The 138,854-nt window shown below is 48.5% G+C and overlaps 9 protein-coding genes across 24 annotated transcripts in view; 2 read left to right on the top strand and 7 right to left on the bottom strand.

Moving 5' to 3' along the window:
- LOC136994204 (proteoglycan 4-like) overlaps positions 1–702 on the bottom strand; it is a 3,025-nt gene extending 2,323 nt beyond the window's left edge. For both annotated transcript variants that reach the window (XM_067310594.1, XM_067310596.1), the window contains exon 1: positions 1–702. This exon is cut by the window's left edge and continues 530 nt beyond it. In XM_067310594.1, coding sequence (XP_067166695.1) covers positions 1–623 — 623 coding nt within the window. In that variant the 5' untranslated portion in view covers positions 624–702.
- A 133-nt stretch (positions 703–835) lies between these two features.
- PI16 (peptidase inhibitor 16) lies at positions 836–6,513 on the bottom strand. Its single transcript, XM_067310433.1, has 6 exons — positions 6,361–6,513; positions 3,402–3,620; positions 2,638–2,747; positions 1,679–1,767; positions 1,035–1,210; positions 836–907 (listed from the first exon to the last, which is right to left on the bottom strand). Exons 1-6 carry the CDS (start codon positions 6,511–6,513, stop codon positions 836–838), a joined length of 819 nt encoding a protein of 272 aa, XP_067166534.1.
- Positions 6,514–9,167: 2,654 nt separating this feature from the next.
- Positions 9,168–36,965, bottom strand: C25H6orf89 (chromosome 25 C6orf89 homolog). 3 transcript variants are annotated; one of them, XM_013946635.2, is made up of 8 exons: positions 36,906–36,965; positions 30,710–30,917; positions 29,244–29,409; positions 17,032–17,186; positions 16,569–16,708; positions 15,136–15,262; positions 14,272–14,395; positions 9,168–13,846 (listed from the first exon to the last, which is right to left on the bottom strand). In XM_013946635.2, exons 1-8 carry the CDS (start codon positions 36,962–36,964, stop codon positions 13,761–13,763), a joined length of 1,065 nt encoding a protein of 354 aa, XP_013802089.1. In that variant the 5' UTR covers position 36,965; the 3' UTR covers positions 9,168–13,760. The 3 variants fall into 3 exon arrangements, with proteins under 3 accessions (XP_013802089.1, XP_067166770.1, XP_067166771.1); XM_067310669.1 differs by lacking the exon at positions 36,906–36,965 and adding an exon at positions 34,757–34,803; XM_067310670.1 differs by lacking the exon at positions 36,906–36,965 and adding an exon at positions 34,062–34,068.
- A 2,406-nt stretch (positions 36,966–39,371) lies between these two features.
- On the bottom strand, positions 39,372–51,478 carry RAB44 (RAB44, member RAS oncogene family). Its single transcript, XM_067310432.1, has 16 exons — positions 51,218–51,478; positions 51,054–51,153; positions 50,785–50,956; positions 50,362–50,505; positions 49,934–50,024; positions 49,474–49,569; positions 48,782–48,957; positions 48,520–48,568; positions 48,170–48,264; positions 46,090–47,348; positions 43,651–44,226; positions 42,986–43,067; positions 42,382–42,496; positions 41,500–41,601; positions 40,753–40,829; positions 39,372–40,110 (listed from the first exon to the last, which is right to left on the bottom strand). Exons 1-16 carry the CDS (start codon positions 51,476–51,478, stop codon positions 40,026–40,028), a joined length of 3,480 nt encoding a protein of 1,159 aa, XP_067166533.1. The 3' UTR covers positions 39,372–40,025.
- Positions 51,479–54,109: 2,631 nt separating this feature from the next.
- CDKN1A (cyclin dependent kinase inhibitor 1A) lies at positions 54,110–57,708 on the bottom strand. Its single transcript, XM_013942581.2, has 2 exons — positions 56,338–57,708; positions 54,110–55,798 (listed from the first exon to the last, which is right to left on the bottom strand). Exons 1-2 carry the CDS (start codon positions 56,942–56,944, stop codon positions 55,749–55,751), a joined length of 657 nt encoding a protein of 218 aa, XP_013798035.2. The 5' UTR covers positions 56,945–57,708; the 3' UTR covers positions 54,110–55,748.
- Positions 57,709–69,912: 12,204 nt separating this feature from the next.
- On the bottom strand, positions 69,913–76,077 carry SRSF3 (serine and arginine rich splicing factor 3). The gene is made up of 6 exons (XM_013942597.2): positions 75,972–76,077; positions 74,901–75,108; positions 74,217–74,351; positions 72,033–72,071; positions 71,057–71,143; positions 69,913–70,784 (listed from the first exon to the last, which is right to left on the bottom strand). Exons 2-6 carry the CDS (start codon positions 75,104–75,106, stop codon positions 70,757–70,759), a joined length of 495 nt encoding a protein of 164 aa, XP_013798051.1. The 5' UTR covers positions 75,107–75,108; positions 75,972–76,077; the 3' UTR covers positions 69,913–70,756.
- Positions 76,078–84,388: 8,311 nt separating this feature from the next.
- On the top strand, positions 84,389–86,232 carry LOC136994198 (parathyroid hormone 4-like). Its single transcript, XM_067310551.1, is given in 3 exon segments — positions 84,389–84,639; positions 85,715–86,025; positions 86,028–86,232. Coding segments are annotated over 3 exon segments (489 nt in total). The 5' UTR covers positions 84,389–84,550; the 3' UTR covers positions 86,117–86,232.
- A 2,186-nt stretch (positions 86,233–88,418) lies between these two features.
- On the top strand, positions 88,419–105,691 carry STK38 (serine/threonine kinase 38). The gene is made up of 14 exons (XM_067310586.1): positions 88,419–88,486; positions 90,172–90,304; positions 92,560–92,611; positions 92,759–92,881; positions 93,456–93,539; positions 95,393–95,516; positions 96,424–96,578; positions 97,685–97,787; positions 98,958–99,019; positions 99,566–99,683; positions 99,879–100,002; positions 100,776–100,871; positions 101,136–101,230; positions 102,358–105,691. The coding sequence occupies exons 2-14, from the start codon at positions 90,174–90,176 to the stop codon at positions 102,486–102,488; spliced, it is 1,398 nt and encodes a 465-aa protein (XP_067166687.1). The 5' UTR covers positions 88,419–88,486; positions 90,172–90,173; the 3' UTR covers positions 102,489–105,691.
- KCTD20 (potassium channel tetramerization domain containing 20) lies at positions 88,990–135,698 on the bottom strand. 13 transcript variants are annotated; one of them, XR_010886328.1, is made up of 11 exons: positions 126,395–126,432; positions 115,324–115,523; positions 114,348–114,621; positions 113,343–113,445; positions 112,714–112,834; positions 111,564–111,761; positions 110,789–110,899; positions 109,866–110,092; positions 106,467–106,609; positions 97,346–97,498; positions 88,990–89,155 (listed from the first exon to the last, which is right to left on the bottom strand). XR_010886328.1 is itself a non-coding variant. In XM_013942586.2 (9 exons), exons 1-9 carry the CDS (start codon positions 126,415–126,417, stop codon positions 106,568–106,570), a joined length of 1,299 nt encoding a protein of 432 aa, XP_013798040.2. In that variant the 5' UTR covers positions 126,418–126,432; the 3' UTR covers positions 106,389–106,567. The 13 variants fall into 13 exon arrangements, 10 of the variants coding, with proteins under 10 accessions (XP_013798040.2, XP_013798041.2, XP_067166690.1 ...); XR_010886326.1 differs by lacking the exon at positions 88,990–89,155 and adding an exon at positions 92,768–92,847; XR_010886327.1 differs by lacking the exon at positions 88,990–89,155 and adding an exon at positions 92,871–92,901.
- Positions 135,699–138,854: the final 3,156 nt, after the last annotated feature.

Genomic DNA, 138,854 nt, shown 5'->3' with positions numbered 1-138,854 from the left:
GCAGTGGGTTTTGGTTTGGCCGCAGAAGTGGTTGTGGTGGATGTTTGTGTGGTGGGTGTTGGCTTGGCCATAATGATGGTTGCTGGTATTATGGGTTCTGAACTGGCCATAGTTGTGGTGGATGCTGGCATGGTGGGTTTTGGCTTGGCTGTAAGGCTTGTGGTGGGTACTGGCTTTGTGGGTTTTGGCTTGGCTGTGGTGAGTGTTGGTGTTGTAGACTTTGGCTTGGCTGCAGTTGTGGTGGATGCTGGCATGGTGGGTTTTGGCTTGGCTGTAGTTGTGGTTGGTAGTGTGGTTGCAGATTTTGGCTTGGCTGTGGTTGTGGTTGGTAGCACGGTTGCAGGTTTTGGTTTGGCTGTAGTTTGTAGTATGGTTGTGGGTTTTGGCTTGGCTGGGGTTGGTAGTGTAGTTGAGGGTTTTGGCTTGGCTGTAGTTGTGGTTGGTAGCGTGGTTGAGGGTTTTGGTTTGGCTGGGGTTCGTAGTGTGGTTGTGGGTTTTGGCTTGGCTGGGGTTGCTAATGTGGTTGTGGTTGATGGTGTGGTTGTGGTAGGTGCCGGTGTTGCGGGTTTATGCTTGGCCATGGTTGTGGTAGATGCTGTGGTTGCGGGTTTTGGCTTGGCCATGGTTGTGGTGGGTGCTGGTATTGTGGGTTTTGTCTTCGCTGTGGTTGTGGTGGGTGCTGGTGTTGTGGGTTTTGTCTTCGCTGTGGTTGTGGTGGGTGCTGGTGTTGTGGGTTTTGTCTTCGCTGTGGTTGTGATGGGTGCTGGTGTTGTGGGTTTTGGCTTTGCTGTGGTTGTGGTGGGTGCTGATGTCGTGGGTTTTGGCTTCGCCGTGGTTATGTTTGGTAGTGTGGTTGTGGGTTTTGGCTTGGCCGTGGTGGGTAGTGTGGATGTCGGTTTTGGCTTGGCTGTGGTGGGTAGTGTGGTTGTGGGTTTTGGCTTGGCCGTGGTGGGTAGTGTGGATGTTGGTTTTGGTTTGGCCGTGGTGGGTAGCGTGGTTGAGGTTGGTAGTGTGGTTGTGGGTTTTGGCTTGGCCGTGGTTGGTGGTGTGGCTGAGGTTGGTAGTGTGGTTGTGGGTTTGGGCTTGGCTGTGGTTGGTGGTGTGGTTGTGGTTGGTAGTGTGGTTGTGGGTTTTGGCTTGGCCGTGGTTGTGGTGGATGGGCTTGCCTTTGTTGTCACAGAGGATGTAGTGGTCTCTTCTACAGTGGGTTCTGGTAAGAGATGAAAAGTGCCACGGGTTAGCACTAGAGTCAACTGAGCTCAACTGAATCCCCCACCGCTGAGTGGGGTCCACAGAAATCCGCTGCATGGAGAAGCAGTAGCCGACCCCTCTCAGGTCACTCTGGGATGTCCCCCAGTCTGGGGTCCCAAGCTGGAGATGTCTCATCTCCCTCACACAACATGCTGCAAGAACTCCACAGCCCTGTCCCTTAGGGATGGGGCATCCTCCTGGGGCAACAAACGTTGGCTAGGGGTACAAGGTCCTTGTTCAATCCTCCTTGTCCGTGGCAGCTGACCTGTCTCAGGGCTGCCATCACCTGTCTCATGGTCCATGCATCCCTGGAGCTGCCAGCCCAGGGCTTTCTGATGGCTCCAGGATGGTTCAGAGCTTGGACCCAACCCAGGGGTATCAGTCCCAATAGCCTGTCTAGGGACACGCGCCGCTTCTCTTCACTTACCACACAAGGAGTTGACACACAAGGTACCCTCTGGACACTGGGAACATGAGGCTCCTTCCTTGTATGGCTTTCGGCCTTTCATATTACCCCTGGAAGCAGAAAAGGCCAACAAAAAGAGGAAAGTTGTGAGAGAGAAGAGGAAACACCCCTCCCACAGAGAGTGTTTGATTTGACTGAAATATCCCCACCAGGATAAAACTCAAAGTTAATGTAAAAAACAGGTCTTGGTCCCCTGTCACAGGCACCTCAACTGTTAACACCATTTACTCAGTGGCCTGACCCCCAAAGCCCACTGAAATCAGGGGAAACAGCTCCATGAGCCTCAGCAGAAGGTGAGACAGATCTTTTACTACTACTTAGAAAAGGGTAATCGATGGGCATTTGGGACAGTGATTTTGTCTCCCTTCTACTAAACGCCCTCAGGAACACCTGCAGCAGCTGACTGCTAGGATTGCTTTCCACCAGCTCCAACTAAGTCATCCCCAAGGCTAGTCTCAGGGCTTCGCCCTCACGCAGCAAGTGAGCACCCACCCCTCCACCCACCTCAGTCACTTCAGCATGGCACGTCCTGCTGGTGTGAACGCTCTTCCCACCCCACCCCAACGTATGGCTGCTCCTGGCAGGGAAGAACAAGATTCAGAGAAGAGAGCTGCTGTTTTCAACCCTCGGTTACTGCGGCATCAGCCTTGGGCAGCTCTCCAGGGGGGAGCTCCCTCTGTAGGTCTGTGCCAGGAGTTGAACCAGGTCTCAGGAACTGCAATCATGGGCAAGGATCACCAGACAACCCTTCCTTCCTTTGTGACCAACCTAAAACAACAAAGGCCTTCCTTGGAATGGGTTTGCTATTATTTCTGAACAACGCCAAAGGCTTTTCCTGTGCTATGGGGCCTGAAGGAAGGACATTTCCAGTAAAGAAACCCAGTCAAGATACACCAAGCAATGTGAAACAAGGAACTTACGGGGGATAATAGTTGCAAACAAGCAGGTACATGTCTTCTGTTTCAATACCGTCGATCTTTGCACAAAACTTCACCCCACAGCCGATACGATGTGTGCTTGCCCAGACCACCTAAGGCAAGGACCGGAGATGAATGTTAGGTGATCGGTTGAAGGCAGATGCCCTGTTGGCAACCTGTTCCATGACCCTCAAGGCTGCTCTGTCACCACACCAGTGTCACCCTTGTTTCTTCGTGTGTGCCCCAGATCCCACATCCCTTTGCATTAGCATTCAGGATTGCATTCCTTGCCCCTATCTGGACCACATACCCACCTCCCCAGCCTAGGCCTACAGCCCCACATATCCAGGTGCCACAGCTTTCCTACCATATAATCCATCCTAGCAGAGCATCATCAGCTCTGTTTTGGCCCTGGGAGTCTCCATAGAGCCATCCTCACATTTATCACCAACGTCATTGCTCCTCCCCACTCCCACCTACCCACCCAAAGAAACTGGAGCTGGGAAGATACGCTCAGACCTTGTCTCTGCCCAAGAGAAGCTGACATCAAGCTCTGCTGAGTAACCAAAAAGGGCTGCAGAGACTGTTTAAAGAGGTCTGATCTGAAAGGCTGGTCATAGTTAGAACCATGCCCAGGTTCTCCTTGTTTCCTGTGCTGATGCCCAGCACTGGTCCCACATCCTTTTGCAAAGGCTCTGGGAAAACTCAGGCTCTTCTAGAGCTCTCCTGTCAAGAACCCAGGCCCTCTGCCCCCAGTAGCCCTGTACCTGGGTGTAGTGGCCACACATCTGCCCAGGGGCACATGTGGTAGTTGTCAAGTTGTAGTACTTCTCCTCCCCGTTCCAGTCTTCCACAGCGAATTCCAGGTCCAGGGTTGGGGTCATAGCAAAGAGGTTTTCTCCTCGTCGGCCCCTCTCCTTGTTGTGGTCCCAGATGCACTTCTCTGCATAGGCTTGAGCAAAGGCCTCCAGGTCCGTGTCCCAGCTCTGAAAGGAGCTCAGCATCAGCATACAGAGAAGGACGCTACTGAGTGTGTTGGGCTCTCTGATGTCTACGAGGACATGTCTGCTTTTTCCCTCCCTGGGGTGGCAGGAATGGGTACCAAGGACCCCTGGGCTCTCTCACCATGATTCATGAGGAAAATTCAAATCCCAGACTAATATGTGGGTCTCTCTTAGCGCCCTCTGAAAAGCCCTCGGGAGAAGGGAGCTCCTTGGTCGATTCCAGCACAAACTAAACCTCAGCCTACAGATCAAACAGGGTAGGGTCAGTGCAGCAGCACAAATCTGACAACCCTGCCACATGGGTCCCCCTCCCTGGGTCTCAGAGCATCTGTAACATTGGTACAGAGTATCCTTGACTCAGGGTGAAGAAACCAAGAAGTCCAATGGAGCAAGGGAGGAAACTCACCCTGGGTCACCCAGGAATGGGAAGGAGACCTCCCTCTTTGACCAAGATGGGGATGGGGACAGGAGGAGAGCGGGGCACATCTCCCTTAGCAGCTGCACAGAGCCAGGGAGCACACAGTCCTGGGAACATCATCTGTTCGCTTGGATCCAAGACATGGCTGGACGGCTGCCTGCCAAGAGACCCCTCCAGCACGCGGAGCTGCAGCAGCCCCTCTGCCAGCTGAGCCCCCTGGCCTGCGGGCCCTCACTAGTCGCGTTGCTAGGCAGGAGAGGGAGAAGTTTTCTTGCCCAGGAGGCAGACAGGGAACCCTCTACGACGCAGCTGTTTGGACCGTCCTCGCGCCATTTGATGGAGACGGCAGCTTTGCTTCTGCAGCGGGCTGGAAGGCAGCCCAGGCAAGCAGCAGGCCCTAAGGGGGACCTTTGCAGCCTGAGTCAGGGCTGGATTCGACGGGGACAAAGCACGGCCCCGACACAGGGCACTTCATCATTGGGGTTTCAAGGGGAGGCAGGAAGACCCCGGGGTGCTGAGGCAGAGTAGCAGCACTGAAGAACCAGCAGGAAAGAGGCAGGAAACACCGAAATCTCTGGGTGGGGGCACAGGGAGCTAGGTGATCTCCAACCATGGCCCCAAGCCAGGCTGAGAGCGGTGGCTGCAAACCCTGCTTAGGGAGCGCACACCGCCCTCCCTTTGACACGGGGCTGGGCTTCATAAACAGGGGACTCGCACCTGCAGAATTCGCCTCATTAAAAAAGTCGCTTTAGGCTATGTATCCCCCATCGTCTAACTGATTTCCACAGCAACCAGATCCGTGTCCCAAACAGGAGCCCAGGGTGACCTCAGCCGGGCACAGTGCCACAGCAGCAGGTGAACTCGGAGGCAGAGGCGAAGACAGAACAAGCAAATGTCCCAGGGAGGGAGGCAAGGACAGCGCTTTCACGGAAAACCTCTTCCAAGAAACTGTCCGGGCTGTTCTATGCTAAACATTTGTTGCGCTTCAGAAAACTACTTCCACTCTGGACTGTTAGCAGGTCCTTTACCTGCTTTACCTTTACCTTTAGATTTAAGCAGATCCTACTAAACTAAGAAACAAAGCAGCCCTGCAGAGGAGAGCATCTCTGAAAGCACACGATCTGCAATCAAAGCTGCAGTCAGGGCAGCACTCATTTGTTCAGAATTGCCCCTGACTTAAGAAGCCTGACCCACATTTTTGACACATAAGAGATTGTGTCCCTCAGGCTTTCACTAAGACGTTGGCTCCAAAGCCCTTATTCTTTGAGTTTTGCGTGCCTTGCTCTGGTGGGTTTCCATGGGAATCATGCTGCGCATGGTCCTTGCGCTGTTCCCTTTGACTCTGAAATCACCTGTTGGACTCTCTATGCCTGAACATTTTTGCCTTTTTTGCCAGGCAAACTCCTACTAACCAACCCACAAACATTTAGTTCAGTCTATGCAAGTTCTGGTCCAGACAGAGAGGTCTCCTCCAAGTGCATTGTGACCGAAAGAGTGAAGCACTCCAACTAGCTATGATAAACAGTAGTGCTCCTCCAAGTATGCTGCAAACAGTGAGGAAAATCACATGAGGTGCAAGACGAACGTGGTAATCAAATTTTAACCAAATCAAGGGGCCAAATAAGACAAAAAGCAGCACTGGCTTGAGAGCTTGCTTTGGGTCCCACTGCAGCGACAAGTGATGCTAGGCCTGTGCCTCAGTTTCCCCCAGCAAAACAGGAGATCCCTCACTGCCAAGGCAACCATGCACAAGTAGTGGTGGGGACTGGGAGCATGAGGAAAAGCCAAAACAACTGTGATCTGCTGGTCAGGTTCTAGTTTGACATCCTCTCCTATAGATAAAAGGTCCGTTCACCTGCAAAGGCAAATAAAGTGCATGCGAAGCACCAGAGCTGTGCTCCACACAGTGCTCAGAGAGGGATTCTCCTGCCAGTGGGGCGACTTCACTGCGGGGCACCCGCTTATTGCAGTGTCTCACCGCAAGCACCTGCCTTTCTGTCCCATCATACGAAGCTCCGATAGGCACTGATGTGAGTGAAAGCTGTGCTGTTTTAACACATCAGGGGACTCAGATCACAGTTAGGAACTTGCAGAAAAAAAAAAATCAAAGTTGCTTCTGTAGGTGAAAGGAAACTCATCTCTCTGGAGGCCATTTAGGGCCCTCCTCTGTGGATGTCTAGTTGTAGCCCTATAAAAGAATTCCTCTGCCTCCCCTAAAGAAGACCCCGATCCCTTCTAGCATTAAGGTAGAGGCTTGGACTAGACAGACACCCACTGACATTCACTGCAATAAAAGCCACTTACCATCTTCAGCATATCCATAGCAGGAGGAGAGACCTGGGAGCGGTATTTATTATGCCCATCCACGATTATCTTCTTTTCTTCATCACTCAGGGACCAGCTTAGCTCCAGCGCTGTGAACAACAGGAAAACGGGAGAAAGACCTGAGCTCAGCATTGTGCAGCCAGCTTCTGCTCTTAGCAGCCCACGGCTCTGGCAGTCAGATTTAAAGCACCTCCCAAAAGCAAGGAACACCCAACAGCTTGAAGATTGGGGAGGAAACGTATTTCTTTATTAGAGCGGTTTCGGAGCCACATGGAACACACCCATCTCACATATCAGCCTTGATGGAGTAGCAGCAGCGCTTCTAATGCCAATGAGCGCACAAGGGTCCACTCCCCGAGACAGAGCCCATGCGTGAATCGTAATCCCTGGATTGGCATTTCCATCCAAGCCTCTGTCGGGATCTGCTGCTCCACACGTAAGACATTGTCTTAGCCCTCAGTTATGGGGTCTCTTTTCTACCTCCTGCCCTTCTTCTCTTAAGCTATAATAATAATAATCCCTAAGCAACTGGCAAATAAATACAAAGCCCTGCTGTACGCAAGGGTCCTCCCCTGCGGCTGGAACGCAGCCACCTCTAGAAAGGAGGCAACAAGATGCAATGGCTGAATGGTTTGCAGCGTTGTAACTGCCCAGCCGGGAGTCGGAGCCCACCATGTCCAGCCCCTGTATCTGGGCACTGGTCACGTCGGGGGGGAAAGGCAGTGGGCAGCTGAGGAACAGCAGCCCCAGACCTCCCCCAACCCTGCTGGAAAGGGGGGTGATTAAGCAGAGGGTTTATGTCCCTTCCCCGTGCCCCGAGGAGCAGGGTGAGTGGGAGAGGGTGAACAGGACCTGGAGCTGAAATTGCCCCAGAAAGGGGAGTCAAGGGAGACAGGGTCTGCAGATGCCTTCGGCTCTGGCTGGCATAACCAGACCAGTAACCCTGCAGGGACTGGCTGTGCGCCACCCCCAGCCGGACACCTGGAGGGCTCAACATCAGGTCTCCCGAATTGCACAGCACACTGACTACTTTGGAGACTGTCTGGCAGAGACCTTCCTGCCTGCGGTCTCTTCCTCCCCATCTGCGATTGTGCAACTACTCCGGCTCTGCTCCAGGAACTGTCTTTGGGGATCCCAGGCTATTAAGAAGGATCAGCGGGTGGGCAGCTCTGGCTAGCAGAGCCAAGTTAATCACACACTGTCTGCTCTGCCTCCTCCTCTCCCCTCCCATCTCCCCAGGTCCTGCTCTGTGATTGTTTCCTTTTGCTTTGGACAAGTTTGATAACCTTTCTTGCCACAAAAGCTCTCCTGCTGCCCCCCAAATCTCTTACCTCTGCATATTACCTCTTCCTTCATTAGGCAGCAAGGTCCAGGGTCTATCATGCTTTCAGCAGCCCATCAATTTCTGCAAGCAGGGTCTGATCCTAATGTCTCAACGGGCTATCTTCAACTCATCTGTTCAAACCAGGAGGTTCCCATTTATTGCTAAGGTCAACTGCAGGCCTGGAGTCTGAGTCAAGGCAAACCTGCCTCCAACACAAGACATCTCAACAGCTCTGCTGCCGCTGCATCTCTGGAGACCTGGAGAAACAACTAGAAAACAACAACACTAGCTCCAACTCCTATCAGCCAGCTCACCCCGGCCTGGCTTATGAGGAACAAGGCAGTGCTGAGAAAACCTCAGTGCGTGCACTGGTGTCTGCAACTGTGAGCAGAGATGAAGGAGCAAGCTCCAAAAAGGGGGAGAGTCTGTTTAGCCCCAAGTACTACAGCATCCTGCCCAGGCTTCTGAGGAGCTAGGACAGCAACAAATAATGAAAATGGGAGATGTGATGCTCTCAGGGAGAGAAAACAGACCTGGAAGAGTCACAGCTCGGGCATGTAGCTTGTGGGGCAGTGACACACATTCGGCTGGGGCAATGGGAGTAATAGCCAGTGCATTTGGCAAGGTCAGGAGCAGCTGTTGGTGGAAAGGGTTCAGGACAATTTCTCAACTCTCTAACCTGCCCCAGCGGCTCTTTCTAGAGCCAACATCTGAAGCACCAAGATTAACTGTGCAAGGTCCAAGCCCCACCCTTGAGCCGACAAGCTCGTGTCCAGCCGGCATTAGGTAAGTGTGTGAGGAATGCAGCATTTCTTCTGCTCAATCAAGAAACAGCCAGTCCATCACAGCCCATGGGACCCAACAGCTTCAGCACACGGGACAGGAGCTACATGCTGCTGATACCTGATGGGGTGTAAAGGGGTCAGCTCAACGCCGGTGGGCTCCATAATGCCAGAAGTCTGAAGTGCAGAAGTAGTGAAGCTTGGTTTTCTCCTGACTCATGTCTTGAGGGTCTTCAACGTGGCCTCTCTGCTTTCTAACAAGGCTAACACACTGTCCTGGTAGTAACAGGATCTCTCTCCTTTACTTGCCTGTTTTTATGAACTCTGGAAGAACTTACCATCTTCTACCCTTGGGTCAGAGCTTGACTGAAATAAGCTAATTATGAAGGAAGGACAGAGATTGTTATTAGAAATGAAGGAGGGACAGACAGAGCTGTTGCATCAACTTTGTTTAGGGAAACGGGCTAAAACTGGCAAAACATCTGTTTCTTTTGACATATTTCAAACAAGAGGATTCCAACTTTCCCTTAAAATGACATTGCCACTTAGAAAAAAGTGCTCTAGCAAGGGTTAAATAACCCCAACAACATTTTAACAAAGAAAAATTAGAAAAGGGGGAAAGTGTGCATTAACACTTCTATTTAATTGCAAAAAGTAAAAACTTTTTTTATTCTTCTTACATACAAATCTCATTTATTTACACACTTTACAGGCTTTTTCCAAGTATTTACAAAGTTTGCAATATATTAAATTATGACCATCCATAAAATTCTGCATTAATTGCATATTTACATTCTTTTTTTTATCCACCACTGAATTTATAGTGTACAGAATTGAAACAGTCTTTATGCATATATAGCTTTACTTCCCAGCACCCCTGAGCCTTTATAATATGCCTCCCCTCCCTGTAGACAAAGAGATAACGCTAAAAATAAATCAACTGTCATTTGTTCGAATCTCCAAAGCAAAGGGAAAGACCAGCATCTCCCTTGTTTAACTCAGCAGGACAGTAAATCTATCCTTTACAAGAAGTAGTTTCCTGAAGAGAATATATAGCTCTAAATACAAAATTTACGAAGAGAAAGTTTGGTTTCCAGGAAGCGAGAGCTCTCCCTACGCTCCCTGCAGGGCCTGCCGAAACGGCCTCCTTGTTACCGCCCGACCCCAGAAAGTGCTCGGTTGGTTCCCCTGGGGGCCGTTGAGCTAAACGGGAGCCAAGGAGCCTGGACCGCTGAGCACGGGACTGGCAGATCCTGCAACTTTCACTCCCGGGAGCAGAGTTACTGACGTGAGCAGGAAGAATTTAAGCGCTTGCTCACCGACGGGTGATCGCCTTGCAGAGATGCGGGCACTGCCGCGGCACGCACCGCCAGCAACGTGCTCTCCTGCCCTCCACCTCCTCTCGCGCGGCGCGTTCTCACGCTGGGAGCGGGACTTGCTGCAAAAAGCCGGGCGAGACTTGCTGCTCGAAAGCCGGGGAGGCCAGCCACGGGAGGAGGGAGGTGCTCTGATCCAGCCCAGTCCCTTGCAGTAAAACCAACTTCTCTGCCAGACCATTACAGCGAGAGGACTAGCAGGAGAAGCTAAAGGCCCGAGACTCCAGGGAAACCCAATCCTAGAAAGCTCTCCCAGGTGTTGCAAAGGGAGCGTGAGGCTGCGATGGGCAGAGCTGCCTAGCGGGGATTTCTGTGTGCAATACCAATGAAAGAAATCAGTAGGAACTGGAAGCTTAGCTCCCACAGGGGATGCTGATTTCCTGGTACCAAAGTAAGCAGTAATACTCCTTTTTTCTGCCTTTCCAGTTACCCTGAGTTCAGGAGTCACCAAGAGCAATGGTCAATGACCTTTGCTTTTGGAAACCAGCTTTAGACCACAATCCTGCTATCCAAGTCTTGGGTGGCAGTCCATCTTTTCACATGGACAAGCAGAGAAATGACTCTTCCACCATCTCTGCCCACTAGGTTCTGGGCAGCACCAATTTCTGTGCCTCGCCATGTGATTTCTGAGCAGCTTTGCAGCCTCTGGGATGTCAGGTGAGCAGGAGCCTGTCTCCCAGCTCACAGGCAAAGAGCTCTGAAGCACCCAATAGATCTCAAAAGACAGGATGCACAGATTTAGTGGGCACCTCTTTGAGCTGGCCAGGGTGAGGGATTGTCTGAAACAACACATACACTTGGATACGCACAAGTGCCAAAGTGAAGCTAGAGGCAAGCGAGACAATGTGACACACACCGTCTGTGACTCATCTGATCATGTTTGTCACCATGATGCCTCGATAGCAGAGAAAACAGTCACATTCTCTCGATTTGGTTCAAATCTCATTGGATCACCAGGAGCTGGCTGGCTCTTCGGGGAAGAGTAACAGCCTCCTGTAGCCTTTGGAAAGGCTGAATGAAGCTGGAGCCCCAGATAAAGGCCCTCTGGGAGCAGGCAAGATGGCCAAGAGCTCACTTGCAGCCATTTGGCCACGATGTCAAACTTCTTTTTGCATTGCAAAATGCAAATGCAAAGCCCACATTGCAATGTGAAAGGCATTTGCACTACTTCTCTGGCAGCTGAAAACAGGAGCTGCTCCAGAAGCTGTGCTGCAGATTGGGGCTCTGCACTCAACAGCAGCTAGGGCCAAAATCGGCTCTTTATCAGCAGGAGAATTGCCCTCCTGTTTTAGTTTAGCAGCTAATTCCTTACAGCTTTTGGAAGAGGAAGAGAAAATATACTGGAAGTTTAAAAACAAATGATGTAAATTCCAAAGGGAGCAAGGTTGGGACATATGCAATGTATCGCCTAGACACAGATCTGGAAACTTATGCAGAAACCATAAAGTGCACTTGGAAAGCTGATCTGCAAACAGTCCAGATTCACCATCTTCTGTCCAACCAGCTGCAACGCTTTGAGCATGGGAGAAGCCATACGTGAGAGCACTTTTGCTAAGCGGGCACAAATTTGCCCTAGAGCCCTCCCCTCCCCAATCTAAACCGCAATTGCAAATAGATCGATTTCTTCTGCTTCTTCCCAAAGCAGCCAGACAGCCACAACGGCTTAAGCACGACTCACAAAATACAGGCATTTCACAGACGCTTGAGAATTGTCTCTGCAGCTCTTTTACAAGTTACATTCAAGGACACTTAGAAGTAACAGCATCACCAAACCACCCGCAATCTCCATAAGAATGGGTCCGGCAGGTTCTCTTGCATGCATCTCTGAGTGCTTTACAGAAATGGATCAGGTACAAAAACAGTAAGAGGTGAAGTAACCCTGTCGGCCTTTGAGTTCGACTTGAGAAGCTGCCAAAGTGTAAATAGCAACAGTCACCAACATAGGACCTAATCCTGCCATCACTGAACTCCCGACTTTCCATTAACTAAGATCCAATCCAGCTTTAAGAAGGGAGAGGGGGGTGGCGTGTGTGTCTTGGCATGCACAGGGTTGCATGTAGTGACACAAGTGTAAAACATACCCCAAGCACTAACTACACTAACAGAAATCTTATTAATCCAATTCCCTTTAATACTTTGCTACCAATTAAATCAGTCCTTTTCTGTTCTGAGAGAGTTAAACTCTCCCCCTTTGGTTCTATTAAATCTGGTGCATGTTTGTCCAGTTTCAAGGGCCAAACGTACAGACTGACACAGGTGCTGGGGTTGTTCTCATCACTTAACAGAAGAAACACAAGGGTTATGCATAGAAATGTTCGCAGTGTCAAGGCCTCAGACCAAACAGTTTGGAGCAGGAACCGTCCTCTGTCTTATCTTCGCACAGGAGCCAGACATGGTCATCCCATTCGGCAGCTTTTGCCAGACCGTACTAAGATTAATAAATAAGAATTTTGCTCCCATTCTTCTGGTCTTGCTCAAAAACAACCCTCCTCCCCTCCCCCCTCCCAAAAAAAAAAATTCCCATGCCTGGAGAGACATTTTTCCAATCTGTCATTTTAAATGTACGTAAAATATTTACAAAGGAAAAGGTTCTTGCTCCTGAGAACAGAATTAACTTGCTTTCAAACAAAACCCCTCCCAATTCCATATTAACAAGTGTGAGAGTATGTCCTGAACCCCAGCCCTGGCCTATGAGTTCAGCCTGACACATCTGTGAATGATCTTCTACAGCAGGAACAGACCCAAAGGATCAAACTTGGAAGGGACCGCAGCATCCGCAGCCTGCAAACACTGAAACCGAGCCTCTCTCAGGGCATTGGATAAAGCAGTGCTCAAGCAACAGGAAGCATGCGAAGGCAGCTTGGAAGGGACTCAGGAAAAACCAACGTTCATTCTGAAGACAGAGTTTCAGGTCTGGAAGGAGTCAGTGCAAAAAAGCCAGGGACAAGGAAGCTTTCAGGTGCTGCCGCAGGTACCCCGGGCAGGGAATGCAGTCAGCACCTCTCACAACAAGGAATATATGAAAATGGACAAGCAGCGCTGGTGCCTTAGGTGCACAATCAGATGATGAAACTTGTGGAGAGCTTCCCTGTACCTGGCCCTGTCTCCATCCGAAACTACTGCACTCTCAGCACCATGACCACTGAAACCTGCACCAGTATTTTTGTAGGAAAGGAGATGGGGGGAAAAAAGCACAGTTGCTATTTGACTCACCTACAACCTGCTGATAGAGTACCACAGAAGAGTGATCACAAGACACAAAGAGGCCTGAACAGCTTCATTTGGTAAAAGAACGATGCAGGGGGTGAGGATCTCTGCCCCTAGGCTGTAAGGCTCACCCCAGCCCCGGAGCACGGGGCTGAGATTGGCTTTGCGGGGCACACTGTTGAGGCACGTAGCTACGTATGCAACGGAGAGATGGGGTAGAGCTGGGACACATCACCGATTCATTCCCTTTACAGAGTTGGCCTGACAGACAGGCTCAAAGCCTCCTCCCCAGGAGGAAGGTACACAGAAGTGTCACACACCCCCTGTACCACCAACCCTCCCCGAAAGTTTCAGAAGTGCCATAATCCACAAAGGACACAAGGTGAATCTCATCCTGAGAAATCCCTCTGCTGCTCCTGGAAAAATCCTTAGCTGCAAACCCAGGGCTTACCTGAGGGGACAGGGAAGGACATAAGCAGCTCAAGCTTCTCCCAAAATACATCTGAGGAAAGGCAAAGAATTACCTCAAAGGTCAGGAAAACAGTCGCTTTTTAAACACTGTAAACATGCAGGGTGGCATAGCTGCCTGCCCCATTGCCCCGGCTCTATCGCTTTCAAGATGTTGCTTTGGCTGCAAAGCTGAAAGTCTTCTTGTCCTGGAAGCAGCTCCATTTTCCCTCCCCACTGTCCTTAGCTAGCAGCTCCATCACAAACGACCGCAGGCTCTGTCCCTTTGGCAGTGAAGCTCATCGTCCAGTAATCTGCGCTGGCATAACCTTTGGGAGATGCAATGAAGAGGCTGTATTAGGTGAATCCATCCCTAATGACTGCTCACGTTCCCCATGAGGTGATAGGTATACAGGAATTTTTTTGAAAAGACACAGCCCTCAGTGACATGTTGGTTTTGTAACACCCGGCAGAGCATTAATTGTCTCTCATGTAGACACTACTGCTCCATTTTAGGCACCTTTACACTGAGCATCTCATGGCAGCAGGTTGTTTGTGTTCCAGGCCACAAACTCCTGATCCAGAAGGATCACTCTTCTCTCCTGTTACAAAAGTGCTGAAGGCACACACCAATTTGGAGAGGTAATGGCACACACCACCTTCTTAGGTGTCAGATATAAGAGACTCAGCTGGAAGCAGTCTCCTGGCTCCAAATGACCTCCTGGACCCTGCATGTTGCAACACAGGTACTCACCAAAATCTCCAGCTTCCAGCTCCACCTTGAACATCTTGCAGTGTTCTCTACACTTGTCCAGAGGCACAACAGTCAGGGTGAGCTGTCCGCTTCCAACAGCAAACAGGCTGTGCAAACTGTAGCTCTAGGAGGAGAGGAGAATATTTCAGAGACCTTGCCAGCTTTTCTGGGGTCTGCTTGATCAAACAAGGGGCAAGTCACAGCCTTGCACGAGGTGAGACAGTGCAAACCACAGGTTTGCTACTTGCTCCCCCCTGTTACCAGTAGATCATGGCAAACTCTGGCTCAGCTGCATACAAGGGTTCTCCTCCCCTCTTTTGTCCCAAGCAATGCAGGCCCTCCACACCCAGAAAACCCACCAGAGAAGAAGGGAGGATACCAGGCTAGAAGCCCCCATGTCCCTGACACATCTCTGTGGTAGGTGTATCAGAATGGGTGAAACTTACTGCCAGGAGCAGCTCTCCTAATGTGCCTCTTAGGTGAATTGTGCCCAATTCCTCTTATGGGAGTGATGGACAGGAGACCATCCCCTCGCTAGTCACACAGCAAGGCCAGGACAGAAACGGGAACAGAGCTGAGATTCCCCACAGGCATTTCCCCATATATGAACCACTAAAAGAGGGTCTAACTGCCAAGGGAGCCAAGACACAATGCACCACCTGCACAGAACTAGGCATCTCACACTTCGTCCCTCCTCCCGAGTGGTACAGCAACCTTGAGATGCCACGTTACATAGGAATGGACTCAGCTGATATAATCCTGACAGGAGGGTTTGCTGCAAATCCCAGAAAGGCCTGGAGCTTCTGAGTGACAACTCACAGGCCCACAGACAGGGAGATAATGTCTCTGGGATGAACTTCTCACCTTATTCCCCAAATCTGGATCGCGGATGAGGAAGCAGCTCTCCAAGGACACCGACTTAGGAAAGGACAGCAAAGAGGAAGCAGGGAAAAATTCCTGCAGAATCCGAGTTTTATTCAGAGATTTGTTCCTTAAAAACAAAACACTAAATTAAAAAAGAGATCACATGATGATAATGCTTGTGTTTAAAAGGCTAGCCCTTTTCTGAAGGGGGAGACTGAAGCAGAGACTAGAGAAAGCATTTTGCTAACCGAGCATAAACATCAGTCCTGGGAGCAAAAATCAACTTCTTAGTTTCTAAACCTGGGCTCCTTCCTACCTTCCTCTTAGTACCTGCAGCATGACCACATAAACAGGGAACAAACAGATCACTATGGATACCCAAACAATTTCCTTCCCATCTTCCCTTAAAACAATCTGAATCATTGATCATATTCAACAATTACAAAAGTGCAGAGAGGTGGCATTGTACACAACAGTAACTGAAACCACGTGGCAAGGAGGGGGGAATCCAAGTCTATTCTCTAGGCCAGGGAATGTAACTGGAACAGGCAGGGTGGGGCTTGTTATTTTTACATTTCTGTTTAGTGGCTTAACATGATTAATAGTTCTGTACCATGATCATCCATCCACCAGCACTGTGGCTGAGAATCACCACAAGAACCATCTAAAGCATTAGCCAAAGTACTGACTCCATCATGCCTTTGGCCAAGTCGGGTTGCAATCCCTCTATCGTCAAGCAGGACACTGCTCCTTTGCTCTTATGAACGTGCCAGCGTGCCTGCTCCACACCAGGTGGCACCTTCCCGCATTACTTTTTCCAGTTACCCAAATGAGAAGAGTTTGCTAACGTGCTGGGTTCCTCTGCAGCCTTAGAGAGCTCTGAACTGTTCAAACATTTTGTAACCATAAAAAGTTTTAGTATGCTTAACAGAGGGCCAGGATTAAGATGGACTGTTTTTCCACCGTGACACCAAGCACAAATTGCAGGATCCTCTGGCCTTCTGTTACTTTTCAGTGTTTTGCAAAAGTCAAGATACTGCTTCTTGATCAAAGCTAATGGTAGATGATTTCCACTGAGCAGAGGTGATTAACCATGTTAGAAATGTAAACCATTTGCCATAGGCGATCAGACCACAACCCAGATGATCAGTGTATGGACTGAAGAGCAGGACCAAGCAGTCATTGGGATATTTTTGTCGTAAGGGGAGCAGCATACCAAGTCCCAACACACAACACATCATCTTTAGTTCAGAAGCCTTCCACTTGAATCCAGACAGTGCCAGCAGGTGGACAGAAGCCTGTAATCTGCTCCTTTTCCCTTTCCCTCCAGTTAAACTGCAACTTGCAAACTCCTGGTAATTCATACAGGCAAAGCCTGGGCATCCCTGCAGAAGGGAAGTGTACATCTGTCGCATGCTTTGTCTTTGACTCACCAGGGAAAGAAAAATGGGAAGCTCTGTCTTGGAAGGCAGCTCCACAGCTCAGCTGAATTTTCTTCTATTATAACCTCTGCCAGTGCTGGATCCTGGGACTGAAAATGCTTTAGCTCTTCATAAGAAAGATACTGCCCTGTCTTAAACAACAAAAGACAGAAGGATGAGAACTGTGCACCTGGGGTTTTTCCCCTCTCCCATTTCCACCCCACCAAAGAAGATCCAAGAGTGACAGCTATCTAGCTTAGTACACTTCTAACCACAGTGGTAATTAGCTACTGGAACAACTTGCTAAGGACGTGGTGAACTCTTCATCCCATAAATAGGGGCTGAACGCCTTCTCAGACATATGCTCTAGCTCAAACCACAGTCATGAGTTTGTCATTGAAAATACTGGGCAGAGTTCATTAGCTGGTGCTATGCAAGAGCTTGGACTAATCATCCAGCTTTACGAATCCATTACCTTGATTAGAAAAGGCTGAGACCTCTGGAGTTTTTCTGATATTTCTCCAAAGTCTGTCACTATCTGAAGGCTCTTCACAGCAGAACAGACTGTGCAGTTTGCAGGAAGTGTAGAACTGTTCTGTCTGCAACCTGCTGCCCACCAGTCCTGGCATTCTTGGTAGGAAACAAGAGAATCACATTTAATGAGACAGAAATTGAAATGGAAAGGAGACAGACTCTATGATTAACTCATTATCCCTAACACTAAACAGTGAGATTTCTTGTAGCTTCCCAGTTAAGTTATTCAAAAAGAACTATTGAGCAAGCTTCACTGGGGCAGGGAACTCATTAGAGAACATTTCTAGCACAGGCTGAAGATATTGGAGATACCGTTTCTGGGTTGTGAGAAGTGGGAGAGCTTTATGGAACTTCCATTTATCTGTATATATGAGGCACACAGGGCAAGTTACTCTTTCACTTTTAATCATAGGGTGGCAGTCACCATATATAGTGCAGTTAAATTGAAACAACTCCACAAGCAGAAGAGCAATCCAAATATGTTACCAAGGAGACACCCAGCAGGCAGAAGAAAGCACCAGGTTAAAACAGGCAACTTTAAAGCTGTAGTACTGGTGCCATGAACCCTGCTAAGACATCCCTCAAATCACTGCCCTCCCCTTGACTGCCTGTGTTAACTAAGAAAAAGACTCTGCCCTGGGCAAAACCCCAAAGCCCCGTAGACAGTTTCCAACACGCAGAGGCTGCTGGAGAACGTGGGGTTTCACCAAGATGTGCTGCTGATGTATTCACTCATTTCCTGTACTCGCTTGGAGATGAAATGGGGAGGAAGGTCCCAACATGAGGAAAAGCTTCCTAATATACAACTTATTAAGCTGATACGTAGCCCCACCCCCAACCACAGCTATATCTGTTTTAAGTTCCAAAAATCATTATACCACAGTCAGCTGAACTGGCCTACGCTGAACGCTGTACGCATTTACATCTTCAGAAATTAGATTTCTACGTGAAATAACTACTTGAGGCCTATATCCAGCCTCCCTCCTCCAAATTAGCAGCTCTCCCAGCACAAAAAGTTAAGTAAACATTAACAGGAGTGATTTGTTGCACCACTGAATGAACAGTCCAAGCGAAGATAATGCTGAATGCCCCACATATTTCTACGTTAAGGGATCCTCAGGAACAACCATCACACTGAGGGGACCCAGCTCTTATTTAACAGCAGCGACAGCCCTGGTTCAAAAGCCATATTTCTGCAGGGAGACCTTGAACTCGGACAGCGGCAGGAAACCCACCCAAACGCCTGATCTGCTGATCCGGGAGGGTGGGTTAGAAAAACCCAGGGTCCCAGACACACCTCACACGAGACGTGTCCAGAGATCTGGCCTCACGACAGGCCCACCCGGCTCGTCCAGTGCCAGCACATGTCAAAACAGCTCATGTCTCTTGGACGTCGCTGTAGACCACCCACTTGGGAAACGGAGCGGATGGGAAAGGGGAGAAAGAGGAGAAAGTGAAGCCTGTCTAAAAAAATGAAGTTGGGAAACAATGATGCACAGCAGCTTTTCAAGGGGGGAAAAAAAAACCTTCAGGCAGCCTGGGTGCCACTGCCCCAGTGGTTTCCATTTATAGCCACGCTAACGCTCGGTGCGTGGGTCACAGTTGACGAGCACCACTTAATAGGAAAGCATTTGTTTTATTTTTCCTTCCGACATCTGCAGCAGACAGTAATGGTATAGAGGATTAAGGTTCATTGGGAGATAACAACAAGGGAGCAGTTTAGGATTTATTTTGCTTTCCTCTCTCTGAATATCTCCAGTCAACTCCCAAATGCTGGATTTCCCACCCTACTGCTGGGATACAGACTGAAAAGGATCAGGATATAATTCCTAATCTTTCTGGAAGACATATCTACACTGTTTTCAGTGCAGGGGTAGAAAAGGCAAAACAAAGTGTAAAATTCTTATTGCAAGCAAAAGTCCCACTCCCATGAGAAACTGCTCCAACGTACTTTCCCTCCCTGCTCACAAGAGAAAAAAGAAAATCTTTGTTCCACTGGCTGTAGAAAGCTTCAATTTTACAACAACAAAAAACTCAACTCACAAAAAACAGCTGGTCAGTGACAGGAAACAAAAGGCTGAAAGATCTCACCAGAGGAAGGGCAGTCGCCATGAACGGAGAACAAGAAAACATATCTTATGGTCTGCCACGATACCGGGAGGAACATTACTATAATTTGTTTCTAGAGGAAAACTTAAGAAACCTCATCCCAGAGGGTTAAGTCCAGCTGTGGTCCTGAAATTTTCTCCCTGAGCTCAGGGCAGTAGCCCACAAAACTGGATGCTAATCAGCTTGACAGTATAGAGCTTGATTCCTCTTTTGAGCTGGTCTGGGATATTTGCATTCTCAATTGCTTGATTCAGGAGGTTATTTCTTTTCCCCATGAATAACCCAAGCGGAGCATGGTTGAGAAGCATTTCAAATGCTGCAAGTGGGGCTGTGGGATTTTTTTTTTTTTTTTTTTTTGTAATTAATCTTTTAGATTTATTGTTGAGGGTGTTAGTCTGTGCACCAGCATGCGTGTGACTGGCATGACAAGTATGGGCAGCGAGAAGGGCCTGCCCTTCCCTGGGAGGGAGGGAGAAGAGACCGTGCGTAGAGAAGAGGGCACGCAACTGCACACGGGGGACCGGCGCAGGAGTTTCACCAGGGATGCTTGTTCTCCCTTTCGATTACACTCCCTACATTCTTTTCAGATTATCACCCTGCCCAGACACCCTGGGGGATTGCTTTGGTTTAAGCCAAGCGCACTGTCTGCGCGCACGCACAGTCTGCATAGAGATTGAAAAGAAGGATGCACTCTTCATCTCAATGCAACCGTCACGTGCAACTGTCACACCACGGTCCTATCCAGTTGCATTCAAATGTTAAAGTGCTGGGCGTGTGCAATTATCCCTGCAGAGCTTGACTGCAGGAAAGCAGCTGTAATATTGACACGTACAACTAGCCATTACATGACAGAAGTGCAAGCCAGTCCCAACCAACTCCTCCTTCGTGCTTTTACTTTCACACCCTTCTTTGAGAAGCAGCCTTCAGCTTGTCAAGCAGAACCTTGCTTCCCTGTCTGTCATATCATTGAATATCTGTGTTTACACTTTGTTAGCTCTCCAGAACAAGAGTTGTCTTCTCCCCTGTGTCTGTATAGTTCCTAGCTACAGCCAGAGCTGAGGTCTTCCAGCTGCTAACGCAGCACAGATGAAGAGATAACAACTTTCCCTAAGCTGCATCTATGATTAAGGCTAAGAGTTTATGAGTGTACTTTCCACTATGCAGAAAAGTAATTGTCGAGTTACAATCATTTTAAAATGAGCACCCCGCCCTTCTTGGGATCTCCCAAGTTTCTTGGCTGTCCCTAGAACTACAGAGGGGCGCATGTGCGCACAGCCCCAGAGATGCTGGGTGTGGATGACCAAACTGGATGCTAAGAGATCATTGAAAAGATATGGTCCTGCTTCTGCCAGTTCCAGTGCAGCAATTAAACCCATGGAAACTTGCCCATATAGATCTGAGAGCAGGAGCTGGGCCTCAGCAACAGAGGGCTAAACATCCATCAGCCATCACAGCAGGTTCAAAGGAGAGCCAGCTAGCAGGGGGACTTTTTGCTCCAATGAGACACGGAGCCAAGGGCTGCCGCTGACCCTAATGAAGTGCTGAAAATGTTACGTTTGTGGAAACGGAGCCAGTTTGGAGCTCAGGCACCGCAGGATGTAAAACTTTATGCATGTAGAGCTGCAGGTGCTGAATGCAGCTCACCGACTCCCCTCCAAGCCTGTTTGCTCCCCAGCACTCAGGACCGTAAGGCTGAAGAAATCTTCCCCCAGGGCAAGTGACAGCTACATCACAGGAAAATCTGGTCCAGGGGAAAGGGGGACTCTTCCAGGTCTTCTGCACTGTTTGCTGCCACCGTCACCCACAATAAATGGAAGAAAGCTCCCCAGAAGGCTGTCGAACGCACTAAGCAGCTCCATGACCTGGATAAGTTGGTTCCAAATCCCTGATTCTTCCGAGGCTGACAATATTTCCCAATCCCAGCACATTACTCACTAGGGACCAGTCCTAGGAGTATTCAAGCAACTTCAGCAAGCCTGGGATGAATTCAGGGCTCTTGAGAAAGACAGTTCTGTGCATTGCGTATGCACAAGACATTTCTATACCCTCTCCTGCAGCTCCAATGCGCAAGCCTGGCTGCAAATGTTCATTAACATCCACAGTGCTTTTGGACCATCCCTCAGAGGATTCAAAGCACCATCGAAAACTACAAAAATACTAGCAATCAGGGTGGGTCATCAGGTAAATCTCAGAGCTCAGAAAAAGCATGACTAACTCCATATGAAACAATTCAAAGGTAAGTCAGGATGGGGGTGGACTCACCTGGGCCTAACCCAGTGACTCAACTGTGATGCTACATTGACAGCCACAGCCTCGTGTCTACGTGCTAGATGCAAAAATGAGAAGATGCTGATCTCTGCTCTTACAGTGTCTCCCCACAGCTGCACATCTATCAAAATCAGGAGCTTTTCAAAGCAAACCTGAACAGACCCCTTAAAAGAAGGGATCAATAAGACCTCAGCCTACCATCTGCTGTCTTTGACCATACTTTCTCCTTGGCAAAAAGGGACCATTACGGACATGTAACTGACAGCCTGCGGGCAGGCTGGAATACTCACCTCCTTCAGTCACTCTTGCAGCAAAAGGTTAACCACAGGCTGTTTCTTATAGCTGACACAGGGCAGAGCTTTTTAAAAGACATCTGAACCCACCTGTAAGATTCCAAGCGATGAAGAGCCCACAAAATCCTCAGGGCTCCAGTGTCCAATTACTATCTGTAATAGTGATCTACAGAAGGGCTGCAGCTTTTCCTCCATTTGGAAATATCTTGCTTCCAGATGCTGGATTTTATAATGCTGTTTTCCATTATTTTAAGGATAGGGATTTGCAAGGTCTAGCCCTTAACCTTGAAGTGAAGTTGCAGCTCATAACATACTGTTATTGCTTTGACAGCCAAAGAAGGCCATTTTTTTCTTGCTCCTGAGATATGACTAACCACTTGCCATGTTGGGACCTCTGCAGACTTAAAGATACTAGACTCCTCAACAAAATAGCTTGCTACTTGTACAGCTATGTCAATGCAGCAGGATATACTACTATATGCTTATCAACATATTCCTTCCCCTGGACTTTATAGAAAGATGAAGCAGTATTTTAAAAACTCAAAGGAATTTACAGACATTAACTGATGATTACAGCCTGTGACATGAGTAAATCTCATCATTCTTATTTTACAGATATAGAAATTAAGACCTATGCAGTTACTGTGCTGTGCAGTTCTGAGGGAAACATTGGCAGCACTTGGACCAAAAGCAACATTTCCCCAAAGCTCCATCTTCCTGAAGTTTTTCACCAGGCTAAAAATTTGATCATTTTAATGTCAAGTCAAAGTCAGACTAAACCAATGGGCTCCTGAGCAAGTCAGAAAGCAATCATAAGGAGCGCTTATTAATCACAGTGTGGAAGTCCTGTTTAAGGAATGCATCACAGTGGGGTTTTAAATACGGACTACAAGGAGGGTCCCTATTCAGTGCACTGACCCTCGCCGCCTCCTCATACTGGACATTTCTGTAGCTCTGAATACTCTGGACATATTTATGACTGGACAAGAAAGCACCTCCCAGTTTACTTCATAGCATTTTTAGGAAAAGCTAGCAACAAAATAACAACTACAACCCCCCCGCCCAAGAAACCCGGGTTTGTTCTAGGTAAAAAGTCAACAGTTCGAAGAAGAACTCATTCATTTCACTAATGGGTAACGGCTGGTCAAACAACCAAAGGATGATTAGTCAATCCCTAGCAAAGGACAAAAATGATTTTGATCAAGCGAGACGTTGTGAAATCAAGTCTGCTCAGCCTAGTTCAAGAGGAACTCGCAGTCCGCGTGGACAAAGGAGCACTGTTTCCAGGACAAACCTGCACTTTCCAACCTGCAAAACTGAAGACCTCCTAAGAAGTCCCCTCCAGCCTGTGTCTCTAGTTAGGTACTCAAGAAAGCAGTCTGTGCTGCTCTGACAGTGTCTGTGTGAGCAATTTGGCTCAGAGCAATAGCATAGTTTTGAAGCAAATTCCCCCCCAGTTGCTTCCACTCGCCTGACCGTAGTTTAAGTCCCTAAAAGGTTTGACATGCCTGTGCCACCAGTGAAAACAGGGCTCTGCTAGTCTACCAAATGCCTCTACAACAGGCTCTGTATGGCACAATCACTCTTTCCAAGGAAAGAAACCCGAACTGAGAGTTCACTTGCTCGGCAAACAAGGAAACAAGAAATCCTGAAGGCTTCAAAATGTAAAAGCAAAAGGAAGAGTTTTAGCATTCCAGATTCCCACAGTTATTTGAGTTAGTTTACTGTCAGCAAAGCCAAATAAACAATTCACTGGCTGAACGAAGGCCAAAGTAAAGCAGTATATGAAAACAGCTTGGCACCACCCTGCACTGCAAAGTCAGCCTTTTCTTTCCTCCCCATGAATGAGCCAACACACGTGTCTGTTGGTCAGTCTCAGGTTATATCACTAAAGGGCTGTTTACAAAAAGAAGAAAAAAAGATCAGATAAACTGGCAGCTGCATGGATGAGAGGGAGCCCTGCACAGAGCTGCAACCCACGTCATGCTCACATACACCTCAAAATGCTCCAGCCCCACAAATGGGTGCATGAGGACATGCACCAACACAAGAGCAAACTAGCCTGACCAGGCCAAAATGAATTTTGCTTAGGAACAAAGTGAAATCCTTTGCGAGCGAGTGGAGAGGGGCTGTGCTGAAGGCAGCAAAGAAAAGTAGCTTAGTGATCAGACCACTGAACTAGGCAAGTTAGAAGTCAGATTCTGCTTTATCCTTCCAAGCAGCCTTCTTGTGCAACCTTTCCAATCAGAGCTGGCCTGTGTGCACATGAGCATCAGTGAACCCAGGTAGGTCAGTACGGACTGCAAAACCCACCGGGAAAAGCCGACTAAATTCCTTGGTGCTCTAGCCCACACTGAGCTCTGAGCGGGGCTCAGGAAGCAGAGTCCACCCTCGTTCAGGAACACTGCCAGTTTAGGCATGTGTCCTCCCCTGCCATGTCAGTGTGTATAAGACAGACACGCTGTGCGCACCCTTCCTGCACAGAGCTGAGCCAAGGATAATGGGGGAGACGAGTGCGAGAAGTGGAGAGAAATCTGCCTGCAGCTGGCTCATCACGAGCTCCCTGCAAAGGGTTAAGTCCAGAAAGAAGCCAGAATCTGGCCAGGTGCCAACGCAAGCCTCAAGCTAAATTGAAGGTGGCCAGCCAAGAGGCAGAGGCTGCTGTTTTCTCCCAGCTGAGCAGCTCCAGAAAGCCAGCCTGCTGTGACCCATCCCCACAAATAGCTCTCAGATGCACCTGACAGGCCCTGCAATATGACGGGGACATGCCATTTACAAGGTGTTGCCTAAACACAGCTCCTCCAGCAAGGTTCATTTCTCTGCTTTTTAGCCCTTTTGGTCTACGCAAAAGGGAGTCTTTAACACAAGCAGTCTTCTCTGAGCCAGGGTAACCTATACAGGATCACTTTTCCACCACTGAGCTGCGCATACATGTGTGCACCTGATTTTTAGGGGTGCCAGCTATTGACCAAGTTGATTTTAAACTGTGCAAGAAGTATCTGGCCAGGACTGGGCCTCATTACTAGGAGCAAAGTTGGATTTGTCTTTTGGTCATTACAGGGGTTGTTGCCCAACCACATGAAGTTGCACGTTGTACCAACGAGAACCTGTTTGCCTGCCACTGCGCAAGCCTAACCTCACCACCCTTCTAGAAAGGGTCTGTAACTCTTTAGGTTTCTACGAAGAATCTAGAAGTTATACTTCCAGGGAGATACACTCACTGTGCTGTCCAGCTTAGCATGGGATCAGAGTAGGAGACAAAGCAAGGTCCACAGAGGATCTCTAGTTAAAGAGTTTGGTTCAGGAGACTGAGAGGGGGGCATGGATGAAATTTTCCTCACTATCTCACCAACTCAGAAATCCAGCCCAGAAGAGCCTCACCTGACAACATCCATCTTAAGTCGAGACAAGTCTAGCGAGACTCTGACTGTGACTCAGGAGCCCACGTCATGCAAGACAAGGTGCAGAAGCACTGCCTGACCCTCTCTGCAGAGGTTTCTGAGAGGCAAGGAGTGAACTGGCCATGGGCAGACACACAAGCTAATGTAAGAGGAACTTATGCTCTGCTTACCCATCTTGTTGCTGTATCTGCACGGTTGGCAAGGAACAGTTACCAACCAGTTGTCAAAGGGACATCTAAGTTCATATTTAGATATGAACAAAGCTATTAGGATGTCACAGTGCCATGAAGGGAAGAATCATAGATAAATACGTAGAGTGTCCACCATTATGGTTTTAAAACTTCCATTAGAAAAAGAGAAAACCCTTTTTCACATGGCCCCTGTTACCACAGGCTCCAAGTGCTCCACTATCCTTACATTTCTTCCTAATGCTTGCAGGGAGACAGAAGTGCTCTTACTCCTACTTTGCAGGTAGGGAGCAACAGAGGGAGTGATTTCTCTTTTCTGATAGGGACTGATATGGACAGAGAAACAAATCCAAGGCACACTGGCTCTACCTTCTCCTTGGAAGCACACTAGGAAGTCTTGTGTTAACCCACGTGCCCATTCAAAATTCCCTGTTTCTTAAAACAGCTACAGCCCTAGCTAAGTCCAGAGGCCTGTGAACCCATCACCTCCCCGGGCATGGGTGCTACCTAATGTGCCAAGCTATCCAGCCTACGTAAAACGTGCTCACGCAGTGAGAGGCGTTTTCCCCTACCCAGAGCAGGCACCGTGACCCGCGCTGGGGCTTTCACAAGCTCTGCATAAACACAAGCTCAGGAAGAGCAAATGCAAACCACATTTCCACAGAACTTTTCCCCAACCAAAGGGACCTTGGTTCCCAGTTCTGGGAAAACAGCTGAAAAAGAGGCACAGGGGCCAAACCCAAGGTTCTAACAGACAGCTTTGAAGAAACAAGGGGTGGAAACATTAGTTTTAATATGGGAATTGATCTGGAGGAGAAAGCAGGCAAGCAACAGAAGAGAAAGAGAGGCAAAAAGGAAATTTACTTTGGATGTGATCCTACAAACCTAACGCCAGAGATGTAACTCCCCCCTCTGCACAAACCGCTCTTCACCTCAGCTGGGCCGCAATGGCTCAAAGGTCCTCCCACAGCCACAGACATACAGGCAACCCTTGTCATCCGCAACAGGGCTCTTGGGGTGGGAGGGACTAGGAGGAAGGTGAGGGAGAAGGCAGGACCCTCTGAGCTGGAGGGAGAGGAAGCAATATCCTGCATCCCTGCTCCTCTCGGAGCCTTGTCGCCACTCGAACCCACGCTGCCTCTCAGAGAACCCAGGCGTTCAAGGGTCTCCTTGTTCTGCCCCACAACCTGGCCGCTCAGCCCACGTCTGGCAGGGCAACAGGCTCCAACCTTGGAGACAAAACTGCCCCAAACCCACTACTGCCAGAACGGCTCACGAGAGACAGCTCAGCCCCAAACCGCAGCCCCGGGCAGCCGGGCTGTCCCTGCCTGCCCCAGACACCTCGGGTCCAGAGGAAGTGAAACGGACCACCCACGTGCCCATGCTCACCACGGCCGCGCTTTGTCCACACCACTTTGGGCTGTGCGGACAGGGGAAGTCTGCCAGCACTGCCGGTGGGCCGAGAAACCTCCAAACAGCTAACAGGTGGCTTTCAACATGAGCAGCCCGAGCTGGATTTGAACGGGTGCCCAAGCACAAAAAACTCCACGTTTCATCCTCAGCCCCCTCAAAAAATTAATCTACCACTTATATGGAGAAAGGAAGAGGAGTCTGTATGCCGATTCCCTTGGTTAGTGTCTTCCTCTGCTGCTCTGTCTCCCTGCATGGTTTCTTCTCCTATGCAGGCACGCACTGGAGAATGCTAGACCTGCTTACAAGACATCCCAGCTTATGTTCACAGCAACAAACAAGAGGACAGACGTAGCGTTACCCTTTCCCTTCAGGAGACCATAAGGCCAAAACAAAGGGCAAAACGTCACATCATGCAAAGGAAGTGCTGAAAGAGAGCCTGAGAGACCACCCAGCCCAGCATCACACCATTCGCTCTTACTCATCCCTACTCATCCCTGTTTTTTTACCAGGGCCCATTCAGCAAAAAGCAGCCAAGTGACACCAGCGCTGCTGGGCCGGCCAGACGCTGGGACAGCCCCAGCGAGCTGCAGCTGCCCGCTGGGAAGCCAGGACACAAGGGATTCCCACAGGAATCCAGCCAAGGTTCAGCCTGGGTGCTGCACTCTCCCATTCAAATACCCATGGTCTAGTCCAGTTCCTTTTGCTGAGGCAAGATGAAAGTTAGCCGAGCCATCCCTAGCATATTTGTTAATTGGGGCATGCTGTAATTTTCACCTAACAACCTAACACATCGCAAAAGCAGAGAGGGAACAGCCTCATCCCATCTGTACCTCCCTCCTACCCCCAGATCTGGCTTTCTGCCCAACCATATTGCTAATCACTTCAGGAGATTTCCAGGAACTATGGAGGCATAAAGGATTTTATGTGCATTTAACAACAACCTCACATCCTGCCTTCCCAGAAGCCCTGGTTTTCCCTTGCTCTCTTTGGATATTTCTCTATCTCCTCCCCATTCAGCCGGTTTTCACATCAGTAGCCATCGCCTGCTTATCTTCACAGCAAGATGCTCGTGACTTTCAGGACTGGAACTAGGGCAGCCCCTGTCCTAGAAACCTTTGGTGTCCCAAGGAACCCCACTGGACTCTCCACATCCAAGCTGACCCTGTACAAACACACTGTGGCATTTGAAGGAAGAATCTGTCAGTGCTTTCTGAACAAAATTACATCAAACAAACAAGATCATACAAGCTTCTGTTGGTTTCCATCTCGATACAGAAGCAGAGAGGTCTTCACAGACTAGTGCCAGCACTGAGATGCATGCATGAGATAAGAAGGCTGCTAATGTCAAGCGGGTATCAGAGCCATCTCTTCACCTTTGTTTTTTTCTCCCTGTGGGAGATCCCAATTTACAAGGAAGGAAAGGAACAATGGGGGATACCCTGGCCCACCCATATGAACTTGAATCAACAGACAGTCATACATGTCAGCGGAAGAGAGGGAGACACACACAGAAAATGCAGAATGGTGCTGGCGTTTCTGGGCGACCTTTTTAGCTATGGCAGGAAGGTCAGAGCCAGAACAGAGAACTCTGACACAATGAGCCGCCGAAGCTAAATATAAACCAGCCAAGGGCACGGATACAAGAGTTTGTTTTTACAGGGAGCCAACAGACGATCAACATTGTGCCACTTCCCTGCTCAAAATAATTCACGGCTTTATCATTGCTGACAGTCTTTGTATTTTATCACAGAGGCAGAGCCCATACTTACGCCCATTTGCCAGTCTAAGTCAGTGGAAACGATTAACTAGGAATGGGAAACACTCAGACCTTTCCATTTCTATTATACCAGCCTCGGAACATCTATTATCTTCATCTCCCATGATGGGACCACGTAATTAGGGAACCAGTTATCGAGTTGCCTCACACACACATTACCCTTAATGTTACTTTAACTGCTACAAACACTGTAGCCAATTTTTCAGTATGCCACTTGGCAAAAACTGCTTTTCCTTAAACCCAGGTCATGTGTTGCCATTTCTACACTTTGTTCACAAGTACCAAGATTTGGTTGACAAACTGTTTCTGCTTGCTTACTCAGGAAAAAAACGTCTTTTACCCAGTACGCCTATCTCTACAGTACCGAGAACCTCACTGAGATTTTTTAGAGAAAGGGCGGCTTTGGGGAAAGAAAAAACACTGAGGTGTTAAAAACAAGGAAAAGAGAACAGGCAAGAAGAAAATGATGAAGTTGGAAAGAAAAAATACTACAGTCCCAAGCAATAGCTGGGAAATTGCTCTTGCTAAAATACAGGATGCTATTTTTAACTACAGTGGTAAGAAAAAACAAAAACATGGTGTTGTGCCAGTAACACATTTGTTAGTTTGGTGCCCAGGGAGACACTCAAATGATTTGCATGGCTGGTATTTAACCTGGTATTTCTTGCTGTGCTTATGTTACAGCAGAGAAATCATTTCCTTACTCTCGAGCATGTACTTCTTGGCAATAGGCAAAGAGAGCAGCCGGATGTGACCGATGAGGGAGCCCCAGGCATGGGCTCTGGAGAGCGGAGCTTCAGGCGGCAATGGGCTGTATGGCTGGATCACGAAGTAAACTGTTAGCAAGACCAGTCCCAGCGTGAGCAGGCCCTGCGAGAGAAGACAGGCACGTAATTAATTACGCTGCAGTGAGCTGTTGTGTCTTCAGAAGAGAACATATCTTCTGGCTGGTATCAGGGAGCTGTGACTGTGCACTATCAGATGAACATTTGAACTTTTGCTGTGGCTCCTCATTCAACTGCAACGCTATTTACACACCCAGAGAGCTGTCACTCGCTTCCACTGCTAGGGCTGTCCAAGGATGAAATTAATTAAGTTTCAAAACCAACCCCCCCCAAACTCTGAATACATATATTTTAGCCTCACTAATAAGCTGGCACCAGAGCAATGAGAAACATCTACAGACAGTTCAGATTCCTCCCACCTAAACAAATAAAAGCTTGTACTTCCACCATACCTATTACACAAGGTTTTATGGGCATTTTGCAGAAATCAGTCAAGCTTCAAAACACTTTGGCAGAGTTGGCACCAGTTCCCTCCCTCATACCAGAATCCCAAATAAGCCTTAAAGAAATGACATGATGCATTTTTCCCCCTGGTCAAAGTCTAAATGAATCAGCAGCAAAAACAAGAACAGAAGCTCCAAGAAACTGGAAATTCCGACTTCCAGTTTCCTGTTCTCCTGCCTCGTTATACAGCATTTATAGGATGGGGGAAAAGACATCTTGAATTCCTTTCTAAGTGGAAACTATTTTGATGACTGAGCTGTAAAGAAGACATTACAACATTACCGAATATTATCTTCATGGTAATTTTTTCATCCTGTAGCAAATATCTCCAAATCACCTAACAAAACAGCATCCTTTTACCCACTTCGTAATACTCTGTATAGCATCTTAGAGTTAATGTTCTCAAAAGATTTTTCCATCATCAAATTTCATGGCAGTAGGCCCATTTTATAGACTAGAGGCAGAATAAAGACAGGTGGAAGCTTGTGACAGGATCAGAAACAGAACTTCGATCTCTCGATTACCCAACCCTGAACTTTAAGACTCTCCTTCCTTCCTCACATTTCCACCGAAGGTGCTGACACTGGAAATCTTTGCCTGAAGAATCAAGCCAAAGGCCTCATTCTTTAACAACTTAAGGAGCAGGGGGTGTTGACATGTTCAACTTTCAACACACACGAGCAATTCCAAGCCTCGGTCAGCCTTCCTTCTGTTTTCAAACCAGCTCATGGGAGGAAGGAGGTAAGCTACACTTAATGGCTTTTTAAAAATACAACTCAGAAAAATTCATCAAGAAAATGCAAAGGGAAATAAAAGGCTCTGGTGCAAAAGAAGTTCTTCAGACCCTCAAATGGTCCCTGCTTGCACAAAAGACATCTTACCTTGTAGAGAGCCACTAAGATAGGGTACCGTGGAGGTCCCCTTTGGGGTTCGTTTCTTTCCAAGAGCTGCTTGACAAATTTCTCAATGGCTTTTTCTGACATCCCACACTGGTGGCCAGTCTGCCGCACCAGATCAATTGTCTCTGATAGCTTGTCATAAATGCTGAGTTCATTGGTCGAAAGCTCCATGGCCTCTGATGAAAAATCCCTGCAGAGAGATTCAACACGTCAACAGAAAACACACCGCAGCCATACAGCTCAACACCAAGATGTGCAAAGAAATCACAAGAACATTGTTCTGTCTGAGCGAGAAGAAAGGCTTCTCTGGAGCAAACCTGTCTGCAGCCAAAGACACAAGAGTTAGCTGAGCCCTAAACAGCCTCTGCTGGTTCAGCATCTCCCAGGGACCAAAAGCAGCAACGAAATTTACTGATAAGAGAAAGAAGTTGCTGAGATTCTCGGCTCACAAATGAACAAAGCTTCCCTGAAATCAATGAAACCCCATTTCTTCATTTTTTCCTAATGAGTCTGAACCATGATGTGGTTCCTCACCAAGTACAAGGGCCAGCAATGCAAAACTGACCATCATACCCAGCAGCCAAGCCAAGCACTCCTGCACTATAATTTTTAGTCACTTACTTTAACGCAGATTTTTTTTTCTGATTAAATCCCCGTTAACCATAAGAATAGGACAGAGAAATAGACAGTATGTGTGGGGCAAAGTTCAAGATTTTACAATATATTTAAGTTTTTGCAACAAAATGTCCAGGCCAACTGATTATTGAGTAACAGTAATGTGATAGTGGCATGCTCTGCAGGCAAGAAAAACTCTTACAGTCAAGTTCCTCCAAAAATCTGCCTTCAGGTCATTCACATAGGGAAATGCTGCGTAACTAAGTACTGCAGGAAGAATTGCATTGCTAACTTCTAGACAGAGGCAAAATGGCATTTGATACCAAATTATTTCCCACCACGAAATTGCAACAGCGACGCTCGTAAGAATATACCTATGAGCAAAAAACATAAAGGTGCCATAAAAGAAATGTATTTCTCTCGCACTCCCCCTGTCTGTCACAAGGGCAGAAGCTTGCAATACCAAGAGCAGCAGCTGGGCTGAAGAAAAGATAGAAAGAAGCAGTCGGACAAGTTAATAGCTGGAAATATGAGAATGCCATTGCTAGAGAGACATTTAGCCTTGGCAAAACAGTACCAAGGGAAAGAGAGCACCTGTGAGGTCTCGTGTTGCCTCTTGTTTCTGAGCTGGGAAAATTCTAACCTGGATCAAACTGGGACAGCCAGACTCCTTCTGGAGAGACACAATTTAGCAATGCATTGCCCAAGCACAGGCTGAGGCCCATCACATAAAAACCCAAGACGTGGGACTGATACCTCCAGCTTGCAGCTGAAAATGGAAATCAGGCCCCTGTCTCCCTTTTGCTCCAAGTACCACCTGACATGAGAAAAGGACAGCTTGTGAACACAGCACACGGCTTGACCCAGTTCAACACCTTGCTCTGCTCAGTCTGTTGCCTCACTGTAAGAAGAGTTTAACTATTTAAACAAGTCTTCTCTGCATGCACCTCTCAGCATAGCCTGAGCACAGATCAGTTTTGCTCACTTGAGAACAAGCTGACAGAAACTGGGTAGTATGCTATTTAAGCTCAGATTTGCTCAGCTGTAACTCATTCTAGCTATTACCACAGGACAAATCAGCCAACACTATATAGATATATAGATATATATAAATCAGATTCTCCTGTTAGGCAACCAAATGTGAAATCTGATTTGCCTTTGAACGACTGCACTGAGAGTTCTCACCCTAAAGTGGGCTTCCACAACAAACTAGAACTCAAGCAACGGCATTTCTAATCTCTTTTTCTGCAGTGCTAGGGTGCAGTTTCAGAAGCAACTTTTCCACAGGACTACCAGCTTCAGCAATTGCTTCCTTTTCCCCAACTCCCTTCCGCTTCCCCAGCATCGACTCCCTGTTCTGTTCTTGCACATTTGTTTATGTGGTCACATGGTGAATCAGATCAGGAAAATTATCTGGCTGAAAAATAACCCCTATTTGTTTAGGCAGCAACTGCTTAAGCATCCAGCTCAAGCAGTTAATGTCAGATGTTACATTAACATTAGTGTCAAATATCTAACCACAGCTGTAGAAACACCAAAAGAGTAAAACGTCAAATTAAAACCTAACCCCAAACACACAATGAGAACACGCTGCACTACATTGCTGGGTTAATTAGTCTCTGGCCCTGTTCTGCCACCATTCCCTGCATTCTCCGCAAATATTTGTCCCAGATCTTACCACCAGCGCAGGCTCACGGGCTAGCAAGCTGTCCAAAAGCAGGTTTTATCAATATCTTGTTATGGATTACAAGCTCTCCAAGGTAGGGAACTTTTCTTCTGATCCGCAAAGCACCTGGCATGCGCTCGGCTCTATAAAAACAGTACGCTGCTTTACTAACTCTTTCATTTATGTAATAACCTGATTCATAAAATAAGCAAGAGCCAGCACATCTGCAGGATATTAAATGCCTTTTTCTTTTTCAGCTTTTATGATTACTCTAGTTGTCTTGACACTGCAAGACCACTACAGTAAATGGTCTAAAGGGTTATCTAGCTTCCTCTAGCTCCCGTGTGCCAAAGTTCAAGCCTGTGAGCCTCTCCCATACAGAACTGCAGCAGATTCGGCAAGCTTTCTCTGCTTGTGAGGCTTACAGGATCTGCCTGGAACCACTTAGAACAATTATCCTTACAGAAATGCTGTCAAACAAGGCAATTTCCCCTTTTCCGAATAGCAGAAGCTCCCCACGGCCATAAAACGCAGAGATGCAGCTTCGTTCTCCCCACCTCTCCATTTGTATTCAACTCTGAGCAAACATGTTTGAAGATAACCCCTGCAAGTCGCAGACAGACATTAAAAAAACCCCCGCTGCCGTTCCTCGACAAATTCAACAGCAAGCCATGTCCTCAGCCAGGAAATAAAGTGTTTTTCTAAGACATTGTTTTGAGAACAGATGAGGCCTTAAAAAAATAACAATCCATTACTTCCCTTCCTATCAGCACAATACAACTGACAAAATAACAACAGGCTACTGCATGGACTTAGCTGCTAGTAGCGACTAAGTCTTACTGCTTTTACGCAGCAACATCTCAAAAATGGGCCTTTTCACCTGGCGAACCAATATGCTTAGCGCTATATATATATATATATATTCTTTTTTTTAACTCCAGCATCCCAAGAAGAATAAGCAGCGCTGCCTGCTGGGTTTCCGTCCGAGCGCCCCACGCTACCAACTTCAGGCACATCTTTACGGAGCACACGCTCCGCGTACGGAGCGCGCACCTCAGTATTTGGGCCGAGGCTTTGAAAAAGCCAAATATTCGGAGAGAAACGCGCTAGAGGAGGCTTTACGGGGGCAACCTGGTCCACGTTGCTGATGCCGCGCCGTTGAACCTGAGACAGCAGTTTAAGAAAAAAAAAAGGCTCTCGGCTGCTTTGGCACCCTTGGTGCTGCCTGCTTGGCAGCGGGGGGGCGGCGCAGGTCGTGCCCCCCCCCCTCGGCCCGGGTGCCCCCGGCCAGGCCTGCCCGGCTCTGCGGGAACAGGCCCCGCTCGGCGCCGAGCTGCAAAACCCTCCAGAAAGGGGCCTAAACCCCGCCGCCCCCCTCATTTATTTCCAAGGCAGGGTATCGCCATCCAGGCCGGCCTGGCAGAACCCCCCCCAAACCTGGGTGCCCCCCCCCCCCAAAAAAACCTCGGTACCCCCCCAAACCTGGGTGTTCCCCCCAAACCCGGTACCCTCCTCTAATATCTGGGCGCCCTCCCAAATTTGGGCGCCCCCCCCCCCAAAACCTGGGCGCCCGGCGAGGGCCACGCCGACACCCCAGGCCTGGGGGCGCCCCACAAGCCCCCCCGGGGCCTCCGCAGCCGCCAGGGGCTGGGGGCCGCGGGCAGGCGCGGGCCGGGGGCCCGGTGCCTTGGGGGCCCCCCCCGCGCCCCGCTGCGCCTCCCGCCGCCTCCCCCCCCCCCCGGCCTCACCCCGGCACCGCCCGGCGGCTGCCCCGCTCCGCCGCCCGGCTCCGGGCTCCTCCCGCCCGCGATGGAGGCGGGCCGCGGGGGGCCGCGGGGCCGGGCCGCGCCGCCGCTTCCTGCTTCCGGCCCGGCCCGGCCCGGCCCGGCCCGTCGGAGCCCGGCTGCCCCCCGCCGCCCCCCCCCCCCCCCCCCCCGCCGCTGCGGAGCCCCCCGGGCCGCGGCCTCCCTCAGCGCCCGCCTGCGACTCCCCCCGCGGCCGCGACACCCCCGAGACCCCCCTAAACACCCGCCAGGACCCCTGACACCCCCGAGACCCCTCCTGGCACCTGCCTGGGCCCCTGACACCCCCGAGACACCCCTAAACACCTGCCTGGGCCCCTGACACCCCTGAGACCCCCCTAAGCACCCGTCCAGGCCCCTGACACCCCCAAGACCCCTCCTGGCACCTGCCTGGGCCCCTGACACCCCCGCGATACCCCTAAACACCCGCCCGGGCCCCTGACCCCCCCAAGACCCCCCTAAACAGCCGCCTGGGCCCCTGACATCCCCGAGACCCCCCCCCAGCACCTGCCTGGGCCCCTGACACACCCAAGATACCCCTAAACACCTGCCCAGGCCCACGACACCCCCGAGACCCCCCTGGTACCTGCCTGGGCCCCTGACACCCCTGAGGCCCCCCTAAACACCCGCCAGGGCCCCTGACACCCCCGAGACCCTCCTGGCACCTGCCTGGGCCCCTGACACCCCTGAGACCCCCCTAAACACCCGCCAGGGCCCCTGACACCCCCGAGACCCTCCTGGCACCTGCCTGGGCCCCTGACATCCCTGAGACCCCCCTAAACACCCGCCAGGGCCCCTGACACCCCCGAGACCCTCCTGGCACCTGCCTGGGCCCCTGACACCCCTGAGACCCCCCTAAACACCCGCCAGGGCCCCTGACACCCCCGAGACCCTCCTGGCACCTGCCTGGGCCCCTGACATCCCTGAGACCCCCCTAAACACCCGCCAGGGCCCCTGACACCCCCGAGACCCTCCTGGCACCTGCCTGGGCCCCTGACACACCCGAGACCCCCCTAAACACCTGCCCGGGCCCCTGAGCCCCCCCAAGACCCCCCTAAACAGCCGCCTGGGCCCCTGACACCCCCGAGACCCCCCCCCGGCACCTGCCTGGGCCCCTGACACCCCTGAGACCCCCCTAAACACCTGCCCGGGCCCCTGACCCCCCCGAGACCCCCCTAAACAGCCCTCTAGGCCCCTGACACCCCTGAGACTCCCCGAGACCCCCCTAAGCACCTGCCCGGGCCCCTGACACCCCTGAGACCCCCCCTGGCACCTGCCTGGGCCCCTGACACCCCGAGATACCCCTAATCACCTTCCCGGGCTCCCGACACCCCCAAGGCCCCCTCCAGCACCTGCCTGGGCCCACGACATCCCCAAGACTCCCCTCCCCGAGACCCCCCGGGCCCATGACACCCCCAAGACCCCCCTCCGGGACCCGCTCGGGGCTGTGACACCCCTGAGACCCCTGTCCAATACCCACCTGGGCACCTGACTCCCCCGAGACCCCCCCCCCAGCACCTGTCCAGGCCCCTGACACCCCTGAACCCCCCCAAAGCACCCGCTCGAGTCCAGAGCCCACCCGCCCGAGCCTCCGGCACCCCTGGGACATCCCTCGGCGCCCACCTGCAACCAGAGCACCCTTGGGACCCCTCCAGGACCCCCCCCGAGGCCACCTCCAGCCCCCCTCGGAAACCACAGGGACCCCAAGGCCTTTCATACCCGGAGCCCACAGCACCCACCTGAGCACCCCTAAGACCCTCTGCGGCCCGCCAGCCCCCACGGCGTCCCCAGGACCCTGCTAAACCCCACCAACCCCTTCGCTGCCCCTTACCCTCCTTCGGCTGCCGGGACGCGGCTCCGGAGAGGAGCGGCGAACGCGTGCCGGGCGGCTGGCGCTGCTCGAACGCGGCGTCTGGGAGAAGGGCGCCTCTTAACCCTGGCCGGGGTCACAGAAAGCAGCGACTATCTTTAAAAGGGTGGGAAAGGCTCCCAGAGGCAGAGCGCTGGGACACGGCACGAGCCGAGCTCCCCTGAGCCGCCGCCGGCAGCGCTAAAAGTTTGGGGAAAAAGCGGGAGCGGGCGGTCGGAGCCTCACCCCGATTTCAGAGGTGGGTTTCGGTCCTTGGTCACGGCTAAATGCGTTTTCGCAAGCATCTCTCCGTTGCAGCTGGGATGAGGCTGGCTGTTTTCGCTGTCTGTGCGACTCGCCGGTCCCCTTTCCAATCTTGTTTAAGTTCTCGGCCTCAACAACTTCCTGCAGCAATGAATTCTGCAGTTTAATTAAACACTGCGAGAAAAAGTACTTCCTCTTATCAGTTTTGAATTTCCTGCCTTTTAAATCCTAGCTTGTGAAGTGAAAAAAGGGCTCGGCCTCCAGATATTTACTCAGAGCCTATGTTTCAAGGGAAGGAGCTTCTCAGGGATGCTGCTGGCCAGAGCGCGCCAGAGCAAGTGCTATTTTCCCTTCGGTTGCCTCAGTTTCCCCGCTATGAACTGACCTTTTCTGTAAACAGCTTTGACGCTTTCAGCTATAAAAAAAAAAAAAAAATGCTGTTGAGAGTCAGGCGCTCTTCTCGCTTTGGTCTGAATTTTTTATCTGCGAACCGGAATAAATGACTGTCAACATTAAACGACGGCAACCACAGCTAATCTGGCAAGGAGCCGGCTGAAACCCAGGAGCCGATGTACCTAGAGCCGGTGATTTGTTAAAACTTGTCCGCATCTCATCCGGCTCCTCTGCTTTAAAGGCGCGAACAACAAAGCCAAGCAGGGGTAGATGCCTCATGGCTTTGGGCTGGGAATATATATTTTGCCTTCCCGACTTGACTTGGGAAGTTCCTCTGTTTCTTGTGGGGTGCCTTTAGTAATTATGAATGGCTCGAAGGGAAGCAACCTGGCATAAAAAAAAAAATGCTCGTGGTACAAACAAATATGCTTTTCCACGTTGCTATTAATATCTTAGGCCTTGATCCTCCTCCAAATACTCATGCATGCGTTTAACAGTTTGCAAATGAGGAGTCCCTTTGATTCTAAAATGTAAAAGTTTGCAGAGCTGGGATTCCCAGTTATTAAAGGTGAAAGATGCTTTAAAACACAGCGCAGCAGATTTCTCAACATGCTCTGTTGGCTCTGTGGCATTTCCCTCAGCCTGGCAACAAAAGATTAATTTCCAAGTTTGGACGGGAGGTTTTTAGTACAGCAAAATTTGTTTTATCAGTTCAATTCCCTTTTTTAGACATAACTTCTAGTGGAATAAAACAGCTGTTTCTTTCAATCTGATGGTCTTCGGAGCCATCTCTTTTCCAGGGCTCCGTTTCGGGCCCTGTTTGAGCTTGCTATTCTTTATTCGCAACACCAATATTACACAGTCCGAAGGTATTGCTGCATTTGCTGCCATCTAACGGAAGAATTTAGCCTGGGCGACCTCAACTCCATATTCTCTTGCAGGCAAACAGAAACGTTTGCCGAGCGGGAGCAGGATCACACAGGAAAAGCGCCGTCTCCCGCCTGTAATCCCGGCGAATTGAGGCGAAGGGAAAAGCTGGTCTGATGGACAGCAGAGATCCGAACACAGCTGGCAACCGCTGCGGACCCCGGGAAAGGAGCCTCTTTGGGTTGCTTAAACGGAGACGATACAACTCTTATCATCAGCCAGACTTGCAAAGTGTGCTTGGATTTCTACGTGCGCTTTTAAGATAAAACAGCGAAGCAGAAATAGGGAAGATGGGACCGAACAAACCCCGCTGTTGGATACGGCAGATTTTTGAATCCGGATGCAGCTCTGACCTGAGCCGTGTAAACTCTTCCTTAGTAACGAAATTCTTCAAACTGGTCCCGCTGCTCATTCAGTAAAAACGTTTTATAGTGGAATATGATAGGGAGGCACAGCTAGCAAGAGAAACAGCCCAAGGCTTCAAAAGCAGGGAAAGAGAAAGCAGGTACAAACACACACACGGGTATGATGAGCCCTTAAGCCTCGTTTCCTTAGAAAGCTGAGCTGTAACAGAACCAGAGACATCCAGAATGAAATCCATTTTTTATAGTGTTATTAAAAAAACAAACTCTTATTGCAACTATATTTTTGTAAAGCCCTTAACAAAACAGGTCCTTGGTTTTCCTGTGGCTACTACACTCTGCTGAATATACGTTAAATAATAGTGGCAACAAAAAGCAATCTGAGCACGATTATTTCCCAAACTCTGCACATATGCATAGTCTTTAAATAAACCTGTTGAACTGCTGGGGGAGGAAGCAATACATTTCTCCCTGTAATAGTTAAAAAAACCTAAAATATAATGTTTTCATTTTTATTAGTCTGCATGGCTTTCTCTGCCAAGACACAGTTCTCTGCTGCAAGTTGTAAAGAAAGAAGAAAAAACTAGTACTTCAGAAAGAAGCTGTATCATTTTCAAAGGGCTGGCTGTAGGAGCTTGCGTTTTCCCTGCCTGTCCTGAGATTTGGGCAATGAAGTGGACACTCGGAAGCATTTGTCGGATCATATATCCAATGAGCTCATCACCTCAGTGCTCTTTCTATAATCCTGGACCTTTCCCCCCTCTTTTTAATGTATTTTGAACAAAGTTTTTAGCAGCTTTCTGTTGAGACCCGTTACTGCTCACTGGCATGGTGAACCATGAAAGAGGAAAAACTAGCTTTACCTTGCCTAACGGGACAGTTTTGCAGAGCACGTTTAGGATATACCGCGTATTTTGCTGTTCCAGATCAAACACTAGCAGACTGTAAAGCTAGAGAGAAAGTCGCTGCTGCATGGTAGCACAAACAGTCCTAAAAACCTCTTGATTCATACACTGGCCTTCTGGTATTTCTTTCTTTTATTTGCAGACTGATTTTTCCCGCCTGCTTGGTCCGACGCTGCTCTAGGAGCTCAAGATCTAGCTGGGTTCCTTTTCTGCCTCTTTCCTTAGCCAGGTTTCAGTCTCCAAATCCAAGTGGTAAAGTTTCCCGATAAGTATTTTGGAGCGCTTCGGTACTCTGGGGCCGGACGAATCGAAGCTGATTACAAGGGAAGGAGACAGATGACAGCCTGCTCCTTCCCGACGGCTCCTGCTCTGAGCAACGGGGAGCGAGCAGGCAGGTCGGACGCATGGGGAGCAGAGCCGGTGTCCGTGGGGAGCAGAGCTGGTGCCCGAGGGCTGTTTTTATGCTTTTCTGGCTGTCGCTGCAGTTTCGGATCAAAACAGGGAACCAGCCACCATCAGCAGCAGCCCCTTTTCTTCCGAGCTGGCTTTGGTTCCTCTTCTACCTTGGTTTTCAGTCGATCTTCACGGATTTTGAGTAACCTGGTAGGACAAGAGGCAAATTAAGCTTGTTACTTTTCCCCATGTTTTGCGTTTCTGTTCTGACAAATGTTGGTAAAGGAGGCTCTGAGCTTTCCAGCGAGAGCTGCGGACTCGGCTGAAAATACCAGCCTAAATTGAGTCATGGGCAGAATCGATGTCAATTGACCCAGGGAGAAATCTGCAGCATCCTGAGAGCTGGGGCGAGGGCTGGAAGCGACTCCAAGCAGAGCAAGCGAACCCATCTAGTACGCCGATCTCTGATTTACTGCTTCCCACCAGGCATCTGCCTCATCAGTGCTGAACTCCCAGATGAGGAGAAGTAATTTCAGTGCTTAAAGCCGTCTTAATTCTTTAGATCATGCTAATCCCTGAGCCGAGGGAAGCAGAAAGGACCGGCAGCATCTGGAAGTGACACTGGAAGTTTTTACTGGAGGGGTCCGACGTTTAAATGGATCTGCTCCGTCGGGATTTATTCCCCATCTCACTTTCTAATGTGTCTCATAGGAACATAAATACGCCAGTGAGGGTTTTTAGCTCCTTGCTGCAATGCTGAATATTCAGGCCACATCTTACAGCATACCCTGGCCCTTCACTGCCTATTAATTTCAGGGCAGCTGGGCAAAATCCAAGTGTTTGGCTCACCTGATTAAGCTGACCATGGACTCGGAGACATTGTGGCCCGAGGCAGCACTGCATTCATAAAACGTGAGCTGATGCTCCTGGAAGACAAAAATGCCAACTAGAAATGCACTTCTATTGCATTTGCTTGGAATAGTTTCATAGACATGGGGGTAAATATCCAAGGAAAAGTCATGGTCAGGTAGAAACACAAGGACCAGAGGGCCTCACAGATTCAAGGAAACAAGTAACTGAATAATTATTGATTTACAGGAATGCGAAGGATGAAATCCAGCTCTTCTCATAGCTACGACACCAATATTTAATATTGAGGAAAAGACAGACGCTACAGACAGAAGCAGATGTGATGCAGTCTGGTTAGAGAACTGAATGTGGAGATGATAACTAGATGTTCCCAGGTCTTTCAAGCTTTGCCGGTAACTAGTTTGTGAAAAAAGCATCTAGCCTCTCTGTCCCGGTGTTTCCATATGTAAAACGGCTCAGTTGATACTGGCCCAAATCCCAAACTGTTGATATGAATCAGCCTTTGGGCAACAAGGGGGTAAGGACGGCAAGATAGATTCTGCGGTCCCTTTCCTGGCCACCGGTGAACAGAAGATGAGTTAAGGGCTTTCGACTTTCCTCTAGGTCCTCAGGCAGGTAGGAGCCGGTGGCATCCATCCTTTCAGCTGTCCTTGCTTAACTTTGGTCACATTCAGCTAACGGTGAAGCTGGAGCGATCGTCGTGCCTTCGCAGGGCTGTGCACCTACCTGAGCCAAGCGCTCCCCTTCCTTCGTAGGGACCCGTCTCTCTGCAGCGCAGTCGGTTTTGTTCCCCAGGAGCAGAATAGCGACTCCGTCTTCTGCTCCTTCCTGTGCAGTTAAAGGGGGGAGAAGCAGGGTTGCATCTAGATCTTCTCTGAAGCATGGCCAGACACACTGTGTAAACACATCTTAGAGCACCATCAAGGGTACCCATGGATTTGGGCTGATAACGAAACCTTAAATGCTGTTAACCTAGTTCAAGAACTTAAGAAAAGGTTTTTTTGTTTGTTTTTTTTTTCCTTAAATCACCTCTCTTGGTCTCTTAAATAGTACAGAGAACTGGACAAGTTATGCCTATAGTGGACTCACTTTGTATTTGACTTTGTGATATCCTTCAGAAGATGATCCAGCTATGATTTAAGGACCCTGAGCAAAGCGACAACCTATTTTGTTCCAGTATTTTTAAACACTAGCTTTATAATTCACTGAAAATCTCTGATGAGAAGCTTTTATAGGACACCAGTTACCTCCCGTTTCCCACTATTTAAAATGGACTATTCTTGATTTTAGAAATGGTTTTGAAAACACTTTCAAGATTTTTCATTGCTCCATGCCAGTTTTCAGTTAAAAAAAATAGTTGATAATCATCATGGTGCTGTTAGCAACAGATAATACCTGGAAACATTGCAAAACTGCAAAAAATGTTGGCATTTGAATTTTTAAAATCCTCGAAGAAAAGTGATTTTTCTAATGAAAGCAAAGCCGAATGCCCTCAGACGTCAGGACCTGACCCAGCGCTGGAAGTCAAGTCAGTGAATTGCTGATCTCGGAGTCACTGGGCGTTTCCAAGCCACGGGGGCAGGACCGAGGATTTCCCAATTCACCCACCTGGATACAGCTCAGCCAGTAGCGCACGTCCGCAAAGGAATATTCCGACGTGATATCGTACATCAGCACGACGCCGTCTGCTTTCCGGAAAAACTGCTTGGTGATGCTGTGGTACCTGCGTACATTTTAAATGGTCACCAGCGTGGAGTAAGAAGGTTTCACGTGGAAATACACGTGTACAAAAATGGCAGAAACTTGCTTGGGTGAAGGCTGAAAAGCAGTATCTTCCGGAGCTTGACAGGTGTTTTACTTAGGCATGCATATAAATACTGAACTTGAAAATACCTCTCTAAAGGCATGTGTGCACACACGTGAGGACATTAAAGATCAACATCTGTCCTCTCGGAAATCAGCAGGGATTTATCTGAAATTCAGGGAGACACCAGATTTTGCTCCTATATTGATGAAGGAGGCCATAGAGACAGCCTGAGTACTTATTTTTATCTTCATTACTTCCTTTATTCTTCTTTATCTCATCTCATGCTTATTTGGAGGCCCTCCTTAAACAACGCTGCTTTGCTTAGCCAAGCCAAGAACATTTATTTCCACTAAGCTACCAAAAAATCCCGGTTGCTTCCCTGCAGCACGCAGCACAGCGCCTTACCTTTCTTGCCCAGCCGAGTCCCACAGGCGGAGAGCAAAGAGTTTGTCGTCCACGACAAGGTTTTTGATCTGGTAATCCAGCCCTAGGACACACCCAACAGGAACATTTCGATGTTGTAGGGTTCAGCCCTGAGATATAGGATGGGTGCAGCAACCACACGGTGCAAGTGTGGCAGCAGCTGATCCCTCAAGCTTTTGGATCTCTGATGGCCAGATTTTGGAAAGGTCTCTAACTTCAGGCTAAGTAAAAGCAGGTTGGTTAAGAGAGGAGCACAGAGCTGAAAGGCAGAGAGGAGCGAAAAAACACTAGGGCCTTTGGCTGTGAAACAAGCCCTGCTTAAATCACATCAGTACTAATTCTCTGGAGAGCATTAGGAGGACCCAGGTGAGCCTAGGAGTGAGCATCCAGGTGCGTTAGGTTGGTGCTCCTGTTTAGTCCTAGGTGACACTTGGGCTCACATGCCAAATGTGAGCTGTGCCGTGCATGTAATGACTGCCTGCAGGTTGTGTTGTGCCCCGACTGCAATGAACAATGAGTTATTGGGAATTTAAATTGATTCTTATCTTGTTTCTAAGGGTAAAGGCTGAGGGGTGGAGACGAGGGAACTGTGACGGTTATCTGAGCAAGGGCCGAGCCGTGCTGGAGAAGAGCTGAAGGAAGCCTACCTACTGTAGCGGTGAGGTGCGGGTTGAAGGAGTTGGCATGTAACCGGTACAGAAATGACGTCTTGCCCACGTGGGAGTCCCCGACAAATAGCACGTTGTAGAGGTGGTCTGGATCAGTCCAGGTTTCAGCAGAGCCTCTTGGGGCAGTTCCTGCCCCGTCAGCCGACGCAGCCCCTGGGTCTTCTGGGCTGGGCTTTGCTTCCTGACTTGTTTTCAGCCCGATGTCTTGCTTCCCATCCCATTGACCAACATCCAGACCATTTCTCGGTTCTTCTGAGAGCCGCCCTGGAGGCTGCACCCCACTGTTGGCTACGTCCCTCAGCAGACTATCTCCGAGGAGTGTCCCCGCCAGATCGCTCCCTGCGTGCTCCTTGCGTCGGACACTTGCGTAAAGGGTAGACCCTGGTGGCACCTCCTCTTTTGGAGGCTCAGCACGCTCAGCAGCTATCTGCTCCGTTTCCATCACCCACAGCGGCTTCTCCTTTGGCAGCAGCTGCTCGGGAGCAACATCTGGCCTCACCTTATCTGCCTGTGTTGAGACCTGCTCCTGTCCCGAAACGCCTAGCCGTTGCAGATCTGGAACGAGAACGTCCTCTTGCATCAGTGTTTCCTGCTTTCGCCCCCTGATTGGTAACGGCACCTCTGAAACTGGTGAGGCCAGTGTGGCTGCACCAGCATCACGGCCCTGCTTTAGTTGTAAACCCTCAGTTTGGGCTAAAAACCTCTCGTCTGCCTCGAGGCCCACTCCCTGCACCACTTCTAGATCTTGGGCTACATCCAGAGGCCTCACCTCTGCGTCAGTCCTCTCTCCCTGCAGCGTTTCTACTCCGTGGATCTTGAACGAGCAGAGAGCTGGATCGGTGCTCTCCCCTAGCATCGCTTCTTTAGGCTGCTCTAGCACATCTGTGCTAGCCTTGTCCCCCTGCATTACTTCTGCCTTAGGAGTCTCCAGTGAATACACTTCTAGTTCAGCACTTTTTCCCCGTGTTTTTTCCCCATTCAAAGCCCCCAGAGCTTGGAGCAAAAATTCTGGGTGAATCATCTCGGCCTGAACGACTTCTAGTTTCCGAGCCCCCTCCTCAGGTCGTGAACATGCATCAACCCTCTCTCCCTGGGTTCTCTCTAGTGTCTGGCTTTCCTCCAGGATCTGCCCGTCTGCCCTAGCGAACGCTCCCAGCATTACTTCCAGATCAGGAGTCTCAGCATCGGTGGTGGCCTTGTCATGGGGCTGAACAACTTGTGTTGCAGCCTCAGCCAGGGGCTGCACTTTTGTATCGGCCGCTGCATCTGGGACATCTCCCTTGGGAACCACACGTGCTTCCAAAGCAACCATCTGTCCTGGCATCCCTTCCTGCGTCTGCACTGCACCCAGCGGTCCCAGATCTGCCACCATGCTCTCGCTCAGGGTGAATTTGGGCTCCTCGGCCTCTGCGAGCGGCAGCACCTCCACGTCAGGGCTCAGAGCCTCCCGTGCTCCCAGGCTTTCAGCCTCCTCGAGTGGCTGTGGACCTGCAGCAGCCCCCTCTCCCGGCCCCACTCCAACCCCGAGTGGATCTGGAGAGCCGGCCTCGCTCAGGGGCTGCAGCTCTGCCTGCGCGCTCTCGCCCGGGGTGAATTCGAGCTCCTCAGCCTCTGCGAGTGACTGCGCGCTTGCATCACTGCTCCGGCCCTCCAGTCCCCCTGCGCTGTTGGCCTCCTCCACTGGTTGCACATCTGCAGCAGCCCTGACTCCCACCCCGCATGGATCAGAGTCTGGCTCACGCGGAAGCACCCGCTCGCCCTCTCCAAGCCCCCCGTGCACAGCCTCCTCCTGCGGTGGGGTGGCTGCACGACCCTCTGCTCCCTCCAGGCTTTCTGCACTGGGAACCCCCCACAGACGCGCTTCTGTCTCAACCTCCAACGCCTCCACGATTTCCAGGCCCCGAGCCATAACGGGGAGCAGCACATCTGGACCTGAGCTCCCCACGAGGGTTTCTACTGGGGAAGGGCTCTCAAAGTGCACAGAAGCAGCAGCAGCAGCAGCACTTCCCTCCTGCAGCCCTAATTTGGCTTTATCAGCCTCATCTGGAGGTTGCACATGCGGAACCACGATCCCTCCCTGCTTCGTATCTGGAGAGCCGGCCTCACTCAGGGGCTGCAGCTCTGCCTGCGCGCTCTCGCCCGGGGTGAATTCGAGCTCCTCAGCCTCTGCGAGTGACTGCATGCTTGCATCGCTGCTCCGGCCCTCCAGTCCCCCTGCGCTGTTGGCCTCCTCCCCTGGTTGCACATCTGCCCCAGCTCCCTCCTCCTGCATCACGTCGAGCGGCTCAGCCTCAGGGGGCTGCAGAGCCGGACCCGTGCTCCCTCCCTGCGCCACGTCTAGCTGCTCAGCTTCATCCCCAGGCTGCAGCCCAGCATCGCCTCTCCCTCCTAGCACTGCATCGCCCGCCGCAGACTCACCGCTGGGCTGCAGCTCTGCCTCCGCGCTCCGGGCTACCTCTCCTTCCGCAGCCTCGGCCGAGGGCTGCATCGCTGCGTCGCTGCTCTCCCCTTGCTTCACCTCTTGCACCTGAGCTTGGGCGAGAGGCCTGCCTGCGTCTAAGACGTGTCCCTGCGTTGCTCCCGGCGTCCGAGCCTCGGAGGGCCACGCAGCACCCTCGGCGGGTGCTAACTGCGGGGTCTGGGACACATCCAGCCCGTCTGCATCTCCGCTCCCTGCCTGCCCGGCTTCCACGGCTCGTCCCGCAGCCGGCGGCTGCAAACCTGCACCCGCGCTTTCTCCCGGCACTACTCCTGCTCTCCCGGCCTCTCCCAGGGACTGCACCTCTGGATCGAGGTGCTCTCCCAGCTCTAGTTCGAGTTTCTCGGAGCGCCACACACACGAGTCAGCCCCATCCCCTAGCTCCGCACCTTCGCTCGCAGGCTGCATGCGCTCTCCCTGCGCCGCGTCTCCTGCTGGGGCTGCAACCTCTGCGGTGAAACGTCCTCCCAGGGCTAGCTCTAGCTCCTGTGGCTCGACTGGCCCCGGATCTGCCTCCGAATTTTCTCCCTGGGTTAAGGCTGCTTTCTCAGCGTCTCCTGGGGGCTGCGCGGCTTCCCGACCTGTTTTTTCCTGCGTTAATCCTGCTTCCTCTACCTCCGCCTGCGCTCCTGCCTCCGCGCTTTCTCCCTGTGCTCCTTGCAAACCCTCAGCCTCCTCCAGCATCTGCTCCGCCGTAGCAGTGCCCTGTCCCTGCACGAAAAATATCCTCCGAGGGTCCTCCGGGCCCTGCCCTGCTCTCCCGGGATTCTCGCCCTGCTCTCCACCCCGCTCCTGAGCCGTGCGGTGCCCGGCGCTCTCAGACGCACCGGCCGGTGTCACGTCCCGAGCACCGAGTGCGGCTTGGGCTGGTCCCTCTTGCAGAAGGTCTCCTTGCAACGGCTCTCGACCGTGGAGGCTGGCGAGGGTCTCCTGCGGGGCTCCGGGGGCTGCGCTGTGCGTGGTAGCGTCCTCCCGCAGGCGAAGGGGAACGTCTCCCGCTGGCACGGGGTCACCTGGGCCTTGCGACTTCTGCTCTTTGCTCAGAGCCGCTATTGCATCATTCATTTCTCTTAGCAAAGAGCTTTGGTCAGAAAACCGTTCCTCTTTCAGAAATTCTGGGAAGGGATCCTCTTCTATAGAGATCACTCTGGGCAGCGGTCCCGAAATGGTTATTTCTGCCGGCACCTTTTCCCAAACTCTGGAAATAGCAGAGCGCAGGGTATAATCACAGCCATCCCGCAGCTCCCCCCAGCCCATGCCAGGACAGCCTGAGCTGCAATCCCCTCCCAGGTCTGTCCTCCACAAACCCATCCGATCCCTTTGCAAGCCCACTTGTATTTATCCTCTATATGCACTAGAAGTTCATACAGGCAGCGACCGGGGATGGAGGAAATAGGAGCACGCTCGATGTGCTGAATAAACTTGGCAAGCTGTGCTCGAGCTGCCGCGTAAGCGGGGGGCAGAGCTGGCGCCTTCACGCAGCGCGAGACGCGAGCGTGTTTCCTCCCGGGCTCTGCTATCTGCATTAGGGAGATGGAAAGACCAAGCTCGCTCCGGCAGGAGATGAGCACCCGATCCAAGGGGAGCGGATGCTGTGGAGGTGATCTAAGCACTGAGACGAGAGACGGGTGGGTGGGAGAGGAGGCAGCGATAGCAGAGGTAAATGCAGTGATTTGCCTGGAGGTGCTGGTGGGGATTCGGGTGCTCAGCATCAGCTCCCAGGCCTCTAGGGCATGAGCTGAAGAAGCAGCTATTGCCCAGCGACGGTGGTACCTATTACCCTCCGTGGGGCTTCCCTAGGAAAAGACACTGCTCCGAATATCAAGCCTGTTGGAGAAGGATGACCTCCCTAGGCTGCCTGGCGCTGGATAAAACCCATCCGGGGACCAGCCGCCCTGCAGCATCCCCGGGCTTTGCACCGCACCAGAGCCCCAAAGCCGCCGCGGCAAGGCCAGAAGGTGAACGAGGCTTCTCGGCCCCCTCCGTCTAAGCACGACCGGCGCCCTGAGGCCCCCTTACACGTGGTGGCCGCTCTTCGGTGGCCGCTCGCCGCTCTGGGATCCGAAGCTGATCCGCATCTCAGAGCGGTACTTCTCGCTCTTCTCCGGACTCATCTGCCGCGCGAGAAAAAAGGGATGGTGGAGAGAGCGTGTCGACACGCGGCGCTGCTTGCCTTTCCCCCAGGCGTCGAAGCAGCTATCCAGACCTATCGGCACGAAATTTTGGGGGTGCCAGCCCCGATACGCTGCTCCCCGCTCCCTTCTCGAGCCCCTCCGCGGGCCCCGCTCCCTCGGGCTGCCGGCAGTCCCTGCCCGACCAGCGCGCCGACACGTGCGCACGCGTCCCCCCTCGCTGCCCCGCTCAAGTACCTGCGGGGATGGTGGCATCTCGCTGGGCAGCTCTGCCGTGGGTCCGTCCCTGCAAAGACGCGGCGCAGGGGTAAAAAAGAGCAACAGGGCCACAGGACGCCCCCCCTCCCCGCTGCCTCCGTCCCGGCGCCGGGGTCACCCCGCCCCGAGATCGCTCCACTTCCCGCAGCGAAGGAAGGGCTGAGACCCGACAAACTCGTTTCTCGCCCGCTGCAGCCGCCAGGAGGAAAGGGAGGGTGCCGACGACCCCTCGGCTCCTCACCCGGCTCCGGGCGCCGCGGCGGCCCTGGCGTCCCGCAGGCGGCCCTGGGTCTCGCGGAGCTGCAGGTGGATGCGCTGCAGCCGCTCCTCCAGCTCCCGGTTGCTCTGCTCCAGCCGCCGGTTCTCGGTGCTGGTGGCCTCCCGGGTGCTGCGCAGGCTGCGGCACCACGTCTCCAGCTGCAGCAGGGGAGGGGAGGATCGCGCGGGCCCCGCGAGCCGGCGGCCGGCTCCGGGGAGACACCGTGCCGAAACCCATCGCCTCAACCCCTCTAGCCCTGGGGCGGCGTTTCCCGCGGGGCGGGGACGGGACGTGTGCGCACACCTCTCCGCCGGACAAACCAGGCCTTTCCGCACCTGCAAGGGCCTGAGCCCTGCTAGGGACTCGTGCCGATATAAAACACCCCCGTTCCAAGCCCTTTCCCCTCCTGCGAGGCTTTGCCAGCGCAGCGGAAAGGCAGGTTTCGCCAGCAGTTTGCCCCGAAGACTTCTGCAGCCTCCGCGTGGGATGCTCCCGGCGGGATGAGCGCCCCACGCTGCACACGCACGTCCGTCCGTCCCGTTCGGCAACCGGCGCAGGCGGCGCCCGCTGCCTGGGCTTGTCCGCCGCGCTCGAGTCGTGCCGAAGCTCACGGGGCCGCGGCAGCCGTTGTCCCGGCTCCGCCGCCCGCGAGGTCCCCACGGCGGCCGGCTCACCTCCGTCTGCGCCGAGACCAGGCGCTGCACTTCGCTCTCCCGGGCGTCCAGCGCTCGCCACAGCTCCGTGCTGTGCTGGTGGCTCCGGGCCTCGCTCTGCGGTCACAGCCAAGCTGTTAACGCCGGGAGCCGCAAACCGGGGGCGAGGGAAGGGGGGGAGATCTCCCAGAGTGGGGACAAGTTCAGAGCAGGCGAGATGGAGATGCACCAGGATGATCTACACAGCTTTGGTCCTCTTAGAGGTGGGAAGATGTTCGGTGGCCTCCTGGAGCCGCCCCAGCTCAGCACTTGGGTGACATTTGGGAAACTGAGAGCCTGCAGCAGTGACAGACCTAGCTATGGGTCCCTGGGACAGGGAGGGAGCAGGGGGCCTTGGAGATGCTGGGTTTTGGGTGACCCTGTGGGTGCAGCGTTGTCCCAGGGGGAGAGGAGCAGCTGGGGGGAAGGGTTGGTGACCCACCTCCTGCTCCAGCTGCTGCATCTCCTGGCGCATCTGCTGCTCCAGGGCCTCGCAGAGCTGCTGCACCTCCCTGTTGTGCTCAGCCACGCGCCTGCCAGGGGACAGCGGAGTGATGGGGGTCAGTCCCCGTCACGGCAGGCACGGGAACAGGCCCGCGGCACCCACGGGAGCTGCCGCTGCGGCCGGAGGGCGTTCGCCCAGCGAGGATGTGTCCGTCCGGCCTGAATCCGGCACTCCCGCTGTCCCGTGCGTGACTGTAGAGGGAGCCCAACCCCAAACAGCAGCACCAGATGAAACCTCCAGCCCCTGACGGCGATGCTAAAAGCAGCCGGATTCCTCCCTCGTTGGATTCATTTCTGCGGTTAGGGTGAGCGGAGGGCCGTGGCCCGTCCTTCCTGTCCCCGTCCCTCTCCGCAGCCCTGGCTCACTTGTTCAGGATGACTTCCAAGGCCTCCTTCTCGCTCTTGGCTTCTTGGATGCGGCGCCTCATCTTGGCCAAAAAGTCCTCCAGGTTGCCCAGCAGCTGGGGCTCGTCCTGCCGCAGCTTCACCCAGAGCTGCCAGATCTCCTGGCTGCAAAGGGAGAGGCGTTTCGGGGCGAGCGCCTGCCGGACCCCCTCGGTGGGAGCATCCCCCCGGACCTGACCCGGGTCCGGGGTCCCGGTTGGATCAGCCCATGCCATTGGGGTCTGGGTCCTGCAGGACCCTGCTCCCGTGCTTGGGGCAAAAGTGGCTCCAAGCCATTTCCGGGCTTGTTGCCCAAATAGGGACCCGATTTGGCGAGGCTCCTGCCCTCCCCCAGCCGTCACCCCGTCCCACCGGACACCCGCGGGCGCTCCGCGGGCTCTTTACTCTGCAAAGCTGTTGTCCGTGCCCAGCTGGTCCACGAAGGCGGCAAAGCGCTTCCGCTCCTCGCTGTCCGCCTCCTCCAACGAGGGGCCGCCGGGGGCCAAGCGGTCCCTGCGGGAGGCCGTTTTCCGCCTGCGGTGGTCGCGGGTGGCCCGCTGTGAGCTCAGGAACTGCCCTGCCACGGGACGGCCGAAACCTGTCAGCGCCGGGAGCCCGTGGCTCCGACGCTTCCCGGCCCGGCCGCGGCTCCAGGGCCGGACGGCGGCACTTACGGAGCCCGGCGGCGAGCTCCTCAGCGGTTAAGCGCCCGTTGCCGTCGGTGTCCAGCCCGTCGAAGACGAGCTCCAGCTCCTCGCCGCTGCACGGGAAATCCTCCATCCGCAATTCCTAAGGGCGAGGGGGGTTAGGGGCCAGCGGCCACCGCGGGCGGCCCCACGCCGGGAGCATCCCGGCTGCCTACCTGCAAGTCGGCGCGGGTGACGAACCCCTTCTGCTCCCGGTCGCACGCCCGGAAGAAGTCCTGCACCTTCTGCGCCACGTCGGCCGCCCACGGCGATTCCTCCTCGGGGCCGGGGACTGATGACGATGCCGCCGCCACCGCGGTGGCATCGTCGCCGCCGCCGGATGCCTCGCGCAGCTGCTTGCGCCGGCTGGAGCCCAGCCGCCGGCCCTTGGCGCCCGCCCGGCGCTCGGCCATGGCTCGCCCTGCCGCGGAGGGGGGCGGAAAAAGCGGTGGGTCGCCCGCCGCCGCCCCGGGGCTCGGCGAGATTTGGCGATGCCGCCCTGCTTTCGCGGCGCTTCCCGGCCGGAGAAACGCCGGGGCTTCCTCCCTGCCGCCGGTCCCCGCGGGGGTGAGGAAGCGCCGGTGTCTTTAACGCGTTCAGCCTTTCCTTTTGCACCAGCGGTTCGGCCGGGGGGTGCACAGGAAATGCGTGAACATGCCAAAAAAAAAAAGAAAAGAAAAGAAAATCCCTTTCCCCTCTGCCTCGAAGCACGACACCCACGAGACAGCGCCGAGTCGCCCAGCATCTGGCAGACCCCAAAGCCGGCGGTGAAAATCGGGTGCCTTTTCTCGGCAGGGGAGCCGGGATTAGAACCAGCGACCCCAGCGCCTGCCCTGGCCAAGCACCCGGCCGCAGGACCACGGCAGCGCAGTGGGGGTCCCCGCTGCCTCTCCCAGCCCCCCAAAAACGGCACCCGCCGCCGCGAGAGAGCCCCCAGCTCACTGCCGCTGAGCGAAACGCCTTTTTCCCCCTTATTTCTCTTTTTTTTTAGGTGCTACCTGAACTATCCCCGGACGTGAAAGATTCGGCCCACCCGCACGGCTCGGCGGCCTCGAGCGCTGCAGAGCACCAAAGCCGTCGCTTACCTTCCCCGAGCGCCCCGGGGGGGAACCTCAGTTTCGGGGCCGGGCGCGCGGCGCGGCTCGCCGGCAGGTCGGGCGCGCGCGGAGGGCGATGCTGCCGCGCGCCGACATCTCCTCTCCCGCTCGCTCTCTCTTACCCAAGGCAGCTTTCCGCTTTCGGGTTACGCTCAACCGCCTGCGCTTCCTGTTTGCCGCTCGGCGACCCGAGGCCGCTCCGAGAGCGGCTGCTCCGGGTGGCTAATGCAAGGTGATAGCAGAGAAGGAGCAAAGCTGCAAAATCCCCCTTAGGCCCAGGACTGGGAGAAATCCCCCTTCCGCATCCCTTGCGCTGAAGTTTCCAATGCACCTTGCCTGAATTGCTAAACTGGTTTAAGCCCGGTGCAAACGCAGCCGGCTGGGCTGCCCGCTGACTTCCACTATTCCCGTTTGCAATGGGATGGGGAAACAGGTTTGGTTTTGCTCCGTTTTTTCTAACCGCAAAGTGGGAAGAGATCCCAAGCAAACGCTTAAAGGATAGCAAGGGCAACGCCAAAACATTATCTTTAGGTCACAACTAGCATTAACGGCCGCCAGCACCGCAGAGCACAGCGTAGACGGGAGCCAAGGCTGTGCAACCACTTGGATACGACTTTCCAGACCCTGGGTGCTGCCGTCACTCGCAGGCCGGGGAAAACCTTCGTGGCACCGAGCCATGCTCAGCCCCAGCTGACCACCCCAGAGCCGCGGCGTTTTATGGGCTCTGCTCTTGTGGAAGCTGCCGTGTTGGGCTGAGCCCCTGGAGCTGGCTCAGATCCATGCGAAAAGGCAGGAGCCGCCCAGGAACCGGCTGCACAGGTTCCCTGCCCCGGTGCACCTGCAGACCCAGCCGGCCCAGCCCTGCTCATTAGCACTTTAACCTTAATGAAGCAGCAGCTGACTCAGGTGCAATTGCTCCATTTGCAGGCCAGGTTCAGGGCTCACCTGTTTCAGGCACCACGGCTCCTCCCCAAGCAAAGCTGGCGCCTGTTAGGCTGGACTGAAATCCCGCTCCGATCCCCCACAGCCAAATAGCCCCCCCAGGGAAGGACCTGCCCCATGTCAGGGAGAGCCCAGAGCAAACCCTTACCCATCTCTCAGGGCTAGGGTCTCTCTTGGGAGCCTGGAAAGCAAATCCAGGCACGAAACTCCCTTTCCCCATGGAGGACCAGAGCTGCACAAGCCAGGGTGAGGGGAGTATCCATCTCCTGCTTTAACTTCCTCAGTCCCTGCTCCTGGCAAACCCCAGGGGAGCAGCCGGCAGCAGCCAAGGGGGGAGGAAGGACTGCCAGAAGAGGAGGGATTGAACAGGCTAAATCCGTAGGGCTCGACTCAGCAGCAGCTAAAAGCCTGCCCGAGAGCGCTCTGCAAGTATTCCAAGGCACACCAGTACACGTGCAGGAGGAACCACCCCTGCGGGTGGCTGAAGCCAGTGTTGCAGCAGAGCACCCCACCGCAAGACCCTGCGCTGGCAGTGGTGGGGTCTGCGAGCTGCTGGGGCCACGATGGCCACCCCCTACCCAGCATCTCCACCCTGCACCCAGCTGAGCAAGGTGGCATCTGCCTCCGAGTCGGGCCGGAGGCAGCAGGGGTTAACACAGGTTGCAGTGGGGCTCTGCCCCTCTCAGCTCTTGCACAGCTCCCAGGCCTGCTGCTTCGACACTGCAGGCTGCAAAGCACTTACCCAAGGCAGTTACAGCCTCCTCCCCAGCTGCCTAAGTGGAAATTAGTCTGGTTTCTGCCTCCAGCTGCTCCACCTGCTCCCAGTAACCCCAGGACAGCAGGCAGAGATCCCAGCACAAGGTTCCACCCACCAGAAACCCCTGCCCAGCAGGGCAATCAGCTCTGCACCCCCAAAGGGACCCCCAGCCAGGCCCTCTCCCTCCTCCCAGCAAGGACTGCAACACGCAGCACGCAAGGTTACTGCCATTAACCCAGTGACACAGATTCCCAGACACAAGTGTTTATTCAGAGCTACATTTACAGACAAACAGATATTTCTCCCACCCCCCCATCAGACTTAACAGCATCTTTATAAATAAACATTTAGTGCTGGCAGCTCGCCAGCTCTACTGACAGCAAAGTGCATCTCGGTGCAAGGCAGGAGGTCGACCCCATCCCTTTTCTGCCTGGGACCATCTTGCACCAGTTTCCAGAGTCCAAACCCAGCAGGGCAGGAGACGAACCCAAAGTGCTGAGATCTGACAGTGTCGAGTCGCTCACAAGCAGCTACCCACCACCAACGCAGGGCGAGCCAGCTGCGACCGAGCAGCCTCAGGCCAAGAGCTTAACAGAAGCTGCTCGTTTCCCAGCCGAGCCGAGGCCAGGTGAGGGTCCTCCTCTCCCCCCAGCTCCAAAGGAGGAAAAAAAAAAAACAGTCCAGGACAAAGCTACAATTTCTTCTTTCGGTGTCATCCCTGCTGGAGAGCAGGGCTCCCCTCTCCTAGACCAGTCCAACAGGGCCGGAGCAGGCAGCCAGCCTAGCGTCAGTATTTAACAAGGCAGGAACAGGAAGGCAAACGCACCGTTCAACAAGCCAACAACAGGGTGAGAAAGGGGTTTATCGGGGTCAGCGGGGAGATCAGGGGATCCCAAAGCTTCCCAGGCAGTGGTGGCCCCAGGCTTGACCAAAATGCTGCATGAGCTCAGCACCGGAGCTGTGCTCACAGGCAGCTCTGGGGTCCCTGCAGGTGAGGGACAGTGCAAGGGGGACCCATCCTTGCCCTAGGCAAGCCCAGGTCTGGTCACAGCTACAAGCAGCCTTTCTCCCCATTGCAGGAGGGGGTGAGAGCCAGGAGACCTTGGTGAGTCACAGGGACCTCCAGCAAGTTTGTCACTGCCCTCCAGCCCATCTAACATACACAATGCATCAGTGAGTCACCTGGAGGAAGGGCTGTCCAGGGACCAGGCATTTCCTTTCCTCAGAAGCACCGGGGAAAGGAGCAGCCCCCTTTGCGTCACTCCACTTCCAAGCATGGACAAGGTCTCACTGTCCCTGGGGCCATCCCATCCGATGCCCTGTGCCAGCAGCTGGGCTGTGCTCACAGCCTGGCTGCCCCAGGGCTTGGGCCACCAGGACCCATACACACAAGCCAACCCTACGATCAGGGACTTTCTCCTGGGGGTTTCCTGGAGCTGCTGCTCCATGAGCAACCTCCATGGCCAGCCTTCAGGCAGGGAGAGGACCACAGCTGGACAGTAGGATGGGGCAACGACAGTGCTTGGCCCCACCAGCACAGGGCAGAGGACCCAGGCTCTTTTCCACCTCCTCAGGTAGGCAAATGCCATAGTCTCAGCCTGCCAGGCCCATTTCAGTCCTTCTCCATCCCCTCTGAGGGGTTACAAGCCTCAACATGGGCTACTCCATAAACATTGCACACAAGTGAAGGTCCCTCAGGACCCCGGGCTACTCATAAATAGGGAACTACAGACTCTACATTGCTTCATACACACAGCTTACATAGTACAGGGCTGAGGAAAGCCATGGACACCCCCAGGGCATCTTAGTGTCAGCAGCTGTGAAGGATCCCCGATGACAGCACCCTCAGCAGAGAGGCACTTGCAAACGGAGCTGAGCACTGCAAGGTCACAGCTTGGGCTTGTCAGGGACGATTCTCCGCTTGGAGTTGTAGAAATCTAGAGGGCAGAAAGAGCAGGTTGGAAATTGCCTTCAGTTGGTCTGGGGCAGCAGGGCAGGAAGGAGGAGGCATTTCCAGGGCAGCACCCCAAGCCCCAGCCAAGGTGATGCCCAAGTGGACTTTGTCTTGGAGGTACCCACCCAATCCATGAGCTAGTTTCTTCTCCCTGGAGTGTTTGGTCTCACTTGCACTTCCACCCCGGGCCCTGATCTTCAAGGAGTGGCTCAGGCCAGGAGAAGTGAAGGCAATGGACTACCAATCAGGTCATCTTGAGCTATAAGACCCCCAAGCCTGGCCAGAATCACCTGCCTCACCCCAGAGGGCCTGGTTTGCAGCCAGGCAGAGGGATCCCCCCCCCCCCCACACCCCTCTCCATGCCCAGAAGACAGCCAGGGATCTCTGAATCCAGGCACCCAAGACCCCTCCATCTCTCCCTGCCATGGGAGTCAGGGCACCAGCCATGGTGGTCATGACACCTTCTCAACACAGGGAGATGCAACCGATAGCACAGGGGGACACCAAGTCTCCAGCACTCACCCTTGACGGTAGTCTGCCTGCGTTTCAAGCGCTGCGGGGAACTGGCCGTGCAAGCCTCAGAGTCCTGCTGAGGCATCTCAGAGGAGGCCTGGCCAAGATGGTCCTTGGAGGGTACCTTGTGGGCCAAGGAGCAGCTCCGGCTCTCACTACTGTTGGCTTTGGACAGGCTGTGCAGCTGCTGGTCAACAAAGACTCTCTCCCACTCAAAGCGCCCTTCCAAGGGTGTATCTGTCTCAAAGTTGAAGTTCCAGCGGTCCTGGGCTTCTTCCAGCTGTTGCCTCAGCAGATTCTGGAAGTCATTTTGGAGCTGGTTGTGGTCCACAGGGCCAAAGAGGTTCCTGCACACCTTGCTGCTGCAGGGCATCTGCTGACCGGCCCTGCTCTGTGACAGGGGCATCGTGGTGGCTGTGGGGAGGAAAGCAGCACTGGTTATGGGGGTGTCATGCAAGCCGTGAGCAAGCAGGAGGACCAGCACATTTGCCACCAGAGCAAAACATGCAGTAGCCGCAGTGGCCAGGCTGGGCAAGGCTTGGCCCCGCAGCAAAGTGACTGCAGAGTGGAAACCTCCCTGCCTCCAGCTGCCAAACACGGCCTGGGACTTGGGCATTCAGCATTTCAGGGGTGTCTTGAGCAGAGGGAAAGACCTGAGCACAACTGAGGTCAGATCCAGCCTGGATGCAACTCAAATATGGGAAAGGGGCAAATATTGAGGTTCACCATTCCTCCTCCACCAGGTCCGGGGCTGCCAGAGCAGAGCTCCAGGCACCTTGACAGTGCCAGCAGCGCTCTCAGTGCGCTGGCTTGAGCCAAAACCCCACTGGCTTCCCACTTCAACACGGGCACAGGGCACGCTTGCACGTGGGCAAGTGAGGCAACAGGATGTTTTTCTGGCCATTTCTTAATCTTGAGAAGCCAGGCGTGGTGGCACGGAAGCACTTTGAGCAAGCAGCAAGAACATGCCACAAGCTCGGCCACTTTTGCTAACCACCCTTGTTATCTGCAAGAAGCTGTTGGGTAACCAGGGACAAGACCCTGTTCTTCCGCTCGATGCCAAGAGCCTTGACCTTCACGGTTAAGCAGCAAAGAGTCCTTTGGCCCAAGCAGTCCCTCACCCTCGCACATGCATGGGGTTAAAGGATCCCTTACGCAGCCCACAGTTATGCCAGGAGCCTTTTATCGGAGCAAAGCAAACATAGCCCTGTCTGGGATTCGATGGTTTTCCAAGCTACGACTTGACCCTGTTTGGCTAGCCGTATTCATTAAATCTCGTTAACAGATTCACAGAAACAAACCCCATTCCCTGCGTGCACGACAGGGTGTCCTTGGTCTTTTCCTACTCGATCAGGGAGCTCCAAAGCTGGGACCACCACAGACACCCCCCCCCCCAGACTCACACCACTTCCCCAAGATTAGGGTATTCAACCCCGGTAGCTTCAGCTGGTGCCAACCTACCATGGAAAACTGCCCAAATCCAGTACTTCAGCCCCTTTTGAAGCAACCGGCATCACCTTCTCCACACACACCACCGTGGGGTGTCAGTAGACCCCTGGGGAGCCTCCAGCCCTGCACGCTTTCCCGAGGCCGCCCCAGACCCTCCGCTCGCGTTGATCCAGCCCAGCCTCGAAGCGGGCAGAGCACCCCCGAGTATAAATAGAAATTCAGCTTCCTATCTCGTGGCCGGCTCCCAGGGTGACCTCATTGCAAGGCAAGTCCCAGCATGTCCAGGCAAGCCGCGGCAGGTAGCAGCCAGGGGACGCGTTTCGACATCGAGCCCAGACACCCACCGGCCTCCGCGGCAGCCCCGGGAGCCCCCGCTCCCAGCCGGGCCCCGCACCGTGCGGCGGCACCCTGACTCACGAGGGCAGAATCAGCGACGGAGTCACCAAATCCGGAAGGATGGGGCGGATGTAATTCCCCCCCCCTCCCTCCCATGGGGATGACTAGTTTACCATCATCTCAAAAACCAGAGCTTCCAGCTGGAGAACCCCAAGACTGGGACAAACAGGTGATGCAGGTTCGCGGTTGCATTAAGAAAACCTCACCCAGGCAGGCCGGGAGATCAAGGCACCGTTTGGGGAGCCAAGAGACACCCCACGCCCCCCCCGGCAGCGCTGCTCACCGCAGGCACCTGTGTGACACCGGGACCTGCCCTTTTACCAGTTACACCAGTTTGTGGGAACCGCGGGGAACAGGAGAGGCCGGCAGCACCCGGGCGTGGGGCTGCGGGAGCTCGCTGCAGGTGCGCCACCCCCAGCCAGCCGCCCCCTCCCCTGCCAGGGGGCCACGGCGCAGAGGACGCCCCGCTCGTGACACTGGTGAGGCCTTGGGGGCTCTCCAAGGAAAAGGGCTGGTTTGGAGCCAGGCCGCCTTAGCCCGGCGGAACACGCACGTCTCCAGATAACACCCTGCAATGGGAAAGCTCCCGTTTTCCACCCCGCCGCTAACACCGACGGGGCGGGCAGCCGGGAGCGACGCTCCGCACCGGAGGCGGCGGCGGAGGGAGGGAGGGAGGGGGGAGCCGCGGCCCCGCAGTGCGCCCCGCTGCCCGCCGGGGGGCGAGCGCAGCCCGGCCACGGCGCCCCGGGGACGGGGACAGCGGGGAGCCCCGGGGGCGACAAGCCCCGGCCGCCCCCCCCCCTCCACACGAGCGGCCCTGAGTCACCAGCGCGGCCGCCCCGTCCAGCCCGGGACCACCGGTGCGGAGCCGCCGCCGCCGCCCTCCCCGTCCCGCTGCCGGTGCTTTCGCTCCCCCCCCCCCCCCCGGCTGCCGAGCACCGGCCCCCCCGGTAGCACCGGCGCGGGGCGAGCGGGACCCCCCCGGGGGCGAGGCGGCCGCGCCCCGCCGCACTCACCGTCCCGCCGCGTCGCGTCCCGTCGCGTCTGCCGGCAGCCGGTGCCCGGCGCGTCTCGCCCCGCTTTATACCGGGCCGGGGCGGGGCCTCGCCGCTCGCTCACCCGGGATTTCCCTGCCGCCCCGCCCGGCCCGGCCCGGCCCTGCCCGGCCCTGCGGGGCAGCGGCGCTCGCGGATCGGGGCCGGGCTCCGCCACCGCCGCCGCCGCCGCCCCCGGGAGCCGGCACGCTGCCAGCGGGCATCGGGGGGTGCAGGGACCCCCCCCCCCAGGCTGGGGATGCAAAGACCTTCCACCATCGGGGGGTGCAGGGACCCCCCCCAGGCTGGGGATGCAAAGACCTTCCACCATCGGGGGGTGCAGGGACCCCCACAGGCTGGGGATGCAAAGACCCCCCCCCATCGGGGGGTGCAGGGATCCCCTCATTAGGGGATGCAGGGACCCCCCCCCCTCCAAATCCAAACCTTCGCCTTTAGGGAGCAAACCTTTGGCTGGGGGCAGGGGGAGACTCCACATCCCACCCAGGCCTTTCCCGGCAAGGGGTTTTCCTGCCCGCTGGATCACTGTAGTGTGGAGGATTTAAATGGGGTTGGGGGTTAAGGATTGACCAAGGAGGCGACGCTCTCTGCCCCTCCGGTTGCCCCTCTCGGAGCCCAGCCCGGATGCTGCTCCCCGGTCCCCAGGCCCTGCCAGACCCTGCCCGGGGCTGAGCGGGTTGCAAAGCCGGAGGGCACCTAGGCCGGGCGTCTGTCTGCTTGCACAGCGGCGCAGGGGAGAGGGGTCAGCGGGTGCATTTCTGCCGCAAAGCGGGAGAGCCGATGCCCTTGACGTCGTCGTGGCCCGTGGTGCAAGGGGGGGTCGTATTCTGCAGCATCCTCTTAGCGTGGAGTAAACTGCCCGGGTGGAAAGCACCTTTGAAACCACGACACGGGCAACAAGGGGGCAAATAAAGCCGGGTGGGTTTGTCTCTTTTGAGGTACAAAAAGCTGCCTGCACGCTTTCAAGTGACCACAAATACACAAGTTAAAGCGTTCTCTCGCAGCTGCCTTTCCAGGGCGGCAGGCACCCTCGGAGCCCCCCGGAGCGGGTGGGTGCTGGGTGCTGCTGCGCCCTCCTGGACGCGGGACCCTCAGCGTGCAAAACACCAGCCCGTTTCCCGGCTGGACCAGTAGCTTCGCCATCAGTCTGGACAAGTTGGGTATATGTTTGGGCATGTCCGGCTGGAGACGGCCCCGCTCAGCGGCTCCCCGGCGCCCGGCCCCACTCAGCCGCCCTGGGCAAAGCCGGCACAGACCCCGCGGCCGGAGGCGGCTCTGGTCCCTGCAGCTCCCTGCACCGCACCGGCACGGTGGGACGGGGAGGGAGCATCCCTTCGCCCTGCAGGAAAGCCGCCAGCCTCCAGGGAACGGGCAAGCAACCCGAGATGATACTACGCGTGGCAGAAAAAAGCCAGGCCTGGCAAAGCTAGACCCAAACATTCCCCAAGATTTTGCTGCAGGGTTTAATGCGATGCTTAATGTGGCGGAGGCTGGAGCCTGCTCGGAAGAGCTCGGAGCCGGCGTCCGCTGTCCAGCACGCTCTCATACCCCGCCGGGCTCAGATTTTGTAACTCGTGTGTTTAATTCATTCTGAAAACAAGCACGACAAATCCAGCCCGCGTCCTTCTGTCCGTAACGCAGCGAGAGGAAGGACGCGGGCTGGAGCAGCCCTGCCTCTAAGGGCAGCCGCCACCGCTGCTCTTCTCACGGGGGAAGGATTTTCGCTTGTGGACCTGCGCTGCGGAGAGGTTCGATGCTTTGTGATACATTAACATATCGTTTGCTCGCAAAACGCCGTGTGAGCCGCAGCGTGTTGTTTCAGTCGCCCTCGATTTGATAAAGACACAAGCGGCGCTGAAGGAGAAACACAAACACGGCGGCAGCAGCAGCAGCAGCAGCAGCAGCAGCAGCAGCAGCGCTGTGCACCCCCCACGTGGTACCTCCACCTCCAGCCACTCGCGGGGACGGCAGGCGAAGCGGCATTCGTACGAATTCCTTAAATGAGCCCTTTTTCCAGAAAAGCACCACAGTTAAGCCAAAGGGGACGGGACTGTCAAAACCGGCAGCTTTTTAACCGAGCGCCCGAGAGCGGCCGGCGAGGGGAGAGGCTCGTTTGCGCAATCGGCCGCTCTAACTGCGGCAAGCGCTGATGCAAGAAGTGAGGGAGGCCGGATTAAAAAAGCCAAATGATGAGAGAGAACCGAGCAACGTGTCCGGCCGGTGCGAAATCCCCGGCTACACGGCTTTGCAAGGGAAGCGTCCCTCGCTAAGCCCAAACCAGCCAACAACTAAAGCGGAGGCAGGTTTTCCCTTAGGAAAGCGACTCCGTAATTGTTTCTACGGTTTCTGGATGGGGAAGGGTTTAGGGGCCGCTTCGTGCGGGACGGCAGGTTTCTTCCAGCCTGGCTTTTAATAACGCCCGGCTCCTCTCCCGGCCCCCCACGCCTGATTTTTGCAGGGGCCGCAGCGGCTCCGTGCTCGCGGCTCGGCTCCGGGAGCAGACGGGCGCAGCAGAGGCTTTCGGGGACCTCGGCGCGGCGGCGTTGCAGAAACGGGAAGCGGGGAGAGGCCTGGCAGTGGCTCCGGGTCGGAGAGTCCACGGTCAGGACTGCAGCGACGGCGACAGAAGGGGAAAAACGGGTGATTAACGCCGGAGGTGGCACGGAGGCGAGGAAAGTTGCCGGTGACTCACGGCACTGAGCGCTACCGGCGAGGAGCAGGCGCGGGGCGGGAGAGCGGCCCTCGGCCGCGCCGGGCTCCCGGTAGGTGTGAGCCCGCGGAGGGGCGAGGAAGACGCTCGGGTCGCGGATGCCAGGACGTTAATCACGGCGGCGGCGGCGGGTGAGTCAGCGGGGTGCAGCGCCCCGCGCCCCGCCGGGGAGCCTGCCCCGACGCGTCCCCCCGCCGCCAAGCCCGGCCCCTCCGGCAACGTCACCGGCAGATCCCGTGCGGCCGAGCCCGGCTCCTCCGGCGGCGGCAGCGGCGGCGGGTTTGAGCCTCGGTGCTCCGAGGATAGAAGGGAAGCAGGGTTTGTCGGGAAACGTGATTTTCCTGCTGCGTCAGCTGGTATCACTGGACGGAGCAGGAGCGGCTCGGGCGGATAAACCTCCTGCGGCTCTTTCGAGACGAGGCTAGCGAAGGCAGCTCCGCAGATCGTTAACGTGCACCTTGCAATATTAATATGCATTAATATGCATTTTTTCCAAGCAGGATAAACCGAGGCTCTGCAAAGGCCTGAACTACTGCTCCGCGCCTGGGTGCAGACCGCGGGGCACGAGCGCTCGGGTTTTGGCAGCCCCCAAAGATGCGGGTCCTGCAAAACGCAGCCGGCAGCACCCGCAGGCCCGGCGCCGGCCGCCCACCCCGCACGTGGCGCCCGGGGGCTTCCCACCCCCTCGACCAGCCCTTGCGCGCGAGGACGCGCAGAGCAGGTGCGAAAGCGCTCGGCTCACGAGAGCAGGGTCTGACACGCGGCTCCCGTAGGCGCAAGAGGCTCTGCCGGGGCCGAAGCCCCGAATATCCCGGCAGCAGAAACCTCTTCAGCAAGATTAAAATCTCCAAGATTTTTTTTTTTTTTAATCATCTCTCCTAACAAGCTTTTTTTCTTTTTTCTTTTAAGTGGGAAACGCGAAGGCTCTTAATGAAATGCTCACGCTCCAGCAAAAGTCTAAATGGATCCAGTGTTCGGCTGAACGGCGTTTATATCCCAGCGAAGCCTTGTTTTCCCATCAGCTCTTTGAAGTGCCCAATTAAGTGATTTTCTACTAATAGGATTTTCCCAGGAAAGAAAGGCAAGACTGACAAAACGCTGAATGCTTGATTAACTTGGCCCCTAAAAGGACTTGGATCGTGTTAATCGACTGGTTCCCGGCCATCTCCAGCCCTCGTTTGCTCCATTTATGCAGGCATTTTGATGAGACATCAGCCCCGGCAGCAGGATCCCACCAGGCGCAACCGGTGGGATGAGACAGGCCCCGAAACGAGGCCTTTGCTTCCTGGAAATATCCCCGGATGCGGGAGCTGTGAATTGTTCGCTTCATTCAGCCCCGCGCTCGTTTTCATCCAACATTGGGTGGTTTTTGTTCTTTTTTTTTTAGGCCCGTTCACAGTCATTAACGTAATTGCTTCACCGACTTTCCATGAGCGATTTGGGCGGGTTTTTTTTTTTCCCCTTCTGGCTGGCAGCAAAGAGCCTCATTGTTCGCGTCCCCGAGGGGCTGCAGCAAGTACCTGCCTTTGGATGTCGCCTGGACGTGCTTGTTTGCTCGCTGCTCCCCGCCGTCCACTGCGACGGGGGGCTGGCGGCGTGCAAAGTGCTCCGGCGGCCCCGCCGCGGGTGCTCAGCACCCGCGAGGGTGCAGCCGCCGGCCTGATTCGCATCCCGCTGCTGAGAGCCCGAGTCGGTGTCGGCAGCGGGAGAGGGGCCCCAGGGCTCCGCGGATTCGCTCGGAAGCTGCAGAGCTCTGGCCCTTTGTAGGCGGGCGCGAGGACATGACTACGGCGAGCTGTTGACTCAGGCTGGCTCACGCCAGGCACTTTAAAAATAATCTCTGATTGCGCGGGGCGCCCTCCGCCCAGCCTAGTCAAACACGGCGCCGGGCGCCCGCGGGACGAGGCGCTCGGCTGCCGGCAGCCGGGCCAGCGGCAGAGTCGCGGCACCAGAGCGTCTCCCCGCGAGCCGCCGGCGCCGGCAGCTTCGCCCGGCATCTCCCTGCTCCCCGGCACCGTGCGTGCATCAAACTCCGCAGAAACGGGGTAACGTGGGCGAGGGCGGCCCCGGTGCCGTGCTTCACGTAACCTTTGCACGGGGTTTTGCAAGGGCTGGTGCATGTCGAGGAGCTGCGCTCCAGCTGTCAGCACGGGCACGGGGCCAGGCGAGCGGGAAGGGGGATGCATCAGGCAGTGCGAAGGCAGGAAAGGGGGGTGGAGGTCTGTGTCCGGCTGCGTGCAGCCGGCGTGGTGCCACGAGGAAAAGGGGCGCCCGAGCTGGTGGCTGCAGGGAGGCATCGCCCAGCCCGCGCACCGTCGCTGAGGACTGTCTTGCATCGTGGCTCGTGCTGCTGCCCGGTGCCGTATGGAGCAAGAAAGGGCAGGGCACAAGCGTGTGTGCACAACTCGCAGTGAACCCGTCGGTAACGACACGACAGCCGCCACCTAGACGCCAGGGTAAGGCTTGATTGCACTTTCCTTGTCATCTGTTACTCATATTCAGCAGGAACTCCCGGACTTCTGGGGAGTGGAGCAGCCTTTGCCCCAGGCTGAACCTAGGACGTCCTTGACACTGCGCGCTGACACGCAAAACTGTGTCAGATCCCCGGCGACACGGACCACCATGACCCATTTCCAGGGACGGAGCTTTGGTCAGTTCCACCAAATGAGGATCCAACCTGGGGATTTCCAAGCGCCAACAGAAAACCTTTTCCTTTTGGTTTCATCCTCCCTTGCTAGTTTCTCTGCCTTGCTGATGAGCATCAACGTTGCACCACGGAAAAGACAGTTGATGGATCATGGAGTCGCTGTCGGTAGTGGAACAGGCGGCTGGATGTAGGCTGGAAGTTCTCCCTCCTTCACCCGCCACCAGTCACCCTAAGCCAGGGCCCTTCCCGTCACCCTGTAGCAAACTTGGGAGTCGTAGGAGAAGAACAAAAGTTTTACAGAAGACCAGAAGCTCCAGCTGTAATATGCCACAAAGAGAGCGAGAGAGACAAAGAGAGGGAGGGAGGTCATCACCGACAGCAGGAATACGGAGACCTGAAAATATCCATGCTACGGAGGAGGTCAAAAACCACTGCACTGGTCTCTATCAAATTGATGTAGGGGGGAAACTCCTTACTCCAAATCTGATGAACGTTTAACCATGAGTTTATGAGCAGGACATGTCAACTAGGCGCCTGCAAGTAGTAATATTGGCAGGAGCACCGGCGTACCACACCTGAACCCTATCTCTCGAGCTGCAGCAACCTCCTCCCCAAAAGCTTATAATAGTCATGCATGAAAAGCCGATCAATTCAACATTTGCTAGCACCAGGAAACGCTGCCCTGAATCCAGTAGATAGACATTCTTCAGTAACCTACGGCGTTTTAATGCAGTGGCAAATAATGCCACTATTAGTCAGAAACCAGGGCCTGCAAACGACGCCAAACGCTCTGTCCCTGGTGGAGGCAGCTGCTAGGAGCAGCTTCCTCGCGGAGACACGGCTGCCCGCCTGCTCACGTGGCGTGCTGAATATTCACGTGCGAAGCAGCCTCTGCAGACGGCAGAGATAACGCTCCTCTCTCACAGCTGGCGAGAGCGATCTTCCAGCCAGCCAAGAAGCGACACCCCGGGTGACAGGGCGCCCCACCCTGATACCGCGGCTCCACCCTGATACCGCGGCTCCTAAGGCGACGCTGCCGGCCTGCCAAGGGCCTCGCGCCCGGAGCAGCCCTTCACCGCTCGCGCTGGCCGCCGGCACCGTGCCGCAGCTGCGCACGTCGCAGATACGTCGCAGCCGGCCAGCGTTTTCACGTGCCGCCCGCCCAAAGCAGCCTAAGGACAGTCTCTGACTGCGACCAGGATCGTGCAAGGGAATTTGAGGATTAACACTGCTGAAATCTGTGGAAAAATCATCTGCAGCTGGGCTTTATAAAAAGAAAAGGATGGGGAGGATGCACAGTTGCCGTTCGGGTTGGGTTAAATGAGTTGGTGCTGCTGCAAATAAAAGCTACTCCCACAAAAATACTGGCAGTGAAGATTGCTTTAAGGACCGAGCAGAAGCACCGCTACGGTCAGTGCAAACACTTGTCCAACTAATAGCTATGTCTGCTACTAAATTATTAAATAATAGATGAATGAATCACTTGGGAACATCGTGTTCCTATTGCACAGTCTATTTTATATTGGTCTGGATCTAGTGCTAGAAATAGAGTTAGTCCAAAACATGTATTTGTTTGAATGGCAATAATAGGCTGTAACTAATAGTACTGCCTAAGTGACCCAGGAGAAGAGCCTAACTGAAACTTTTGAAATGAAAGAGAAAACGGAGCGATCAGTCGTATTTCTAGGAAGTGTGAATGTTTCTTACAAGGCTTGGGATGCTGGGTTGCTACTTTTAACTTAAGCATCTACGTTACTAAATGACTTAGTTTTCAAGGGAAAAATGTCTTTGTCTATTTTTGGTAGGTTGGAGTGCGCAATTGGAACTAGCTGCATTTCAGTGAAAGGGGAACTGAAATACTTCAGGGCAGGTCTAACATGCTGGACAAACAATCGTCTCGCTGTGTGGAATCTAAGGTCAAACCTGAGTTATTGGAATCGCATCCTTCCCTTTGGCCTTCTGTTTTCCGAAGGGGTTGATGCTCCAGTTCCCCATCCCAGAAGAGGTGAAGAGTTCTTTACAGTCCCCATTAGACTGCTCTTCCCCTTAGGACACAGGGAGAGTTTTAATGAGATACTTATTTTCTAACCTGCTAAATAGCTGGATCCTCCCAAGCCCCCCTAGAAGATCCGTACTCCTGCACGCAATGCTTTTCTGCTTACTTTCTCTGAAGAAATGAAGCTATCGTCTCAGTTTTGCCTTTTCTAGTTAAGCAATGCTGCACCATGTCAACACTAGAGTATGACACTTCATGATGGTGACTCTGACTCAGGTTTTGGATGCTGCTCAAGAACCATTTCTGAGGTATAGTATGATTTGATCAAAGGTTGGAGACGGTGAGTAAAGCCAGCCAAAACAGGAGAAAGTTGGCCAAATGTTCTGTTGCTTCGTGGATGCTGCATGATGACAGGACATTGTGACATCTCGTGCTGATGGTACCGCAAGAAGAAAAACTGGGAATGTGTCCAAAAGGAAGGAGTGTTCCAGAAATAGCTAATCATGGAAGAAAAAAGCTACCATACCAATAGGGTACTCTTTACTTCCATGTGCGAGTTCTGCTGATAGGTCCATGTACAAGTACATCGCCATTCAGAGAGGGGGCATAACCACCTGCTTCAGGCAACGCTTGCTGCCACAAGAAGACCCGGAGGGTACGGTGCAGTTTTCTGATGTCATCTTTGACTCCAAACAAAAAGAAACATAGACAGAGAGCACGAAGAGTACAAGTGGTTTTCTGTCAAGAACATATTTTAGTTCTTGCAGAGTTGGTGAGACTGGAGCACAGAATGGGACAGGTCTGGAAATGAGAAACACATTCATTTTGGGAGGTGAACTGCAGTAGCTCCCCAAATGTGGTTTGAAACAGTTTTGCTAACTGGAATCACTGTCAATATTTCGTAAGACTGCAATTGCTCAACCAGCTAAGAGCTTGGTTAGCTGAACCTGTTTGAAGGTCTGTGGAACATATCACATTGAAATAATTGTTAACCTCTACATTTTCTGATTTAAGCGCAAGACATTCTTAAATTCTCTGCCATGAACAGAGCAGCATGTACTTAAAAAAGGAAAAAAAAAATCCCTTTCTTAGCAAATCCATTTGCAGACAATACTTTCTCCAGGGAGAGTGTGAGAAAAGAACAAACCACACACAAACAGATGGTAGCTATGTTGTTTAACATGCTTCTTGGATGTGCTTAGATACTATACTGAGGAGTGTCGGAGGAACTCAGACAGGGTAGACTTAACCTCAGGATGCATCCATGCAAAAGTAGGGGGAGAAGTAGAGGTGACTAAACCTCTCCTCAAATTAGAAATGCAGCCTAATACTGCAGAGCAAGTACCATGAAACCAGCCCCTGAAACAGCTTCAATTTTGTTCCCCATCAGAAACTCACCTGCTAAGGACAGTAGTCTGCTACGAAATAGCAATTCTAATCCAGTTTAAGGGCTAGTTACTTCATTTACTCAAGCAAGGAGTAAGAAAGCTACAAAATCAAAAATCTGAAACTGAGAAATATTCCCAGTTCTGCAGACTCCCTTGGGCACAAAACCCACGACCTGCTTCCGTGTAGCGCACACTGTCGCTAGCACTTCAGGTTTCTCTCCCTCCTTCCCTTTGGTAGTTTAAACTACTGGAAGGCTGCTCGCTTGCGTCCGCCCTCCAAGCTTAACCACAAGAGGAACCAACGTGCCAGCAGAGAGACTAGCTCCCAGGCAACAAGAGCTGCAATCCTTCCACAAATCAAACCATGGCAGAAGAACATATTAAAAAAGGGAACCCAGCTGTGCATGGCACATGATATCATCTCAGCCCTTGGCTGCCTTTCATCTAATACAAACATCCCCAGAGGAGTCAGTCTGTCAACATTTTGAGACCAAACTCGATTTGAATCAGAGGCTGTTTGTCTGAAGGACACAGCCCCGGCATGCAATGAGGCTGACCTCTGCTGGGTAGCCAAGACAGTGCATGGCGGCAGCCAGCCCAGTCCTTCACACTTGATTTAGAGCCTCAAAATCCTGCTTCGACATTTCTTACACACTCCATTTAATGCAGGAGCACTTTTCTGTGAACACTGCAACTAACGCCAAACATACAGAACAGGGTACTTCAGCGGTCTCTTAAAACACATTCACATTATAGGTCAAGATTAAACTTCTACCTTGTACAGCAGAGATTGTTTCTCAACAATAGCCATACTCTGCGTAATGACATCAACCACCACATAAAAGCAAACACATCAGGCAAAACATTAGCAATAAAGATATACGTCCATAACTTTTAAACTCACTGCGCTCCAAGTTTAAGATGATTTAGGCCTGCCTATGTTGCTAACCTGTTGCACCACCTCCAGCTTTTCTGCTTTTCACTGAATACCCAAGGTCACTAGTGCTTGTGGCACAACGGGCTGGAAAAGCATCTGGACCAGTGTTTTTGGAGAACTCCCATTGCACTGTTTGCCAAAAATAAAAACCACATACCTCAGGGGGTGGGCACCACCTCTGACCCAACTGCTTGACAGCATAGTCAGTCATGTATCGCCCACATTCCCCTTACATACATCCTTTCTAGGCAGCCCAAAACAATAGTGGAACTGCCTTCCATTACAGCTCTGAAACTAAAGCTGCTGCCATAATCTTCTCCCCTCTGGATATCATACATGAAGGAAATTAAACCACAAGATCATTCACAGTATTATGGATTTAATCTAAATGCACACGATCAAAATTGATGTAGCTCATCTTCTCTTGGATACAGGGAAAAAAAGGAGCTGTTAAGCAGTTTGGGAGCTCTAATTACACTTGAGCCATGCCACGATTTTACACTCTGGGTAGAATCTTCATGCAAAGCTTCAGTTTACAGACCAGCGATTCCAAAACTTGTGAAGAGTACCTTAATGTTACCAACCCATACCTAGGATGCAAAGACACAGTGAGCCTTTGAATCTCTAGTCAGTTTTCTGAGTAAGCATTGCTGGAACTCACCATTAGGCAAGAATTTAAGCTAGCATCTTCTAGTCTAGGCTATATTTATAAAGCTGACAATATATGGTAGTAATAGAATGAGAGGCCCTGCCTCTCACTGAAGTGTGAAATGGTATGGAGCAAAGTTGCAGGTAGTTGCAAGTTAAATGCAGGTAGTGACCAGCATCTTACGCCTGAAACACAGTACTTTAACAGTTTACTGTTGCAGATGTGTTACAATGAGATGTGATGAGTGTAATTTTACTCCCTCTTGCAGAGCGCATTTGATTTGAACCGAGTTGGACCACAAAATCCAAGCAAATGTTCTGCAGTGTATGGTGGGTAGTCAAGTTAAATACTAAACAACAATTTGTAACCAAAACTTTAATCCCAAGGATCTCACAAAAGACATTTTACAAGTGACATGAAAATTCTTGTACAGTAAAGAAATGTTTAATTCATAGCTTTTACAATGTACCATTATACATTCAACTCATCCACTCCAGTTGTCAGTTCTGTTGCATATTTGGTCTATTCAGAGGTTCTGGAATAGATGGCTAATCAAACAATCATCTATTTAAGAAGTACTCTAGTCACAATAAGTACAAAATTAACTGACTCCAGGGCTTAAAATTTACATTTCACATAATATAAAGTAGCTCTGTTCCAGGTAATGGGAAGTCAGAACTAGAGCTCCAGATAAAATTGCAGCTCAGTCATTCCCTTTACTTGCCATCGGCTTGACATTCCTGACTTTTTTCTGAGAACTGTACTATGAAGCATCTATTTCTTGTTCTGCATAGACTGAATATTATTTATGGCCATATTCTTGCAATTAACCAGTATCTTCATTGCAAGCTTCCTTCCAAAAGCTGAATCCCAGAAAAAGACACTCCAGAATAAGACCAGAAACATTTTTCTATCTATGCAAGACAAACTGATTACCATTCAACGCAAACAAAAACCATGTATAAGGGTACATTGAAAAGTAATTAATATTACAAATCATATGATCTGCTTAGAACCATATACAGATTCACATCTTTACATTTGCCACCTGTTACAAGATACAAGGAACAAAGCAAGTTCAACAGCTAAAACATTTTAAAAATGCGCCAAGCTTTATGAAGTTTCAAAACAAAACAATGTTCTGTACATACTCCTCCTGTCCTCAGATCTAATGACTTCCTGTACACAGCTCCTTCCGAAAGTCCTATTTCCTCTCGTTTGACCTGGAGCGACTAAATAAGAAAACACATGTTAGTTTCAGAGTGGCAAGAGCTGCATATTTCACTTGAAACATCCCAGCCCAACTCAGCACATGACTTTTAAGCCTTTTAAAATACTGCTCATTTACTAAAACTGAGTATCTAATTCCTCAACATAAAGACTATCCTAAGACACTAAAGAGATGCTCTTCCTCAGCAGCCTATTTCAGTATCACCAAGAAACTGAATGAAATCATTTTTACAGATTTACTCAAAATACTTAATTATCATGTAACTGGTCTTACCTGCGAGACCTGGAAAAGGAACGAGAAGGCTTGTGATTCCTCTCCCGTGAGAGCGATCTCTCTCTTCTTCTGTCTCTGGAGAGGGACCTATTAAAGATTACAATGAAAGATGACTATAGCATCAAAGCAAAGCTGAACTAGATTAGCTTACAACACTATTTGAAGAGGTTCCCTTTAGGGAGTTAAGGTTTTAACTATTCAGTCAGGGAAAAACTGTTACAGATTATAGTATTAGTCTTTCCTTCAGGTAAGGATAATCAGCTTGAGCCATTCAACACTGCTTAAGTTGTGCTGTAAACAGTTATCCTGTACTTTGCACCAGCATCTGTTCAGAGTCAGACTGCAAGTGGTGCTTGCTGCCCCAGCTATAGTAGAAAACAACACACTAGAAGAAAACTGTACCCCTTAACCTTTGGTTTCCTGAACTCAGCTGATGCAGCGTGTTGATGCATGCTTAAACATTCCCTCACAGGAATGCAGCATCCTATGCCATATGAACATAAGAATTACATATAAACTCTGAAAGCTTCAAAAATCCTCACAAAGAACTGCAGTACCACTGTGTAATTGCCACCTACCACTTCATACTATGTGACAAGACAACATGCTTACTAGCCAGGTGGTTTCATATAATCTGCACCTAAGGCTCACAGCACCTGGAGAAAAGTAGCATATTAGCATGGAAACTTCATGAAACTTCATGAAAGAACTGTTGGGGACTTTGGATAGCTGCAGAACATAAAAGCTAATTGCTTCCATTCTTATACACTTTAGCTGATAACCCTTTAATCTCAAATAGCTGTGCAAATATATCAATTCCAGCCAAGCAATGTAACAGAAGCAAACCCATTTTTCTCCTTTATTGAGTTGTAATACCTATCTGGATCTCTCTCTCTCTCATATACATATACTACCCAAGAATAAGCTTTAAAAAAAAAAAACAACACACACATTGGACAAATTAACTGTTGCATACCTGCTGCGGCTACGAGAAAAGCTTCTCCTTCGCGGTGATCTAGAACCAGAAAAAGAGAAGTGAGGCTTTTTACCAATTCTTTCAGCATTAATGGAGTGAGGCATTTCCCAACTTGTCAAACTCACTGTTGGGCCCAGGGAACGTGCCAAGAATAACTGGCATCCATCATCCAGTAAAACGCATGGAAAGATTAGGCAGTAAAACAAAGCTCAGTGTGAACAGCACGTTTCCAACCATGAATCACTTTAACTAAGAATGCTTCATAGCAGAGTTGTCCAATGCAACACTTCCATTTCAACTAAATACACTGCCCAGAACACCACACCAAAGTCCCACAAGTGGTTCCAAAAAAATAGCACAGACCAAATGTTTTGGAACCCATGCAAGCCAAAAAGGTCCACGACAAGACATAAGAGATACCAAGTGGAAAAAAAGTGAAATGCGCTCAGTGTAAATATTGATAATGCCATTAAGTGCTACATTAGAACTGCATATTTGTGACTGTCATTCTTAATGCCAAAAGAGTGTGTTTAGACTTTCTTTAAAAAAAAAGAAAAAAAAAAACTTAGCTCGGCCCAGTTCATCCCAAAAAGTAATTGTTTTAAGTTTTGAAAACTGTTAGTAAAACCATTTAAAGGTGATAGGATTTTTTTTGGCAAGGAAAAGCTAAGTTTGTTAGAGCTTTATTAAAAATTTAGTTTGGCATCTCACATGCAAATATACTGGTTTTCACTTTGTTTTATTTACAGTGTAAGAGTTTCCGTATCACCCTTAAAAGTTTTCTCAAGCAACATATGTACGTTACCACTCAAATTATGCACAGCCAGCCTTTGATTGAGAAAAGTAATTACTTATAAGCCGCTTACTCCTTATTTTAACCAGCAGTAAACTGTATAAGCAGGAAAAACTTACTAGTTTTTGGTTTCAACAAGCTAGAAATGGTGAGGTGAGGCTGCCGGACTGACTGCCAAGAAGAATTTGCTGAAAAGGTTTTGCCAGATGTTGCGTTGTATTTAGTTGGTTGGCGAAGGGGGTGTTGTGGATTTTTCCTGCTTTTTTGTTAGCCGAAGGCTGCTGCTGTAGTTGTTGTGAAGACATTTGGTAAATAAACAGCTGAGCTGATTGGCCGGGAATGTGTGGGCGGTCGAGGTGGCTGCTGCCGATTTGGTTAAGGTTGGAGAGAAGGCTGAGAGAAAACAGCATGCTCGGGAACCAAAGGGCGGTGCAACCTGACGACTGGCCATGCCTGGGTCATGTGAAACGACACCAGCCAAGCTGAATGGGGCGCGCTGGTCACATGACGCTGAAAGGGCTAGTTGACTGGCTAATGCAGACTCAGAGGGTGGTGAGAAGAGACATGATGGTGACTCTGTAACGGGTTCATTTTTATTAATAGATGGACCAAAAAGCATAAAAAAAATGAAAAAACAAGCCATCAGTACAACCATCTATTAGCTAACAAATACTCCTAATGTGTTATTTTTCAACAGCAAAAGGGTAAGCTTGAGACCCTGACTCGTGAGGACTTCACTCACCTGCAACAGGTAAACTCAGTCCTGTAAAAACCACGTTGCAGTTAACAGCCAGACAACCTAGTCTGGGTCCAAGAATGCGCCAGTTACCAAAAATCCTGCTATATTTTAGATCTGGGTTTGCAAATCTCAAGTGACAGGACTGTCACATGATGTGATTTAATTTAAAATTGATGCTAAAGTGTTAAGGTTTTGGATGTTTAGGGCAACTGTTGCTTGATTTATTATTAAACAGCTGCCTACTTGGAGTATTTAAATTGTGCAAACAGAGTGGAGAAATACATCTGTATGAAAAAGCTAAGTCGCTGTATGTAATGTTTTGCCATTATGGAATAAAGGAAAGGAACAGCCTAAGTTGAAGTATGGGGAAGAAAGGGAAAGCGTGACTAGAAGATGAGCAGATTTTAGGAGGAGAGAGGATAAATCCAGGACAGAGGGCGCTGACTACCAACTTGCACAGTGACCTAAGGACAAAAGCCAACATTCAACACAACTTATGTTCACCTCGATTTTGGTTTTTAGCATTTGGCATCTCCAAATTGTGATCAGATAGATGAACGTTATCCATCAACATGCTTTACAAAGCCTGCTTCTACGATGCTAAGTGGTAACAGTGCCAACAGCTCTATGAGGGTACTTTGACCTAGGGTACCTGCGACGAGGAGGAGGACTTCTTCTGCGATAGTCATCTCGAGGGCGCCTGCCCCAGGACGGAGGTGGACCACGGTTCCGACTCCGTTTTTCCCCATTGGAGAGCTCCACTCTGACTCGACACCCACAGAGGGTTCTGAAAAAGAAATTGCCATTAGTTAGCATTTCTAGCAACAACCCTGTTTGCACAGAAGAAAACTTACAGAATTGGAGGGGAAAGAGGAATGAACAACCGTGGGGGAAAAAAACCCTCTATAAACATTTTAGCCAAATAAACATTTTACAGAGTCTAAAAAAGCCAGAATACAACATGACCAATAAAAGCTGTGGCCGCTTCTGAAAGCTCAAGCCAAACTACTAAAAAGCAGGCAGAGAAGGAACCCGGAAAAGTTTCACTTATCAGTTTTTGCTTCTTTATAGTAACACCATCTTGAATTTAACTGATGTAGATGAAGTCCAAGCCATGCCCAACTTAAGAGTTTAACTCTAAAATGTAAAATTAACTCTCCCAATGTTATTCCTGCAGTATAAAGTATGATTGCTCTTAAATCACTGCACAAATCATTTTGCATAACAGATGCATTAAGTGCTTGGTTTTGAAGCTGCCCAGCTTTAAACTCTATCACTAGCTACAATTTCTGCTGTTTTCATTAAGCAAGCCACATGCCTCAGAAGCACATTTTACCTTCCATCTAGTTCTCTCACGGCATCAGCTGCATCTCGTGGATCTTCAAATTCCACAAAGGCAAAACCAGGAGGATTTCTCGCCACCCATACACTGCGCAGTGGTCCATAGTAGCCAAAAGCTCGCTCTAACTCAGTTTTGTTGCCATTGTTTCCAAGGTTACCCACATAAACCTTGCAGTCCAGCGGACAAGAGTCACGATGCATTGCTAGGACAAAAAGAAAAAAAAAGCTCATGTATACTGAACAGACAACAACAGTTTATTCACCTAAGGAGAAAATAATTCAGTTGATTTATTTTCTGAGAAGCTGCAACATCAACAAGGTCCGATATATAAAGACAAACACTTCCCTAGAAATGTTACTGTGCGCATGTGGGTGGGTGAGTGCCTCAGGGGAGGGCGAGGGGTGTTTTAAAAAAAAAATTGCTGTCTTGTCTTCACTGTTGAATTAAAATTAATTTAAGTTTGTTACTTTTGAGTGAGAATGTTTTAGGAAGATTTATTTCTACTGCCTCCAACTTTGGACAAGAGTGTTTCTCTGCGCCCCCCTCCCCAGCCCCCGGGGTTACAGCGGGGGGCGGGCCTGCAGGGGGAGCGCTGCGCGGGTGAAGGGCTCCATTGTTCCGGGAGCGGGCCTCGGTGGAAGCTGCCCACGCTGGGGCGAAAAGCGGCGCCATCCCCACCAGGGACCAAGCCGGGAAGGCTCAGGAGGGGCCTCGAGAGCGTCCGCTCCGCGCTGCGTGTGCGGCGTGGGGAACCACCGTCTCCCCGGAGCGGGCGGGAAAGCGCCACACCACCCCCACGGCTCCTCCCGCCCGGCCGCGCCTCGCTGGCCACCGCTTCGGAGAGAGGGCGACGAGCGAGCTCCTCAAGGCAATCCGTGGCCTACCCGCCTCTTCCCCGCCCGGCTTCCCCCGGCGTAGCGGTAGCCGCCGCCCGGGGCCCAGCTTTACAAAATGGCGGCGGCTCTTTGTTCGCCGCTACCGGGCCGCGCCGCTTCCATCCGCCCTTCCGGGGACCAGGACCGCAGCTGCCGCCTCCCCCCCGCCCTCCGAGGTGAAGCTCCTCACCGATGCTAAGAGGGAGGGCGCGCGAAGGGAGCCCGCGCTAATTTCGTAGCCGACTCGACCCCCAACGAGACTCCCGCTCCGCTTTTCCTCACTGGACAAAATGGCGGCGGCCGCTTACCCCGCCCGCCTTTATATACGGGCAGCCCGCTCCCGCATGACGGCGCCCGGCGGCGAATCAGAGGGCGCCGCTCCGCTGATTGACGAGAGGCTTTGTCCCGCCCCGCCCACCGGCCACACCCATTCCCGCCGCCGCGGCCCGGCCGCGCGGCCCCAAATGGCGGCGGGGCGGATTTCGCCGCAGCGCTGCGGCCGGCGGCCGTTGCCGCTCGGCTGCCGGAGGCTGCTCCCGCGGGCCGAGGTCTTCCTCTCGCCCCCCACCCCGCTTTGGCAACTGCTTATCGGGGGAGGGGGACTTCAGGCCCCAGAAATAAGGAAGCGGAAGCACCCCCAGGAGGCTGTTTTGTTAGCTTAAAGGAAAAATAAGGGGGTTTTTTGCCTTCTTTTTCTCGTTCAGGTCGTGTTTTTCAGCTTCTTGCCCTAAACTTTAAGGTTTTACATATATGAAAGCTTAGAGTCACAAATAGCTGCTTAATCCCCAAGGGCAGGGCCTTCAAATAACTACGTGGCAAAACCAGCGTTACCCCAAAGTTTCTGGTAGATTTTATGCCTTGGCTTCCGCCTGCAAGGTAGAGAAGGGGCTTTTTCACCACTTGATAGCAAATTAGAAGAGCTGGGATTTAAACTGAGGAATTTTAGTGACAGAGGGCACAGTCAGAGGACAGCTTTCAGTGGTGTTGAGATGCTTTATTACTACTCACTTAGCAACAGCCCATAACTGACCATCCATTTTTTAAAAAAATACACTAATTTTCTCCGGAGAGGTTACTCTGGATAACAAACTTCTCGTTCTGGGTTATCTCCAGGAATATGAGAAACACATCAAGGAGAGTTTCTGCAGTCATTTACTGGAACGCCATTTTGCAGCTGTATCACTAGGTTGTGTTTAATGTACTAGTCCAGGCTTTATTTTACCTTTTTGACTTGGACTGAGCAAGACAAGTTTATCTGATACACGTGTGGATAGTAATACTGGGAATATTAAATGGGATAAGGTATTTTGGGCATGAATTAATGTACATGCATTGTGTCTTCCGACCTGGAATTCTGCAGAGGAAGAGACATCCTCAGTCTACTGGAGTTCTACCAGAACATCAGAAATATTTGGATTAAGGACAACCAGCTAACATAATTCATTTGAATTTTCCCAAATCCTTTTACAGCCTCCCTCATTAGTTCTAAGAGCATCTTACGAGTAAAATGCTTTTAAGAATCAAAATTGCCTATGTGGCAGAAAACCAACAAGAATTTTGAGGTAATCGATGCTCTAAAATCTTTGACGTGTGTACAGTTATCCGACGGTTATCAGCTTTAATTTAAGGAAATGTAATTATCTGTAACCTAAATTAGCTGATAGTTAATTTCCTGAGACCATGAAAACAAAGGAAATAATTGTAATTAACCATTTGACTTCAAAGGCTTCTTTGAGATGGTGATTTCCCATGTTTGCCTCCCTTCCTGACTGCTTTCTGCAATGTTTACTAGACCCTTCCTCATATCACATACTGTACATTTGAAATATGATTTAAGTTTTGCAGTGCTCACCAATTTTTAAAAACACTAGAGATCAACTCTGATAAACTTGTAATCTGTGCCAGATCTTTAGCTTCATACCAAAGCTACATGTGACATAGGAATAATTACACGACAGACTTGGCAACAGAGGATTTATTCAAAAGCAGGCTCACCTCCTGCAAAGGGAGCAAGGCATTCAGCACTCATTTAGGAAGTACTACCTGCTCTAGTCAAGGCACTTCTTACGTGTGCTTAGGTCCATCACCATGTTTTAAAGTCACATACCATAAGAAGCATATCATCCAAACATTAACTTTCCCATTTTCAGTTTGCTTTTGGCATTATGCAGAGACCAAATGTGGCACATGACCATGACAAAAGACAGGTCAGAACTGAGGCAACTGTATTGTGGCCAAAACAAAACAAACCCAAACCCCACCTGTTTTCACAGTCAGTTTTAGGATACCCCAACACAGCCACACTGCGCTTTACTAATTCAGACCCAGATGAGCAAAGGCAAAATTTTGATCGTCTCCCAAAAGATGGTATCCTGAATCAGCTTTGAGTGTCACTATGTATTTATATATATATATATGTATATATATGAAAGCTGCATTGTGTTACATTATTTTCTTCTTTATTCCAAGTTTATAAGGTAGTGTATGTTTGAAAAATCCTGTTGCACTGTAACTCTCTCTTGCTTTCACAATAACAAAACACCATTCATGTGCAATATATGTGAGATGTACATAACATTTGCATCCACCAGATCATCCATAAAAGGAAGGAGAAAACTGACTACACATGTAGTCATACCTGGACTAGCTTGTTGTGAAGTTCTTGTGGATTCAGCCCATTTTCACATCCTGTCAATACACTAATCTTGATGAAGGCTATTTTCTAAAGAAGCAGTGACTTACATCTGTCTGATCTTTAGATATACTAAAACCAGCTTGCATATGCTTATTCCTGCTGCAGCTGCTCTTCTCTTTACAGGGTACAAACAGCAAGTCTGCAGGTCCCTGTGACCTGTCCCCTCAGTTTACAAAAGTTTAAATTTCAGTGATACTCCTGTGAAGGGTTTTAGCTGCATCTTAGACCCCAAACAAAGGGTGATATGTATACTTGACATGAGATGGAAATAACAGCCCACAGTTTCACTTATAAATCATAGACCTAAACCAAGACATACTCAGAATCCATTGCAGGGACACAGCATGCCCCAAAGACTCAGCAATCAGGGATTAGTTAGAAAGAGAGCTGTTGACTTGATTGACGTGTCTCTATCAGTTGGAGACTCTTAGTTCCTCAACCTTCATCCCAGTCTCTCCAGTTGTGAGCTAGCCTTTCATCACTGTTCAGAGTCTCACACCCGTTTTCTGCCTCTTTTATATCTGAGGGCAGGACATGGATTATAATCCCTGGATCCTGCTGTTGGGAGGCCCATGATGTTTGCACTGTGACAAGCACACACCACTCTCCCTCACAGCCAGTACACCATTTGTTGGCACTAGAAAGAAATAAGAAATCCAGACCAGCTCTTGGCCAATTTGATCCTTTAAAAAACAGGTCCTACAGGTAGTAGTGGCTGGGCAACTCCTCTAGCATAAAGCTTTTTGCTGCTTCCTGCAGATCTGGGGACAAGATAGTAAGTTCTCAGGTAACCTCAGGGTTCCCCTGCTCCCGAGCAAGATTTAGGGCTGCCCCTGAGCAACAGAGGAGCCTTAGACTCACCAGGGGCCAGCTCCTACCTACCCACATCCTCACCTGGTCCAGCCAAAACCAAGACATGGGCACCAGATGGCGGCATTCCCCTCTTGCAGGGGCAGGTAGGGGCAGATCCCAGAGAGATGCTTTTCAGGGAAAGCAGGCCTCATAGTACTGGGAGATATCCCTCCTTTTACTTTGTTTTTGCTCAGACGAGGTTATCAGCAGACATCTCCAGGCATGCTGCAACCAGGACCAAGCTGGGAGAGCCCAGTGGGGTTTACAGAAACAGCACAAGGGAGCGGAGACTTGGCCTCAGCTTTGCCAGAGTTTGTTTTGCACATAGAAAATATTCCGTATTGAGGACTGATTTAGGAAAAGAAAGAACCCTTTCAGCTCCAAGGCTGAGCTCCAGGGCAGGTGTTGCAGGACAACAGACTTACCCTTGTTCCTGTGTTCAGTTAGAGCTGTGAGACTCGGGCACTTCTGAAAAAATCAGTAAATGGAGAATTAAAACACTGAGCCCGTCTCACTGCTATTCCACTCTAATCCCCTGGAAGACAGGAGTTCTCTCTAGGAAGGTGCACTAGCTAGTGGCTTAGGGGCCAGGATTTAAACCTACCCACACAGCCCAGACACTAGCCCTGAAGCCTGCACCCTCCTGCCACTCCAAATGTGATTACTTAACACCTCTCTGGATTGCACAAGAATTTGTCCCCCCCCATGCAAAAAAAGAAGGTGATACAGAACAGCTCCAAGCCCCCGAACCGAGGGGAAGCCTGGAGCCTGCTCTCTCAAGCAGCCGAGTTTCACCTCCCTTCAACAGTTACCAAGGCGATGCGGCTGCCGTCTCCTTCCTGCGGCGGGCAGAGGGCTGCCGATGGCCCCTGGGGTGCTGAGCGAGGAGGGTGTGGTGGTGCAAAAACCTCCGCGGCCGCCGGGTTTGCTGCGAGGTGTCATTTCCTCTGATCTCTCAATTAGGGAGGCCAGGAAGGCAGAGCAGCCATTCATTAGCGGCTGCCTCCCCAGCAGCTCGGGGGAACTATATTTACCATCCATGTGTGGTCAAACAGTTTCCTCTCAACAGGGCGGTGTCTTTCTTTCCACACGCCACGCTGAACGGCTCATATGAAACGTAGTCTGTCAGGCTAAGAGCAGTTAGGAAGGGGAAAAAAAGAGGCAACAAAGTCGGTTTTTACACTAGAGAAGCACCAAATCTTCTGGAGCGCGTACTCCTGTTACTGGTGAACGGCAGAGAACGGCGCACGGAAAGGATTCATCAGCTCTGTCCATCTCCCTACAGATATTGCTCTTGATGCAGCACAGCCTGCTGTTTAATTAAGTTTTAAAATCTCTGGCAAGAGGATCCCCCACATTGTGCTAACGAGGCTATTTGCAAACTCTCTTTGCTCTCTGTTCCCTCCCCCCATTTCTTCTTCCCCCTCAACCGGGCCTCCAGGCTTTCTCTTTCCTTTTTCTTTCATGCTCTGCAGCAAGCCCTATTCCCTTCCTCCCCCACCTGGCTCCCTGGGGAGAGGACTGGAAAGCAAAACAAAAGAATCACTCACTGGGAAACCATAATTTGCACAGCCCTCCTCACTCAAATACTCCCACTGAAAAAGGTGACAGAACAGCAAAGGCACTGTCTTATGTGAAGTCAGGCCCTAAGCCCAGGAAAAGCTGGAGGGTGGGAGTGAAGGTCTTTGAAGCCAAGGGTAAAACCTTTGATGGTTTGAGTGGGCTTTGCAGGAGGCCCTGAAGTACCCAAATTCCAATCAGCTGGGTTTTTTGATCGCTTTGTAGACAAAATGGTTTCTTACTCTGCTCTAGCTTGTTAAGGGCTCTTGCAAAGATGTATCTACACCAGCTGGATAGCTCACCAGATAGTGTAGTTTGTACGATTTCTCCTTGTGAAATTAGCTATGTTATCATCACCCCTGTCTCCTGCTATACTTGCACCTACGCCTCTTGCAAAACATAGATCACTTACTCTATCTCCATACAAAGCTAGAGGGTTACACTGATTCCAGGCTCCCTTGTTGTCCTACTTGCTAGCTTAGAGATGTGCAAGAAGAAGTCACGAAGTCTGAGTGCTTCTACATTTTCCAGGAAATTGCTGAGGGATGGTGAAGCTGGAACTGAGTGCTCCTGCATTTTAGTAACTGATAGAAATGGTTAGAATTATTAACTAATATGTGTGGCTGTGGTGTAAGCTGTGCAATGAACATATTTGATATTTTCTTTAGATACGTTGCAAACCATGGAAATCAAGCCCTGCAAACACTTCTTCCCTACAGTGGTGTTAGAGCCATTGAGTCTTTGGGCCTGATGCTTTTCTCAAAGATGTATCGTTACTTCAGTGGAGTCTGTCCTCACATACGCTTCTCAGAGATGTTAGAAAGTCACATCCAAGGTTGACTTTGACTTCTGAGTCCTTAGTTGGAAAGAAATATCCAATGGAAAGGAGTAGCCAGGGCAATGCACTTTGGCCACTACAGAATGCTTCAAGTGCCCATTTAATGATCACATGTCAGTGTGTCTAACCTGCCTGTAGTCCCTCCGATGAATGCAATATTAGTTCTTCCGGTGGAGATGCTAGTAACTGCATTCAGTGAAAGCCCATTATATAACGGAGACTTGAAAAGTTCAGGGATGGATTAGACCAGATGTTCTGGACATGATTTTTGCCAATGCTTATTAGTCCTTGAAGATGTAACTAAGAAACTTTGGTTTCACAGACATAATTCAGCGTATCTGCAGGCTACCCTGGAAACTAAGATGAGAAGCAGGCTTCTATTCTACCACCATTTAACAAATGTCATTTTTAATTGGTGATAAACTTTGTCCTCTTTAATGAGTGACACTCTCTCTAACAACTGGGACTCACCTAACAAAATCAGGAACACTTATTTGATTGCTGTGAAATAGCCGGGCTCAAAATAAGCTGTCATGAGGAATATAATAAAAAGCAATTTGACGTCCATAGAAGCTGCGAGAACGGATGAGATGGCATGAGGACTGCTAATAGGGCCTGTCCCATTTGCTGTTACACAGTGTCTTTGCATTCAGCCAAGACTGAATTTAATAGGATGGTACGGCTGTGCCTATATGAAATGAACTGATAGTTAATGATAACTTTAAGCAAATTATAATTGTCCTTCAATCCTTCCAGGAAATTTTTCCTCAGAGATGACAAATACATTCACTTTCATTCACTTTCAGAAATGGGAAGTGGTCATCTTAAATAGGCCAGCGGTTCAGCCTAATGGACCATCCACGTCATGGGTATCCAAATTCTAGTGAAATTACCCTGGTTACAGATCATAAAGTGGGTATCAAACCTCACACTGCATTAACTCATATGGTTTCAAGTGCTGATTCAAAGCATATCGGAATATGGCTTTTTGCCTGGGCTATTACTTGTCTTTTGATTGTTTAATGAATTGATAAGTCTTTTCTGTATCTCCCCAGTTTCTAAGATTTGAAACAAATATATTTTACTGAACAACCAATGCATTTAAATGAAATTTGTACTGAATATTAAAATCCAGTGGGATCTTATTTACAAACTCCTTAGTTTTTCTGCAAATAACTGCCCTGTTTTGCTAACTGAATGATAATTGGCATTATAGACATCAACAATATTGCTGATTTAGATTCCTGATATGCAACATTATTGTCCTATACATGAGTCCATGAGGACAGCAAAGCAGTGAGATCTGTTTTGCATAGAAGAGACCCTTTTCCTGATCACTAGTAAAACAGCAGGTTTGAACATCCATTTTCCGTCATCATGGGGAGGATTGTGCTGGAATTAAAAGTTATCACAAAATAGGAAAGACAGCAAAGGAATAAGATACTTTCCACAAACTTATGACCTTTTTCATAGTCCCAGCTGAACAGAGCATTTTAGAATCCAAGATTTATCATCATTGGAAATCAGGAGCTGTCTCATTTCACTGACATGAGAGGAAAGGTCTTAGTCACAAAATGCTGTAGAGATCATTTCTATTGTTTCTGTGGTTTCTGGGCAGGTATAAAAGAAGGTGAAAGACACGCACTGTCATTGCAACTGGAACGTCACTAGAAAACTAGCAAGGAGACACATCTGTGCCGATCAGGACTTCACCGTGATCTCTAGAAGATCAACAGTAAGTAGATCACATGTTACTTTTGAATATATGGTCTAATTTGCCTTTCCATCCAGTCATTGTTATTTTAATATCCAAATTAGTATAAATAAAATTAATTTGGGGAGATGTTGAGTGGAGTTGCTTATTATCCCAATCTGCTTCTACACTAAAAAATTATTTCTTCAAAAAATCAGCATCTTCGTTATGTGGGAATACTTCTTGATTATTCTTGCAGAACAATTTATCTGCTGCTATAAAACCATTTAGTTTTGATATAACAGTTAATCCAGGATTTGCTAGTAACTAAAGGAACTAAAGGCTTAAGTCAATTCTAAAAGCAGGGTACAGTCATCAATGTAAAAAAGACAGAAATTTCAATGATAGACATGGTGAAAAAGAAACAGAGGGGTTGAAAGGATGAGTAGGTATAGGGATACCAATGCCAGGAACAGATCAATAACTGAATGCAGTTATAACTTGGATGAAAATAATCATTGCACAATTATATTTTCTAATTTTTACTTCCCTGAGCCAGAAATCCATTTATTTTCAGAAAAAAAAAATCATTTGCATGTGCTGTGGCAGATTTGGATGTCAGTAACATCATGTGTATTGCTGATGTAAAAGTCCAAATTTCAGGGCTGTCTCCACCTTTTAACTTAATCTGCACAGTCCAGTCTTAAACTCTTTTTGAGTTTGCTGACACATTTTCAAGGCAGCAATCCTAATTTTTTTTTGTTAAATTTCTGCTAAGTTTTTATCAGGAAGACATCTTACCACTTCCAAATAAAATAATCTCCTGCACTGGCAAATGCACAAGAGCAGGAAGTAAAACCTTAACAGGTAATAGTGGAAAAGGAGATACAGGACTCCCAGTAAAGAAATGTAGCAATTTACTATGAAATATATTCATCTTTTACTGATATAGATTGCAAGCTGCAATGATGTTCTGACAGGTTCTGAGGTGATGTACCACAGTATACTGTTCCACTGTTACTAATGCCTATAGGTTGAAATTCATTTTGACAGGTGAAAGAAAGAGAAAGATTTTCGGTAACATCAGCCACTTCTTGTCCTGTCAAACAGATTTAAAGAAGAAGAGAGAAAATGTTCCTGCCCCAGAGATCTCTGCAGATGGTTACATTTTTGGCAGTTCTTTTTCTTTCTTGTTTTGCAACATTGCAAGACACTGAAAAGTAAGCAATGTCACCTTTTTCCTTAATACTATTAGACAACTGCTTGCTTTTGGTTTAATGGGCTGTATTCTCCATTGCTGCCACGTACTCCAGGGCACAGTCGAAGGAAGATTCCATACATCTGATACGGCAATATTTTACATCACCCTTTATGCAGTACAGAATCAGGCCGATTGCATTTCAGATGCAAAAATTATACCATTTCCAGTATATTTTTGGCTTTTAAACACAGTGTAGCAAACTATGCAAAGATGCTCAACGCAAGTCAAGGAAATGCCATATACTGAAATCCCGTATTTAGGTTCCCATTCAGGTCCAAATCTGCAGTGTGAGCCTATAGCTGGGGTTAGCTGTATCTAAACCGCCTGAAATCCAGAAATATTTGTATCCTGGAATTAGCCTGCACTCCCCAGTCAATATTTGGCTCAAAAGTTTTGGTATGTCTTAAGAAAATAAAGATTTGTTTTCATTTCACGGACATCACTGATTTCAGTTAAATTACTCCTGACTTACAGCTCTGGAAGGAAAGAAACAAACACAACAATCCTAGAACATTAAGCTCATGAAAAGGGATTTTTTACTGCAGCATTTGGAGCTTTGAAAAGAACGCAAATTTGGGTAAAGACCAAGCTTCTATTTGCGGAGCTCTATAAGCCTGCTGAAATCACTTTGCCACTCTCTGCCTTAGTTTGGCTTTATTATTATTTTTTTTAAGGGGATTCAAGGCTTTTGAGAATGGCTGCATGCCTGGTGTTTCAGCTTCCCCTCTTCAGGAACTGGCTATCTGGCTGCCTTGCAGGCTGCCCGGAGGTAGCCTGTGCGGGGGAGCTCACACACCGATCTGGGGCGTGTGCACTGTGCAAGGGCCATGCCAGCTCTGGGCGCCCACCCTACTAGCTGAGCCACGGACGTGGCCTCAGGGCTGCCCCCCACAAGACGTTCAGACACCACCAATGCTCCTCGCTCAGCTTTGGGAAACAGCTAAGAGTGATAGATGCAAATCAGCCATGTTTGCAATATGAGCTTAGATCTGGCTGTGCTTGTTTCCTAACTGAACTCTTTCTTCCTGTTGCAGTAAAAGAGCAGTGACGGAGCATCAGCTCATGCATGACAAAGGGAGGGCATTTCAAGGGCTGAAGCGCCTGATGTGGCTCCACAATGCCCTGGGTAGCGTGCACACAGCCAGCAGCAGGGATGTTTCGCTTTCAAATGCCATGTGGGATTCTCAGAAGAGCCGAGATCCCTCAGAGCTTGAAAACAGCATCAGCAGAGACGAGACTTCAAGCGTGATGAAGCAGCTGCTGGAACCGATGGAAAAAGAGCAAGGCTTCCCCCTGTTAAAGAAGCCAGGTATACTGCAATATATGAAGACCCCAAAGGGTAACTGGAACCACAAGACCTTTTTAACCTCCTTCAAATCAATGAGCTGAGCAGCAAGAGAAATCCTAGTGCCCAGCCACTGAACTGTTCCTACTAGTCTGAATCCAGCTCAGTTTATCCATTGCTTTAGACATGTGATGTTGTGAGGAAAAGCTCTAATGCAAAGGTGAACCGCAAAAGAAAAATAATGTTCATTTGTTCCATTAACTACTCCTAGATGCTGAATAAAGAAAGCCTCATAAGGACCCCAATTCTCTCCCTAGCAGGCAGTCTGAATAGTGTGATTGTGAGATGGGGTGATTTTTCACAGGCCAGAAATATCTCTTTCCATGACAGGGTCCTCCCTGTCTGTTACTGATATCTTAAGGCTGTAGCAGCTCTTTGCAGCTCTTGTAGTCCAGGCATAGCAGGACGTCTGGTTCATTAATCTCCATATTCACAGGCTCATTCGCAGTCTAACATTTTGTCTCCTAAAGAAGCAGCGACTCCTAATAGAGATTCTCTTCTATTTCCATCCTGCCTGCCAGTCTGCCACTTTCTGCAGTAGTAATAACTTTACTCAGACTTTAGGCCCTCAGGTTTATTGTTTTCTTGCTTTTTAAGCATTTAGAATGTTTTAAGAAGTCCCTCATCTCTCAGTTTTTCCTTTAGGATGGTGGCAAACTTTTGCCAGGCCAGAGAGGTAGAAATTAGCAGCTGATCACCATTACTCCCAGCCTAAACCCTAGACATTCATCCTATTCTGCTGATAGAAGAGTGATGAGAATCAGCTTCCAGCCTCCATACTTGAGCCTTTTGTTTCAAGACGTCCTACCTTTTCCTTTTTCCGTGAAACCCCCTCAAAGAGTTCCCACAGGATACCACGTTTTCTAGGTGGAAAACCAACTTCATGGGCCATTTGTGTTTCCTGAAAGAGAAATAGATGGCACAAGATTTTGTTTTGCTATTCACCTTTAATGTCAAACTGACCAGCTCTGTCTTGCAAAGCAAGGTCCAGTTTAATTGCAGAATTGGTCTTTCAGAAATGAAATCTGTCTCGTGTTAGAAATATATCAGCATTTCCATCATGTAGGGACTGTACATGACACTTGCATCCCTGAAATTCCTCTGCTGCTACTAGACTTCAGTAGCATGTGCAGAGAGTATTTCTCGGTGGTATGATTTATACCCAAGTCTTTGATGTTGTTAAAGTAATAATAATAAAACCCTTTTCACACTCTGTATTGCACTTGTGTTTTGTAGCAATATAAGTAAAATGAAGCAAGATCCACTTTTGCTAACACATAATTGGAATGAATATGGAATTACATTCCTTGCAAATTTTAAATGTATTGAGGGAGATGCATTGACCCATGTCATTTACTGACCACTGAGACTGGAAAAAGATTTGAGATTCTAAATCTTTAGTTCAGCCCGGCTGGGAAGACTTAAAAGTCAAACTGGGAACGCCTGGGATGCGGCTGGTGTTGTCCTAGTCCAGGTCTATCCTTGCTGTAACGTGTCCATGCCATTCCAGAGCCCTCCGCTTGGTGCCCATTCAAAACTATAGTGAAACAGAGATGATTTCAGATGTTCCCAATAAAGCAGAGGTTGGGAGCAGAAAAGGGCTGAGGTGAAAATTGTTTTATGTGGCCCAAACCACGAGTTTGCCGAGCTGGGTTACGGCAGCGAAGGAGCCCCAAACACCTCAGGTGTCACTATCAGCGCCGCGGTGTTTCTGCGGTGCCCGTCTTCGCCGTGTGGTGCCCCGGCGGTTACCCAGGGCCCGTCACTCCTGTGAGAAAGGGCAAAACCCTCGACGGCGGGGTCGCGGGGTTGCGCCAGGCCGCAGATGGCGGCGGCCTTTCCAGAGCGGGGAAGAGGAAGGATGGGGCTCGCCGGGCCTGCGGCAGCGCCCGCAAACGGGCCGCTCGAAGACCCCAGAGGAGAAAAAGGCTGATTTAAGGTAAAACGCGTGGATTTTGGAAGGTGTGAGCGCATCGCGCGGGGGGGGGGGCTGCCCCCCCCCGCGGCCCCTGCGCACGGGAGGCCCCTGGGCACGGGGCACTGCGCATGCGCCGGAGGACTGAGCTGGCGCCTCCCGAGCTGGCGCGAAGCAGCCGCGCGCATGCGCCGCTCGCGGGGCTGCGGGGAGGGCGGCGGGGGCGGTGGCAGCAGCGGCGGCCCCGCCCCGCGAGCAGAGGGCGTAGCCGCGGCGGCAGGGCCGGGAGGATGGTGGCGGCGCATGCGCGCTGCCGTAGCGGTCTCTGGGGTGCTTGTCCCGTCCGGGTCGCCGTCGGTCGCGGCGCGGGGGGTGGCTGTTGCGGTGCGGGGGCTGCCGCGGCTCGGCTCGGGGCTCGCGCTCCGCTGCGCCCCCGGTTCGCCCCCCCCCTTCCCTCCCCGCCCCAGCTCCGCCTCTCTCCGCGAGCGCCGGGACCCCGCCGCCGTCTCCTGCTCCTCACCTCCCCTCCCACCCGGGGGGGCTCCGGTAAGCTGCCCCCCCTCCCCGCCTCGTTGCCATGGAGACCCCTCGCCGGGGCCCTCCCCGCCGCGTCCCTCGCCCTGCGCCCGGCCGGGCGCCGCCCCCTCCTCAGGCCGCCGGCTCCGGGGGGAGCTGCGGGCCGGGGTCCCCCCGCCCGGGGCTGCGCGGCTCTGGGCCCGGGGGCGGCTGGGGCACCCGGCTGGGCGAGCGGGGCCCGCCCGCTCCCGGCGGCCGCGGCGATGCTGCCGGGCGCCGCCGCCGCCGCTCCGGGCAGGACCGAAGTTACCTGTCGCCCGCCGGGGTCGTTTGTTCGGGCGAGCGCGGGGTGACGGTCCTGGGGCAAAGCCTCCCCTCTAGCTGCTCTTTGCGTGTCCGTCCCCGGGGTCAGCGCATCTAACAGCGAACAGGTGGTTCCGCTGCGTTTGAGTTTCATACTTTCTCTCTCTTTTTTTTTTTTCTTTTTTTTTTTGGGTGTCCCTTCCAACTTGCTTCTACTAGATAATTTCCATACTCTCTTTTCTAGGAACTGAAGGCTAGAGGCACAGGTTTCATAAAAACACACTCACAGCACGCAGGTCTCTAACACAGTCTCCGCAGTGTTGCGGGGAGAACGTGACCCTGCTTCCTCATGTAGTGTCACTTAAGAGCTGCTGTTCCATCAGGGCATAACTCTGCCTTTAAAAATAAATAAATAAATAAATAGAAAAGTCTTGCCAGCGGTTCTTACCGGTTCCCTCATTGTATCTTTTCTGTGAAGAAACCTATAAGCAAACCAAACAGTTATGGTTTGTAAAGAATATCGTTTGTAAAGATACAACGACGCCTTATAAATAACTGTAAAAAGTAAACAGGAAAAATCCAATTTTGCCAGCACCTAATATTTGTAAAAAGGGGAAATGTATCTAACCTACCTTTTTCTGCAATTTCTAGTTACAAACTTCAGTTATGTTACTACCAGTTACATTGTGACCAGTAAATGTAGGCTAAAATATAATTTTGCATTTGACGGCTCTGAATTTGAATGTGTTTTAGAAAGCAGAGTTAGGCTGTAGGTATGCCCCAGGGCTGTGCTGCAAGATGGAATTGGCGTACTCGGATATATTAAGAGAATTCAGTGTGTAAATACAGGTCACTTAAACTAGTATTTGTTGTTTGTTTGTTTTAAGCAACTAAATGCTTTCTTTTTCTTTCTCAGTTGCTCCATTATTGGGATAACTTTCAGGATTTTGATAACTCTCACAGTAGAGGAGACAGCATGCAACTGATGATTTTATTTCTGCAAGGGTCAAAGGAAGAGGAACTTCTGGATTAGATGTTTCAGTGTGATGTTTTTGAACTTTTAGTATTTATGAATGATAGGGAGAAAATATTGGGAGAAATGCAAAACATCTGCAGCACTGCCTAAAACTGTGGGTTTTGAGCCATTGTGTTTCTTAAGTTTCCTTCCCTCTTATTTTCAGATCAAAAATGTTCAAAACAGGAAGTTTGACTTGTACCTTTATTTTGTAAGATTTTTTTCACTACTTGGTTGTAGCTTAGACAACTGGACTGTTATCACCTTCTCTGCTGTTAATACTAAAATTTAGCTGTGGCTTCTGTGATTCAGCATCGCTTAATTGATTGTAGTTCTCGTTTGAAGGTTATTTGGCATTTCTAATGTCAAATGTTTCCTCCCTTTTTCTTTCTAATAGCCATGGCAATGACAGGCCCAACGCCCTGCTCATCCATGAGTAATCACACCAAGGAGCGAGTTACAATGACAAAGGTGACATTAGAAAACTTCTATAGCAATCTCATTGCACAGCATGAAGAACGGGAGATGAGGTAAAAATCTTTCTTGCTTCCATCCCAAATTGGTTAAGATCCCAAAAGAAACGTTAACTGAATTTTAGCTGTCTGGGTCCAAAGCAAGAAAAAAAAATCTGCTGAGCAGGTACCTAAACTCATGAGACAAGTACCTAGATGCGGCTTGGCATGAGCGTCCAGAGGCAACTGCTGGGTTTCTGGATCCCAGTGTAGTTTAGGCTGGAGCTTTTTGAGTCTCTTCTGAAATAACCTGAAACATGCTTGCAAATGCAAAAGTGAGATGATGGTCATCAAGTTTTAAAAAGTGTATATTTGATCATGTGACTAAGTAGAAACTATAGACTCATTCAAGTACAGTTCTGAAGTAAAAAGCCAGCATTTGCAAATGCTTATCCTGTCTACTGTTGTTTTATTGCCTCTTCCCTTTTGATGTCTCTGGTTGTAATTTAAAACTCATGGCATCCGTTTCATTTTGGGTTGTAATTTGTGATAGAGTCAGCTGATAAGGGAAGATTAATCTTTTCAAAGGCAATGAGCAATTGCTATACGGACGTCATTTAATGTCATTTCATGCTAACTTCTTGCCTGTGAATTAGCTGAATTTATCACATCCCTTGAAATGTATCAGTCAAAATATAAAAAGTGATTTAACTGAGATGTATTATTTTTGTTTTCCTTTGACTGGAACCTTCTAATTTGCTGAATACCCTCAAATTGTAGCGCTGGGACTTGTGACGTATTCCCAACTTGCAACGTAGTCTATAATCAGAATTTTCAGAAAGGTTCGATGTTCCTTTGCTGTCAGACTTAGAGCTAAAAAAAGCTAACTCGATCCAAGTGAATGGCTGCTAACTACAGGAATGGCAGAAACGAAGAAGCAATTTGGAAATAAATACCAAGTTCTTCAAGACTTCAAATTAATAATGAGAGAAAACAGAAAAATATCGCTGATTTAATTCATTGCTTTCTCTTTGTATAGTTCTTGCTTTGTGTTATGAGTACTGCTCTCTATTCCCAAAACCTCAGTGATGACTTTTTGTTGTTGTTGTTGAAGACCAAGATTTTTTCTGAAGAAACATAATGGACTTTCATAAGTTGTGTGGTTTTAAACATGTGCATGAGGATGTGCAATTTGGACTTTAAATAACATTGATAAAATGTACACTGAAGTGCAGATAGGACCCATTAAGGGTATTTAGGAGAACTTCAGCTTTGCTCAGTCATTCTGAGCTACTTAGTGCTGTGTCCTGCAGGAATAGTCCTCTTCTGCTGTCTGAGTCGCTGTTTCGAGTGTGAAATGGGATGACCGGACAGTGCTGACTGGGTACTTAAATAAGGGCAAATCAGTTTAAACGTGCTGGATTCTGGAAGCAGTAGCCCACAATACTATCACATAGTAGCAGCTGCTTAGTAGCATAGGAGAGACCGGAAGGGGATCTTGCAAAGAATGACTTGCATAAAAAGAAGGAATTATTTGGTATGCTTTTAATGTCATACCAAAAAAACAAACACACACAAAACCCACTTCAGCCAGCTATTGATGTGATCAGTGCTGGGAAAAGTTCCCACAAGGTAATCATAACAAACGTTCCCTGAAGCCATTCTCCCCTCTGAAGCCTCGTTTCCTTTCCTTTTTTGCCCCCACATAATCATTTTGTACTAAGGCTTGAAATATTCTTTAAGGGGAAGAAATAGTCTTTAAGGGGGAGAATGTGTACTGACACATTCCCTCTCCCCAAGTATTTTGAGCATCTCAAGTATTAGGAAGTAGAGAGAAACTTTTTTCATTTTGCACATGGTGAGTTTGAGATGCAGAGATACTGCAGTGCAGATCCACAAAGGTTTTATAGAGCTTAATTCTCCCGGGAATAAATGAGACTTCAGTGCTTAATATTTATATGGCTCTGGCCTTAAGTGACTTGCTCAGCTGTCGAAGAGAAAGCCAAGAATTTAATCCAGATCTCCTCAATTTATGTGCCTATGCAGCAAAAACATACATTTGAATAAGATGCATGAAATTCCAGGCAGGCAGGTTTAAATTTTTGAAATTAGAGAGGACAGAGCTAGAACAGGAAAACTGTAAGGTTAGATTCTTCAAAATTAATCTTATGCCTGACTCTCCTTTATACAGCTGATCATTTACACTTGTTATTTGCTGGCATTACATCCTCTTTTCAGAGCAGCAAAGCCAGAAGTGTTGGATATGTGCATGCAATTAAGAAAAAATGTTAAAGATTCAACCTTTTCTTTCCTAATTTCTGTCTCTGCTTTAGACAAAAGAAGCTAGAACAAATGATGGAAGAAGAAGGCTTAAAAGATGAAGAGGTAATGAATATGGGAAAAAATGATTTTAATGGTTAGATAATACAAGTGATTTTTTTTTTATAAATGGAGATCTAGCATCTTGGATTGCTGTCATCTGTACAGAACCTAACTGCAGAATTCTCACTGTGCCTTTTTTGTAAACTCCAGAAGAGAATCAGGAGGTCAGCACACGCGCAGAAGGAGACAGAGTTTCTTCGTCTAAAGAGAACAAGGCTGGGTTTGGAAGACTTTGAGTCCTTAAAAGTAATAGGCAGAGGAGCATTTGGAGAGGTAAATCCAGAAAAGATGTCCTTTTTCAAAAGACAATGATACTTGTTAAAGACTTAAATAGTTTACACAAGTCAAAGATAAATTGTGCAATAATTGCAGATCGGTTTAGTTTAACAGTTGCATACATCTGTCTTTATGCCTAATCAATGCTGGTTTTAAAACATTGTGCTTTAAATGAACATTAATACTGTTGCAAAGGACTTGATAGGCAAGCTAAATGCAAGTTGGGCAGTGTACTTTGAATTCAGACCTTCTGGGGCTGGTTTTACAGAACAGTGAGAACTGAAGGGCCACTTACTATTGAGGTGGCCTTTTTCTGGGAAAGTGGCCTTGGACCGTCTAATTTAGTTGAGTGGTTGCTGAATGTGTCATCTGTATTAAAATGATTTGATGTCCTAGAATTAACAGAACTTGCATGCCATTACTATGCACTAAGTAATGCCAGTTTTTAGCAATCTGATAGGACTTCAAGAAAGAGAAGCCACATATCTGTTTTAAGGGCTTGATATTGAAATTTATGAATAGTTGTGGTGCTAATGGTGTACTTGACTCAAATTTTTGCATACTTTTCCAGGTGCGACTTGTCCAGAAGAAAGATACAGGACATGTTTATGCAATGAAAATATTACGCAAAGCTGATATGCTTGAAAAAGAGCAGGTGAATAACCATATTAAGTAGCAACATTACCATCCTTGGTTTAGATGACTTTGGGAGGTAATTGTGGTGTGTACAGAGGAGTAATGGGTACCTGTAGTCTGTTTCCTAGCTAAAAACTTGTGCTGATTTTTTTTTTTTTTGTCTTTATTGAGGGAATAAACAAAAATCTCCTATGAATTCATAAGGACCAGTCATCTAGTGGCTTCTCTCAAGTCTGCTTATTTTTTATTTTTTAGCTCTCTTTGTCACAAATGTAAATGTTTGAAGAATATATAGTTTTCATCTAAATAGGCTCACAGTAGCGGTGACAGGCTATAACTCTACGCTATGGTATGTAACTGAATGCTCAGTTGCCTGCAATGCCTTGCTTGGTCTTAATGGATGCTGCAACTGTAACAGACTTTCTTCGATGCTCTTCAGTCTGAAGCAGGGTAGGACTGAACTCAGTTTGTACTTGAAAACGTGGTGAAGCAGATCATTTTTCTAAGGACTAGATTTGTCTTTCAAACAAAACAAAAGGACAGCTGTATATATCTGACTTATGTTCCTTTTTGTAATTTTATGATGTACGTTATATGTACTTTTACCATCGCATGTGCAAATGCTTCAGGACAGACATCAGCTCAGTGGTTTACCGCATTTCTCATTCATGGAATCAGATGTAAATATCAAAGTGGTAAGACTGCTGGAATGGTTTTGACTTAATTGAGGGACATCCAAAGTAGTGGCATTTAACATTTTTAGGCTTCTCTCTGATAGTACTTCTGAGAATATAGTGGTCTGAAATAATCATTTCTTGTTCAGCCCTGGGATTAATCTAGGAAGTGCTCTGTGTGTGTTCCATAAAAATCAGGAGTTGGTTCCCATTTCTCAAAGTACTTGCCTAAAAAACAAGCAACAGTGTGCTCACACACGAGCTTTATGCAGCACTGCTAAATAAATGCTCTGGTCTAAATCTGTGCGAGTAGGTTGAAGCCATATCTGAAGGACATATTAACTGCTTAGAAAAGAACTAGTTCTTTAAAGATCAGAAAAAATGGGATATTTTTGTATACAGGATTAACCTGCTTATATAATCAACCATATGTTTCTCAGAACTCTGTAACTTTTATTTCCTATCTCCTGATTCTTCACATGGAAATAAATTGTGTTTTGGACTGGCCTATTATCCAAGTAGTTTTAAGTGTTTTTATAGTGTTACATATCACATGTACAGTTCTGACTTGAAGGGGACCCAAACTTCTTAACAATTAAAAGAGTAAAATGTAGATGTGGGGTTTTGGAACCTTATTGTTCAGTGGGGTGGTTTAAGTTTCTCTAGATTGAACTTTTGTTTTAAAAAAAACAGGTTAGTGCTCTCTTGTCCTCCTACATATTTCTTAATGTATGGCAGCAAAAGCAAACTATAACTGCAAAAGTTTATTCAGGTGTAAATGCTCATAGAAAAAAATCCCCATAAGTTTTCCAGTAGAAATTTTTGAAAATAAAGGGTCTTTCAGAACTTCATGTTGTAGGATGAAAAGCAGGTATTCAGTGGAATTTATCAGATTAAAAAAATTAAATAGTCTGGAAAAATATGGCAGTGAGTTTAACCAAAGCTGCTGACCTTTCTGCTGTCAGAAACATGCTTTGTGAATCTGTTTTCAAAGGTGCTATGCTATTTTATTACCTGGAAAATATTTGAGTGGTGAATCTATGGATGTTTTGAAGGTTTCTGCCCTCAAGCAGAAGTTTTGACTGTTATATTTTCAATATTTAATGCTTTTCAAAATAATACTTGAATTGTCTATGAAATAAATTTATCTAGTAAAACATAGGCTTGTAATTAATGAAATGCATACATATATCTCCAGGTTGGCCATATTCGTGCAGAGCGGGACATTCTAGTGGAAGCAGACAGTTTGTGGGTTGTGAAAATGTTCTATAGTTTCCAGGATAAGCTAAACCTCTACCTTATCATGGAGTTCCTGCCTGGAGGTAATTACCTGAAATCAAAAGGTTACTTTCCATTTGTTCTGTGGAGGTCTAATCTCGTAATTACAAATCTTGTCTTTTATTGTTGGGACTAGAGTACCATACAGCGCTGTTTGTACTGGACCTTACTTTGTGAAGAAACAAGTCACTCCTAAAGCTTTCTGCTTTTAGGAGTTAGGGTTCTGAGCTTTGTTGGGTCAGGCCCAAAGTTATCTGCTTGTGTCTACTAGCTGCAGATGTTTGATGCTTGGCCTTAATGTTCTGCTAGTTATCCTTACTGTGTGATGGCTATCCCCAGAACCATAGCCAGCTTTTTATTTTCTATCCTTTTGCTTTTAGCTGGCTTGCAGCAGAAATAACTTTCGAGATCTTTTTTTTTTCAAAAGGTGATGTTTGTCCTCGAAGGATAATGCTACTGCAGCTCACTTAACAAGAAAGTCATACTGAAAACATGTAATATATGTGACTGATGAAACCACAAGAATGCCTTCTGATATGACGCTGCACAAAGCAGTCTGGTTTTTGTAGCAGCTCTGTAGCCAAAAATATATATTTTAATCTGTGATCCAGTTATGCAGTCAAGAGTGGCTGTCTGTAGCTGACTCTTGTTTGAGGGATGTTTCTATACAGGGATTTCATCTTCATGCTATTTAACTGTCTTATTAGAGCTTTAATGCAACTACAGGACAAGCCTTTCCACCTACAGTGATTCAAAGCAAAATACCAAAGTTTGCTAAGTCACATAAGGGCTGGGCAACTCTTTTTACTACTTTATAAAAAAATTAGTTTAGATTTCATGAGGTTTCTAATAGCTTAGTTATTTTCTTTGTAAATGTCTTCAAAATTAGTGAGACTGGAGCTCACGTATTAGTTTGTATTTACCTTTGCTATTTGTGGGGCTGGCTTCTAGGAGATATGATGACGCTGTTGATGAAAAAAGATACCCTAACAGAAGAGGAGACACAGTTCTATATAGCTGAGACTGTGCTAGCCATTGATTCTATTCATCAGCTGGGTTTTATCCATCGCGATATCAAACCAGACAACCTTCTTTTGGATAGCAAGGTAGGTACTAACCCCTTGGTAAATAGGTCTTGTAATTTTTAATATTGACCTGAGCTAGTGTTGAGAATTGTGAAAGAAGTCACCGCTTCTTACTTAGCCCTCTTCCTCCTAACCTTCGAGGGCATCTCTGCCATATCCCTGGGGAGAAAAACAAAGACTGACCTCTCCACCCTCAACTGTATTAGTACCTCGCTTATGATGAATTTTCTTGTGACAGTTGTTTCAGCTATTTTTGGTTATTTCAGCAGCAATTTAAAACATACAGTCGGTTTCAGTTCTCCCCTTCTAGTCAAGATGTTTCCTTCTCACATCTGTTATGCGCATGCTTCCCAGATACTGAGAAGATGATCATAGCAAATGCGAAGGATGTAGCTACTAGATTAGCGAGCCTGAAAGCTGAGCTATTTTCTGTTTCAGAATAAGGACATATTTCTGAAGGCTGGTCAAGTTACTTGATTGCTTCTAGATGTTTATTGCAGGCAGTTTGCAGAAAGCTTGGCTATTTCATTCTCCTCCTATTGCTAACTGGAAGTTTGCTTAAAATTTAGCTTGTTTGGAAAAAGCTTGCCAACAGTAAATACTTACATTTTAGTGTTAGCCAGCTAATAATGCAGTGCTTGAATTACCGTTTTAGTTCAGTATGTGTGCATCTAGACGTAGATAGATTCAGGGCATGAAAAATGAGGTTAATCTTAAATTTGGAAGAAAAAATTCCACACAGTCAGTGTGGTCTTGCATTATGCACTAGGACAGATGCAGTAACTGACCTTAAGGTGATTCTTCCTCCTATCCAGCGATGTCAATACACAATCCAGGGACTACAGCTCCCTCTGGAGACATTGGCTTTCAGTCTGAAGCAGTCAGTAGCTTGCAGGAGCAGAGGTTTCTTAGAAGAGAAGTAAATGGCTGCTGGGCTTTCTCTGTGTAGCAGTGAAGAAAGTATTAATAGCTTGATTCTGGGTACACATCAAGTCTTAGGCTAAAACCAGAAAAGCCAAAACACTACACATACTTATTATACAAAATGAAGGGGGAAGAAGTGGAAAAGTATACTCGTTATGATAATGTCTTATATATTTTTGTATTTGGGGCCTTTTCGTTTCTAGGGCCACGTGAAACTATCAGATTTCGGTCTGTGCACTGGACTAAAGAAAGCTCACAGAACAGAGTTTTATAGAAACTTGAACCACAGTCTTCCCAGTGACTTCAGTAAGTTATTTGGCTTCAGAAGCAGTATCTGTGTACTTCCTCTTGGGGCCTGACATAACTGATTTTAGTATGAGCTTAGAAGACCGCAGATGGTGTCTAATAATCAACACTGTACCTTAAGGTGTAGTTTTGATTTTCTGTAAAACATCTTCATAAAAATAATTTGTTACTTTAATGTATGCAAGCAGCAGATGTCTGAATTCTCACTGAGCTTAAATTGTGAAGAAGTTATCAGGGGAACATTATTTATATAAATATAGCTAGCCAAAAAAATACTGTAACTGTCTAATTAGCTAAACACATGGCTGAACAGGGCAAACCCTGCTGGAACATTTCTAAGTGCAAGACAGTTATTTAACTGCTTGGAGTCTGCATTTCCAGAAGTTTATCTGTCAAACAGATTTCTGCTGTAGCCCTCCTTACCATGTGTAATAAACCTCACATGAAAACTTAAGCGTGACTTGGTAGATGCTAGCTGTATTTCATGTGTTATTTGAATTAACAAGTGAGATCTGAGTCTCTTTGAACATTCAGATGTTTTCTCAAGGAGAATAACTTTGATCCTAAAGTATTAAAAAAAAAAAAAACCTTTGAAAGCATGGCTCTCTAATGAAAGTCTTGACAACATTTTATCAATAGTACTCAAAATGAGTATGTTGCAGTTACAGGTTTGGAAGTTGCTGGTGAATTTAGGGTATTGACAGATGTGCTCTTTGCACCTGTCTGTACTGGTGGAAGAGGTTACATCCCTTGCTTGCTCTTAACTGTTAGCTGCCACTTCCTGCTAGAGGGTGCTGATCACTTTGATCTTCTGGAGGTGCCACGTAGATTGTTCCAGGTAAAATGAGCAAGGCAAGGTTAAGGCAGCTTTACTAGTTCATCTCTGCTTGATGTTGCTTTATCTTCTGTGGAGTGAATTAAGGCGTGCTTCTACAAATAGCTCTAGCATCTGGATGATGGTAACCTTTGGCTGCAGGGGCCAGTGATGAGCACCTGGGGACTGTAACCTCTTCCTGGCACAGCTGAATACAAACTGGGTGGTCTGTCTAGGACCTGACTACTTCTTTTGATGTTGGAAAAGGAGACTTTAAGCAGTGCAGTGGTTTGGGGGGAAAACTGTATGTGGGGTGACCAGTAGGATTCAGTCACATATATTCCAATCCCCTTTAGCTTTCCAGAACATGAATTCCAAGAGGAAAGCAGAAACATGGAAGAGAAATAGACGTCAGTTGGTAAGTACACTTCACCTGTGTGGAAGTATTCTCTGCTGAGCCTGTTGCATTCAAATGGCACAGGTATTTAAATGACTGGCATTAATTCATTTCAGATTTCTAAACCATGATGAAAGAAAGACTTGTGCTGTTTCTCTTAAAAAGAGGAGTGACTCTAGTTTGTCCTTCATCCATCTGCCAAAGAGCTGGTGACCTGTGTGCCTGAGATTGGGGCTGCCATAGTTGGTTACTCTGATATATGATGCCTTCTAGCTAAAACTAACTGTTCTTGCCACTTTCAATATAACAAAAGGTTAGTGGCCCATTCCCAGCTCTATGTAGACAATGATAACTTTCCCTATTTCTCTGAAGGTGTTTTCAGACTCCTTCACATGAACATGTTGACTTTGTTTCTACATATCTTGAAATAAAAGTTCTAAACACCTTTGCTAAAGGTTTAACGGAGAATCTGGAGTCGTCTTCAAAATGACCATTTTTGCATAAGCTCCCAGTTCCATAGCAGGCAGTTTTCTCTAAAGATATGTAACTGAAGGTTATTTGTTTCAGGCTTTTTCTACTGTGGGAACCCCAGATTACATTGCTCCTGAAGTTTTCATGCAGACCGGATACAACAAGCTTTGTGACTGGTGGTCACTTGGGGTCATCATGTATGAGATGTTAATTGGTAAGAAATAGGCAGTGCGCTAGTTTGAAGCAGGAATTGTAGAATATCAGCTGTCTCTGTGTGCTTGTGGTCAGTCTCAAAGCATTCGCTCCTTGCATGGTTTTTGAGGTGTGTTCTAACTGGTGCAGTGTAGATTTCAGTAGTTACAGGAACTATTTTTGCTTTATACAAGATAATATTTTTATTTCTTTTCAGGTTATCCGCCTTTCTGTTCTGAGACTCCTCAAGAAACATATAAGAAAGTAATGAATTGGAAAGAGACTCTCACGTTTCCTCCAGAAGTTCCGATATCTGATAAAGCAAAGGATCTTATTTTAAGGTGCCAGTCATAAGGTTTACCAGTTAATTTATTGCTAATTTTCTTGTCATGCAAACTGTACTAAATACCTCTCATATCTGGTTTCACATTAAAAAAACTGATGCTTAAGAGTGCTACTTACCTTGCTATGCACATGCATCAACTGCTGAGCTCCCAAATCAAAGATATTTGTGTCTGAGTTAATTTAGTGGAGCCCTGACTGAACTGTGCTAAAAAGGAGCTGAGCTCCCCTGTAAGTGCTGCTGGTTTGGCAAAATCTGAATGTTTCTGCTCTTTAGCTTCTCTGCAAGCTTTTCTTGGAAGTGACTAAATCTTTTTGCCAGAGCTAGCTTCATAACATAGGAATGGTTTTGACATTGTATGCACTGGAGCATACAAATGTATCCCAGTGCATGCTGACTCTTGCTCCTTTTTTTTTTTTTTCTTTTTTTTTTTTTCCTCCATGTACCTAATATTTTCAATCACTAATCTGTTCTCAGGACAAAAATATAAATGTCTAGCTTGTTAGGCTTTATATGTTTTCCTGCTTTATACTGGTCCTGAAAAGGCACATGACTCTGTCATGAAAGAATACTGCATCTTAATTGCAGCATTTGACATGACATTCCTGACCATAACTTTGTATGTTGTTTTTGAAGTGGGAGTTCTTAACCTTCTCCATTTATAGGGTGTTAAGAAACCGTAGGAGCATCAGCTCAGAAAGCTGTTCCATTTCTAAATGGAATGCTTTCGTTTTCATTCTTCCTTCATTTTCATTCTTCCTTCCATCCCAGATTTTGCTGTGAATGGGAGCACAGAATTGGTGCATCTGGTGTGGAGGAAATAAAGAGTAACCTGTTCTTTGAAGGGGTTGATTGGGAGCATATCAGGTAAGATGCCTTGCAGAAAAGGCAGCTGCTCTTCTGTATTGACTCTTTAAAGCTAGTCCTGTTCAGCAGAAATGAGCAGCTTGACTGACATGGGAGGAGTTCTGTATGGTATCTAGGCGTGGGTGAGAGTAGTTTGGGCCTCGATCCAAGTTTGCTAAGGTTTAGGTACCTTCAGTCTTTGAGTCTATTATGAAGTAGAACGTGTTTGAATCCTGCTTTCTTCTGCCTTTAAAATCCTAATGCTGAATCTGCTCTTCTTGGCAGAGAGAGACCTGCTGCAATTTCGATAGAAATTAAAAGCATTGATGACACCTCAAACTTCGATGAATTCCCAGAATCTGATATCCTTAAGCCAACAGGTAAATGCTTTGATTCTGCATGTAAACGATCTTTCTTCTTCTCCAGTAGAATAATGCAACTTTCTTGTCACCAGAGAATCCCAAGATCTTAGTAGTAAGTAGGATCTTACTATTAAGTAGTCTTACTAGATCTACTAAGAAGCAATAGTAAGTTCAGAGTGAGAGTTAATTATGTTGTTTTGGAGTGATACAAATGTTAATTTACTGGTAGTGGCTAAACCCTGCAAGGCTTTCTGTACACTGAGTTTGGAGGAAATTGGATGAGGGGTCAAGCTCGTGAGGGTCTGCTGATTCACTGCAGCAGATAGATACAAGCATAAATGGCATTAGAAGACTGTTTTGTACTTAAATCCATGACACATCCTCTTGGCTCTTTCATGCGCCTCTTATTTCCTCTGCCTTACTCATAACTCTGGTTTAATATTAAGTCAGAAGTGCAATGTAGAAGTGCTTGATAACTGCATTGGCTTTCTTTAGATATATGTTGTAAGAGATAAGATAACAGTTAGTATAGTATTGAGATACTTTCCATGCTGTTACTGTTCATTTCCATAGAGCCATAGGTATTTAATTTGTCAGGGTGTATATGTGAGGCTTAAAATAGCAGATGCTAGATTTAGTATCATGATCAAATTGTTAGCTGGTAGTCTGGTGATGCAGATGCCTGCGAGCTGTAACTTGGGTAGCAGAAGATGGCGTGCGGACTTGGGAATGATGCTGGGAGCCCTCTGAGGAAGGGCATCTGTGAGGGATAGCAGAGCTCCCAGGAAGCTGTGAGCTCAGCAGGCCCTGTGAGCCCGGCGCTGCGAGGTAGCACCTCTGGGCACTGCCCGAGCTCTTGCTAGCATATCTAACCCCTAGCGTGGTGGGGGGAGCAGAAAGGGATGGTATGGTTTGGTGTAAAAATCTTCAGAGGATCCTTGTATCTCTGTGTCAAAAGCTATTCAAAACCACACACCACGGCAGTTCTTCTGGGTTGGGCTTGAAGAACAGAACTGAACTGCACTGCCTAGATATCTAGGGTGTTTCTTTTTTTAAAGTATTCTCTCCTCCCCTCAAATCTAGTGTGGTGTATGAAAATAAACTTCAGACTTCCAGCGGTAACTCTTCTCTCTTTGTCTTAACAGTGGCCACAAGCAACCACCCAGAGACTGACTATAAGAACAAAGACTGGGTTTTTATCAATTACACCTACAAGCGTTTTGAGGGTCTGACAGCCCGAGGAGCAATACCATCCTATATGAAAGCAGGAAAGTAATAAGTCTTTACCTGGGACTTCTTCTGAGCCTTGGAATTTCATTTTTTTACTTCGGGCTTCTACCCGTAAAAGAACTTTTTCTTTTTTAAAGAAAACATGAGGGCTATGGACTCTTGGAGAAAATTTCAGGAGCTGGTTTTGTTACGCACCCTGGTTATTACCAAGGATTTGTTCTTTCTGCGCCATTGGAAACTTCCACAAAATGTTGCTGTCATCTGTGCTGCAAGCACATTTTGCTGCTTCAGGAGCAAGAGATTGTTTTCTTTGTGAATTCTTTGCCAGATTGTACAGTTCATCAGGAGATGAGAGCAAGCCTTTACTTTGACGTTGTAAAGCGCGTGATGTTTGTATCAACTGTTTTGCAAGTCCTGCATTAAGTGACATACTCAGTCTGCCAATTCTGCCAGCACTGTTTTCCCAGTGACAAAGGACTTTAGTACAGAGGAAATGAAGCAATAATTAAAGCTTGAGGTAGACAACTCTCCAGTAAACTATCTAGCAGAAGGACACAACTTATATTGCCTTAACTTTAGTTTGTAGTGCTGTTTTTTATAATGCTACTTGGAAGCCTCTTTTAATAGCATTTCTCGACTCTATTGCAATGGCCTCAAGTTGCGGTGCACTTTACTTTTGGTACTAAGACAGCAACCCTCAAGCCATTTAATATTTTTCTAAATTAAAAAATTGTGTAACTTTTTTTTTTTTCTTCCTAAGCAGTGCTAAGAGAAACAGGCCTCTTCTGCCACAAAGCGCAACAAGTTTTGGTTACTGCATTGAAGGACGCATATACAAACAATGCAGATAATAAAAACTGCAGCTGGTAACACAAGTGGATCTGGAATTAGGGCAGAGAGAGGGAGGGAAATTCATTTAACCTGATCATTGGTGGGCATAATGTGTACAGTTGGGTCAGCCATGAGGCTTCCTGCTCCTGCTGCTGCCATCTTTTGGCCACTCTTAGTATCTGCTGCATTTTCATCACTTTCAAAGATGACACCAACTTCTGTGGCATTTTTGCTCTTGGTTTCCACCAGAGCAGTATCACATTCTTCCTTAAAAGTCTTGCTGATGGTGGCATGTCTGGCTTCTCCTTCCCACGTTCCTCTTGCTGTCATGGCTGAACCATCTGTCCCTGGAGCGTTCCAAAGAGACAGTGCCTCCTGGGGTCGGTTTTGGGATGTGGGACCCACCATGTCCCTCTGATTATTGCCTCGTGTAATTTATAAAAGCACATTCCGTCATGATCAGGACGCTCTCTGGGAGCGCCCCAAAGTGCCTTTCTTTGCCTAAACTTTTCTCAGAAAGCAACTGCATTTTGGGGGGAGGATTCTGCCTCAGTTGAGCTTTTGGTAATTCCCCTCTATAAGCATGAGCTCCACTTTGAACCTGTTTTGTAGTTAGCTCTGCACTCCCAGTGGCAGGTGACATTAACCTTTGGGCCTAACTGGTACCAGTCTTTAATTTGCAATTATTATTTTTTTTAATTTAATGAGATTTCTAAAAGCATGTATCAATTTGAACTGTTTCACATTCTTGTGAACTTTTATTGGTGCTGAACACTAAGTACATAGCACAGACAAAACTAAACTAAACTAAAGCAGTGTTTCAAAGTGATATGGTGGCTTTCAGTTATATTTAGTCCTAACTTTCTAAGTTAGCAAGTGAGAGAGAACGGGATTGTAGTGAAACTTTTTTTAATAGGTGCTTTCAGGGAATTTCTACCTAGATGTCTTTTGAATCAAGTGCCATCATGAAGGACTGATTGGGGGGGGTGGGGGGTGAAAGTACTGTACATAGCTAAAGCTGGGTGATAACGTGTTAGCGTCCTCTCCCTGAACCCCCTTTGTGCTTTTTGTATGTGTGGTAGGAGTTAAGTGAATTGCCATAAGCAGTTTAGATACTAGTTGGATCCGACAAAGCTGAAATGCAAGAATAGCCTTAATATAAGTACCAGGCTCACTGCAGTCAGTAGGGGCTACTCATAAGAATAAGGGCTAACTGAAGTAATGATTTATAGGATCAGGCTCTTCATCAACTAGTCAGTAATATCATCTACTCCCCCCTCCCCTTTTTTAGTTTTTTTTTTTTTTAAGGAAGAACTGATACCTACTTCTCAAACTGCTCTATCTCCTTATCCTGCGGTTTCTTTCAACCATGTGAAAATGTTGCCTTAGAAAAACCATTGGAAAATTAAGAGCTGTTAATATCAAAACAATTCTTTCAATTCCTAACAGCTTAGTTACTGCCTTAAAATTTAAAAATCAAAACCCTTTAAAGCTGCTGTGGATTAGGAGTAAATGATTTTGAGACAGTAGTTGCATTATTAGCCCTTTACTAAAGGGACTGGTGGTTTTATTTATAAATACCAAAGATGAGAGAAGCTATACAATTATAAATTGTGATAACTTGCTGTGGGGGAAAAATATAGTAATATGTATTATGCATTTTTACTGCATGTTTTTTAAACTGTCTTCTGAAATCTCAACTTGTTTGCTTTTTATTTTCATATTATCACCTTTTGAGTTAAAGGCAAAGTTTTTCAAAGGCACAAAGAGCAGCCGGGTACCTCACTTCTGTTGTCTTTCAGTACAAGTCCGTTCCTCTGGGAGTCCTGGACATCCTTTTCTAGGGGTAGGTTTTCTCTCAAAGTTGCCTCCTAAGCCTGCTTCCTATTTCCTAGTGTTGGTAAACATCTGTAAAGAGTAGTGTCTTGTTCCTAGGATCCATACTTCACTGCTAACAGCGTAAGACTTCTGTATGCCTGTTCCATCCCCCCTACATGTTAGCCAAACATTTTTATTAGCTGGTTTGTGTGTATATTTTTCATTAGCTGCTAAATCAAGGTCAAAGTATCTTTTAGCTCTTTTCTTTTAAGCTGCAAGCAGCTGTTTTCTTGCATTTTTTCCAACTGGATTTTCCAGGAGTAATTCCAAGCTAAATTTCCAGTGGATCTGAATGTGAGTTATGCTGCCAGTTCATCTCTGTATCATGCCTAGCACCAAACTGCACTTAAGTGTTTCTTATCACTGTGCCCTGACTCTGCCTTAACGTGTAAGTTGAAAGTGTTCTGTAAATAATTAAAAGCTGTTACTAAATTGCACTGTAAAATTTGGCAGATGTCGTGTGCGATGCTGGGGGAGCCAACTTTTTATGGAACAATCTTTGCATTGTGTTGTGTAAATAAAACTCTTAAGTAAACACCATTTTGCTAACGGGCTTTGTTTTTACAAACTGGAATCCCTCTTGGGGAAGGTTTTCTTTTGAATCAGTGACAGGCTTGAAAGTGTTTCCAGAATCAGCTGCTTGTGTATGAGACCACTAAGGTAACACAGGTTCAAGACTGCATTTCCTAAAGATGCACAGCAGACATAGGAAGAATAAACACCCTGTTAAAGATGAAAGGCAGTGCTGATCTTCAGAAGATTTTAGCATTTCTAGGCAGGCGAAAGGGGGGGGGGGTGACCCTGGCCTTACTCATGCCTAAGTGTCTGCATTGCATAAATGTCACTTCAGTTTACCAGCTTCAGCACAAGTTGGTTTTTATCCTTTCCTGTTTCTATTTTTAAAAGGGATAATAAGCAGTGAGAAAAGTGGTGGTGGAAGTGAAGATATGAACTGGTTGAAAAACTGAAGGGTCATAACAGGCCAAAATCAACTTCACATTTTTGCCAGTTCCACTTGTGAGTACAAGTTTATGTCACCACCAACCTCAGTAACTCCACTTAATCCCAAATGGGATTATCACCTTGCTCGCAAACTCTAACCCCCTTCTCAAGCTTCAGCAAAAGAGCCCTTGAAACATGTCCAGTACTGAAGATGGAAAGAAAAACCAGACTTGCCAAGCCTGCTCCAAAGCTATTTTCTTCCAAAGACAGAAGTAGGTAGAAGAGATGTTTTCACAGCACGCTAACCAAAAATAGTGCCGGGGCCTGTTTTATATGTTGCATAATTTGTGGGTTAAGTAGTATTGTCTCATACCTGTGCTATGTGCTGCTTTCCAAATGTCAGCGCAGTGACTTGGTAAACTTTCTCGAGGTCCTCAGTGCGATAGGTGGTCACACTTCTGTGCAGCTGCTGCGCTAGGTTGCTGCCGGGGTCCAGGCTCTCCGTAATTCCAAGACCTTTGTGTCACAAATCACATCTACTTTATGAAGCAAGCAAACAAAACCTTCTAGCAGTCCACCTCCTTATCCATTCTCCTACTCCACATTTAAAATAATTTTAAGAGAGCCAAACAAGCCACATATAATTTATACTTTAATACAGAAAAGAAACTGTACATCTGCAGGGGTTTGTAAATACCACGGGTAACACTTCAGTATAGCTAGAACAACACAGAACTTGACTTTGTACCTGAATGGTAGGTGACGATGAGAGAAAGGGGGGAAAGTAAATGCAGATTTTTTCAGCTTGATTTAGCATTCCAACAGAAGTTGCTCTACTAAAAAAATAAAATCCTAAATTAATCTTTAATTACCTGGGAAAGCCAATAAAGTATAGTGGCTTTTTGGAGTGTCAGCAAAACAGTGCATGTAAAGCATGGAAGTCGTAGCCCTCCATCCCACGCTGAAGGACCAGTTACACAGAGTACTAAGTCACTGCAAGGCATTGAGAGGCTTTAACCCCCAGTCAAGGTCCTGTTCCAGTAGTGCCTGGGGTCACCACTTCTAACAAGCTGACTGTATCCTCTGATAGGCCTCGCTAGGAAGAAACACTGGGCTTGGGGACAGACACTTGATGGATTTTGTGGTGCCTGAATATGATACTTAGCTGTCAGATCCCATAAGGTGCTGTCGATGGCAGATGCTCAGCATCTGGCACCTTGACACAGGTCAGGAGGTGTAGGGTAGTGCTCAACAACATGCACATCCAGGTCAATAGAGCAGAACATGTGTAAACTCCAATTCCAAGCCAGCTAGTCAATACCAATACACATTTACTTAAAACCTACACTGCTAAATAAATAAATACACAATATAAAACCCATAGGGCCTGGGGTCAAGCTCCATCACTGCTGGGTGGGCAATCTCACCACTGCCTTTGCTTGACTTAGGGGAGCAGCTCATCACCAAGGCAAGTAATGGGTTTGGTCCGGCCCTTAGCTGGAAGGTTAATGTTCCATACATCTACCTTTCTCTACTATAAAATTAGAAACTCATCTAGAGAAACAATGGAAAGTGATTGCACACCATCTACATCACCTCTGTGCAGACACTTAAGGACACTTCTCCATCCTGATCTGAAGACACAGCAGGAGGATTTTTCAAAAGTTGCCAGGGGGACCTGGGCATCTAAACTCCTTGGACACTCAGTTGGGCCTTAAGCACTTTTGGAAATCTTCCCATAGGCACTTATAAAAAGAAGAAATCTATTTGCTGCACTTAGGAAAGAAGCTAAGAACAGAAATATTGCAAATAACGGAACCTGTACCCATACAGATGGGAACTAAATACATCAGCAAGTGTATGCACTGGCAGAGATGATTTTGTTTGCTTTTTAACTAAAGTAGCATTCATAAATCTGTAAGGTAACTTGTGCTTGATATTGTCATGTTACTTACACAGAGAAAAACAAATGTCCTTAGCACCAAAACAGTAACAATCTTCACTATTAGGTCTATCTTACACTTTGCAGACAGATCTTTAAAGAACAATGAAAACCTGCTTGAAGCAGCAACCCTGACAACAAAGGATTAAATATTTAGGGGCAGACTGATAACCTGCCTCTATTTTGCTAAGGATGACCAGGTAACTTGATGTCTAATTGGTACAGGTTTAATAGCAGTCAACTGCAAGAGCAGAACTGACCTGAACTTGGGAACTTTGCTTGGGAACTCTCTCTCTCTCCTTTTATGTATTTGTTTTTAAGGCTTTCAAATTTTCCTTGCACCAGCATCATGCCTATGTTGGCTATGACTCTACTTTGGGTACGGAAAATCTACACTGCCATCAGAAATGATAGCTGTGTAAGGCAGGCCCATTCCAGTTAACCTGGCAGCACTGAACACTGTGTGCTAATCGGTGGGTTAAGCAAGCCTACAGGAAACTTCATACTGCAGGCGCAGGACCAGCTAGTCTCTACAATAACTAGCTAAGCTAAACCAGCTTGGAAGACATCTATACTACATCATATACTTGTGGTCACAGCTCCTTCGGACCTGAATCCAAAGTGAACAAAGCCTTAACTGCAGACTATAATATCTTCAGAGCAGCAGTGGAGAGTTGTTCCCGGATACATGCATTTTCCCTGCTGAAGGCTGCTTTATTATTGATATTTCTTACCTGCCTGACAGCAAAATGGTCCAATCGGTTCCAAACCGGGAAGAAAGCAGCTGGCCTTTCAAAGCTGCAATGGGCCCTGTGAGCTGAGCACTCCTTGGAAAGTCAGTAGAAACTTTGACTAAGGCTGATGGGACCAAGGTTTTACTTGGCTATTAACCTGCCTGTACAGAGAGCTCCTCCACTGGCTTTTGTCTTAGCAGGGGGATGGAGAAGAAAACTGCAAGTCTTTAACATGCACAGTCACCTCTAGAGAGCTTATTACATCTATTTTGCTACTAAACAGATTTACTTAGTTTGTAAAATATCAGCTACAGTCTTTTTTTTTTTTTTTTTGGCTTTTTCCTTCAGCATGATTGCTCGTTTTACTGAATTTAACAGAAACAATATCCCTAAAAACAGTGCGATTCCCTCTTATGCAGAAGTATATACGGGGAAATTCCTGTGAACAGGCACACGCTTCCTATTAAACTAGTTCCATCATTCCCGAGAACAGCAGTACACCACACTGGATGCAAAGCCAGGTGGCACTGTAAACAGATTCCCCCACCCTCAGTATTTTGCTGTCATAACAGTGCTACATTTCTGCTGGATGATGAAAGGGTGTAATCTGTCTTGCTTTGATGTTCGGTCCTTCGTAACTGATTATCACAACAGCAAACCTAAGTGCCTAAAAGTAAAGGAAAGCTTTGTCTTGAGAGGCCTGGAATTTCCTTTCCCATATCAGACAAGGAGATTCTAAATACTTCTGCTCTTCTTTTAGAAGTTTATGTAAAAGATTCGGCACCCACCAATCTGGAAGCTTTTGTAGTGGAAGCAAACAGCATCAGTTCTTTCTGTTTGAGGAGATGTTGCTTTTGATTGCAGTTAGACTAGGGAGTGTGGCTCTTTATTAACATGCTTGAAATAAGACAACGTAGTAAGAGCATGAACAAGGATAAAGCACCTTGTGTGAGTTTGTGTTCCATCACCTGGGATGAAACTACGCTGAGATGTTTCCAGATCAAGTAGGCCTATCCACCCTGAGCCAAGACTAATCTGGTAGATCGTTAACAGCCATTTGGGAGAATGGTGCGTTTAGCCTGTCCAGTTCATCTACCTGTGGGGGGTGATGCATTAGTATCTCATGGTCCTCGGAAACATCATCACCCACAGTGACTAGGTTTGTTAGAGATTTGCTCCTAACACACTGGAAGTCGACGTGACGGCTTTTGCCCTCTTCCTTCTCCCACGACATCTGGATGAATGGCCGTTGAACATAGTTGTATATCACTTCCGACCGGCCCCCAGGCCTCCTCTTCACCTTCTCTTTACAGGTGGGATATCCTGAAAACACAGACAGCCAGTCAGTGCACTACGCTCTTCTGACTTGCACAAAGAGACAACTGGGTCTCAGAAGAATGGCCAGACAGGAGTGACCAGGGGACACAGGGGAACTTGGTAGACAAATGCTCATATTCCACATTTACCACTACCGGCTTGTGAAAAACTATTTTCTTTCCTCCAGAATGAGGGTGCAGCCATTGTGTGTGGCCATTACGATCAAAGGCTGCACAGCGTTAGCCATTATGTGAGCAAACAACTACTATAAAAATGAGATAGTCTCCCCCAGGAGAGCACACAAGATTCTCTAAGCTCCCTAGGTAAACGTTTGGACCAGCAGGAATGGTGGAAGTGTGATTCCCCTTTTCTGCTTGCTCGGTCCTAAGGACAGAAAGCTTTCAGATTGGCACTACGGAGCTATCTGTTCCCCTTAACTTTTAAACAACCTGGCCAATTTCAACAAAACATGACAGAGGTGAAGGAAGATACCAAGTTTCTACTAGCTTCAATGTGTGATAAAACAGAGAGACTTCTTAGTACCCCTGCCTGGAGAAAGTCTTCAGGGGAAGGTCAACCTTTATTAGAGACCAAAGAATCCACACTGGAGGTCTCCCTGGGCACAAATTCATAGGAAAGCAGGATTTATTGACTACGGAGTGACCCATTTTAGAATTTCCGTGGTTGAGGAAATACTTTTACCTTCAATGCCAATGCGAATATTTTTCAGACCCCGTTCCTTTAATACGGCTTTTGCAACATCGCGATTCTCAATGTACTTGAAGAATCTGTACAGCTTGGAACTGTAAAGGACTTGAGAAATAAAAAGGGTGATTAGAAACTACAAGGACGGACCTTTTGCCTGTTTCTGACATGCTCAGCTATGGAGGTGCCAAAATAACAGGTCTGTTTTCCCAGAACTGCTTCATGTATCTACTCTCATCACTGGGATTAGCTGAACTTCCTTGGTGGGAGGGTATTGATACATGTTATAGTCTGGATAGAATGAGACTTGGAAAAAGCTGTATTGCTAGCTGTGTTGAAGTCACAGGCCTTGCCCCCATCTGGAATTTGATGGGTGTGTAAAGCAAAGAGTATTCACTCACTAGGGAGCCAGGGAAAGGCTGAGGAGGAGAGGGCAAACAAAAGGAAGGGACGCAGTGAGTGCTGTCCATAAGAACCACCGCAGCCAGTCAGACCAGAGCTCCAACTAGCCAGCTATCCTGCCTCTAGCCGCGGCCAGCTCAGGAGGAACGCGCAGAACAGGACTCCATCTGCCAGCATCTCTTCCCTACCCAGAGGAGCACTGCTGCTTGGGCGCTGGGTTCTTCCCAAAGGCCCAGATACCTGGGCGTGCACTGAGCACAGAGCCAGGAGCTGCTGTATCAGGTGCACGTGCAGGAAAAGAGAAAAGCGGCTGCCACAGCTGAGTCACCATGACCTGACGTGCGCTTAAGCATCAACAGAGAGCCCTTACTTTGCGAGTACTCCTCTCCCATCGGAGGTGGATGATCTTCATCCCAGTCCACTGTGTCTTCGTCCGTCAGCACGACGATATGGCATTCACGCTCCCCTTTCCTGGCACTATCCACCATTATAGGCAGAATCAGCTCCTCCAGATAGCTATCAAACTGCTTGTGAGCACCATCATTGGACAGCTCATGTAGCAAAGCACCTAACAAGACATGAATCACATGATGAGCTTTTTCTTTTTTCCCCCCCACAATATGAAAACATGTCCCAGCTCTTCACTTTCCTGGCACCTTCAAGAGCACAGCTCTCATTCTTTAGACAAACTCCTTAACAAACATACGTTCAGATGCATCAATTGTCTCCAGCTCCAGAAGTGGCAAAAACATGTACATTAGATTGCATTTAAAATGGGATGCAAATTACACTGTAGGACCATTACTTCACTGTTAAAAAAACGGCAAGGTTCAGTCAATACAGTGAGATAACAGAGACTGAATAATTAATTTATTATGATACCTAACTTGAAATTTTCAGCAACAATTTCTGTACTTGAAACCACATTTTCTGCCTTCTCTGTGATCACTCATCAGAGGAAATGCCACCAAGGCCTGTGCTATGATACCATATGCCACATTTCAATATAGCACCTTCCATAAATGTACTTTTCTGCCTGCCAGCATCCCCAAAAAGCTGTTCCCAATCAGATTTCTTCAATGACTAGGAACTCTCTACTGCTTTCTGACCTCTCTCTCTTTAGTGCCTGCTCTGCCCATCATTCTTCAGCTTAAATTATTCACTGTTCTCTGGTATATTTTAGACAGGGGTTATAACACTTTTAGCCTTCATTTTGCTTGGCTGTAACAGCAAGCTCTTCTAGCCTCCTCTTGTAACAGAGGCGGAGAGGGAGTTTTACAACTTCAGTTTGCTTTTTTGAGCAAGATGTCTGCATTCTACGGGATTCAATCACTTCACTTTGGTTTCATGTAGCAAAAAAGGAACTAGTTTAAGTGCAATGTGTACACCAGTCCTAGTGACGTCTGTGGAACTACCCTCATGCTTAAACTAAAGCACAGGATTAAAAAGTGCACTGAATCAGGATCAGAGCACTCCACACCATCCAGATCTCCTCAGAAATGATTTCTTTCTGTACTCACTTAGATCTTGACATTTGATTGTGTTGAAGTCAAAGTTGATGCAGAGGTAATCACAAGTGTCTCGAAGGTCTGGGATTGAAATCCCATCAGGACAGTTAATGATCCCCGTTTTGTAATAATCCTGCAAATAAAAAGGACAAGTTTTGGAAAGAAAATTCAGAACAGCTTGGACATCACTCATTTTCAATTAGCTTTTTGTTCTGTTAACCAATATTTGCTAGTTACAGGGGAAATAAAGAGCTGTGTGAAGAGTAGAAACAGCCCTGTTTGTCCAAGAATCTATGTCCCCTGGCAGATTCTCTTGGGTCTGACAAACTGAACTCCAGTTAAAACTTTTCCCATGACATGGGGTTTCATAACATCCCATACGCAATATGCATTTACATGCAACCATGAGGCCAGGACAGAGCTCAGGAACTAAAACAGCGTGACACAAGAAAGGTAAAAGGCAACATGAGCAAATATCTGAAATGCTGATTCATCCCAAAATCTACTATGAATTTTTAGCGCAACACAAAACAATAATAAAAGAATATGTCCCAGGGGATACACAGTTGCCTGGGAGATGCATCAGCTTTGCACACTTGACAAACCAATTGGTTTTTTCCCATCTGCAAACATCATCTTACCAGCACAGTCCGGAACACAGCTGAGCTAATTCCTTCTGCAATTTCGTATTCTCCCTTTTCATTTGGCCGGGTGAAATTATATTCTCTTCCTGGTCCAAACATTCTGAACAGATAAAAGTCTACATAAATGCACAAGTAAATGTAAATGCATCCACGCTAGAAACCAATCGGAGCGCTGAGGTTAAACAAAACCAGCAGTACCGCAGGTATACAGTAACTTGAAGCCAATACTCAAATCTGTTGCATAATAAGCAAGCACAAGAGCTGTCTCAGCTAGGTCCTACAACAGCTGGACTCTGAGACTGTTGCTAAAGCTGCTTCGTTCTGTGGAACGAGCCACAGCTCAGAGGAACAGACCACTCAACCCTGGGTCAGAAAACTCCCTGGCAAGAAAGCCCTTCCGTTGAGGCTACGCAACATAACCATCACATGGCTTTTGACCACTTGCTTTACACGCTGACCTGTGCAAAGGTCAGTAACCCAACAGAACTAGGCTGCCTTTGGTCAGAGACAGGGTGATGGTCGGCAATACGGAAAAATGAACGCTTCCTCTTAGTAGCTGCATCAACAGGCTCCAGAGTCTAATCCACGTTAGAAGGAATTGAGCAACTTCTCTCTTGGGAGAATATCAAAAGTTAACAGAAGGAGGGGAACGGAGCATTATCATTTTCTCCATTCTAGAAGGGAAGTTATCAGCTGCAAACAGATGTGCTGCTCACGAACACAGCAAACACTTGGATAGAAGGTAAAATTAAGCCACATCTAGCTAAAAGTGCACATTGGTTGAAATACTTGGACCGAAGGGAGAGCGTTACCTAGAAATCTACCGACTTCTCTCTACATCTAATCATATTTTCAAGGCCTCACTGCCCAGTGTAGAACAAGCCCAACCTTGCTTAGCTTATGAATATGGATGAGATCACAACACAAACAGTATGTTCTTATTCCATTTTAGCAAACATTCAACCCACCTGAAGTGTCCTGAAAATGGCAGAAATCACTCACCTTCCCAGCATAGTATCAGGGTGAGCAGTGAAAATCTGCGGATTCACCGCAAATCGAGTGCCATCTACCACAAGCGTCACTTTCTCCGGAGCCTGTGTTTGCGAACTGATGCTTGAAGACAACGTGCTGCCTCCATGGCGTTCTTGGGTATTAAAATATTCTGGCTGTCTTTTATTCCCGTCTTGGAAATGACAGTTGTGCGTGTCTTCAGAAGCAGACAACATGCTACTGATCTGGGGACTCACCAGGCAAGCAGTGTGTCGGCATTCAGGATCTAAACACAAGAGAAAAACAGTGTAAGGACAAAATGTAATTTGTTAGAAAACATCATTTAATACTAAAACTTCCTAGTGTAATGAGAAAACAGAGTCACACATCAACATATACTTAACTTTTAGGGTAACGTTATACAGCAGAAGGCTACGCTGCATTTTCAAATTGAGCCAGCAGTTGGATTTTGGGACAAAAACCTTCCCAACAATCCATGGTGCTTAACACCCCTTGTTAAAGCATGATGGATGCAAGGGATAAAGAGCAGGAGCACAGAAATTAGACAAGGCCAGGAATAAGCACACCCCCCCAAACAGATGCGGGAAACGCGCCACGCTCTAGCATAATGACTACGTCACCCTTGAGGTGTTTTTGACCAGCAGTGCTTGATGCCTGGTCCATGGGGTCACACAGCTCATCAGCACAGTCCAGCTGGTTTTGGTTCATCTGTTCAGGGACAACCTTGGGAGGAGCTGCGGGCTGGACAGGCTATGCCCATCTTGCCAAGACAGCAGGACCTAGACCTTTGTCTTTTCCACCAGCCTGGCAAAGTAGGACATATATATTCTGCACTCCCCAGCTGCAAGTGAGCTTTATCAGCACGAGCTGCCTTGGGACACTGGCATTTTTGCAAGAACATAACACCTTGAAGAAAAAAAAAATCTACCTTAAAGATTGCTCTAAGGTAAACACACATTATCCTCACCCTCAGACCTCGGACCTGAAGAGGGGCTGTGACCTCCTAGCACCACGTTATTTTCTTCTGACTCATGAACTGCTACAGTTACGTTTTCCACAGAGCAACTGGAGTCCAGATTTCTTGACCAGCCTGTCCCACCAGCACAGTTAATGTTCATGCTGGGTCTCCGTGATGCGAGGAGCTGGCTGCGCTTCCTAAGAGAAGAGCTAGAAGAGAAAATACCAGGGTGTTAGTGTTGGAAGAAATTCCCAGGCAATGCAGCTCAAATCCCTGTATCTTTTACTGCAAGCAAAGTCCCTCAGGGTCAAGAGGCATTTATTCAGTTACTTAATTGGGTTTCAGAGAGGCTTGCGATGCTAGTTACACCCCTACACTAACCTTTTGAGAGGAAAAAGGAAAAAAAAAAGGTTTTAAAGCAACCAAGGGTCTATTTTACCTATAAGCCTCCAGTTTCTTCAAAGTAAGTCTAAAACCACTGACGTATTTAGATGACATGTATGTTCCTTCAAATATCTTCCTGGCAACTGCCTGACCTCCAGACCACTAGAGCCCTTTAAAAATGTTTATGAACCTCTTGATTCCCAGCACTGGCAAAACAAGCTCGGTAACTTGGCTATAGCCTGAACATTAATGTTTTCCCAGTTAACAGCCCAGGCACTCTTCTCTTCACCACCCTGAGGTTTGACTAGGAGGTGCTCTGCTTCCAGTCACTGTTTTGTCTTCCTATTTCTTGATTCACCCCCAATATTTAACTCGGTACAGTCCTACAATAAATACTGATATCGCATTGAATACCCACGCCTGCAGCAGCCTCACGTCCATCACACCCTGGCTCAGGCCGATACACACGATGCTTTGACCCGTTGTACTCTACTCTTAAATGTCCTTTCTGCATATGGTTAGAGACATCTTTGCCCCGTTTTGCCCCTTCACACTAAGCTAAATTCATCTTTCTTGTTCTTAAGGCTCTTCCCTTTCTCTGCTCTCATGTCACTCAACTCTTCTGTATCTTCTAACAGCTCTCTTCTGCCTCCTTCTCCCCTTGGCCTGTTTTTTTCTTGCTATTGCCTTGGACAAGAAACAACTCTCCTTTCCAGGCTCCAAGTGTTTCTTTTCACTCTTTCAACCATAAAACCACCAATTTCCTCATTAACGAATTTTCTCCAATTTCCCCCCTGCCGAACAATTGCCCTGTGTCTTTCTCTCGAGAGAATGAAGACTCCGGCGCCTGCGGGCGCCATCTCTAAAGCGCAGCAAAACACCGGCACAGCTAAAAACAAACCAGATAAAATACAGCATTAATAAAGCAACGAAATGGCAAATCAGAGTTGGCGAGCTTTCTGGCCACGACCTGCTGAGGACGAAGGCCTTAATGAGCAGCTCAGCAGTGGGTTTCATCAGTACTGGAAATCAGCGCAAGCATTTCACTCTTAATTAGAGAGAGATCAACAAAAGGGGAGAACAATTCCTTCCTCCCATCTCCCAAAATAAATACTAAGTTGCCAGCCTTATTACCTCTGCATATTTTTAGAAAATCTGTTGCTTATGCTTCATGTAATATTCATGAGAAGGAAGATTTTGGCAGCAGTAAAACCACCTGAAAAGTCACCGTACTACTTCTTCTTTTTTTTTTTTTTTTTTTTTTTTAAGGCGCTGGCTGGTAGGAACAGTAACGCGAGGGGCCCAGGAGGGTCATTTTTGTTCCAAGAAATTTAAGAGAACACAGTGCATCACTACGCGGCTCTCCTGACACCAATTACCCAGCTTGGGCCGGGTTCAACCTCCCTCTCTCGACGCTTTCCGGGCCGCTTCACTCTTTTTTGGCCTAACGCAGGTCCCAAGCACAGGCTGCCTCTCGCAGCCTTTAGTTGCCCTTAGTCCCTCGAGGCGGCACACAGACACCTCCTTTTTGGGGGCACAGGAGGGGTGCCCAAATAGGCAACCTCACATAATGTACAAAACACACACACAAAAAATCAAGCTTTTAAATCAATCTCAAAATTGAGAATTTCAAACCAAGCAACAAAATCTCAACCATTCTCCTATTTTATACAGCACATATATTTTATACCCTATTTTATATATCGTAATCATTGCAATGAAACACACCGTTTTCCAGACTGCAAGTGTCAAACTATTTACACAACCAATGCCGTGGTTTAAAACATATTCACTGAATTGCATACATTGCAATTACACTATACTTTTTGACCAAAATGTTTCAAAATTTGGTAACTGCACAACCCTCCCCCCCAAATTTTCAACTTTTCTACATAGAAACAAGCTCCCTGATAAAGACAAGCTGCAAACACCCTCAACTTGGCTCTGTGAGCTCAGAAGGACTCTATGAAGAAAGTTTGATAAGGAAATACAAGCATAAAATGTATTTCTTAGGCCTCTTTCTTTCGAGTGTACTCCATCACCGCTGGTCTGCCAATAAGCTCCCCTTACATCATCTGAACAAGCTCTTAATTATTTAATATGTTACTCAGAGGAGAATTTAGGCAGGGTATCAGATCAACGAGCAGTTTAGATCGAGGCAAACAGCTTTATCAAGCGTTTCTCACATTCCACAACTTCACAAGAAGCCTGCCTTATAAGCGATGTTTAAATGAAGTCAAACAGCATGAAACACGTCCCAACTGCACTTTCGCAACGATGAAACTGGATCTGATGAACGTAGCAATCTGCAACTTTGCGAGCAATCCCTTTTCATCACCTTAAACTTTGAATTAAATGCCCAGACAGTTCAAGAGGCTCTGCAACCCGCTCAGCAGAATCCTCTACTGTAATATCTCACAGACCTCACTTCTCGGACTTCATCAGATACATCCTCACTACATTATTTTTCCCAGTCTCTTCCTTTCTGCTTAATTTGTTAGATGCAATTTTTAAAAAAACAGCTCTTTGGCACCTTCTTTCTCTTTTTTTTTCCTATTACACTAACTTTAGCATGGGTGAAAGGTGCTAGAACTCTCAGAGATGGTGGAAGATTCAGAAACATATTCTTTGCAATTGCAGTAGTTCTTAGAGGCATCAGGTCTGATTTTTCCAGGAAGATGAACGTTCAGCCCTGCTGATCATCAAACTCGGGCCAGGCTGACGCCATTTCCCTCCCTGCTATCCCTTCTTGGCATGCCCAAACCCTGAGATGTTTTGCATTTGCAAAACAGGGGCAAACAAGTCAGCATTCTTTACCTGCGACCAGATGGTACAATAAATTCTGAAACTAGTCATTTAATGTGACAAATTCATCGCAATCACGCGTACAACCCAGTGGGGAAACTAGTTTGTGAGACTTCAGAAGGCTGCACTCAAACCTGACCAGCTTACAAATGTCCTGGTTTCCTTTCATGGCTAGGATCAAGGTGGACTACCCGTGGTGAGAATGAATACCTATAAATAATAATTAGCACTATTCATCTTCAAAGCTTTTTCCAAATATTAACTGCTCGCTGCTCCTAACAGCCCTGGGAAGCACTGAAGTCTTTCATGACAGAAAGCAGGGACACAGAAGAAGGGACATAATTTTCAGGACCAGTCAGAGTATGGGCACCACTAACTAGCTAGGTGTTACAACTACCTTGCAGTTAACAGGACGAATACTAGCAGGTTGCCTTCTTCTTTGAGGTCCAAGTTTCTATGCATGTTTCTACCATGCTGTAAGCAAAAATCAGCCAGCGCCACAGAAGTGATGAGCTCTAAACTAACCCCCTACCTTACTTCCCACGGGCTTGTTGGGATGCTTAGCTCCTGAGCAGCCTGCTGCCCAGTTTGCAGAGGAGTTGAGGGCCCACAGCTCATTGCCTCCAGCTGTATTTTGGGAGCCAGGAACCCAGGAACATCAAGCCCAGCATCATGTTCATAACTCTGAGAATCAGAGTTATCTCCTGAATAGGCCATAATATTTTTGAAAGGAAATCAGCATCGATCAAAGTAATATTTTATGTCCAACTCTCAGCACTGGTTTTGCTTGGCTTGGAGTACACAGGTCCCTCCTCTCCCAAATATGCCAATGTTAAAAATGAGCTGTGCAACTAAACAAGCATCTCTGTTACTTTGTGTGGATTATCGAGGTGAAGTCATCTTTGCAGCGATTTGTGCTGGGCCACACTTTTGTTGTGAGAAAAGTACGGGAGTGTATTCCTTTTTTTTTTTTTAAGCACAAGTCAGAAATTAAAGTTTTATTTAATGCCACATCTTGGGCATAAACTCTTCATATTATAAGCCTTTTGCAGAGATAAACAGGCTGACGCTTGTGCTACCTATTTCTTAAGGAAGGAAGTGTCCTGGAATGCAAAAAGGCTGGGATGATCTTCAGTACCTTATCCTTCACCACCCTAGAGAATCACAGGAGCATCCAGAACCATTTCCCAAGGTACATGGTTCTCCCACAGCTATTCTAAGGAGCTGAAAGGCCTAACTTGCACAGACCAACATAAATAGTATGTAGGCGATGTGTGCAAGGGAAAAACTTCAATAGACTTAGGATAACACTTACAGCAAAGAAAACCCATTTAGATGCAGGGCATTTTATGAAGCAAAAGGTCAAAAAAACATCAGCGCAGACTTGCTGGCTCCTAACTTTTTATTTTACTACCTGGTCCTTATCCCTACCCTTGTGATTAAGAGAGCTATTACAAAATAATCTAGGCGTCAGGGTTTGTAAAACCTTTACAGAACTTCAAAGAAAATCGTGAAAAGTTGAGCAGTCAAATTCCGTTTAGAGTGGAGCCCTTTCCTGTAACATCCAACAGCCCAGGCACTGCTTCACTGTTGTCTGGCATGGCAAGAAGAGAGTAAAAATAGTAGAAGTGAGTAACTTTACTTCGTCGTTCAGTTTGTGAATGACAAAGAACGATCAGCCTACAGAGCGAGTGAATCAGATGGTTAGTAACCTCCCACTCTTACTAAACCACAGCGTAACCACGATGACTTATATAAAACTCCAAACAACTTATTTTTAAGGTGACAACACTCCTTTAAATCGACAAAAACATTCCCATGTACAATTATTCTCAGAAATATGAGCAAGCAGGAAACGTGCATATTCAGGGTGTGCCTGACCTAATTCTGCAGTTCGTACTAGTTTAGGACAAGATGTATTTCTAATATAATCACCTTTCAAAAAAAGTTTAGCCTCGCTTTCAAATCTCAAAACATATCCTTGGAACACGCCAAAAGCTTCCTTACATACAAAAGCAGAGAAACAATGAGCAAGGATTGAATTCCTCCTCTGGAGAGGAAAAGGGAAATCTCGCTGGGCCGAGAGAAGTAACGAGAAGTATTTCCTGCACATGAGGATGAGCGAATCCCTATGGGGGACGTCTAAACCACAAAACGGAGCGCAGCGCAGAGATACCCAAGCTAGGAGAGCGCCGCGGGCTACGGCTTCACCCCGCAGCTCACAACACAGATTTGGCAGGCCGCGGCCAGGCTCACCCAGCTGTACCAGCCCAGCACCACGGTTTTGTAAATCTGGCAATCGCTACTCGTATTTACCTTCTCTCAACTGGTCTGCTCTTGGCCACGACGAGTTTCTAACCCAGTAGCTCCGTTGGTACGGAGTCTTTTGACATATTGTCAATGTAGATGTTTTTCTGGAGGAAGATGGTATCTAAAAGAACAGCGGAACAGAGGAACACACTACTCGAACTCGCTACGACAAAAGATCATTTTGGCAAGTGGGCAGCAGCCCAATTTTCTAATTTTTGTAAAACCGTTATGTTTGCTTTCAGTCACCAGATGCATGCTTTCCCTGAGAGACGGAAGGGGAAAAAAATGCTGCTGGTCAGCTAAGTCCAATGGCAATAAAAATTCCCCAGTCACAGGGGAGTATTCCAGAGGACTCTACAAAATGAGAGAAAAATCCTACCGTTAGAAACAAAGGCAAAAAGGTACAAATTTTCTGCTCTATTAAAGATTGAGAACAGAGCTGGGGGTCTCCTTCTGCAAATATGAAGGAAATCCACTGAAAACAGCAGGCTAGAACTTGCATAAGAGATGAGGTTCAGACCTTGGGAATTTTGGCCCCAGCTTCTATCGATTCTTTTTCTTCTCAAAAGCGAGTCGATGGACCCATGTTGTTGGTATTGCAGAGTTTACAGCAGAAGAAAGAGGCATTTCTCCTAGAGCAATGGCACGGGCATAACACACATTGATTTTCTGCCTACAATAAGTGGAGCAACAGTTAAATGGAGGAAAAGTTAACTGTCTCTCAAAAATATATGGCAAAAATGAATTGTGACAGGTCTGAAGCTATTGTTATTGAAACATCTGTATCACAGGAACATGGCCTTTTGCCAGTCTAGTACCTAGAATCATCTTCGCTTGCCAATGTCCAATTTAAATAAAGCTTCTGAAAGAAGTGTCCAGTATTTTCTCTTTCAAGAGAAAAGCCCTATTCTTTCTATGATTATCTTCTATCACATGCCTGCATTGTAATTATGTTTTTTCAATTTATCCTGACACTACATGATTCCAAGTCTACATGATTTTCTCTGTAACACCTCACTTTGACTCTGGACACCTAACATAAGGGCTTGCCATCAACCACCATGAATCACAAGCAGGAATTTTTTATGCTCTGACATACTACTTTTTTGGCTCCTGCCTTTAAATCCTACTCCCGGCTTTTAGCCAAATTCTACAGTCTTTAAACATTTTAAGATTCAGAAGGTCTCATTCATTAGCAACTTTTTTCTTTTTTAAAGAACTTTTCCAGTTATCAAGTACAAATCTGGTTCTTCACTTACTGCTTCTCTTAAGCATAAGACTTTCTGGAGGGATCAGTTTTCTGCTCTTCCAGAAGGTGAAGTGCCATGTGTGAAATGTCACATGAGAGAAGCCGGTGCCACCAGGCTGCCCTGGGCGTGAGTACCTTCTAGCACGGATTTGAGTAATGGATCCTATCAGAAGACCAATGGCCCATGCCACCATCTCTTGTAGCCTGCGACCCCTCTCTGAGGTCAGAGAGCCCAGACTTGTTAGCAAGTTGCACAGGGTGGGGGGGTACAGAGACGGGAAAACATCGGCTTTACAGTAAGTGCAATATGAGACTTGGTAGGTCTCATGTTGTCCTCTCAGTGACACCTGTAGATGTGCCTCTATCTTAGAAGTACAACATAAAAATGCATTTAACCAACCTGCAACAGAAAGAAAAACTACCTGGAGCCTTTAACATGCTTTTGTCATCCCTGCTAATGACACTCTAGTTTCATTTTCTGCTACAGACAAATATAACCAGACCAAAAAAAGGGTGATTTACAGGCTGCACTGGCACAGACGCATTACAAAATGGTCTTCCCTTGTTATGAAATGGCTCTATCAATATACAGTGGATTCATTTTCCATCTGGCTCCAAATTATAGATGGAAAATGATGTCCGGCAGGACTGATGCAATTCAGGACAGCTTAAAAATTCTGGCAAGAGAATGCAAGAAGGCTGATGAAACGCTTGATTGTTTTCTCCTATTCTGTGCATAGTGCTTCACTGTTAGCAAAGTTTGCAGACTTACTCGTTTACTTGAGTCTTAACAAAAATCCACTGTTTCTACAAATGTAATTCAAGACTAGTCTGCAGTAGGGTTTTAATGATTTAACTCTGCACAGCTACACCTTGATTTAAGGATCATGGTTTGCCAGGTTCTTCTGCAACTGACAGCGCCTGGTTCACATGTCGAAAGCTAGCACCACTGCTAACGGCACTTACCGCAGCGATTCTCCACACCGATGGTATCATTTCTTTTGCCAACCTATAGTCAGCAGGACTAACACATGCAGAAAACTAGTTGAGAGGTATTGATTTTAAGCAACCTATTGCAGACTTTTCCAAAATAGGAAAGTTACATCATGACAGATTCTCAAACTGGAAGAGATTAAGTGCATCCAGTAGTGTCCTACAACCGGGCATCTCAGAAGACAGCAAAATTTCTGAATAAGGCAACAGGTTACTGCTTTGCTAGGGCTATTTCCCTCTCCCTAAGGCTCAAAGTTAGGACTGTTTAAGAGGATAGCCAAGCAACCTATGAAGGCTATATCCACTATTCACACTACTGGTTTAAAATCGGTCATCTGCAAAATGCTAGTTTCCTGTATCTCATGCTTGTAAAAAGCATCCTAACACATATATAGTAATGGCAGCTTCGCTACAGCTGCCTAACTAAATTCAGTTAGCAATTTAAATACAGCTAGCCACGGCAGTACAGAATATATACCTCTTTTCTAGGTAGAAGAATGCAGTATATGGATCTGACCACAGTAAGGAAAAAACCTAGTAAAAGATGAGCCGCTCCTAATATAAGCAAGACCTTTTATCTACTTCTAGACAGGAAAACAAATGTTTCTCTTCTAACATACATAATACTGAACTAAATAAATACAGTTTTAGGCAGGTGACATCTGAGTTAAGCTTTGTATTCACTTGTGTTAGATAAACCTACAACTTCTTATACAAAAAGCTTCTTTAACAGGAGCAACAGCATCGGACAGTTTTGCCTTGTATTCTGTTCCACCATTTCCTGCAAAATCACTCATAAAAGCTAACAGGAAAAAAAATGTATTTCACCAATGTATAAAACCTTATCCCTTTAGATTTGAACATGCTATTTGCTCTCTCAGTCTTTCTTCTTCAGCAATTATATCTTACTTGGTTTCAAATGCACACCAATTCCTACGTCTGCACTACAGAAGCGAAGCAGTTCAATTCTAAGCTACACAAAAAAGCATAAGAACAACAGTATCTCTGAGAAGACTCAAATCCCCAACCCAAGGACCTGCAGCAATCGGCACTGCTGAACAGAAAGAAATCACCCACGTTTCCTACGGTAACGCTGGAGCAAACCCTCTGCCAAGAACCCACCCTGCAACACCCCAGCTCCTTACTTACTGGCGGCTCATATGTTCTCAGTGCTACCAACACCGATATCCTGAAATCCTTCTTTAATAGAGGGGAAACACTAAGTCACAGCAAAGCTTCGGAGTTTAAACTGTTTGTGTGGCAATGGTCACTCCTCCAAAACCCAGATGTCTGATTCATGTAAATATTTCAGTTTAAAAGTCCCTCTCTTCCCCGCCGCCCCCGATTCATGAAAGTTTGCATATAAAAATCTGTATGGTAACAACTAGCATTATTTTAAGCCTCCTATTTCCAGCAAACACAACCAAATCTCTCTCTCCAAATTTCTGGTTCAGCTTCCTTTTTCAGGAATAGCCCAATAGAACAGGGGCAGTTTTATAAACCCTCGATGCTCCACGGTTAAGTACGCTCCTGCCATTCACCTGCCACATATCCCTTATGCGGGCAGAAAGGAATTAACTTCTAAGTTTTCTAAAGCACCTGAATAGGTATTTAACCACATGCACGTGAATTCCAGTGTCCAGAAGACCTTGGATTAGGGCCCAAACATAAATTTACAATAACTGGGGATAAAGTGTCTCCTTTGGATACGTCAGTGCCCCGCAGGTGCCTTGCTAATGAGCCCCATATACAAATACCTGAGTCCCTCTGAGCTCTGATGCCTACGCACAGCGCTGCAGAGGCGTTATCACATTTGGCCTGGGAACGTTACCCTTTATAGTTCAAATCTTAAATCAATATATTCTGTTGCTCTTAATGCTTCTCTCCAAGATACCTGGATTGCTCAGAGATGGCTCCAAATGCAATTTCACAGAACGACAGGATTAAATTCTTACTGCTTAAATTAATGGTAAAAAATATATAATTTTAAATGTAAATATAATCTGGGGAGGCATGAAACTATTTTTATCCTGACTCACGCCAGTGATAAAGTGTTTGTGTATAGTGACATAAGTTTTAAAGTCTGAACATTACATAATACCTGATTATATTAATGAAAGATACATTAAGAGACTTCTTAAACCATCCAACACAACAAAATCAAGTTGTCACTAATTTGCTAAGTAACACGTTTGTTCCGTCCATAAGCACGACGTACCACGAGCACTCAGTATTACTTTTGCTTTGGGGGTAAGTTTTTAGCTCTTTAAGGTCCAATCATCTGACCTGTGTCTGCTACAAAGCACCTGTAAAACAAATCAGGTACCACCATCAATAAAGCACCTGTAGCCTGTTAAGGAGGAAGGGGGAATACAAGGAAAAAGCAGCAGCCTCTAATCATTAGCTGCATATTGTCCCACACAGGTGAGACAAGTTATTAGCATTTAGTCCTATTAAAACTCCACACAGGATGGTCAAGAGCAAGGTAGGTTGGTGCACTTTCAACACATTTGAGCACTACCCTATTTGCTTTCAGTAGAGCAACTCCCCTGTGCAGACCCCCTTGAGGTCAGGATCAGTATATTAAGAACGAGCATATTTTGAAATACACAACAGGTTCAATGAGTGGATTATTTTATAGCAGAATATCACTGGAGAGAATATTCAAAATAAAATAAAATTCCTCTCCTCACTTAGTGAGCCTTTAGTTCCCTACCGAACTTGCTCAATGTTTCATCCACAACACAAAGCACTTACTCACTTTGACTCTTATTTTAGAAAGGCTGCGAGCAGCTTAAAACTCCACCTTCCTTCTCTGGAAAGGATCCCAACAAGTAACTGCTAACTCATTCCTGGCTCATCTGCTACAACTCTAACTGCCATTCATTTTTAACCAATTACATGGCAGCAGCTTGAGAAAACTAACAACAGAAGGCAGATTTTTGAAAGCTGAACACTGTTACTGCAGCTATTCACTGAAGACATCTCAGGATAACAAAGCGTCAAGAAAAACAGGGAAATTGTTTAATGAAATGCAGTTAAAGTTGAAAGTGTCCCGTCTTGGAAAAAGGCTTCCTCTATACTACAGTCAGGAGTTCAGTGCTTATAAATGTACCTGAACAAGCTCTGTTGTACCTACACATCTCTCTGCCCCTGTTTCGAGGCCTGAAGGTAGGCTGAACCATGGGGATGGGGAGGGCACTGGCTGCAGCTGGGCCATACTGGTGCGAGATGTGGTCCTAGCAGCAGCAGCACCGAGCAACAAGCTTCATAACCCAACACAGGAGTCAGGACAGACCTTTAACTAACTTTGGTATGAGACGGGATGGCACAGGACACCTGCCAGGGTAATTATCTGGCATCCCCACCAGGCACTGCTGTATCTCACCGCAACAGCCGTCAGGGCAAGCAGCTTGAAGCTAACCGAGCTGAACCTACAGCTATCCTGTCCAGCGGCGGGTCTGGGACGCTTCCCCATGAGCCGAGGCACGAGCTAAGCGGAGACTAGCAGCGCTGTCAGTAGAAACGATTGTCCGAATTCTCTAAATGAAGCAAACAGGTTGTTTAATACACATTAAAACACAGACAGTAACAAAAAGCAAAACAAACATAAGGCCTAGGTTAAAGAGCGGGGCAGCATTAGCAAACTCCACAAGTAATAATACAGTAATCCTGCACCAAAGTAAACAGAAGAGTTTTATTTAGCACAATTGCAGCTCTTCAGGAAAGCACATCTCGATTTATTTTTGGAGAGGCAGGAGTGGGGGCTAAAACTTCAGCTGGATAAAGCCAATCATAAGTGCTACGTCTATGTCAGCAGAGGACTCGATACCTTATTTTTAAGGGCTGAAAAACATCTTGCTCCAGATTTCAAAATAACTAAGGCTTACTATGGTACATTGGCAAGACACCTCTTGCTTTGTTTACATGGCTGGATAAACATTTTACACGTCAAGCATATAAATAACTAAGACTTTCTAGGAATATTGCATTACATTATGTGACTAATATTCTTTCACAAAAATATTTGGCTAGTATCATATGTTTCAACAAAATTAGCCAGCAACTCTAGCCATATTTTGTGGATGTTTAAAAAAAGGGAAAATTCTACAAAAACTACAAAATTGAAAAGGCAGAGACGATGCCTATTTCAACACACATAACGAGGTGCTCGTGCAGTGGAAAGGTGCCCATTTGGTCTCCAAACAGGGCTGCTCTTGGAAGTGGAAAGTTCTAAAATTGAAGTGTGTTTCAGAACAGTCCACTCCAGCTAACTTTTAATTTGGCACTGGTCAAAATTACAGCCTGTTTTGAAAGTGTTTATCTCAAAGACAACAACTGAAAGAAAGGCTAGGATTTTTTTTTTTTCTTTTAATTAAAGAAACCGTCTCCAAAGTTGGTCCTTATGAGGAACATTCTGCTCTTCTGCTGAATAACCAGAGGGATTCACACAAATTAGCATATTTCAGTATCAGAGCTTATATATGATTGTGAGAGATCTTTAATAAGAAGATAGGTCTTACAGCAGAGCCTGCTAATTAAGGGGGGCTAGTAATGTATAAAGAAGCTCTCGCTAACCCTCGGATCGATTCAATCCAGAGCAGAAGGGACTAAAAACTTGATGTTTTAGAACTCTTACAGAGACCACACGAAATGAGTTTGATAGTTTCGGTCTGGATGTCAACTAGGCACTGGCACTTTACAGGAAACCACCATCACCAAGTGACCTCTCGGTGGGTAAATTCGGAGTCAAACTCAGAGTTACGGGCAGGAAGGCTCCTTCCAGCCCCTTCCGTGGGACACAGCGGGGCCAGTGCCAGGGTGTTGGGATGCCAATTGCCAGGGCTCCAACTCTTACAGGGGATAAGTAAAGCCTTTAAGCCCCAGAGCTGTCAGCCTGGCTGGACCGAAGTCACAAGAGGTTTGTTTTGAATTGTTATTTTGAATTCAACTGTGAGAGTCTCCTAATTAAAGATAACACTGAGCGTCTGCAACACACATGGTGAAAGACTGGAGAACAGTCCGTTTTCTGCACTGATAATGGTTTCATCTTTCAGAAATGCAATAGATCCCCTCCACTAGTGACGAAGGGGTATTTCCCATGGTTGTCTGCAACACCTTTAGAACAGTTTTGGAACAACAGAGCAAAGCGAGGACAGCTACAGATACACTTTAGCCCTGGCACATTAATGATTTTTCTGGAAAACAACTGAGTTTCAAAAACAGCTTTGAAGAGCAGTGGCTCACCCCGCGATCTTGGCGAAGAACATTTTGTAATAGCAACATCAGGCGGACAGGGTACCACTTAAATATAGCACAGCTCTAATACACTAAGCTCTCCGCAGCTTTATAATTAACAGTAAACAGAAATCCAGTTCCCCCCTTGCTCCGTCCAATACTGGATGACACGCATAACGGACTGGTTTCACTTCGGTATCTCACATAGCACACTTGACGCTAACCGTCTCAACGCCAGCTGTTTATCACCGCTCGAGTCTGACAGCAAAGCTGCACGTAAAAGCACTTTCTCACTGTCAACTATGTTAATTTAGGCCTTTTTGACTGCACGACATCATACGGCTCCGGGATGGGACTACCATCTCCAGCAGGCAGGGAGCAGTGACGCAAGGCTGAGTCAAAGCAACCTTTTCAAACCACTCTGCAGCAGCCTGAACAGCATGTCTGACCTCAGCCTTACGTGCACATTTGAAAATACACAGGCTGCCACAGGGAACAGGGCAGACACACGGCGGGGACCCCGATACAGGATCGGAAACATCAACTCTTCTGGGAGGTGATAATGAGAAAGCTCCTATCCTACCCGATGTTCATAAATGCCCAAGAAATTTGCACAGCCAATATTTTTCTCCATTAGTACAGCATCAAAATCAATGCCTCAAATAATACTAAAAAAATAAGGTTTTGAATTGCTGTGCAGTACTGCTTAGCCCAGAGATAAGCAGTATTAAGGGTAAAATCTGAAACCTGTCTAGTCCAAAATTACTCAGACATTAGCTAATTAACACACCATAAGTTTCTATGGACCCCACAGAAACTGTGGAGATTAACAAAAACGGTGCTTTGCAAGGAACCAGTTCCCCGACAACCCTAGAAGCTTTGAGCTTTTGAACTGCTTTGTTTTAAAACTAAATCATTTAACAAATGTACTTGAATCACCTGATTTGAAGATGACTGAATCATCTTATGATTCTCCATACATGCAACCTGGCCTATCTGAAAGGAAAAGGAACAGAGTCAATACTGTAGAAAACATCTTTTAGAAGAAAAAAGATCACGCTCACGTGTGTATTACAGAAATTATACTGATGTAGCAAATGGTCAAGCCATAACAGCAAATCTATACTTACTGGAATTTAATAAACTGTATGTTTCTTTCCCATTCTTTAGTTGGCCTCCTAAATAAGGTTACAACAAATGAGGCAAACAACAACTGACAAGAAATTCCAAAAACTCCAAGACATGTAGTAAGTCTTTATCATCTTATTTGTATAGAAGTTTACAGTAGCAAAGACCTTTTATCTCCTGAGCCTGTATCAGCCACTAACACCCGAAGGCAGCCTTATCAAAAAGCATTGGTCTGCAAGAAGGTTTTCAAATGCCTGCTAAAACATTCATATCAATGGATTAGGGAACTCATTCATAACTATTAATTGCTACAGTAGATAATGTTCCCGGCTGTAGTAACCTCTGCAGTGGCTAGAGGTTACATAATACCATGATTTTTAATCTGCTCACCCAGAGGAAGAAATTAGTCAGCTTCCACAAAGGTTAAAGCTTCCTTATTCTCCATTTTCCTCCTTCATTTGTCCCAGTTATGTAGATCTAGCAGATGACATCAACCACACAAACTGGGAGAGACTTGTAAAACTCATCCCTTTCATTCGCAGTCCTACTAGGAAATCCTAGAAACTGAAAGTGCTACAGCCATTGCTACAAAGCAGCTCAGAACAGTCGCTCTCCTCCTGCCTTTCCCCCCATTCTCCTCCTCTGCAGACTTTTCACTCCGGTTATGTTAAGGTATCAAAACATACTGAGCAAGAATTGCAGTCGCTCAAGCCACAAAGCAGATGCGCTTCCCTACAAATACCACTTTTAAAAAATAATGTCAGTGATTATTAAACTGAGAAAATCTGCTGTAGTTGGGGTGCGTCCTTAATCGAGACGGTTAATAGGACAATCTAAAACATAACATGGACTCGCAGATTAATGTCAGGAAATGTGGCCAGCTGTCATCCCAGGAGAGTGGAGCCACTGGGCTGGGATCCAAAAAATCCAGCTACGCTTTCTGACCTGGAATTACTTTTACCAAGGAAACCCTTCATCTATAAAATACGGCCTCGCTATTTTCGCATGCCTGATCTTTCAAAGCTACGCAACCAAAACTTTACTTACAAAGATTATCACCGGACAGCAGCGAAAACTAGTTGTTATATATCATTTCTTATTGCAGTCACAAGAGCAAGCTGTCACCGGACTCGCACGTTCTTGCATTTCTCTGCTGTTATGCGCGTGAGGCACATGGTTCTGTTCTGCTACTTTTATGGCTGCCGAGCTGTGCTTCCTTCTGAAAAGCCTCTCCTCTGATTCAATGGAATAAATGACGGCAGCTCAATGCACAGGTCAAGGACACAGCGCTACTTTATGAGGGCTTATTGGCAACTGCATTCGTTGTGCAGTTCTTACAACACATGCTTTTGCCAATGAAAATAACCCGTTTCAATCCATATAATTTCCGTGCATCAGTTACAAACGCAGGCCTAACATGCAACTACGCTCATTGCTGTTTTGATCCAATTTCACTCGCCCTTTTTTGCTTCTTTCATCTATTTTGCTATTGTGTCCCACACGTTTTTATTCTCAGAATAAACTGCTGACTAGTTTTCCAGTCACTCTGACTGTGGGATACTTCTGACCTGTTCCAATTTAGAGCTCACAACCGAACCACAGCTGTACGGATATTACTATATTTGCTCATTTAGTAGCAAAATCAATGGAATGACTGAGCATTCCCACAACCGGTAGCAATCAAGGGATTAGTACCACTTTTAACAGCTACACATAACAATACCCTTGAGGGTTTTTTGAGGGCAAAAGCCAGAGAAAAAACAATCCCACAGTCATTACATAAGAAATCACTGAATGCTGAACTTCAGTGACTACAGCCGGTGTTCAATGCCTCTTCTGAGACTTACAGCCATTGGTTTTGCTTCTGAATTTCATGCCCACCCTCATGAAACAGCAGCCTCATTAAAAGTCCTCTATTACGGGCTCTGAAAAGTGAATACATGGGCCAGAAATATGGTCCCTATTCAGGTCAAGGTTCTGCTTCATCAAAAGAGAACGAATCAGGACCACAAATTAGAATTTCAACAAGAGAGGGGAGGAGAAACTCTGTCATGAATGCTGATGAAATCAGACCTAGGGAAGGCAAGTCCTAGGATTTCTGCTGCCTTCAGCATCTGTAATTATTTCCTTGTAATAGACTCACACACCCATGTAAAAGCCCACTTTACTCTGCCTTTGCAGTTCTGCTACATTACAACCCAGGCTGTTTTGGTCAACAGTCCTGCAAATGAATTGCAGTTCTCACAGCTGCTGCAAATTAATTCCATTCACCAGGTGCCATGTGTCCCAAGCAAACTAGGTTGGGATTAAAAAACAACATTTTTTCCCCCCCACTATTTCTAGGCCTGAGACTACAGGGCACATTCCTAAATTCTGGCCTGTTGTTATAACACCCTTCTCTGGGAAGCTGCACATCCTTTGACCCTGCAAACCATTGCTCCTTGGCCTCACATCACACACACACATCCCAGAGCTCCATCTCGGCTGTGGCCCCCAGAGCCTCTCTTTTTGCCCGTGGTAGGAAAGGCAGGGTGCCAGGCTTCGCAACAGGGATCAGCCCCGAGAATTTCTCATCTCAGAAAATAGCATTTTGGATATTCCCATTGCTCATGTGCATTCATGCGTGCTGCAGGCTGGATGCAGTCCCTCCCATAGGTCCTCCTTACACGCAGCAGCGGTTGCCTTCCCTTCCCCCAGGATAAAACAGCCTTAAGCATGTCCTGTTTATCCCAAAGCACTGAGGTCTGGATTTGTCTAATCTGAGCTGCCTAGATTACGAGTCTTAGCTTCGCTGTACAGACACCAGTAAGAAATAAGCATCCGAAGGCAATTCAGCTCTTCAGAATGCAAATGGGATCAATCTGGGCTATGGAAGCTGTAATTCAGGGATTTTTCAGAACTGGGAGGCTATTGAGTAGGTAACTCGTACAGCAGGGCTGTCCAAGGCAACAACAGCTAGCTAGGAGAGACTGCGCAGGAACAGGCTATTTCAGGAGCTCCACAAATGCCTTTCACAAGTTAATTGACTATTGAGGTGGCCTGTGACCATGCAGTGACTTTCCTAACAGCATTGCAACTTCATGATGCAATTATTAATACAGTACCACTGTTTCCAATTGCTTTGCCAATATTCCATTATGGTCACAGCTTTTGGCAAAAGGAGGCTAAGGTTTAGTTAACTGTTGTACAGTACTGAAGTCTTGCATGAAATTTATTACAAAGGGTGAAGTATTATTTACCTTTCTCTATACCCAGATTTTCTACTTACAGGTTTTTCAGGCATATCAGGTGTAATTAGAAGCATTATTTTTAAATGACCTTATACTCTGCTTCCTTTGATTATGCTGTTAAACCCTGAGCTAAACACTTGGCTGCCTGTGATGGATACATGTAATGAGTTCAAGTTGAGGTCAAGTGACAAACACATCCTAGCATGCCCCAAACTTTGCATTGAAAGCATCAGCTAAAGCTAGACACAGTTGTTACTTTTCATGACCTGTAAAGACAGACTGGATTGCCATGAAAAAAAAATATTACCCTATCCTTCACAGAAAACCAAAAGCAGGTGGTTAGGGAACCTCTCAGATTCTGAAGAGGCAAGACTGAACATGCTAAAGATGTTAGAAAGACATGGCAAGAAATTGAAGAAAGACTACAGTTATTATCAACTCAAATAAGAAGGTTTCCCAATCCTGATGGTTAAAAACAAGGTTGGGGCCAGGAAATGAAGATTATTGCTGCATACAGGTCAGGTAAGGCTAACTGTAGTGCACAGAAAAAGCAAAGTGTTTTATATTCATTCATTTTATACTCCACATATCCAAACTTGGCCACATTAATGATGATCTTAGATTATATGTTTTTTAGCAAAATTATGATCAATGATGCAGATGAGGCTTTTTTTTTTTTTTTTTTTTTTGAGGCTCTGGGCTTAGTATATTGCCTTCCACTCAGAACTGTCATAAAACAATTCCAGAGAAAAACCTAACACTTTCCCTGCTTGCAGTTACATGCAATCTACACCAAACAGCCCAAATGTGTTTGCCAAAACTTGCTTCTCATCACTGTTGAGTAGTGCATAAACAACAACTTTGGTCCTTTTGACTCCAGCTTCTCCCAAGTAGACACCTGTGGCTTGTCTGAGCCCACTGAAGTCCACCCAACTTCATACAGAACAACTACAAAAGAGAAAGTTTCAAAAAACAAATCTACATGGTGAATTCCTACCCAGAAAGGTCATTCTTTTCAAGCTCCAAACAGAAAACATCCACTTCAACACTAGCAGCAGAAGACAGTACTGAAAGAGATAAAAAATCATTTCACATGCTGCAGATCAGGTAAGTCTGTCTTAAAACACACATCAGTTTAGCTAACTCAGCACACACCTACATCTATTAAAGCATGACCTACTTCAACCTGTTGTTAATTGCTTTAAGATAAGCTGAAATAAGTCTGTGCATAGTCTTCCCCACAGGTTTCACTGATAACTAGTGTAACCATAAAACTGCTCATTTCAACTATTAGAGACTCTCTAATGTGGATGTTATAGAAAATATAGTTAGGCCAGTGTAAGCAATTGCCATACAGGCTGTTTTGCAAAAGAGCGCTTTTTAGTGATGTAAGTACATACCAGCTGTAAATGGTATCAGTCTGTTTATTTTACTAAAAAGATGACCATTTCCCTAAATAAAATTGTTCCACTGGTACTAAAGGCATGTGCAAATCCAGTCTGAAGAATAACAACTAACAACGCTTTTAAACAAGAGCAGCTTTGCCTACAGGCTAACCCACAGTTTTCGAATCCCGCAGTCAGTCCCCTTTTTGGAAGCCTACATCACTAAAAATGCTTCCACGAACCAAGGGCAGAAATATTTGCAACCCACAAATGCAGGTGATTCCCAGCAGCGCAGTCTCACAGACCAGGCACAGAGGTGAAGCAGGACACACCTTGAAAGTGCAAACCGCCTGGTTCTCATTACCAATCTCCTTCCAATTAACAGCTCATGATTGCCAGGAATGCCAGCAAGGACTGTGACTTTGAGAGGAGGATGAGAAGCACATAGGAAGTACCAGTGACTTTTCCGCCTTAAGCTTTAACCTACTGCTACAACCGGCCTTGGTTTTACAACAACCCTGGCAAAGTCACTCAAAACATTCTCCGTACAAATAGGTGCGCACAACCTCCCAGGATGATCAGCATTATTACTACCCCTTTCCTGAGCAGTTTAAGGTCACTGAGAAGGCAGCGCAGAGAGGAGGCTCAGAGACAGCAGGAAGTCACAATGCAGAAAGGTGCCCGCAAGCAGGGGCAGACTAAGATCTCGCTTATTCCTCCTGCCAAGGGGAAAATCCCACAGCCCCTAGAAGCTCCTGCTCCCTTTCAAGGTGGGGCAGGAAGGAGGGACGAAAGGGAAAGGAAGGCAGACTCGAGCCTTGAGACACGCTCGATAATGACAACGCACAAGCCTACAACCCCAGGGTGCGTGTAGGGGGGCAGCGGGACGCAGCCCCCCTAACAGCGGGGCAGTTTTCCCTTACAGGGGCTCACGGGCAGCAGTCGCGCACCACAGAGCCCTGCAGAAAGAGGGACCGTGGGGCAGATGCGGGGACGCGGCACGAGCCCCACAGGCCCTCAGGGGTAACAGCCCCAGCCCCCCCTTGCCCCCCAAGCACACACAGGGCAGGGGGAGGCATCCGGAGCCCCTCAGACCACCGGCCCCCGACGTGCCCCCCATGCCAGAGAGCAGCAGAGGCCCCCGCAGCCCCCCTTCGAAATGCCCACGGGGCGGGGGGTGGGGGGAAGGACCCCTCCGGCCCCCCTAAAACACACAGAGGACAGCGGAGGCCCCTTGGCCCCTTCGACACCCCCCCAACGCCCACAGGGAGCAGGGAACGCCCCCCCCCCCCGGCTCCATTCCTCCCCCTCCACGGGGGGGACGGAGGCCTCCCCGACCCATTAGCTTCCCTCAAAGCACACGGGGGCAGGGAGCGTCCCCTCAGCCCCACGGGCCCCCCCCAAAATGGCCGCGGGGGGGGGGCAGAGAAGGCTCCACAGGGCCCAAAATGGCCACGGAGGGCAGGGAAGACCCCCCCCCCCAGGCCCCCAAACGGCCGCGGAGGGCAGGGAAGGCCCCCGAAGCCCCCCCCAGGCCCCGAGGGCAGGCAGCGCCCCGCAGCCCCCCGACGCCGCGGGGGGGGAGGACAGGGCCCCCCCCGCCCACCTTTGAGGCCTCGCTCACCGCGTCCCCGGCGACGCCGCTGCTTCCGGCGGGCGGAGGGCGGGGTCCCGCCGACAAGCCCCGCCCCCTCCCCGCCGCGCCCCGATTGGCCCCGCGAGCAGGGGCGGCTAGCCAATGAGAGCCGAGGGATCGGGAGGGGTGGGGAGACGGCGGGGTGGGCGGGGAGGTGGGCGGGGCAGGAGGGGACGAGGGGGCGGGGACAGCAATGCGGGGACACAGCTGGGCGCACCCTCGTGTGCCCGCCTGTGCGCGCAGTCCTGTGCACACCTGCCGCCGCGCACCTTCAGTGCACACCCTCCTGTGCACACTCCCTCCTGTGCACACTCCCTCCTGTGCACACCTTCTAATGCACGACAGTGCATGCGCTCCTGTGCGCACCCTCCCGCGCACACCTCCCCTGCACACCCTCCTGCGCACACCTTGCTGCGCGCACCCTTCTTCACACAGCCCTGCGCAGCCGCATTGCCAACCCCAGCCCCTCCACGTGAACGTCCACGTCGCACCTAGGCAGCCCAGGTGGCCCCCAGGTGCCAAGGCCCTGCTCCAAGAGCCGCTTTCCACTCCGGGCATGGGGACGCTTCAGTTTCTGAGCTGTTTCGGGGGCTTTGCAGGGGTGTGGTGACAACAGCTGCTCCCTCTCGCCTGGGGGGGCCGCAGGGACTGAGGGGACCCCGCAGCCAGAGCACGCATGGTCGTTCCTGGGCCAGTGTGGGCTGGCAGCCCTGGCTGGCACATGTGGAAGAGGCTCTGGAGCCAGGGGAAGGAGCATCATCCTGCAGGACCGTCCAGGCCCTGCCGGACCCCGGGGAGGAGCTGGAGGCTGCGCCAGGCCCAGCGTGGGGGCCCTCGCAGCCTCCTTCCTCCTTGCTCGCAGCCCCTGCAGCCAAAAACCTCACCCATCACTACCCGAAAAGGATAAACCCAGACATGCGAGCCACAGGCTCGGGTGCCACCGAGCCTGTATGTCCCGGTGTGGCCGGCAGCCCCGGTGGGACCCTCCGGCAGCATGTCCGTCCCAGTGCCTGGCAGGGTCCGGGTTGCTGGGCCTCGCTGCAGCCTCCGGACCCGGTCTCTCCTGCGGGCCAGGCACCGGGGGGAGGGACAGGGACCGCCGGCCCGGTGCGGGGCACCGGCGCTGCCCCGGTGCCGGAGTCCCCCGGGGTCCCCGGGCAGCCCAGCCCGGCGGCGGCGGCGGCGCCCCGGGAGCGGCGGCGGCCCCCGGGCGGAGGCACCGGCCGCGCGGGGACGCGGGGCAGCAGCCGGGGGGGCCACGGGGCCGGGGCGCTGCCTGCCCGGGCTCCGGCTCGTTTCGATTTCGTTTCCTGGAAGGATCGCGCCGAAGCTCGGAGCGGCCGCAGGGCACCGGGGACCGGGACAGCGCCGAGCACCGGGACAGCGCCGAGCACCGGGGGCAGCGCCGAGCACCGGGGACCGGGCGAAGCATCGGGACAGCGCCGAGCTCTGGGACAGCGCTGAGCACCGGGGGCAGCGCTGAGCACCGGGGGCAGAGCCGAGCACCGGGAGCCGCGCCGAGCACCGGGGCAGCTCCGGGTACCGAGACAGCGCCGAGGGCAGCGCAGCACCGGCGGCAGCGCCGAGCACCGGGGCAGCTCCCGGCACCGGGACAGCGGCGAGCACCGGGACCGGGGCAGCGCCGAGCACGGCTGCAGGGAGCGGCGACCCCCCGCCACCGGGGATGCAGGTAAGAGCCGCCGGCCTTGCAACCAAGCCCGAACTGCTTCCAAAAGGAGGTGCACCCCCATTTAGGACTGACCCGTACTCCTACACATCCAGGATTTCTTTTTACCATTTTTTTTTCCCCAGCTTCCCACTCCAAACCACCCAAGGACAATATTTCCTCTTGAAACAAGGAAATACTGTCTTGTGTCTCAGAAACACTCATGGAAGCGGCTAAGCAGGAAAAAAAGCAACAAAACAAAATTGGTGCAAAGTCGTAAGAGTTAAGAATACTTCTCTTATTCCCTAGAAATCTTTAGGAGCAGGAAAGCTACGTAAACATTCTGGATCATCTTTGGAGTAAATCTAGTTGTAACAGAGCCATGAAGACGGGGGAAAAAACATAAAATGTCTTTACAGAGAGGTTATAGACATAATACATTGCTAATTTCTTTCACTTTTATTTTTCCTGTCGCCTATTGCTTAGAATGAATCTGAAACATGGTTTGCATTGCTAGAAAGTCTGTTCAGAGTTTATACTGGATCTTCTCAGGTTTCCTCACACGTTGCTAAGAAGCTGATTACTTTGTTAAAACCAACAACGCAGATCCTGTAACAGCTAGCAATGATTATACCACTGCCAGAGAAATTGTAAATAATGGTTCTTCTGATGAAGAAAAACCCAACACCCGGAGATTTAGTTTTGGAATGATTCAGCTCCTTATCTTTATCATAAAAAGACTGAGCAATAAAGATAGTTCTTTTAAGGTTTCCTTCTTGTTTTGACATAATACGTGACAATGAAGATGCATCATCACTATAAAGTACTTCGGTAATCTCCAGCCATTCCCGGCATCCTAGCCAAATTGTTCCCTTTCTCCAGGTAAAACTCCCCCAGACAGAAGTGGAATATTTTCCCCAGGTGAGGTGGAGCGATCCGCTGCTCAGACACTCGTGGATCCCTGCGGGACGCTCCCCGGCTTTGGGGGCACCAGCTTCACATTAAGATGTGTGTCCAACCACCACAGTCTGCTCTGTCACTAGCACCTTGATTTTCTTTAGCCCTGATTTTCAGAGAGGCTGAGCTCCTACAACCCCCCATAAACTTGAGGAGCGCTGGCTGGCTTAACCACCCTGGAAAATCTCCCTGAGGGTGTATTGAAGTGCCCAGAATCAGCAATTGCTTCAGAAAATACTGGTTACAAGCAAAGTTGTCAATCTTCCAGAGAATTAAGCTGCTCAGATCAGCCTCGCAATTGCTGGGATTCACATTTCTAAGAGGATACATACCTGCTGGGCTATCAATAATATTTCAAGATGTAGATGGGACTGAAAACAGGATCTGAGCTCGCTTCTTGCTCACGGGCTCTGGATAAAAGCCCAGAGGCAGGCTGGGGTGTGATGCTGCCTCCCAGACCGGGAGACAGAGGTGCTGGAGCCATCTTTCCTTTTAGTCCCGAGCAGTGACCATCTCTGCGGGCTCTGTGAGCATCTTGGCTTTTGTTGAGGCTGGAGCA

This window comes from Apteryx mantelli, chromosome 25 (genome assembly GCF_036417845.1).
Source record: "Apteryx mantelli isolate bAptMan1 chromosome 25, bAptMan1.hap1, whole genome shotgun sequence".
Taxonomy (NCBI): domain Eukaryota; kingdom Metazoa; phylum Chordata; class Aves; order Apterygiformes; family Apterygidae; genus Apteryx; species Apteryx mantelli.
This window is presented reverse-complemented; position numbering and strand designations above follow the sequence as displayed.

Excerpts from the sequence above, each read along its gene's own strand:
- PI16 (XM_067310433.1), bottom strand. The coding sequence starts at position 6,513 with ATGCTGAGCTCAGGTCTTTCTCCCGTTTTCCTGTTGTTCACAGCGCTG. Across the intron at positions 1,768-2,637 it reads GTTTGCAACTATTATCCCCC|GGGTAATATGAAAGGCCGAA; the intron begins GTAAGTTCCTTG and ends TTCTGCTTCCAG. Across the intron at positions 908-1,034 it reads CAGCCACACCACCAACCACG|CCAAGCCAAAACCGACATCC; the intron begins GCCAAGCCAAAA and ends TACCCACCACAG.
- C25H6orf89 (XM_013946635.2), bottom strand. The coding sequence starts at position 36,964 with ATGCTTGCGAAAACGCATTTAGCCGTGACCAAGGACCGAAACCCACCT. Across the intron at positions 29,410-30,709 it reads TCTTAGTGGCTCTCTACAAG|GGCCTGCTCACGCTGGGACT; the intron begins GTAAGATGTCTT and ends CTTCTCTCGCAG. Across the intron at positions 16,709-17,031 it reads CTCAGCCTTTTCTAATCAAG|ACAGGGCAGTATCTTTCTTA; the intron begins GTAATGGATTCG and ends TTGTTGTTTAAG.
- RAB44 (XM_067310432.1), bottom strand. The coding sequence starts at position 51,478 with ATGGCCGAGCGCCGGGCGGGCGCCAAGGGCCGGCGGCTGGGCTCCAGC. Across the intron at positions 48,569-48,781 it reads GCCGCGGCGCCCGGAGCCGG|GGACGGACCCACGGCAGAGC; the intron begins GTGAGGAGCCGA and ends GCGTCTTTGCAG. Across the intron at positions 42,497-42,985 it reads GACTCGGCTGGGCAAGAAAG|GTACCACAGCATCACCAAGC; the intron begins GTAAGGCGCTGT and ends AAATGTACGCAG.
- CDKN1A (XM_013942581.2), bottom strand. The coding sequence starts at position 56,944 with ATGCCCAAGTCCCAGGCCGTGTTTGGCAGCTGGAGGCAGGGAGGTTTC. Across the intron at positions 55,799-56,337 it reads CAGGCAGACTACCGTCAAGG|ATTTCTACAACTCCAAGCGG; the intron begins GTGAGTGCTGGA and ends TCTGCCCTCTAG.
- SRSF3 (XM_013942597.2), bottom strand. The coding sequence starts at position 75,106 with ATGCATCGTGACTCTTGTCCGCTGGACTGCAAGGTTTATGTGGGTAAC. Across the intron at positions 74,352-74,900 it reads GTGAGAGAACTAGATGGAAG|AACCCTCTGTGGGTGTCGAG; the intron begins GTAAAATGTGCT and ends TTTCTTTTTCAG. Across the intron at positions 72,072-74,216 it reads AGTCCTCCTCCTCGTCGCAG|ATCACCGCGAAGGAGAAGCT; the intron begins GTACCCTAGGTC and ends TTCTGGTTCTAG.
- STK38 (XM_067310586.1), top strand. The coding sequence starts at position 90,174 with ATGGCAATGACAGGCCCAACGCCCTGCTCATCCATGAGTAATCACACC. Across the intron at positions 92,612-92,758 it reads AAGGCTTAAAAGATGAAGAG|AAGAGAATCAGGAGGTCAGC; the intron begins GTAATGAATATG and ends TGTAAACTCCAG. Across the intron at positions 93,540-95,392 it reads ATATGCTTGAAAAAGAGCAG|GTTGGCCATATTCGTGCAGA; the intron begins GTGAATAACCAT and ends ATATATCTCCAG.
- KCTD20 (XM_013942585.2), bottom strand. The coding sequence starts at position 126,417 with ATGCCAGATAATTACCCTGGCAG. Across the intron at positions 115,524-126,394 it reads CCAGATAATTACCCTGGCAG|CTCTTCTCTTAGGAAGCGCA; the intron begins GTGTCCTGTGCC and ends TTTCTCTTCTAG. Across the intron at positions 111,762-112,713 it reads AATCAAATGTCAAGATCTAA|GTGCTTTGCTACATGAGCTG; the intron begins GTGAGTACAGAA and ends ATGTCTTGTTAG.